The 103,345-nt window shown below is 45.4% G+C and overlaps 2 protein-coding genes and 3 long non-coding RNA genes across 6 annotated transcripts; 2 read left to right on the top strand and 3 right to left on the bottom strand.

Moving 5' to 3' along the window:
- Positions 1-4,266: 4,266 nt before the first annotated feature.
- SNTB2 (syntrophin beta 2) lies at positions 4,267-76,250 on the top strand. The gene is made up of 7 exons (XM_084756963.1): positions 4,267-6,837; positions 48,219-48,432; positions 56,025-56,235; positions 60,769-60,911; positions 66,723-66,919; positions 70,991-71,175; positions 72,656-76,250. Exons 1-7 carry the CDS (start codon positions 6,186-6,188, stop codon positions 72,746-72,748), a joined length of 1,695 nt encoding a protein of 564 aa, XP_084613089.1. The 5' UTR covers positions 4,267-6,185; the 3' UTR covers positions 72,749-76,250.
- LOC311583414 lies at positions 9,670-16,827 on the bottom strand. The gene is made up of 3 exons (XR_014774496.1): positions 11,726-16,827; positions 11,318-11,546; positions 9,670-11,287 (listed from the first exon to the last, which is right to left on the bottom strand). It is a non-coding gene; the product is annotated as an uncharacterized lncRNA (long non-coding RNA).
- On the bottom strand, positions 21,929-23,230 carry LOC311583416. The gene is made up of 2 exons (XR_014774498.1): positions 23,097-23,230; positions 21,929-22,895 (listed from the first exon to the last, which is right to left on the bottom strand). It is a non-coding gene; the product is annotated as an uncharacterized lncRNA (long non-coding RNA).
- Positions 76,251-81,313: 5,063 nt separating the features above from the next.
- Positions 81,314-86,058, bottom strand: LOC311583411. Of its 2 annotated transcripts, none has more exons than XR_014774491.1 (2): positions 85,941-86,058; positions 81,314-85,001 (listed from the first exon to the last, which is right to left on the bottom strand). It is a non-coding gene; the product is annotated as an uncharacterized lncRNA (long non-coding RNA). The 2 variants fall into 2 exon arrangements; XR_014774492.1 differs by having other exon boundaries at positions 81,314-84,938; positions 85,941-86,023.
- A 28-nt stretch (positions 86,059-86,086) lies between these two features.
- On the top strand, positions 86,087-102,355 carry VPS4A (vacuolar protein sorting 4 homolog A). Its single transcript, XM_084756964.1, has 11 exons — positions 86,087-86,246; positions 91,938-92,049; positions 93,654-93,801; positions 94,979-95,040; positions 95,141-95,260; positions 96,379-96,535; positions 97,579-97,727; positions 98,027-98,108; positions 98,327-98,546; positions 101,050-101,190; positions 101,684-102,355. The coding sequence occupies exons 1-11, from the start codon at positions 86,226-86,228 to the stop codon at positions 101,783-101,785; spliced, it is 1,314 nt and encodes a 437-aa protein (XP_084613090.1). The 5' UTR covers positions 86,087-86,225; the 3' UTR covers positions 101,786-102,355.
- Positions 102,356-103,345: the final 990 nt, after the last annotated feature.

The raw sequence follows: 103,345 nt of genomic DNA, 5'->3' as shown, positions 1-103,345 counted from the left end.
ATGCATTGTAGAATATTTCTAGCAAAGGGCAAAGGAAAACTACCTTAAAAGGGACTTGGCCTCACCGTCTCCTGAGGAACTTAGACTTGGAGGTGAGCTGGTGACTTTACAAGCCCGTTTCTCCCTTGGCCTCTTCCTTGGTAACTTGTGTTCAGTTTTTGCTTTTGTTTCTCTGGAATGAGGGAAGTGACCTTCAGGCTTGCTAAAAAGCTGCCATTTAGCCTGGGGCCCTCCTTCCTGATGAAATTACACAACACGCAAGCCTTGGAAGCAGCCCCAGAGCCGCTAATTCTTTACTTTGACGGCTCTTGGCAGTGTCTGTTTCCTTCCAACCGAAGTGTAGCTTTATACCAGATTTGTGTGTCATCAAAATTAATTTGGCCATTTGTCCTTTATGCCTAGAATCAAACTGTGTTGTGGCAGACTCATTCCTAAAGGACGCGGAGCCTCTCAGCTGGAGAGTTCCAGCCTCCGATCTCACTGTTTGCCACTGCTGAAGGCCGACAGCTACTAACAACAACTGCTGGTGCTTTTTAATGGTGCTCTGTACTTCACGCTGACATACACCATTCAGCCCTCACAGCGCCCAACTTAAAGGCAGAAGCTATCTGAATTTTTTTTTGGAAAAAAAAAAATAAGAGTCTAAGGTTTCTGACCTCAGCCCCTTTTGACCATTATCGAGTTGGTAAGTGGCCAAACTGGGCTTTGGTTTTTGTTTGTATTTTGAATTTCACCGTGTCGTCCTGGCTAGCCGGAGACTCATAAACTAAACTGGTCTTGAACTCACAGAGATCTGTCCCTCTTTGCTTGTGAGTGCTGGCTGGGGTTAGAGGAATGTGTCCCCACACTGGTCCAAACCGGCATTTGAAGCTCATGTTCCTAACTATCAAGCTCTGCTGTATAATAAGGGAGGAGAGAGTGCCCGCACAGCCATTAGGATTTGAAGGAGCATACAATCAGAGCCTGACTTGGAGTTTTAGGATGAAATTACAGAAGGCAAGGAGCTACTGATACACCCTCATTTTGAGGGAGTAATGAGTTCTGTCTGTGCTGATAGCAGAGGAAGGAGAACTATTGACAGCTGACAGAAATGAAAGGTTATAGGCGGATCGCTGTGAGTTCGAGGCCAGCCTGGTCTACAAAGCGAATCCAGGACAGCTAGGGCTACACAGAGAAACCCTGTCTCAACCTTAAAAAAAAAAAAAAAGGATTATAAGAATTACCTCAGAGACAGGCAGTGGTGGCACACACCTTAATTCCAGCACTTGGGAGGCTGAGGCAGGTGGACTGCTATGAGTTCGAGGCAAGCCTGGTCTACAAAGTGACTCCAGGACAGCCAAAGCTACACAGAGAAACCCTGTCTCAAAAAAAAAAAAAATTTGCCTCAGCCATTTCCTGTTTTAGAGGCTGATAAAATATGCTTGCTACACCTGGGTATGGTGGTGCATGCCTTTAGACCCAGCACTCAGGAGGCAGAGGCAGGCAGATCAATCTAAATTCGAAGCCAGCCTGGTCTACAAAGTGGGTCCAGAACAGCCAAGGCTACACAGAGAAACCCTTTCTAAGCTGGTCTCCCTGCCCTTAGGAACCCATGGGAACAGATGTGTAGCCTATTTCAGTTTCATTATCCACAGTAAGTAGATTTCACCAACTACTTGAGATTTCCTAGATGGTAATTTTTGGTTTTGGGGGTTTTTTTGGTTTTTGTTGTTGTTGTTGTTGTTGTTGTTTGTTTGTTTTTTTTTTTTGAGACAGGGTCTCTCTGTGTTAGCCTTGGCTGTGCTGGACTCATTTTGTAGACCTGGCTGGCCTCAAACTTACAGCGATCTGCCTGCCTCTGCCTCCCGAGTGCTGGGATTAAAGGCGTGCGCCACCACGCCTGGCTCCGGCTCTTAAATCTTAAAACCAATTTTTTTTGTTTTGTTTTGTTTTTGGAGACAGGGTTTCTCTGTGTAGCCTTGGCTGTCCTGGAGTCACTTTGTAGACCAGACTGGCCTCGAACTCACAGCGATCCACCAGTCTCTGCCTCCCGAGTGCTGGGATTAAAAGTGTGCGCCACCACGCCCGGCTCTAGATGGTAATTTTTACCCTGCAAAGATAACTTTCATAGGGATTATTTGAGAAAACCATAGCACTGGAAGCACGGATGCCAACCAGTCACATGGTTAATGAGTTTCCTCTCTGCAAGACAGTATATTTCAAATAGTGGGGAGCAAAAATAATTGATAGGTGGTCTTCGCTTTCCTGGACTATATAACTTAGTTGGGCATTCCAGACTAGGCATAGAAGTACATTGTTCAAAGGAAAAGTTCCAAAGAATAGGAGAGTCACACAAAGCTGGAGTGAAGCCTTGCTGGATGGGGAAGAAATTAAAGGTACCAGAGGTGCTGGGAGCCGTGGCGCACACCTGTAATCCCAGCACCTGGGAGGCAGAGGCAGGCAGATCTCTGTGAGTTTGAGGCCAGCCTGGTCTACAAAGTGAGTTCAGGACAGCCAAGGCTACACAGAGAAACCCTGTCTCGGGAAAAAAAAAAACTAAACAAAACAATGATACTGGCTGGGTAAGTGTCTGAGCTAAAAGCAGTGGTTAAATAATATAGAAACTGTGAAGATGGACTTTCTCCTTGGAAGCAGAAAGATCAATTCAAGATATTTCTTGGCTACACAGCAAATTTGGGGCTAGCCTGGGTTACACTGTCTGGGGAAAGAGGGAGTAATGGCTGGGGAGATGGCCCAGCGGGTAACTCTTGCCGAATAACTGACAACCTGAGTTTAACTCTCTAGGACCAAAATTAAGCTGCTTGCGGTGTCTGTAATCCCAGGGTTCCTACAGCAAGAACGGAACCCCTCAAAGCTCATGGGCCAGCTAGTTTGATGGACGCCGCAGCAAACACACCTGTCCCAAAGCATGGTGGGAAAGGGGGGACAACCTGAGAGTTGTTCTGTGACTGCTTTGTGTCTGCATGGCTTCTGTGTACCTGTGTGCACGTGCGTGTGAGCACGCACGCTCGCGCGCGCACACACACACACACACACACACACAGAGCAATACTGGCAAAAAGTACTTCAAAATAACCTTTTTCTTTTTCTTTTCTTTTTTTTTAAAAAAACTTCTTTCTTTTTAAATATTTTTTATTTAATTTTAATTTATGTGTGTTAGTGTGAGGGTGTCAGATCTTGGAGTTACAGACAGTTGTGAGCTGCCATATGGGTGCTGGGAATTGAACCTAGGTCCTTTTGAAGAGCAGGCAGTGCTCTTAACCACTGAGCCATCTCTCCAGCGCCCCCCCCCTTTTTAATAGATTTTTCGAATACACACACACACACACACACACACAGCAATACTGGCAAAAAAGTACTTCAAAATAACCTTTCTTTTTCTTTCTTTTTTTTTTTTAATAGATTTTTCGAGACAGAGTTTCTCGGAACCCTGTAACAACAGCCCTGACTGTCCTAAACTCACTTTGTAGACCAGGCTGGCTTTGAACTTACAGAGATCTGCCTGCCTCTCCCTCCTTAGTGCTGGGATTACAGGTGTGAGCTACCACACCCAGCTCAAAATAACTTTTAAAAGAAATACTCCCAAGTAATCTCTATTACTTACCTTCCCTGTGGGCTTAAATATTTTGTTTAAATATTTTGTTATATAACTTGCTATCTTACATAAGTGTCCTCACCATTAAAGTTGTGACTTCCTCCAACTCTAATGACAAAAAGCCCTTCATACTCTCGAAAAGAATTCCCAGCACTTCCCTTTTGCTAATAAAGGACCCCCAACCCCTGGATGGTCACAGATGCAAGTGTTAGAATCAGTGCTCAGACCGTGAGGAATCTGCAGCCAAATGCTCTCTAACAAGCAGAAATTTCACATAACTCAGGCCTCTGGGGGCTCTGGCTCAGCTGGAGTAAAGCCAGAAATGCCTGTGACTGCAGGTGCACTTGGGCACACTGGGACCTGCTGGAACAACAATCCAGCTTTGCTGCAGTTGATTTAGGAGAGGGCTAGAGGGCTGGGCTTTCACTGACATTTGCAGCTTGAAAAATCATGCCCCACTAATTGCAAAGATCTGTTGTAAGGACCTTTTTCTTTTGGCAAAAAGAGGTGGTGGCGTATTCCTTTAATCCCAGCACTCAGGAGACAGAGGCAGGCGGATTGCTGTGAGTTGGAGGCCAGCCTGGTCTACAAAGTGATTCCAGGACAGCTGAGGGTACACAGAGAAACTGTGTCTCAAAAAAAAAAAAAAAAAAAAAAAAAAAGCATTTATTCATTCGGGCTCTGAATGCTTAACCCCGCCCCCCTCATGAATTCGAGACTGCAGCTTTGGCTTCTCAACCTGTATTTCCTGAGGAGCCCTTTGAACTTCCCCTTTTACAGGAATTGATGCACACTCCCTCTGTTTGTTCCCTGTCTCTGCCCAAAAGAAACCATGGGAAAATTTTCTTCTACTGCTAAAGAAAAGTTAGAGGGCATCTTGGTCATAAGGATTTTGCTGAAAACTTACAGTCTCAGCATTGTGGTTTCTGGATTTATTTACTTTACTATTTTGGTTTTATCGAGACAGGGTTTCTCTGTGTAGACCAGGCTGGCTTTGAACTCACAGAGATCCACCTGCTGCTGCCTCCCAAATGCTGGGATTAAATGTGTGCACCACCAAGCACAGCTTGGCCTTTTTTTTTTTTTTAAACTATGCTCATTACATAGAGTTTTTGGTTATTGGCTCTGCAATTAGGCAAAATCACAGACTCTTGAGATAACAAATCTTTGTATAGTTTCTGGGATGTTCATCAACATATGCTCCAAAAAGGGCGACGGGAATCCAGACTAAGATCAGCAAAGCCTACCAATTCAACACCAAACTCTTCAGTATTTTGCTGTCTGTAGCTTTTTACACACACTACCCACTTCCACTAACCCTGTGTTTTTGTTCACATTGGAATTGAGGCAACTTCCTAAGTAAACATCACAGATGGTTAATTTCTTGTGTTCACTTGACTGGGCTAAAAGATGCCTGGATAGACAGAGGTAAAACGTTTCTGGGTGTGTCTGTGTCTCTGGAAGAAATCATTTGCATGGTGGCCTGAGTAAAGAAGACTGTCCTCTCCACTGGGAACAGACACCAGCCAATGAGGTGAGGCCTGCAATGGAACAATAAGACCTGGGGTTTGCTCGCTCTTTGGGAAAACTGGGACATCCGTCTTCTCACACACTTCAGTGCTCCTAGTTTTCCATGGCCTGCGCCAGCTTTTCCGTAGCAGCTTTCCTCCTCCATCCCCTCCTCAGGCCTCCAGCCCTGTATCTTCAGACTTCTGCCATCGGTTCCTCTGGTCCCCACGTCTTTGCATTTGGATCCAGAGCATCCCAGCCAACTCTCCCGGGGCTGCAGATGGCGAATTGTAGAATTTAGTCCCATATTCTTGTGGCTAATCTTGCACCATATTCGTTAACTGTATATCCATTGGTCTGTTTCTCTGGGGGGAACTCTAAAACATCACCATGCTGCAAATGTCTTTGACCCTGCATACTGTGGCTTCCTGGTGCTTAAGAAGACACGGTCCCCTCTAATTACAGGCAAGTAAACAGGTGATTTAAAGAAGCAGTAACAAAGCCTCGGATTCATGCCTTTGGATGTATGTTCACTTAAACTGTGTCCTCTGCTTGTGCCATTCTCTCCACTGTCATCTTTGTGACAAAGATGTGCTCACCCCAAGAATAACCATATGTTCTTTTTATCCTGTCCTGGGGACGTTTGTACAGTCTGTTAACCACAGAGAATCACACCTAGTTGGCTGCCTCTGCTCTTCTTTCCCATTAGACCACAAGCTCTCTCAGCTGTGGTGCATTTTATTCAGCCTGTCTCCAGGGCCTTAAAAGGAGACCCAGCACACCTCAGAGCGCTCAGGGCTTTTGCAATGAACCAATCATTGCAAGAACGAATGCGCCACCCGGCCCTGCAGGATCGCAAAGTGCTTCTCTACGCTGACTTTGCTCTCCTTGCCCGGGCAGCTCTCGTAGAAGTAGTCAGGAGTTCGAAGAGGTCCCGGGGAACCATGCAAAGGACCGTGAGGAGCCTTGCAGTGCTAGCTGCTGCCCACCTACCGAGAGCTTTCGGGGAACCAGGACTTCACCTCCCGGAAGCGGCCTCGCCGGCCTTCCCCCGCCCCTCCGGAGAGTGGGCGTGTCCCTCATGAATAATGAATCGCGGGGGGGGAGGGGAGGGGTCCGCCCCCCTCAGGCGGGAAGGGGGAAGCGCCGAGGCTGCCTGACTGGAATCTGGGGAACTGCTGCGACGGCGGTCGCGGGAGCAGGGCCGGCCATGGCGGTGTGGACGCGGGCCACCAAAGCGGGGCTGGTGGAGCTGCTTCTGAGGGAGCGCTGGGTGCGGGTGGTGGCCGAACTCAGTGGCGAGAGCCTGAGCCTGACGGGCGACGCCGCGGCGGTCGAGCCTGAGCCGCCGGCGGCCGCCTTCAACGGTCTCCCGAACGGCGGCGGCGGAGGCGACTCGCTACCCGGGAGTCCGAACCGCGGCCTGGGGCCGCCCAGCCCGCCCGCGCCGCCCCGGGGCCCCGCGGGGGAGGCGGGCGCCTCGCCGCCCGTGCGCCGAGTGCGAGTCGTGAAGCAGGAGGCGGGCGGCCTGGGTATCAGCATCAAGGGCGGCCGCGAGAACCGGATGCCGATCCTCATCTCTAAGATCTTCCCGGGGCTGGCGGCCGACCAGAGCCGGGCGCTGCGGCTGGGCGACGCCATCCTGTCGGTGAACGGCACAGACCTGCGCCAGGCCACCCACGACCAGGCCGTGCAGGCGCTGAAGCGTGCGGGCAAGGAGGTGCTGCTGGAGGGTGAGCGGGGCCGGCCGGGAGGCGGCGGGGGGCGGCCTGGGCTCGCCAGTGCGCACTTTGTTTCTGCTACCCCGACGCTTGTGCGGGGCGAGCCGGTTCACTCCACTTCAGCCACCAGTCCTCCTCTTCTGGGGCTCTGCCGTGTGGAAAAACTGATGCGTCCAGCGAGGAGAAAGTTGGGCAGCCGCCGAAGTGTTGCTCTGCCGTCCCTCAGCGAGACTCAGCTGAGATTTGGGGGGGATGAAGGGGGCGGGGAGGTGGGGGGACCGACAGCAGCCGCATGCGAAGCTCACCCCTCTTGCACGATAAGCTGACGCTAAGCACTAACTACCCGGAGAGCGCTAGGCTTGAGTTCTGTAGTCTCCTTTTTGCGTGCTGGGAAGCGTTGGTTGGGCTCTTTCTTTAGTCACCTCGGGCTCCCCGGGAGAGCGGGTCTATTAAATCCATCCACACCGATGCCAGCAGTTTGCTTGGGCAAACCACCAAAGCACTGGTTAATTTATGGGAATTTAACCCATCATTGGCTCTCAACAATAACCAGAGGAGATCATAGCACTACTTGGAAGGCAGAGAGCTGATGCAGCAAGTTTGTGTGGTTAATGAGCCTTGTTTAACAGTGGAGGCTCACGTGTTTGAGCATTTTACTGCCAACAAGAGTTTCGCCTCTTTTGCAAGAGACCGGTGCCAGCTTCCTACCGCTTTCAGGCGTGCTGCCTCGAAGACCACTAGGCATTTTATAAGAATCCCGAAACCGTACCATCACAGGAAATGTGCAAATAGCCTTCTTTACCTTAAATGTGGGTGTGATCTGGGTGCTCTTTCATATGAATGGATGCAGCTCGGAGTTTGAATTAAATCTCATCTCCAGAGACTGATGCATGTTGACGGTGATAAGAGTATTGTGAGTGAAAAGCCAGTTGCTTGCTTCAGAAATAATTGCACGACTGGCTTCATTTCTGCTGTTGAGTCGTCATTCCAGGAGCATTTATTGCTGTTGGCTGTATACTAGAGAATGTGAAAGGTGCTGTCCCTATTTTCACCTCTGTGTGGGGAAACGATAGAAAATGCAAAACAACTTTTGGGAGGAAAAGCATTAAGTACTGGATTCTGTAGTAGAAACTACAAGATGCTAAGGGATTACAAATTTAAGAAGTATTTGATGGTAGTGGTTGGGGTGGTTCACACTCTGCACTCAAGAGGCAGAGGCAGGCAGATCTCTGTGTTTAAGGGCCTGGTCTACATAAAGAGTTCCAGAACAGCTAGGGCTACACAGTGGGACTCCATTAAAAAAATATATATATATATATTTTTTTTAAATGAAAATGGGTTTAGCCTATGAGGGATTTCCAAGGAGTCTCTTTTTTTTTTTGTGGGGGGAGGGTGTTTTGAGACAGGGTTTGGTTTTTCTGTGTAGCTTTGGCTGTCCTGGACTCGATTTGTAGACTCACAGAGAGCCACCTACCTCTGTCTCCCTGAGTGGGATTATAGGCGTTTGCCACTGTGCCCGGTCAAGAAGCGAAATTTTGAGCCAGATCTTCAAGGAAGTGTTGCACGTAAATGTGCAGAGATGAGTCAGGAATGATTACTGGCAGGAGAAGGGAAGGGAAGGGTTGGGATTGGGGAGAAAATCATCAAACTAAGAGGCCAGAATTATAACCTAGTAAAATAATTTTTATCTTTTTGCTTGTTTGTTTGGTTTTTGTTGGCCTGAAATTCACAGATATTGATCTGCTAAAGGCATGTTCCACCATGCTCCGCCCCCCATGTGTGTGTGTGTTACACATTCAGGCCAGGCTGGCCTCAAAGTGGCCATCTTTCTGCTGGGATTTACAGGCATGCATGCGTCTCCACATCCAGCTCAGTTTTCACTTAAATTTTTAAAAAATTATTTTGTGCATATGAGGGTTTCACCCATAGTATAGCTGTGCCCCACAAGAGAGTGTCAGATCCACTGGGACTCGAGTTACAGGTGATTGTGAGCCACCCGACGTGGGTCCTCTGTAAGAGCAGCCAGTGTACTACCTGCTGAGCTATCTCTCCAGCCCCAGCTTTCACTCTTTTGTAAATCTGTGATACTTGGAAAAATTAGTTTATAAAGAAATGATATGGTAGCCACGCGTGGTGGTGCACACCTTTAATCCCAGCACTGAGGAGGCGGAGGCAGATTGATCTCTAAGATCAAGGCCAGCTTAGTCTACAGAGTGAGTTCCAGGACAGCTAGGCAGAGAAACCCTGTCTTTGAAAAACCAAAAAAGAAGGAAAGAAAGAACATGGGGTTAGAGAGATGGCTCAGTGGCTGAGACCCTGTACTTTTTCAGAGGCCCCCAGTTCAGTTTTCAGTGTGCACATCAGGTGGCCCACAACTCCCCAGAACCCCAGTTTTAGAGCATCTAACACTCTGGCACCTGCACAGACATATACACATAATTAAAGAATGTTAACTTTTGTTTGTTTGCTTGGTTTGGTTTTTTGAGACAGGGTCCTTGGGTATCCTGGACTCTCAGGAGAACTGAAGGGAAGGGTTGGGGTTGAGGAGAAAAGTCATCAAACTAAGAGGCCAGAGTTATAACTTAGTAAAATAATAATCTGTTTGTTTCTCTTTTCAAGGCCAGGCTGGCCTTGAACTCAGAGATCCACCTACCTCTGCTGCCCCAAATGGTGGGATTACAGGCATGCACCATGTCCAACTGAGTGTGAATTTGTTTGTTTTTTAAGTTTTTTTGGGGGGGGATTGCTTGTTTGTTTGGTTTGGGCTTTTTTTGGGGGGGGGAGTATTGTTTTGTTTGTTTGTTTTGTTTTTTGAGACAGGGTTTCTCTTGTAGATCCGGCTGTCCTGGAACTCACCCTGTAGACCAGGCTGCCCTCAAACTCAGAGATATGCCTGCCTCTGCCTCCTGAGTGCCAGGATTAAAGGGATGCACCACCATGGCCAGTAATTTTTTTTCCAAAGGCTATAATTGTGAAATTGCATTGCTCCACTTTTATAATGTCTCAGTTTTAGGTAGAGCCAGACACTGCCCAGAAATTAGTGTTAGAAGTAAAAATGCCACAAAATTGGCATAGGTTTGTAACGGTAATTGTTACTTTAAATAAGTACCTTGACACTTGTCTAGGTAAGTAACTGGGTGTAAATTCTTAGAGCCAGAATACTGAATTTCATTCATTTTTGTGGTACACAGTAGTAGTGGATAGACAGCCCAACCCTTATGCCATACTAAAATGCAAAACAAGAGGTGTTTGTTTATTAATGGTTTGAACCTGGCATTCATAGCTGTGAATTGACAACCATTTACTAAATGCTTCCCAGGATTCATTAGTTCGCTCATAGGGCCTGTGTGCTTTTAGAAACAGGTTTACAAGTGGTGGCATAGTAACATTTTTTGGAAGCCTTTTTACTTCTATAGACTTTATTTTCCCATTTTTTTTTTTTTTGTAAGACAAGCAATTTTTGTTTATATGGGTGTGGGTAAGTTGGTATGGGGAGTTTGTGGTGTTCCGTGTGTAAGCCAAGGAATGTAAAAATAAAATTGCTCAAATACAAAATCCCCTAACAGAGTCATTAATGAGCCAGCGAAACGATCTAAAATTAAGAACTGTTGTCTCCTCCAAACAGGCTACTTTTTTCGTTTTCTTCTTCTTTTTTCCCCCCTTAAGCTAGAGTTTCTCCTCATGTTGTGAGTCTGGTCTTGAACTCCTGATCCTCTGCCTCTACTTCCAAAGGGCCATGGTTATAGGTTTCTGCTACCATGTTTGCCTCTGGTAGGCCACTTGTAAAAAAGTTTAAAGTACGGTGGCATGGACCTTTAAGCTCAGCATTTGGGAGACAAGCAGGAGGATTCCTGAGTTTGAAGCCAGCTTGTCTACATACTGAGTTCGGGTTAGATAGGGCTATGTAAAGGAACCCTGTGCTCCCCTCCCCCCAAAAAAATCAGCAAAAAACCTGCTACATAGGAGATTAATGCAGGAAAAAGGGTTGCTTCAAGGGCACCACAGGGTCACTGATGAAACCAAAAGCATCTGAAGGATGGAGCCAGGAGGATTGACAGCTGTTTGAAGACAGCATGGTTTACAGGATGGGGGTGCGGGAAGCAACGGAGTGGGCATTACTCCTTAAACATTCGTAAGTGACACTGTCCCTCTGTTGGATTCCCGGAACCTTGCCTTGACATAGCATACTAATATTCTTTGGTAGTGTGGGCAGGGAATTTCAGGCACGTTCTTGCCACCCACGTGTCAGCAGCAGCCTTAGTGTCTGGTTGCCTGAGGTTAGGGAATGGAGCTAAAGGAGTCCTTTCTTAGCTCGGAGAGGTAAAGGCTTTGTTCCTACAGTTTCTGCTCAAACATTTACTCACTTTCTTTTTTCTTACCCTTATTCTCCCCAATTCTAAAAAGAAAACCCTATTAGTGGTTTTGTTTTCATTTCTGTTTTTGGAGACAGGCTGGCCTGGAACTCCCTGTGTAGACCAGGCTGGCCTTGGACCCAGAGATCTGCCTGCTTCTGCATATGCTGCCATGCCCAGTCTTCATTAATCTCTTAAAGAACAACCAAGTTGTTAGGCTGTGTTTCTTTTTGCCTTAGCCTCTCTTTGCTTCACTTGAATGACTGCATGAGAAACTGTGTCTTGTAGCACAACCTGGCCTTGAGTTGAATTTGTAGCTGAGGATGGCCTTGAACTCCTGATTCATCTGCTTCTACTTTCCAGGACATTCTTTGTTGTTGTTTTGGGTTTTTTTTGTTTTTTGTTTTTTTTTGGTTTTTCGAGACAGGGTTTCTCTATGTAGCCTTGGCCATCCTGGACTCACTTTGTAGACCAGGCTGGCCTCGAACTCACAGCGATCCACCTGCCTCTGCCTCCCGAGTGCTGGGATTAAAGGCGTGCGCCACCACGCCCGGCTGTTGTTTTGTTTTTGAGACACGGTTTCTCTGTGTAGCCTTGGCTGTTCTGGACTTGCTCTGGATGCCAGGCTGGCTTCGAACTCACAGAGATCCGCCTGCCTCTGCCTCCTAAGTGCTGGGATTAGAGGCTGCACCACCACGCCCAACTTGCAAGACATTTCTTATAGAGGCTCCTTCATGCTAAATATACCCTCTGAATTATTACCATGATATGGGAAAGTAAGTAATTCTAATAGAACAGTCGTGAAACTTCTAGGAACGTTTTCTAGGAACCATATCTAAGCTATAATTTAGGTCTCAATTGACAGCTTCAACTGCTGTCTCCCTACCATGGAGCACTTTCTGGATGAGAGTTACTAGGCTTGGCATCAAATGTGTGTCTTTGTTCATGGGTGTGAGGTATAGCTGGTGGCTAGGAGAACATTCTGTGGTTTGGAGCTGACTTTAACAGACCAGTTCAGTGTTCTTGGCTTGATAGCACATTGAGGTAATTAACCAACCAAACAAAAAATAATACTCCCTATCTATGAGGTGGTTTTTGTTTTTGATTTTTTTGTTTGTTTGTTTGTTTTTGGTTTTTCGAGACAGGGTTTCTCTGTGTTAGCCTTGGCTGTCCTGGACTCTGTAGACCAGGCTGGCCTTGAACTTACAGCGATCCACCTGCCTCTGCCTCCCAAGTGCTGGCATTAAAGGTATGCGCCACCATACCCAGCTTTTGTTTTTTATTTTTGGGACAGGGTTTCTCTGTGTAGCCCTGGTTGTCCTGAATCTCATCTGAAGACCAGGCTGGACTCTGCCTGCCTCTGCTTCCCCAGTGCTGGGAGGCCCATGCCACCACTGCCTAGCTATGAGTTTTACTCTGTTTTCTATTTGCTCTCTATATGGCTCTTTTAAAAGATTTTATTTTGAGTGTGTGTATATATGCCGAGGGACACACATTAGAGGTCAGAAGGTGCCTGTGGGAGTCTGTGCTCTCCTTCCACCACGTAGGTGAGAGGTTGTCAGGGTTGGTAGCAAGCACTATTAACCTGCTGAGCTGTCTCACTGGCCTTTCCCAGCAATTTTAAGAGCTGTGACGTCTGCTCTATGGAATTGGGGAATAAACAGCCAGTGAGGTTAAGTGAGATGGTTGAGGGATCTAGGCCTAAGGGCCTAGTGGTGGAAAGGGACTAAAACCTGTTCTAGTGCCTTCTCTTTTCCACAGTCCACTTACACACAGGTTCTTGTGTCTTATTGTGCTGCAGTGCACTGAGAAGTTTGTGTGCAAAAAAGCTGTAGAAAAAGCTTTGGTTCTTGGCAGCGTGAAAGAGGTCATGGAGTTGAGGAGAGAGAGCTAGGTGTCTTGGCACATGCCTAGTTCAAACAGTCAGGAAGGTGAGGCAAGGGAATTGCAAATTGTAAGGCCTTCCTAGGCCACATAAGCAAGATCCTGTCTTTAAAACATAAAAATAGGGCTGGAGAGATGGGTCAGTGGTTAAGAGCACCGCCTGTTCTACCAAAGGGCCAGGGTTCAATTCCCACCAACCACATGGCAGCTCACAACTGTCTGTAACTCCAAGATCTGACACCCTAACACCAACTCACATAAATTAAAATTAAATAAAATACTCAAAAAATAAAAATAAAAGTAAATAGGTTGGGGAAAGAAAAGACCATCAACTAGAGAACAGTTGTTGAAATGTGTAATCAGATGAGATTTCTCTGAAGGGAATAATCAGTTCAAGGATCGAATAGTTGAATGTGACTTCTAGAGGGAAGGGGGAATTTGATCCTAGGCTGGAAGGGCAGACAGCTTCACTGTAGATGGAAGCCAATCCAAGTGAGGGGGAAGTTTGAAAAAAAGCCAAATGAGCATGACATATAGTAGGAAATGGAGTAGAGAGCTAATTGGTACAGGCCCAAGGGAAGAAAGGGAAATCAATTAGATTTATGCAAGGCTTTGAAAGCCAGGGGAATTTGGATCTTTTTCATTCTGTCAGTCAGCATTTAACTAGTATCCACAGCAAACAAGGTATGTGGTAGATGGTGGGAATTCCAAATTGGAAGTGATCCCTGCAGTATACCCTTTAGCCTAATAAGGGATAGTTATAGCCTGTTTTGGTAAATACTTTCCTTCATAGAGGTGAGACTGCCCTGCAAACAGGTAGGTGGTAAGAAAGCTGTGCCGTGTGCAGTTTACACACGGTCCTTCACAAAGCATGATCAGGTGGTCATTTTGAGACAAGATCTTGTGTAGCCAGCTGGGTTCCAATTCTTGATCCTTCTGCCTCAGGCTCCTGACTGATAGCTTCAACTTAGGACATGTATGCTAGGAGAGAACACCACAAGGTAAAGGCAGATCCCCAGGGCTATGTATGCGGTGCTAAGGGTGGTCTCGAACCTTAAAAGAAAAGGAAAGAAGCTGAGCTTTATGAATGGTTAATCTGTAAATGACATTGGTTCTCTCATCTTAAGATGTGACATTATGTTTGCAGTAGGATGCGAGAGAAAACCTCCCTGCGCTTCCTGCTTGTCTCTGTGGCAGTCCGGATTGAATTGGGGAGTACATCTATATGGAGAGAGAGAGAGAGAAAAAAAAGAAATAAAAGGAAAAAAACAGATGTGACATTACACACTAAGCACACAAGGCAAGGTGTCGAGGGAAGGAGCAGGAGGTGGCTGAGGTGACCTTCCTCATGTGCCTGCTGGCCTCAGGTTGGAACATACAATTTTTGACTTTACAGTTTACTTGACTTTAGTTGAGTAGATTCATCTTATATCATCTGCTTTGAACTAATCTTCACAAGATAGGCATATGGCGTAGAGGTTTGCATGAAGGAGCCATAGATTGAAGGCTTTGTTTGTTTTTCAAGACAGGGTTTCTCTGTGTAGCCCTGGATGTCCTTGAATTCTCTGTAGACCAGGCTAGCCTCAAACCCAGAGATCTACCTGCCTGGGCCTCTGGAGTAATGGGATTGAAGGTGTACCACCACACCCAGATTTAGGTCTTTATTCCTGTTTATTCTGTATTCATGTTTTACCTGCATGTATGCCTGTGTACCATGTATGTGCAGGGCCCACAGAGGCCGGAAGAAGGCATCACATCCTCTGGAATTGAAGTTACAGGCAGTTGTGAGCCTTCATGTGGGTGCTAGGAACAGAACCCAAGTCCTCTGCAAGAACCGCTAGTGCTTTTAACTGCTGAACTATCCCTCCTGTTCCTATATCTTTCTCCTTTTTCTTTTTCTTCTTATTTTTTGAGGAGGGGCTCCCTGTGTAGGCCATGCTGGCCAATGCAGAGATCCTTCTACCTCTCAAGTGCTGGGATTAAAGGTATGAATCACCACACCCAGATCCAATATTTCCCTCTTAATGTGAGCTCTTTCCCACAGGATGAGGTCATTATATCTGTCAAGAACTCTGTCTGGAAAGTGAAATTGTCATGGAGACCATTTGAAAACAGATATGCTTATATTATCATCAACAATGAACTTTACCCTAATATATATTGCACTTTGAGTCATCTAACTGCTGATTCTAGAATGACTTCATGTGTATTTTCTTCTTCTTTATCTTATTCTTTCCTGATTTCCATATTTTATTTATTTTATATCATGGGTATTTTGCCTGAATGTATGTCTGTATACCACATGTGTGCCTGGTATCCACAGAAGCCAGAAGAAGGTGTTAGATTCCATGAGACTGGAGTTCCTGATGCTTGTGAGCCACCACATGGGTGCTGGGAACTGAGCAGGGTCCTCTGGAAGAACAGCCAGTGCCCTTAGCCACTGAGCTCTATTTCTGTATGTTATATATGCTTTATAACATATAGCATTAATAGATGCTCACTCTTGAGCATCAAAAAGGCTTAGGCCTGGGAAGCTGCACGAGTGCTTAAGATGAGGGGGGGCCTGCGGAAGGGTGAGGGCAACAGATAGAGGTGAGAAGCTCAAGTTCTGAGGCTTTCCCAATAACATAAAGACGGGACAGGAGAGTGGAAACTTAAGTGTTGATATTGGTCAGGGTGGTGGCATAGCCTGGAAGTCCCAGCTATCTGGGAGGATCAAGGACCTGCTAGAGCTGCAAAGGGAATCTGGCTGGGGTGAGCTTTGACCACTTAGCAAGGCCTTGTCTAAGAAGAAAAAGTGAAAAGGGAGAGCTGGCTGTATGTAGTGGCTCACTCCTTTAATCCCAGCACTCAGGAGGCAGAGGCAGGTGGATGTCTGTGAGTTCAAGGCCAATCTGGTCTACAAATTGAGTTCCAGGACTAAACAGAGAAACCCTGACTACCTTTGGTGTGTGGGAGGCGGGGGAGGACCAGACCAAACCAAAAAAGTTTGAAATATGAAAGAATTGGAGCTTAAGTCATGGATTTCTGGCTTGGGAAGCTGGACAGTTGTGAAGCCAGAAGGAAAGGGGCGCACGCCTCATATGCGTAGTCCTTGGGAGTCAACAGTAGGAAATTGAGACCCTGACTTAAATAACAAAAATGCATGGGGGTGGGGGACATTAAATGAATATGACAACTAGTTTGAGTTAAAGATAAAGAACTTCATTTCAGGGCATGTTACATTGAGTTACTTACGTGGTTACATCCTGATGGAAAAGGCCAGAAGCTGGTCGGAAGTACAAGTCTACTCAAGAGAAATGTCAGAACGGTGATGAATATTTATGGGACACTGGGGTAGAGGTGGTAATTGTGGATGAAGTCATCGAGAGTAATGTAAATGAAAAAGAAGTAGAGCCAGGATGGAATCTGGTAGGAACTCTGCTTTTAAAGCCAGGGTAGAGGAAGAAGTGGCCCAGGAAGACGGGAGGAGAGTGTGCAGAACATGGCACAATGGCCTTCTGATAGGCAGGCACACTTACATGGGGTGGAACTGTGAAATAAGGAGTGCACTGGGTCTGATAGAGAATAAGATTTCTGGTGTCCCTGAGAGCCGCTTTAGCAGGGTGCAGAGAGCAGAGGGCAGGGAGTGGACCATAATTTTAAAGAGCTCAGCAAAATGAAAGAAGTGTGGTGGCAGAGTTGAACACAGTTTCACTTTTGTGGTTGTTTCTTATATTGTTTTAAGTAGGGAAGAGTTGGGGCATATTTGTTCACAAGAAGGAAAGGACAGCAGAGGGAGGGAGGGAGGGAGGGAGGGAGGGGTTGCAGAGATGGAAGGGCTGGTGCAGTTTGTGAGCCAGGAAGTGACATGATGGGAACAGAATTCTAGGTTGGCAGCAGTGGATGCACTGGATGCTGAGCAAAGAGGAAAGACCAGGGTTGGAGAAGCTGCAGCTGGTGCAGTAAAGTAATCCAAACCAGAGTTGACAGCCATGGGGTGGGACTGAGGGGGACTCTTGCCAGAGGACATAGCAGAACACACTAGAGACCTTCTGCTAGATGGCCTCTTCCTGGCTGTCCCACAGACTTGACACTTGGTACAACATTCTGCAGCACACTGAGTCCAGATGCTTTGATCCCAGAGATCCTGAGGTTGAAAATTAAATTCATTATTTCAAAGGAAGAGATGACAGGATATAGTGATAAGTGGACTACAATGAATTTAGCTGTGAGATTTCCATCCAGGGACAGATAAGGAATGTTTACCAGTAGAGAAATGCAGTAGTATGGAGGGTAATGCAGTCATACCGTTCCACTTTGTTATGGGGCAGTCAGACAGTATAGGTCTACTGTGTGTGGCATTTGAGGAGGGACGTTTGGTATCACAAACAGTGCAGAGGGGAGGAATAGCTGCAAGTTTGCCACTGGCTTGATCCTCACAGTGAGCTCCAGGCCAGTAAGAAGAAGAAAAGAAAGAAAGGGGGCTGGAGAGATGGCTCGGCAGTTAAGAGCCCTGGCTGCTCTTCCAGAGGACCAGGACTCGCATGGCAGCTCACAACCACCTCTAATTCTAGATCTAGGGGATCTGATGCCCTGCAGAGAGCACTAGACATGCATGTATTGAACACGTGTGTGGGTAAAACGCCTGTCCATATGAAAGAGTATAAAGCAGATTTTAAAAGGAAAGAAAAAAGTAAACTTACTAGGCTAAGGAGACGAGAACACTGGTTTTTAATTGACAACATCTTACTATATGGTCAAAGCTGCCTCTAACTTGCTTTGTAGCCAGACTGGCCTTTTTATGTGTGGTGGTTTTTAGTTTAGAAAGAGGGTCTCCTATAGCCCTGGCTGGCTCAAACTAACTGTGCAGCTGAGAGTGACCTTGATCTCTGATCCCCCTGCCTCTATCACCTGAGTGTTGGGATTACAATTGTGTGCACTGTGTCAGTGTAGTCTGGCTTTGTGGGTTTGCAGAAACTTTTTCTGTCATCTCCCCTCCCCAGGCTTTCTTGTCTTTTTGAGAGTATGCCCTTCGCAACAGCTTTTTCCAGTCTTTTAATGGGACTGATGCACTGCCAGTTGTGCTAAGAAGGCTCTGTTCTAAGCCCGGTATGAACCACCACACCAGGCCCCCATTTTTCTTTTTTTCAAAAAGTCAACTGGTTGTCTCAGCATTATTTGTCAGTCCTTTTATACTGTTTGATAGTTGATTGTGGCTGTCCTGAGTGCCATATGGAGAAAGGCAGATCAAAGCCATATTTGGAGTCAGCTGGAAGGATTATTATGCTTAATTAGTGCTGTCTGCTACCCTAGAAATAACCTGTCTTTTTATTATTGATTTGATGTGCATCTTTTATTTAACTTTGTCATCATCATTATTATTTTGAAACAGAGTCTCACTATGTAGTCCTGGCTGGCCTAGAAGTCTGTATGTAGACCAGGCTGACTTCAGACTAGAAATTGTCTTACCTCTCTCTGTGATTAAAGCTGTGAGCCACTGTGCCCAGCTGAAGTGCCTCTTCTTATACACCTTTTTGTGTGTGCCCTGATTCTGGATTTTCTATTCTTTTTCTTCCTTTCTTTTTTTCCTATTTGAGTTGTTGAGCTTTTTTGGTGTGTATGTGTCTGTGTGTTTTGGTCGGTTGCTTGGTTAGTTAGATTTTTTTGTTTGTTTGTTTGGTTTTTTGAGACAGGCTTTCTCTATGTAGACCTGGTTGTTCTGGAACTCACTTGGTAGACCAGGTTGGCCTTGAACTCAGAGATCTGCTTGCCTCTGCCTCCCCAGTGGGGGTTAAAAGAGTGTGCCATCCAGCTTTTTTTTTTAAACATATTGTATGTTGTAGTGTCATACATTTAACATTTGATAATTAAAGTACATTATTACCATCAAAAAAGAGTTTAAGGGCCAGGCGGTGGTGGTGCACACCTTTAATCCCAGCACTCGAGAGGCAGAGGCAGGTGGATCACTGTGAGTTTGAGGCCAGCCTGGTCTACAAAGCAAGTCCAGGACAGCCAAGATACACAGAGAAACCCTGCCTTTAAAAAAAAAAAATAATAAAACAATAGAAAAGAAAAGAAAGAAGAAAGTACCACCTGCTCTTCCAGAGGAATTGGGTTCAAATCCCAGCACCCACATGTCTGTAACTCCATGATCTGATACCCTTATTACATAGACACACATACAGGCAAAACACCAATACATATATGTTTTTGGTGGTGTTTTTTTGTTTGTTTGTTTTCTTTTTTGAGACAAGGTTTCTCTGTGTATCCATGGCTGTCCTTGACTCACTTGGTAGACCAGGCTGTCCTCGAACTCACAGAGATCTGCCTGCCTCTGCCTCCCTAGTGCTGGGATTAAAGGCGTGTGCCACCATGCCCAGCAAATCAATGTTTTTTTTTAAAAAGGCCTTACTCTTTTATCCTTGATCAAAAATGGCCAATGAATTATCGAGGTGATGTTGATAGGTCAGGTTCTTACCTTGCACCTGGAAGCACATAAACTGAAGGTCAGAGTTTTTCAAAGTGGTGTTACCAAAGTTGAATGGGTGGTTGTAGCAATAAACAAAAAGCTACTGCATTGTTCTAGAAACATCAGAAAATGATAATGGAGATTAAATTATAAAGTATCAGTGTAGAGATTTAGGGGTCTTTTTCATGTATAGCGTCTTCTGCCTGAATATACACTTGCAGGCAGGCCAGAAGAGTGCATCAGATGGTTGTGAGCCACCACGTGGTTGCTGGAAACTGAACTCAGGACCTCTGGAAGAGCAGTCCATGCTCCTAACCTGTGAGCCATCTCTCCAGCCTTTGTTTGTTTGTTTTTCAAGATAGGGTTTCTCCATGTAATAACCCTGGCTGTCCTGTAATTCTCTTTGTAGACCAGGCTGGCCTCAAACTCACAGAGATTATCCTGCCTCCTTGAGTGTCACCACACCCAGCTGAATTAGGAGTCTTTTTGTTTGTTTGTTTGTATTGGTTAGTTTTGTGTTTTGAGACAGGGTTTCTCTATGTTAACTTGGCTGACCTGGACTTACTTTGTAGACCAGGCTGGCCTCGAACTCAAAGTGATCCACCTGTCTCTGCCTTCAGAGTGCTGGGACTAACGGCGTGCACCACCACAAATTAGGACTCTTATAGACAGTTCCGAGAATAAACTTGCAGCAAGAGTTTCACAAGCTCTTTTACTCTAAGTTACTCTCAACGTTTATTTTAATTGTACTTTGAAAATATTATTGGCAGACGGTGGTTTCTACACAAAGAAACCTTGTTTCAAAAAAGTAAAAAAGGAAGGGAAGAAGGAAAGAAAAGAAAAGAAAACATTATCATCTATTTTTCCAGTTAGGTCAACCAAAATGTGTAGCATTCAGGCTGTGATATAGCTCGGTTGGTAGAGTGCTTGGCCAGCTGAGTTTGTTCCCAGCACTCTATAACCCTGGTGTGGGGTGCATGTCCCAGCACTTGGAGTCAAAGACAGGAAGACAAGAAGTTCAGTCTTCTTCATCTACATAACAAGTACAGCCTTTGTACAAGAGATCCTGGTGGGGGTGGGGGGGACACAGGACGGGACAAGAGGACTCATATTTGCTAAGCCTTTAAGTCAGAAATTTAGATTGAAATATTTGTCTATCAAAATAGAATATGCAACTTTATTTTAGCAAAAATTATTTGGTTGCAAGAAACCAAAGCACACTAATTTAAGCTGAAGTGGTATGTGCTACCTCAGGTAGTTCCGAAGGCTGTCGGTGGCTCTAGGTTTAGGTTCAGTGGAATCCAAAAGCTCAAATTATCTTGGTTGGCCACAACAGTTCCTGTTGTTGAGAGTCTAATTCTGTATAGTCAGCTAAAATGGCACCAACAGTTCTAGGAATATATAGTCCTCACTTATTTTAAACCACGATCTCTTACTGGGTAGCCCAGGTTGGCCTTGCACTCTGCCTCAGCCTCCTGAACACTAGGATTACAGGCAGGAGGCCCCACATTCCTTTGTATATCATCCTGGGTTAGTACCTTCTTACCTAGCAGCTTTAGGAAAGGTTCCTAATTTAGCTCTGCCTGGCCCACTTCTTGGACTATATCACTGTTACCAAGATGATAGAGCTATGGTCTAGGCTTAGGTCATATGTCTGCCTTGTATGGATATTCAAAATGCATCAGACTGAACTATTATGGGGTGGCTGCTACACACATTTATGTCCACTATAACAGTACAGACAGCTAAAACTACATTCATATCTAAATTGTAATTTAAAATGTTTTCTTTATTTATCTTTTATATTGTTAAAAAAAAAATTCCCGAGACAGGGTTTCTCTATATGGCCTTGGCTGTGTTGGACTCGTACACTGTGTGCCTGCCTGGTGCTTGCAGAGCAAAGTGTAGAGAAGGCCAGTGGACTCCCTAAACTGGAATTATAAATGGTTGTGAGCAGCCCTGTGGATGCTGGCAACTGAGCCCCTCTGCAATAGCAACTAGTGCTCTTGACCTCTGAACCACCTCCTACTTTTAATTTATAAAATTATTAAGTGTAGATCTGATACGGCTCCCGCAAGGGAAAAAGTGGTGAAAAAGAACCAGGAAAGTGAATCTGTTAGCTGTAGTTTCTGTTCCTCAGAATTCTGAGGCAAGAGGATCACAGTTTTAGGGCCTACAGAGTAAGTTCAAGGCAAGCCTGGGAAGCCTAATGACCTTGGGTCAAAATAAAGAGGACTGGGAATATAGCTGAGTAGTAAAAGTCTTGCCTAGTGTGTACCAGCCACTGGGTTCAAGCTCCTATAGTGCAGTAAATAATGAAATAAGTAATGCCTGGGGAGGCATGGGCATGAAAGTCCTTTAATAGTGTTTAGTTAAGTATTAATTTGTGAGATTTAGTCTATTGTTTTTCATTATGTGTGTGCATGTGCAAGTCAAGTCCTTCCCCCAAAGGCCTGAGGTATCAGATCTCCATGAAGCTGGAGTCACACTATTGTGAGCTACCCAACATGGATGCTGGGAGCGAGACACAGGAGCAGTGAGGCCCGTTAAACCCTGAGTCATCTTTCCTGCCCTAAAGTATTCATCTCCTCCCCTTGGGGAAAAAAAACTAAGATTCTTTATGAAAGGAATGCATTTTTCAACTTGGGGCGAGGAATGTAAGTATTGCTAAATCACTGGATATTGCCCAGGTTTAGATAACATATGAATTGAAAGGAATGTAATCCATTCACATTGTGCTTACTGCCAGAAACAATAAACTTCAAAATCCCGAGCAAACAGAAGAAAACCAAAAACACCTGAGAAATTGTTCATGGATTGCCAGAAAGAAAAGTTTGAATGTTATTTTTACTTACCTGGAAAGTAATGCTTGAGTTTGAGTAAAACATCTATGAGTAGTCTTCATCAATTATGTAGGTTAATCAATTCTGCAGATAATTTTCCTAAAATATTGTATCTTAGGCCTCTCTTGGCCTAAGAGAAGCCTAACTCATCTTCTGGGTAGAAGATGAGTTACACAGGCTATGAGGTCAAGTAAGTGTATGGTTCTGTGTGATGGAAGGAAATAGTGTTGTTTAAGCAATGGTTCATTAACAAAGCCATGATGAGTGACAAGATACATAAAATTCTTACCATGTAGGTCTTTAAAAACACAAATTTTGGGCTGCTGGTTTTGCTCTACACCATGAGCCACACTTCTCAAGCCTTCCTTACTGCTACCAGTGGGGGACGACCCCCAAACTATGAAAGATCCCAGGAAGAATATGAACTGGCCAAGCTGGGGGAACCCCATGGATCAGCTTCTGTCAGAACCCAGAGAGGTCTCTGTGCCTGTCCATGTGGTCTGGTCTCTCTGCAGTACACTCTTCATGAACCTCTGCTGCCTGGGTTTCTTTTTTTTTTTTTTTTGGTTTTTTTTTTTTTTTTTTTTTTTGGTTTTTTTCGAGACAGGGTCTCTCTGTGTAGCCTTGGCCATCCTGGACTCACTTTGTAGACCAGGCTGGCCTCGAACTCACAGCGATCCACCTACCTCTGCCTCCCGAGTGCTGGGATTAAAGGCGTGCGCCACCACGCCCAGCTGCTGCCTGGGTTTCATTGCCTATGCCTACCCTGTGAAGTCTAGGGACAGGAAAATGGTGGGTTATGTGACTGGAGCCCAGCTCTACACTTCCATTGCCCAGTGCCTGAACATCAGCACCCTGGTTTCCAGCATCCTTATGGTTGTTAATCACCATTGCTGCTGCCATAAGCTATGGTCCTCTTTATACTTATTAGAGGGTTCTGGCTTTTGCTCCTGACATGTGCTCCACTATCCACAGCTGCCTCCCTCCTTGGTTCCTATATACAGATGTAACACTCACCCATCTAGCCATAGTGGATTCAATAAAGTGCATTAATAGTGCATTAACACACACACTACAGATTTTCTTCCCCTTTTACACTTCCTTCCCAGATGGAAAGTGACTTTAGAGCGTCGTCCACCTGTCTGAAAAAAACTGCTATTAGCTGGTTTAGGATTATGTCAATGTAGTGATGTAGGCTGACAGGCCATGATTCAAAGCTTTCATGTATACCTGCTATTTAAGTCCTGTTCCCTATAATTTCAGCATTTAACCTGAATATTGATAATATTTTGCTGTATCTTTCTGTCCCCGGTCCCAGTGTCCTTCCTGACCAGCATGTCAGACTGAGCCATGCATGACCTGGCAGATCCCTTTGTAGTGTAATTGTGTAAAGGGCTGGAGGGTTCTATTCTTTGTGGTAGGGAGGTTTTCTATTTATCTCCTCCTTACCAACTTCCGTATCAAAAAAGGAGTAGCTTCTCAAGTCTCTGTATTATTTTGAACACAGATTCCAACTGTGCTGGTTAGTTTTTGTCAACCTTACACAAACTAGTCACCTGGAAAGAAGGAACCTCAGCTGAGAAGTTTTCTCCATCAGACTGACCTCTGGTCATGTCTGTGGGCGTTTATTTTACATTGCTAACTTATGTAGGAGGATCTAGCCCACTGTAGCAGGACACTCCCTAGACTTGTAGGCCTGGCCTGTGTAAGAAAGGTAGTAAGCTGAACAAGGCAGGAAGCAATATTTTTCTGTGGTTTTTGTTTCAAGTTCTTTTTTTTTTTTTAACTTTTATTTTATGTACATTGATGTTTTGCCTACATGTGTGAGGGGGTTGGATCCCCTGGAACAGGAGTTACAGACAGCTGTGACCTGCATTTGGGTGCTGGGAATTGAACCCCGGGTCCTCTGCAAGAGCAGCCAGTGCTTCTAACTACTGAGCTGTCTCTCCGGCCCGGTCTTTTTCAAGTGCTCAAATCACTGCCCTGGCTTCCCTGGATGCTGAACCGTTATGTGGAAGGATAAGCCTTTTCCTCTCTCAAGTTGCTTTTGGTCAGTGTTTTATTACAGCAACAAAAAACAAAGTAGGACACTTGTCTTTTTTTGTTTTTTGTTTTTTGTTTTGAGACAGGGTGTCTCTGTGTAGCTTTGGCTGTCCCTGACATACTTTGTAGCCAAGGCTGGCCTCAAACTCACAGTGATCCACCTGCCTCTGCCTTCCCAAGTGCTGGGATTAAAGGCATGCACCGCCGCCGCCACCACCACCCAGCTGGAACTTCATGTCTTGTCAAATAGAAAAACATGCTGATCTCTCCTTTCCTCCGCCATCACGCGCTGTGTGTCAAACTCAGCTTCTCGTCATATCTTCTCACAAGACTTTCAGAATCAAGCGGTTCCTGGCCAAGAAACAAAAGCAAAACCAGCCTATTCCTCAGTGGATTCGGATGAAAACTGGTAACAAGATCAGGTACAACTCCAAGAGAAGACACTGGAGGAGACCGAAGCTGGGACCGTAAGGATTCAGAGTGGCGAGACTGACTGAGGCTTTATACTGAATTAATCAATCCTACCAGATGGAGTTCAGCATTTTTAACCCTGGGGGGACTTAGTCTTGTCTAAATGGGAGTATGGCTTGTCCACGCCAGAAAAAAGAAAAACATGCTGAATAGTAGTTTTAAACATCAGATTTTTGCCACTGTCCTCTTTACAAAACAGCACTTCAGGCCTTGCCTAGAATGGTCTTAAAATCAGAGACACAAAGCCTTCATTAGAATGATCTTTCATTAATCTCATTTTGTGGAAACAAAGCACCTCAGGGCCATCAGCCTAAATTAGCCTGTTTGGGTTTAAGTTGGGGAAACCTAGAACGCATTTGAGAAGGAAGGTTTTTCAAATGACCCAACAACATGTGGAGCTTTACAAATCGGCCATTCTTGTAATCAGTCTCAGTTATGTGCTCTGTGGCCTAGGCAAGTATTTACCACTCTCCAGTTGACCACACTGTTTCTTGGAATTCTGTCTCCTTCTACATAATTTTAACAGAGCTTGTTTGTCCCACTAAATCCAGTGGTGATAGTGATCATTTTGAAACATGGCATCACGTGTCCTGTGGCCCAGGCCGGCCTTGGTACTCTTTGCTCCTACCTCCTGCTCAGGTCTTGTGCTGTGCTGAGGATCCTGCTCTGTTTCTGTAACTTGATTTTAAGTGCCTAGGAACACAGTGTAGAAGACTTTAATAAAAAGGAGATTCTAACTGTGCGCAGCACAGTTGACTTCCCTCGAGTTAAGGGGAGAAGTATTAAGGACTTTCTTCACAGCCCGCCCTCAGTTCCACCCTGCCCAGAGACCATTTACTAGACTTCCTATTTGACAGATATGTCTTCTCTCCCCGCCCCCCACCCCACCATTTTGTTGTTGTTTTGTTTTTTGAGACAGGAGTTCTCCATGTAGTCCTGGCTGTCCCGGAACTCAGAGACCCACCGGCTTCTGCCTTCCGCGTGCTGGAATTAAAGGTGTGCTCCATCGCCGCCTGCCTCTTCTCTTCCCGCCCCTTCTAACACTGGGACAGGAGCTCCTGTTGTATCTTGTTTTCCTTCCTTGTCACATCTACTAATCCTTGGATGTTCATTCCGGCATCTGGTTTAGTGAGTGTGACATCACAGCCTTTTATTTGTGTTAGTCTTTCCATTTCCTCTTCCCTGCATCTGAAACAACACCTTTCCCACTATGGCCCCTACTGATCCAAACAAAGAATGTTAAAATCTGCTTACATACAAGAGAGGATTTGAAAAAGGGAGAGATGAAATATGTAAACAAACAAACAAGGAAACAAACAAAACTATGCTTTCTAAGGTTACTTCCTAAAAGTACTTTAATGCAGCCCATGTGCTGCTAAACACAACTTGTTATACAGAGTAAAATCCTTCTTTTCATATCCTGTACACAAGTATAACTTTTTTTTTTTTGAGACTGGGCCTCTGTAGCTCAGGCTGGCATGAAACCACAGCAATCTTTTTAGCTTAGTGTTCAGAATGCTGCAGTTATAAGCATATATGACAAAGCTGTGTTCTCAGCTACATTTCTTAAAAAGTGATGAGAAGCCGGGCATAGTGGCACACGCCTTTAGTTCCAGCAGAGGCTGGATCTGTGAGTTAGAGGCCAGCGTGGTCTACAGAGGCAGTTCAAGGCTAGCCAGGGCTACACAGAGAAACTCTGTCTAAGGGGGAAAAAAGATTTGTAAACACATTTTCTCCTGTGCTCAGGGTGATGCTTTGCATGGGTATTTGTTAGCTGCATGAAGAGGAGGAGCTAGGGACACTAAGTGCTCTTTTTTTTTTCTTTTCAGCAAGGAATTCAAGTTTTAAAATTACATTTGTAGTGGGATGCTTTAATCTCCGCACTTGAGATGCAGAGGTGTCTTAGGGTTCAAGGCTAGCCTGGTCTTCATAGTAAATTCCAGGACAGCCAGGGTTACACAGAGAAACCCTGTCTTGAAAAACCTAAACAAACGAATGAATGAATAAATAAGTAATATTTGTATATTAATGCCATGTGTGTATGCACTCATGGCGTACATGTGGAAATCAGAAGACAGCCCTGAGGGAGTTTGTTCTTTCCCAAACACACGAAGGCTCTAGGGATCAAACTCAGGTCATTAGGCTTGGCAGCAAGCACTCTTACCCACCGAGCCACCTCACTGGAGACAGGATTTCATGTATTCCAGGCTGGCCTCAGACTTGTGATGTACTTAGTGCTTGTTAGGTGCTGGGTGCTGAGATGGACCTCAGTCGATAATGTGCTAAGGGCAAGCAAACTAAGCTCGGTTCAATTCCTCATGAACTGGATGTGTAATCCCTGGAGTAATGTGGGCAAAAGAATCATAAATTCAAAATCATTTTCAAATACTTAGGTACATAGGGACTTTATGGTCAGTCTGGGCTAGAGATCCTATCTCAGACAAAAAAGAAAAATAAAAAACTCTTGTGTCTTTGTTATGGTTACTATTGCTGTAGTGAATCACCATGACTAAAGCAATGTGGGGAGGAAAGATTTATTTGGCTTACACTTCCACATCACAGCTCATCATCAAAGGAAGTGAAGACAGGAACTAAAGCAGGGCAGGAACCTGGAGGCAGGACCTGATGTGGAGGCCATGGAGGGGTGCTGCTTACTGGCTTCTCATGGCTTGCTCCGCCTGCTCTCATATAGCACCCAGACTCACCAGCCCAGGGATGGCACCACCCAAAAGAGGCTGGGCCCTCCCCCATCAATCACCAATTAATAAGAATATCCCCTACAGGCCTGCTCACAGCCCAGTCTTATGGAGGCGTTTTCCTAATTGAGGCTTCTTCCTCGCTGATGACTCTAGCTTGTATCAAGTTGACAATAAAACTAGCCAGCACACCCTGAATAACCTGCACTTAACAGTGTGGATAAAAATGAATGAAAATGAATGAGTATTAATAGTACTCTTAAAGAGACTACACTGTTTAGGTTCAGAGATTTCCTCAATATAATCATAGTGACTAGTTGTTTTGCTGTTGTTTGTTTTACTTTTACTTTTTAGCTTAAAACAGTAGTCTTTCCCCTATCCCAGGTTTTTTGGGGTAGTGTACAGTATCTTAACACCTAGCCCCTATAATCCGTAGACTTGTAGCAATCCTTCTGCCTCAGGATCACAGGTATGTGCCACCATACCTGTTTCTTGGTTGCTTCTTTTTGTTTGATTGGGATTTGTTTGTTTTTCATCATTTACATTTATTTACTTACTTATTTACTGGGTGTACATTAGAGACTATATGGAGGTCAGAGGGCAACTTGTACAACTTAGTTCTCTGCTTCTACTGTATGGGTGCTAGGGATCTAATATAGCTCCTTAGGCTTGGTAGTGTCCTTAGTCTCTGAGCACCTCACCAGCCCTAGTTTTTGCTTTTTGTTTTTGTGGTTGCAGTGGTTTGTTTGAGACCAGATTTTGTTCAGGTTGGCCTTGATCTGAAGATCCTCTTTCCTTAGTGTGCCAGGTATCAGGTCAAAGGCACATGGATTGTTTATTGGCAGCATTGCTTTTTGTGTTTTGTGTTTTGGCTTGTTTGTTTGTGTTCATGAATGTGTGTGTGTGTGTGTGTGTGTGTGTGTGTGTGTGTGTGTGTGTTTTGCTGGAGATAAACCTAGGGCAATTAATTATACATGTTAAGTTTCCAGTCTTTCTTAAACTGTCTCTGTTTGCATTGTGACTTGGTGTCATGTAAGCCAGCTAGCTAGGAAGCAGATTCAGTGCTGACCAGTTTTGACATGTTTTAAGATGAAATCTCATCTTTGTGGAGTAAAAATATAAGACGATCCTACAGGGTTACACAATAGATTTAGCATGTTGCACCCTAGCAGAGCTGAGGTTAATTCAGAATCATCCTTAGAAATCAAAATACTATGACAAGTCTAGAAATACTTCAAACTTGGTTTATTTTTGTTTTTAAAAAAGTATTTATCTTGTACCAGGCATGGTGGCAAACACCTTGAATCCCAGCACTTGAGAGACAGAGGCAGGGGCAGGTGAATCTCTGTGAGTTTGAGGCCAACCTGGTGTACAGAGTGATTCCAGGATAGCAAGGGCTAAACACAGAGAAACCCTGTCTCGAAAAACTAAAAGGAAAAAAAGGTATTTATCTCTAAATAGTGGTGGTGAGTGCCATTCAAAAGGCATTAGGAGGCCCGGCATGGTGGTGCACGCCTTTAATCCCAGCACTTGGGAGGCAGAGGCAGGCGGATCGCTGTGAGTTCAAGGCCAGCCTGGTCTACAAAGCGAGTCCAGGACAGCCAAGGCTACACAGAGAAACCCTGTCTCCAAAAACCAAAAAAAAAAAAAAAAAAAAGGCAGTAGGATCTCTGAGATCAAGACCAGCCTGGTCTACAAAGCATGTTTCAGGACAGCTAAGGCTACACAGAGAAACCCCGTCTCAGAAAAAAAAATCCTTTATTTTTGTGTGTGTATGGTTGTGTGAGTCTATGTGCCCCATATGCATGCAGGAGCCTGTGGAGGAGAAGAGACATCAAATTCCTTAGAACTGGATACAGACATCTGTGAGTTGCCACCTGGGTGATGGGACTTGAACCCCGATCCTCTGGAAGAGCAGCCAGTTCTTTTAACCACTGGGCCACCTCTCTAACCCCGGTTTATTTTCAGGAACGCTGAGGGACAGTTACATGCTCTGTGCTGTTTACATGTCTTTGGATGGAGGATCAGTGAATGAAAGAGGAGACAAGACATAAAAAGTCACTAAGGAAGTTAAGGGTATGTTTACCAAAATGAGAAGGGATAAAAAAGACTACATTGACTGGAGGATCTAGTTTTATTTGGTACAGAGGATCTAATTTACTTAGACAAAGCTCCAGAGATACTTTTTGAACCTTAGTTTTATTTTTTAGACCCCAGAATACTACTATTCTTCAGAAGATGGGTAGTGCCTAAATTAGCTATCATTCATTAAGCATGGAGAGCTTGCTAGGCCCTGTTCCAAGTGCTGTGCAGCGGATGCTCCTGACTCCAAAAAAGATATTCTTGTTCCTCCATAAGTAACCTGAGGCGTTGGGATCTGCCCAAGGAGGAAAGGTCTGAGAGAAAGGCAGGCAGCCTGGCCCGAGAGCCTATAGTGTTTACTGTGCTAGCTAAGATAAGATTCATCCCAAATACTGTTCATGTTATGTTAGTCACGTAAGTTGGAATACGTGCAACTTTGAAGAACAAAAATATGCAGTGTGTGACAAGAGTGGGTGCAGTGATAAGAGAGTATATTATTCCACCCTTCTGGATGTGTCTGCAGTACGTGATACTTTGTCACGGCATAGCTATAGGAGAACATCCTGTATTCCCGTGCTGGCCACAGAGATTGTTTAGGTAAGCTCACAAAGCTCTTTCATCTACTCTTCTATATACTGCTGCAGTATTACTATGGTTTCGGAATACCCAGTTCCTTTTACCACAAAGAAGGATAAAATTATTTAAATGAAATGAAATAAAAAGCTATTATAATTTATTGAATTAAATCTTAAGATAATCTTTCAGGACACTTTAGGAAAACAGTGTTTCTTTTAAAGTGTATGTGCATGGATTTATATGTGTATGCATTTGTATGTTTGTGTGTATTCATGTGTTTGTTGTATTTGTATATATGTGTGTGCGTATTGTAAAGTTTTTTGTTTGTTTTTTGCTTCCTTGCTTCATTTTTGTTTTGTTTCGTTTGAGACAGTGTCCCAGCATGTAGGCCAGGCTTGCCTATATCTTACTCTATAAGATCTGGCTGGTCTCTAATTTGCATTGATCCTCCTCACCTTGCCTCCTTTTAATATGCATGGGCCACCACATTCTGTTTTCAAGGTCTTTTATTAGCCATTTCAAATGTAGAAGTCTTTGTTAGCTATTACTGTAAAAGTTGCTTTCGGCAAATGTATGGTTTATAATGAGCAGAAAGGTTTATTTGGCTCAGTGTCTCAGAGAGCTTGGTCCATGAACAATTGGCCTTCTTGCTTTGGGGCCCATGAGGCCAAATTTCCAGTGGGAGCATGTGGTGGAACAAAGCTGCTCCTTATTCTGCCAGGAAGCGGAGAGAGGCGGGCCAGAGGCCCCAACTTTGCTTTGACAACAACGTGCCCAGTGACCTGACTTCTTGCCACTGTAACCCATCTTCTAAAGACTCGACCATCTGTCTGTTTTAGAGCATCTTACACCTGTATCCCTTCAGCGAGGCTGTGATGTGTGGGATGAATGTGTGAGACTTGTTTTTAACTAAACTCTTTAAAAGTCTACTTTTATCTACTCTCTTCTTTTGTTGTTTTGTTTGTTTGCTTGCTGTTTGTTTGTTTGTTTGAGCTAGGGTCTCAGATATGTATCCCTGGCTGGCTTGGAACTCATTTTATAGGCTTGGAACTCAGAGATCCACCTGCCTCTGCCTCTCATGTGTTAGGATTAAAGGCCTATGCCACGTAACCCAACTATATTATATATTCTGTGTTGTAGAAGTGATTTCAAACTCTGCTTTGAAGGAACTGCCTTTTGTTATTTGGGAGAATGAGTACTTCCATTATTTTTATTTTTGTTTCTCCTTAAAGAAACTGCCCCCCCCCAAAAAAAAGAAGAGAAGAAAAGGAAGATATCTTTGATATCTTTGACAAGGAAAAGATGCCAGTGACTATTCAGGCTCCTCCTCCTGCTTTTTTTGGCTCGAAAGCCACTTGCTACTTCTGTAGTAGACAGCCTGGCAAATTAAATATTGAGCCTCATTTTAACTCTTATAAAAATAAGTCTGATACTCAAAAAATGAATTATTGCCATAGGATGAAAAATCTCTGGCCCAAGGAGTTTCTGTTTATAGTAAAGTAATAGTTTAAGGGGTTAGTCTTTTGATAAGCCTGGGGGTAGCATGTGAGAGGTAGAAGCAGGATTATGAGGTTGAGGGCAGCCTGTACTACTGCACAGCAAGACTATCTTAAAACACCACCAACAGGGGCTGGAGAGGTGGCTCAGAGGTTAAGAGCACTGTTTGCTCTTCTAGAGGTTCTGAGTTCAATTCCCAGCAACCACATGATGGCTCACAACCATCTATTCTGGGATTTGATGCCCTCTTCTGGCCTGCAGGTTCACATGTAGATAGAGCATTCATATATATTAAATAAATAAATAAATAAATCTAAAACAAAAACAAAATGTAGCCTTCTGTCAGGTCATTTATTTATTATTTATTTTAGATAGGTTGTTATTTATTTCAGGTTGTTGCTATGTGTTTCAAGGTGGCCTCAAACTTACTGCATAGCCCAGGCTGGCGTTGAACTCTTGATCTACATGCTTTAGTCCTCCAAGTACTAGGATTACAGGTATGAGGCACAATGCTTGGTTTATAGTCAGACAGATGGATTTGTTTGTTAATTGCTTGATTTTTAAAATTTTTTTATTTTTATTTATTTTTTATTTTTTTTTGCTTTTCGAGACAGGGTTTCTCTGTGTACCCTTGGCTGTCCTGGACTCATTTTGTAGACCATGCTGGCCTCGAACTCACAAAGGTCCACCTGTCTCTGCCTCCCGAGTGCTGGGATTAAAGACATGCGCCACCACTGCCTGGCCTTTTTTTTTTTTTTTTTTTTTTGAGTCATGGTGTTATACTGTGGCCCAGGCTGTTATCAATTTTTAAAAAGATTTTTATTTATTTTATGTATATCAGTGCTCTATCTGCATGTACACCTGCACACCAGAAGAGGGCATTAGAGGGTATAGATGGTTGTGAGCCACCATGTGGTTGCTGGGAACTGAACTCAGGACCTCTGAAAGAGCAGACAGTGCTCTTAACCACTGAGCCATCTCTACAGCCCTCCATCAAACATTTAACAATTTTCTTGCTTCAACTTCCTGGGTACTAAAATTGTAGACATGAGCCCCCATTCCTAGCTGTTTGTTGTTTATTTTTTCAGACAGGATCTCCTATACAGCCCAGGCTAGCTTCACTACCCATCCTCCTGTCTTAACCTCCAAAGTGCTGGGGTAACAAATGAGTGTTATCACATCTGGCTTTTTTCTCATGTTCCAAAATAAGAATTAGATGAGCTGCTCACTTGTTCTCACACTAGTCAGATTATTAAGTTAATCTTGAATAAGACCTGACTACTGTTTATATATATAAGGACCCTAGGAACAAATTTCTGAGTCCTGAGTCATTGTACTGGCTGTTGAATAATTTGTACACGTGGTAACTGCATGCTATTGTAAGACTGGACACAGCTTTAAAAAAAAAAAAACACCAACCAACCAAACTGAGAATGAGATTGGAAGCTCAGCTGTGTGTGTACAAGACCCTGAGTTCAGTCCAGGAGAGGATAAGAAGAGAGGACAGGGGAGAATGACAAGTGTTTTCTAGTTTCTTATGCTTCAGTTAGTTTGGGGGGGGGGGCGTGAGAACGTGAGACGACACACAGCATACCTTTCTTTGGACGTGGATGGAACCCAGGGCCTTCCAGATGCCAAGAAAGCCCACTACCACTACATCTTCGACTCCTCAACATGCTTTAAGAACTGTTTTTCTAATCTTATCAAGTGTGATCATTTATAAAGCTGTATGAAGTTTAAGTACAGTGGTGACTCTTTCTCCTTTCCTAGAAGAATCTCGAGGAAGCAGAGGGGGATTTGCCATGCACAGAGATAAATATAATCTCTGGATAATCACTCTTACTGATTCTAAGATGCTGATACTAACACAAATGGGCTGTCCCTTCCAAGGACAAACCCTGACATATCCAGATCTGGGCATGATGGTGCATGCCTGCAGTCCTGACACTTGGAAAACTGAGGCAGGAAGATAGAAAATTGAAGACCAGGCTTTATTATATTACCTAAGGAATTTGAAGTACCTTAGGCTACATAATGAGACCTATTTCAACTCAATGAAGTAGGGACTGGAGAAATGGCTCAGTTGTTGAGAGTGCTTGCTGTTTTGGGTTTTTTTTGTTTTGTTTTGTTTTTTGTTTTTGTCTTAGAACTGTAGACCAGACTGTAGCTCTGTAGACCAGACTGGCCCAGAGCTCAGAGATCCACCTGTCTGTCTCTGCCTCCCAAGTGCTAAGATTAAAGTTATGCACCACCACCACCCGGCATCATGAAATTTTTTAATTAAATGAAGATCCTTGAATGACAATATCCTTTGGCTTTGTCAAAATATTGCTAACTCTGAGCCGGTTAGATGGCTCAGTGGATAAAGGCACTTGCCACCAGACTTGGTGACCTTAGCCAAACCTGATGACCTGAGTGATTTCAATTCCTGAGGCACCCTTGGTAGGGGAGAACTGACTTTCACAAGTTGGCCTCTTTCTTCCACATAGACACTGTGGTATATACATACATATAAGTATATAGATAGATAAATAAGTTAAAAATGCCATTGCTGGGCTGGAGAGATGGCTTAGAGGTTAACAGCCGACTGCTGTTCCAAAGATCCTGAGTTCAATTCCCAGCAACCACATGGTGGCTCACAACTGTCTATAATGTGATCTGGTGCCCTCTTCTGGCTTGCAGGTGTACACACAGGCAGAGTGCTGTATACATAATAATAAATTAAAAAAAAATTTTTTTAATGCCATTGCCGGCCGGGTGGTGGTGGTGCACACCTTTAATCCCAGCACTCGGGAAGCAGAGACAGGCGGATCTCTGTGAGTTTGAGGCCAGCCTGGTCTACAAAGTGAGTCTAGGACAGCCAGGGCTATTTCACAGCCCTGTCTCAAAAAACAAAAATAAATAAACAAAAATGCATTGCCTATTCATCAATCTGACATCTCAAATTTACCCTGGCCCTATAAGAATGAAGCATCACAGAGAAACCCTGTCTCCAACCCTTCCCCCCAAAATAAGAAAGAATGAATGAAGTATCACAGAGAAATCCTGTCTCAGACACCCCCCACCCCCCACCCACCCCCCAAAGAGAAAGAAAGAAAGAATGAAGTAAAAGGAGACGGAAAGAAGCAGTGAATGCTGCCACCCCACTGCTCTGAAGGTAGAAGTAGGGAGAGTCAGGTAAAACCAGGCAGAAACAGCACAGGGAGACTTTGGTTCAAAGAAATGAAAACAGCCAGATGTGGTGGCACAACACTTAATCTAGCACCCAGGAGGCAGAGGACCCTGGCTTGGTTCTCAGAACCCACAGGGCTCGCAACTGTACCTGCAGTTCTAGGGGTTCCTAGGCCATCTCTGACCTCTGTGAGTACACAGGCACACACACATAGTGTATAGACATACATACAGGCAAAACAAGCATTTAAAGGTGAATAGGGATGTTTTCTGTTTCTCTCCCTTTTTTTTTTTTTTTTTGAGACAGGGTTTCTCTGTGTAGCATTGACTGTCCTGGACTCACTTTGTAGACCAGGCTGGCCTTGAACTCAAACTGATCCGCCTGCCTCTGCCTCCTGAGTGCTGAGATTAAAAGCATGTGCCATCACACCTGGCTATAAATTTTTAAAAGATTTATTATTTATGTGAGTGAATATGCATGTGCGCACACACACACACACACACACACACACACACACACACACACACACACACGCGCGCGCGCGCGCGCGCGCATGCGTGCATGTACAGGCACCTGCCTGCAGAGGCCAGAAGAGGTTGTCTGTGTTTTGGAGCTGGAGTTACAGGCAGTTTTAAGGCCCCTGACATGGGTACTGAAAACTCAATTTTGGTCCCCTAAAAGAAGCAAACCTCTTCCCCACCCCCCCTTCCCGAGACAGGGTTTCTCTGTGTAGCATTAGCTGTCCTGGACTTGCTTTGTAGATCACACTGGCCTTGAACTCACAGCAATCCACCTGCCTCTGCCTCCTGAGTGCTGGGATTAAGGGCGTGCGCCACCACCGCCCAGCTAAAAGAAGCAAACATCTTAACTTCTGATCCTTGGCCCCTTTCTTTCTTTGGGTAGGGTTTCACATATGCCATGCTGGTGTCCAACTTTTTATATATGTCTGTCATATGTGTATACATCAGAAGAGGGTGTCAGATCCGCTGGAGCTGGAGTTACAGGCAACTGTAAGCTTCCCAACGTGGGTGCCAGGAACTGAACTCTGGACCTTTGGAAGAGCAGTTCACACTCATAGCTGCTGAGCAATCTTTCCAGCCCTACAGCAGACATTTTAAAAGAAGACTTGGTGATTGTTGATGATCTGCTGCTGTGTGTTATATTTGAAGAGTCAGTATAGACCAAAGCTAAAGGTGACATTGGTTTCTAGTTTGGGCGATACCATCAACTGTGTCATGTAATTTAAATACTGAAAGTATGATGCTGGAGTTGAGTTTGGACATCCTGTAGGTTAGGAGTGTGCTTGGCTACAAGCAAAAGAAAACCCAACCAAGGATGACTTAGGTATTAAAGAATGTTTTCAGAGGCCTGAAGCAGGTAGGTTCTTAGAGGACTGAAGCAACACCCCATGATGTCATATTTGTCATGTTATTTGTGTGAGTTTGCGTATGTTATAGTTGTAGACTCTGGCACATCTAAAGCTCCTTGAGATGTAAGTTAAAGGTAGAATGAGAGGGGGAGGGTTTGCTGGTGGATCTGTTCTCTGTATCAAGGAAAGCTTTCCCAGATAAGTATGGTGGCTCATACCTATAATCCATCATTTGGGAGATGGAGGCAGGAGGATCACCTCAAGTGCAAGGCCAACTTTGTCTACACAGTGAGAGGCCCGACTGGGTTACAGAGTGAGACCCTGTCTCATAGCAGAAGAGAGAAGGAAAGGTGTGAGGGCATTAGTATCTGTACAGCCTCAGATAAGACTAAGAAACCCGAGGGGTGTTGTGGCACACGCCTGTAACCCCAGCGCTCCGGGGGCAGGGGCAGCCTGGGCTACAGAGTTCTAGGACAGCCTGGGCTACACAGAAAAACTCTGTCTCAAGAAACAACAACAAAAAGAATGAGAAACTTTATTTCTTAGCCTTGGGTCACCTACAGAACTATTATTGGCTGATTGTATGAAGAATTCATTGGCTTAAGGACAATTATATCAGTACCCGCACGTGGCAGCATGAAGGAGCTGGAGTGCAGGGATGTGCTTTGCTTAGTGTCTGGATTTCTGTAGATGTCAACTCAAGGAGTATCCTTATATACTTCTGGAATCATAAGGTCTCCCCAAAGGCTGAATGAGTAATGATACTTCAGTGTGTGGTGATTTACATTTAGATGAGACTCTTAAGAGCATGTAATATCAATATTACAGTCATTACACAGATGATTATAATACAAGACTAGAGATTAAGTAATTTGTTTATGGTTGGGTAGTGAGTCAGTAACAGAGCCGAGTCAGGGAGGCAGGATCTCAGATCTGAGAGAGTGATATGTATGTTCCAGGTATATTGGAAGCCCTTTCATTTAATTATATCTTTTTAAAGGTGTGGTGGCACATGCACTTGGGAGGCAGAGGCAGGTGAATGACTGTGAGTTGGAGGCTAGCCCGGTCTACACAGTGAGTCCAAGGTAGCCAAGGCTACACAGAGAAACTCTATCTTGGAAAAAAAAAAAAAGAAAGAAAGAAAGAAAGAAAGAGAAAGAAAAAAGAAAAAAATGAGCCAACCATAATTCTAAGAAACCTGGTCATTTATTTAAGCTTCTTGATGGTTTTACGTTAACAAAAATATGTGTTTGGTTGAGTTGTTTTTTGTTTTGTTTTGTTTTTGACTCCTATGTTATCACTGTTGATGTTATTTTGGGAAGTCTCATGCAACCTAGGCTGCTCTTGAATGACCTTGAAGTTGTATTCCTCTGCCTCTCCTGAGTTCTAGGATTACAGATGGTGGACTGGGGCTGAACTAGGGTGTCATGTATAGTCGGCAGCCTTTCCACTACCTTAGCTATATGTCCAGTACCCACTCTGGTATATTTTAATTGGAATTCTTTTGTAAGAAAGAGCTGGGTTTTTTTCCTGTGTATTTACTCAGTTTGTTTATATTAGTATGGACTGATGGTTTTTATTTTATGTGTTATAATCTCTGCCATTCCACTAATAATTTCGATGTTGGAATTGCCCTACTCAATGTCACTGAATTGTTATTTGATCTTAATTGACCAAAATATTACACGATAGCTCAGCATTCAGTGTTGGTCGCAGCGTACTGCAGCCACATTTCTTAGTTACGTCATAGGAGGAAGGAGGGAGTATGATCCCATCTTTGTCTTTTCTCCTCTTCCTGAGCTTGGTTATTCTGCCAAATTGGTCAGAAAATCTCTAATAACAATAAAAGCCTGGCAGTTACAAATGGCAGTCCTTTTGTACAATTTAAAAAGTTGCGAAGTGATTGCAGATATGGAAACTTGGATGACGTTCTTATTCCCAGTGGTGGCTCTCACTGGATGTTCAGGATGGAGTGCTCGCTGACCCCATGAAGGCAGCTATTGTGCTGGGTTAATACTGTGTTTCCGTCCATAGTGTATCACTCAGTGTGCTGATCTAAAACAAACCATCCGGTTTATCCAGCTAGTCCAAGATACATCCACTTAGCAACAAAGAAAGAGGTGGATTTCCTCGCACTTAAATGGCTGCAACTTTTTATGTAATAAAGAACATTTTCCTTAGTATTTTCCATTGTCCTTTGTTTTGCTAATGTTTACATTCAATTATGTATAATATTTTATTTTTATACCTCTATAGTATTTATTATGTTTTACATCCCAATTTTACTTTATCTGTTGGCCTTGAACTTGGGGGGAAGGGGCATAGCTCTCTTGCTCTCTGGGGTTTTTGTTTTCGTTTTTTGGGAGGGTTAGTTTTTGGTTTTTTAACCAAACAGGGTTTCTCTGTGTAGCCCTGGCTGTCGTGGATTCACTTATAAACCAGGCTGGCCTCCAACTCTCAGTGATCTGCCTGCCTCTGCCTGGGATTAAAGGTGTGGAACACCACACCTGGCTTTTCTGTTTACTTTTTGTAGTTAAATTTATGTGAGACAGGGCTTCATATAGCCCAGTCTGGCTGAATCTCATGGCATTTTAATCCTTGGTGTGCCATTGGGCAGGTAGAGGAGATGACAAAGCAAAGCTGTGACACGACAAGTGCCAGGACGGTGATACATGAAGGTCGGGGAGTATTAGTAGGAAAAGCTATCTGCCGTCAGAATGTGGCCTTCTTGTGAACAGGGAGACAAAGGACAACTAGCTTGCTGTCTTTGGGGAGCTGTCTGGATTCCCATCTCCAGGTATCGTCAGTCTTAGGTCTCATTCTCTAGGTCACTTACGTTCTGTGCCTGCTGCCTTCCGGAACTGCTTATATGTATTATTATATGTACTGGATAAGCTTCTTTAGCTCTCTCAGTTATTTAGTTGGTATTAGAGTTAATATTACATTTTTATATGTTCTTGGTGCGTTATTAAAAAAGAAAAAAGAAAAAGAATGATGCATTGAGGTGACTGAGCAAGAAAGATATGTTCCAACAAGTGAGTTCAATTCCTGGTATGGTAGAAGCATGACTTCTACACATGAGCCATACATACATACATCCACACAATACTTAATAAAAGAAGAGAATATAGGGCTGGAGAGATGGCTCAGTGGTTAAAACACTCAGTGGTGGGCTGGAGAGATGGCTCAGAGGTTAAGAGCACTGGCTGCTCTTCCGAAGGTCCCGAGTTCAGTTCCCAGCACCCACATGGTGGCTCACAACCATCTGTAACGAGATCCGGTACCTTCTTGTGGTAGGCAGGCACCCATGAGGGTAGAATACTGTATAAATAATAAATAAATCTTAAAAAAGAAAAAAACACTTAGTGGTTGCTTTTGCAGAGGACCAGAGCTCAATGTCCAGCCCCTACATGGTGGCTCACAGCCATCTGTAACTCCAGTTTCAGGCAATCCAATACCTTCTTCTGGCCTCTGTAGGCATTGCACGCAACCCCATACATATAGAATAAATTTTAAAAATTTAAAAAATGAAGATATGAAAGTAGGAGGGAACAAGAGTGGAAGGGAGGAGATATTAAAGTGAAATTAAATTAGGGGCTGGGGATAGCTCAGTTGGTAGAGTACTGGGTTTGATTCCCAGCACTGTATACCCCGGACATGGTAGGTACTACATGCCTGTAGTCCCAGCACTAGAGCGGCGAAGGCAGCGGGATCAGGAACCCAGAATCATCCTCTGATATATAGCAAGTTCAAACCCTGCTTTGGCTTATGGGGCCCTGTCTCGAAAAAGGTTTGGGATGTGTGTGTGTGTGTGTGTGTGTGTGTGTGTGTGTGTGTGTGTGTGTAGTTACTTTCCTAAATTATAAAGTTTGTAACTAATAGAACTAGTTTACATCTGTATATAAGTTCAAGTCTTAGATTCTGGGTTTGGGGGTGGGGTTTATTGGTAGAACGGTTGCCTGAGATAATCATGGCCCTGGCTTATCTCCCTAGGACTGTAAAAGGAATTGAGATTCTGTTGATTACATTGTAATCTAGTTGTTCTCAACTTTCCTAATGCTGTCACCTTTTAATACAGTTCCTCATGTTGTAGTGACCCCAACCATAACATGATTTTTGTTGCTACTTTATAACTTTAATTTTGCTACTGTTATGGATTGTAATGTAAACATGTGTTTTCTGATGGTCTTAGGTGACCCCTGTGAAAGGGTCATTCCCCCACCCCCACCCCAGCCCCAGGGGTCACAACCCACAGGTGAGAACCCCTGCTGTGTCCTTTGGAAGTTCATTCTATTATGGCAGGTCTGGCAGTTCATACCTGCAGTCTCTGCATTTAGAAGTTCACGGCATGAGAGCTATGGAAGCTCCAGTCTGGGCTGGAGTATGTATGACACCTTATCTCTTAGGAAGGCGGGAGAAAGAAGACTGTTGGCACTCAAAAAGCTGAGATAAGAAGGATCAATGCAAATTTGAAGCCAGCCTTGCCTAGAAAATAAGATCTTGTCTCAAAAGCAAAAAAGAAAAGGGGACTGGAGCGATAGCTCAGTGGTTAAGAATAGTGGCTCCTCTTTCAGAGGACATGGGTTGATTTCCCATCACCATGAGATGGCTCACAGCATATGTAACTTCAGCTCCAGCAGGCTTGATGCACCAGGCATGCAAGTGTGGCAGACATACATGAAGGCAAACTACACACACAAATAAGGCTAGACCAGCATGGGCTAAATCATATGGAACTTTGTCCCCCGAAAAAAGGTAAATGAAGAAACAGCACATTGTTTCAAACGAAGCAGTACAATGTGGAGTGGGAAAGAAGCAGCAGGGCGTACTTAGCTGCAGAACCCAGGAAGGCCGCAGAGAATAGGTGTGGACGGAGGCGGGTGTGGTGCTGTAGCCTCTGATGCCAGAGCTTAACCAGCAGACGCAGGAAGATCACTGCAAGTTCAAGGGCAGCCGGGGACTTGTCTAAAAAAGTAAAAAAGCTCTGGAAAAGGAGATGCCAGGAAGATCTGCCCTGCTGAGGAGAAGAGCAGATCCTGTGGCCCAGTTCTGCACCTTGAACCATCTGACTAGAATGACTTGACTAGAGAGAGAGGAGGATGGGTAATAAATGAATATGAATCAATATAAAAGGAAAGCAGTGTCCCATTTCCTTCCTTATATAAGGGTCTTAAACATTCGTGCTTATTGTGTAGCGGTTTCCAAAGGCAGATTTACTAATAGCTCTCTCCTCACAAAAACACCTAAAAATATAAACCCAACATGTTTAAAACAAACTCACATATTCTGTTACAGTTTGAGGAAACTAGTGAGAAGAAAAGCATTTTTAAAAATCTATTTAATAAGTATTTACTTTATGAATAACCCACAGCTACTTGACCATATTAAATTATTAGTTTAGCTGGGCATGGTGGCGCACTTTAATCCCAGCACTTGGTAGGCAGAAGCTGGAGGATCTCTGTGAGTTCAAGGCCAACCTGATCTACAAAGCTAGTCCAGGACAGCCAAGGCTACCCAGAGTATCCGTGTCTAAAGCCCAAAATTATTTCAATATAGTTGGGATTTCTATGTTTATGTATGTAGAGGTGTAAAAGCCAATACTTCTGTGTTAATGTAACAGATATTCATGCAGAATCCAATTGAAGACAAGGAAATACACACATGCACGCATGTGCGCGCACACACACACACACACACACACACACACACACACACACACACACACTGGAGGTGGCAGTTTGCAAAATTTAAAAAGGGAGGGGCATGGTTTTTTGAGACAAAAGTCTCACTATGTATCTCTGGTTGACCTGGAACTGAACTCAGAGATTCAAGTTCAAGGCCAGCCTGGTCTACAAAGCAAGTCTAGAATAGCCAAGGCTACACAGAGAAACCCTGTCTCAAAAAACAAAAAACAAAAAAAGAACTCAGCGATCCACCTACCTCTGCCACCCGGTGGCGCTGGCATTAATGGTGTTTGCCATTGTGCCTGGCTAAAAGGCTGTGTTGTTGTTTGTTTTTTGGCTCTTTGAGATAGGGTTTTTTTGGTGTGTGTGTAATCCTGGTTGTCCTGGGACTCACTGTAAATCAGGTTGGCCTCAGCTCTGCCTGCTTCTGATTCCTGAGTCCTGGGCTTAAACATGTGTGCTACCGTAACTGGCAAGACCATGATTTTAAAACCCTGAAGTTTTAGTTGCTGGGGACAAATCTGGTTTATTTGGACTTGTTCTACCACAGCCTACAGATTTAAAGGAAAACCTATATTCGCCCTGTCTTCCCAGTGGTAATTTGAGCTCTTCAAAGAGAATAGTTGTGGGTTGGGTCCCAGCACTTGGGAGACAAAGGCAGGTGAGTTTGCCGCCAGCCTGGCCTACAGCGAGTTCAAGGCCAGAAGATCTACATACAGAGGCTCTGTCTCAGAAACAGGAGGATGGGGGAAGAGAGAATAAAAGTAGTTTTGCTGCTTCCATTGGCCTTGACAGGGCTTTGATTGCACTAGAAAGGAAGCATGCATAATAAACTGAATGGAAAATTCTAGGACCTACATAGACTGCATTTGCTTCCCCCATCCACTGTTGAGCTACAGCCACATACCATTCCAGAAAACGTTGAGATCCTGTCTTAGAAGGGTAAGTGCACATTGTGTTTCTAAAGGCAGGTCTCTTTTTCTCATTAAACCCTTCCCTGCCTGGATGCCTGGCATGAACAAGCTTACTTCCCAGTGTGTTAGTTACTTTTCTCATTGCTAGGACAAAATATCTGGCTACAGCAACATGTTATAGTTCTAGGGCGGGTGCAGTGGGGTACATCATGGCAAACAGGAGTTTGAGGCAGCTGGTTATATTGTGGCCTCGCTTGGGAAGCAAAAGGAGATGAATGCCACTTTCTCCTTTGTATTCCTAGGACCCTAGCCTGGTGCTGCCTACAGTTAGAGTGGCCTTTTCTCAGTTAACCCCTCCCGGGCGTGCCCAGAGGCTGTTTACCAGATCTACCAAGTTGACAGAAGTAACTGTCCCACTAGACTTAAGGATAAAGTGAGGCGTCTCTGAAGAGAAGGAGAGGGGAGATGGAACAAGAAATGGGGTTTAGAGACAATATCATATTTTCTCTCGTGCAGAGTCTGCATTTAATAGTACAGACATATAAGTAAGAGGTCTGGAGAGATGGCTCGGTGGGTAAGAACACTTGTTTTTGCAGAGGACCTGAGTTTGATTCCATGCACCCATATGGTAGCTCACAACCACCTGTAACCCCAGTTCCTGGGGATTCAACGGCACACATGTATGTGGTGCACGTAGATGCACGCAGGCAAAGCATTTGTGCACAGAAAATAAATTCTGAGAACATTTTTTACATTTTATTTATTTAATCACTTTACAGCCTGAACACAGGTAAAAACATTGTTTGTTTTTAATATTTTTTGTTTTTGTTTTTTGAGACAGAGTTTCTCTGTGTAGCCTTGGCTGCTCTGGACTCCCTTTGTATTCCAGGCTGGCCTCAAACTCACAGAGATCTGCCTGCCTCTGCATCCCAAGTGCACCTCCACTCCCAGCTGTAAAAACATTTTTAAAAGAGACTTGTAGATTTTTTCCTCATTCCTATAATCTCAGCACCAGGGAGGTGGAGCAGAAAGATCATCATAAGTTCATGGCTAGCCTGGGCAAGATCCCTTCTCAGAGAGGAAGGGGCATTTTGTGTGTGTGGTGAAGTGAGGGGGCTAGTGGAAAGAAGAGGAGGAGGGAGTGTAGTAAAGGGCGAGTAAGAAAGATACAGTGATAAAGGCAAATGAGACTCACTTTATGTTCTAAAGATAAAGGATGACTCAGTTTTGTACTAAGTATTGCCATCAATGCCTCCGTGTTCTAATACTGAAAAGCACTTTTACTTCTTGAGAGCAAAAAGAAAAAAAGTGGAATTTCTGTTTCTCAGAAGAAAATAACATCCTGTATTTGTTGAGATGGGCACATATACAATTTATCATCTATTAACATGATGAAGATTGTTGTTTTGTTTTGTTTTGTTTTATGAGAGGGCCTAGAACTAACGGCAGTCCTTCCACTGCTAGAACTGCAGTGTGCACCACTACTCTTGTTGGCTGCCAAGATGGTTCTAGATGATAGTTAATCAGAACCATTAGTCAGGGTTCTCTAGAGAGGCAGAACTGATAGAATGTGGAGATAGTACAGAGGAGCTTTGTCAGATATGGACTGGATAGTCCTACGATGGCTTGTCTGCATGACAGAGAGGCTGTGACCCCAGCAGCTGGTCAGTCCACAAGGCTGGTTCCTGAGCAGTCCTAATCTGGCACTTAAGGCCTGGAGGATTCCTGGAAAATCTCTGGTCTTCTGTCCATGTGGAAGGTTGAAGAAGGTGGGCTCCAGTGACAAAGTAGAGACAAGCACCAGCAAGGAGCAAAGGTCAGCAGGTGAAAATCTAACATGCACATGGGGAAGGACCTCCTCTCAGCCAATCCTTCCAGGAATATCCTCATGTACCCACTCAGAGGCGTGGCTTTACTTGATTCCACATCCAGCCATGTTGATAACCACAATTAACTGTCAGGTACCACTTTATGAGATCTGGACATGCCACAGAGAGTATAAAATGATAAAAATCTGGCTTTGGGGGAAAATGTTTGTCCATGTTTATCAGAAGTCTTGGTTATTTCTCCCTGAAAAAGATCATCAAAACTAAGTACTAAATAATTAGGAAATATCCTAGTAAGGTATGATAAACATACAATGGAATTTGATATAGTGATATAGTATTACTTTATTTAAGAATCAAGTTAGTGTATATAATATAGAAAATATACTAGAAAGTTTAGAAGGTGGCTTAGTTAGAATTGGTAATTTTCCATTTTATCTTTTTTCTCTTCAGCTTTTTTTTTTTTTTTTTTTTTTTTTTTTTTTTTTGAGACAGGGTTTCTCTGTGTAGCCTTGGCTGTCCTGAACTCACTTTGTAGACCAGGCTGTCCTCAAACTCACAGTGATCCACCTGCCTCTGCTTCCCGAGTACCAGGATTAAAGGCATGTGCCACCACGCCCGGCCCTTCAGCATTTTTTTATTTAATTATCTTGGGTAAAAGGATGAGGTCAATTGTGAATGTAAATGGCTGCATGAAGGGAAATGGGGCTGGAGAGATGGCTGAGTGGTTAGAGCACTGGCTGCTCTTGGGGAGGATCCAGGTTTAGTTCTCAGCATGTACTTCAGGTGGCTCACAGGCACCTGTAAATCCAGTTCCAGGGATTATGACAGCCTCCTCTGGCCTCTTCAGGTACTGTGTGCAAGTGGTGCACATACAGAGTCACACACACAAATTTTCTTTTGAGATAGGGTTTCCCTGGCTGTCCTGGAAGTAAACAAGGCTGGCATTGAACTCACAGAGATCAGACTGACTCTCCTGGGATTAAAGGTATACAATGCCACCTGGCTTTTTTGGAGGGTTGGGGGCAGATCAAGCCCCCCCTCTTTTTTTTTTTTTTTTTTTTTTTTTGGCTTTTCAAGACAGGGTTTCTCTGTGTAGCCTTGGCTGTTCCTAGACTCACTTTGTAGAGCAGGCTGGCCTCGAACTCACAGCAATCCACCTGCCTCTGCATCCTGAGTGCTGGGATTAAAGGCGTGCGCCACTGCGCCCGGCTTGGACAGGAGCCTCTTTCACTTTGCTTTTTCTTCTCATTTTTTTTTCGGATGGAACCTCAAGTCCTGGCCAAGAATTCTACGGCAAGTATTTCAGCTCAATTGACATAGGGCAAATAAGGTTTGGACCCTGCCCTAAAAGAATGCTACACCTAAATGGGGTGAATGGAGACATTTAAACATTATACTGTGGTAAAAAGAAAATATGTCAAAAGTCTATATAAGCACACTCAACTGTCCCCTTTGCCTTTTCTAAAGTCTTTTCCTATTAAATTCTCTTTTGAATTCGTAATATAGGTTGGTATTCCTTATCTGATAGGCCAATTTTGAAGTAGCCATATATACACCGAGATTCCTTTTCACATAACCAGTGTGCATATGCTTGAAGGTGACTTAGGCAAGAACACCTTCGTTTGAGCTGCTGTATTAGATCAGGTGTGGAATTTTCCATTTGTGTCAAGTCTGTGCTTGAAAAGCTGCAGGCTTCAAGTTTTTGAATGAGGTATAATTGATACACACATTCACATAAAACAAAACCCGGAAGTAAATAATGATAGATTTCCATCTCTAACTTGTGTGACCTCGTAAAGGTGCTAGATATGCTAAGCACAGTGCAAGGACAGACACATTTGTCTGTCTGTCCACTAATTACACATGATGGTAGTATATTATGCTTACTGCTCACTACTTGTATTTTTACTTAGTAATCCTGACAGCAGTCACTGGCCATTATCCCCCATCCCCAACCATGCCAGGCAATAATGGTGTTTTATGAACACTTTTACAACACAATGAAAACACCTTTGGGAAAGAATGTGAAAAATAAGAGTAACTCTAAACAAGTGCAAGCTCCAGGCACATAGTAAATATTCAATAACCAGCAGGTGCCTTTCTTTTACCTTCCTGACTTTGAAAGCTAGAGAAATTTGTACAAATAACCCTATTCAGTAGAAGAGCTGAAGCCACTATCTTACATTCTTAACAAGCACTTGGGAGGGAGAGACAGGCAGATCTCTGTGAGTTCAAGGCCAGGTAAGTCTATATAGAGTTCCAGGCCAGCCAAGACTAACTTGAGACCCTGTCTCAAACAAACAAACAAACAAAATGGCACACCAATACTACTGAAATCAAGCATAATAGTAGGAAATATAATGCTAATGCTAGTATTTAGATGTAGGACAGATACTTGCATATGTGTGCATGTTTTTCCTGAATGTTTTTATATAAATGCATTTCTGGGTGGAGAGAGTAAAAGCTAGCTGCCTTAGTTCACCAAGGAGATTCTTCATCCTGGAAGACTGAGCAGGAGTGTAGCCAGTATACCCCTCGAGCAGCTGACTCAGGCATTTCAGTACACACTTGAGCTTTGTGCTTACAGGAGAGGATGACATCACGAGAACTTGGCAGAAATTCCCAAGGTTTTCAATCAATGCCAATGGCTGAGACATGCTTTTGAGCACTTAAGGCGCCATGCCAGCTATGGGCTACCAACTGAGGGAAACAAAGCCATTCTAAATGGGCACTCTTGAAAAGTACAGTGCTTAGAAGAGTCCTAATGATCTACTCAGAATTAGTATCTCTAATCTGATTACCACAAACATGCTAAAAACAAAGCAAAACAGACACGCACAACCTAAGGCCCACTGTATTGAGGAGCATGGATATGGGCTGGGGACACCACAGTTGGCAGAGCCCTCAGTTTGATTCAGCGTCTCATAAACCAAGCATGGTGGTATATGCCTGTAGTCTCAGCACTCAAGCAGTAGAAACACGAGGATTAGAAGCTCATGCTACATACCAAGTTCAAGGTTCAAGGCCTGCCTATGCTATACAAGACCTTTGCTCAAAAAAAAAAAAAAAAGAGCTGGGTGTGGTGGCGCATTTCAATTCTGTTTTTCACTTTGCTCAAGATGTTGCATGTATATGACTTTTTTTTTTCAAGACAGGGTTTCTTGTGGTGCCAGCACTCAGGAGGCAGAAATAGGCGGATTGCTGTGAGTTCAAGGCCAGCCTGGTCTACAGCGAGTCCAGGATAGTCAAGGATACACAGAGAAACCCTGTCTCGAAAAACCAAACAACAACAACAACAAAAAAAAACAAGACAGAGTTTCTCTGTGTAGCCCTGGCTATTCTGGAACCCACTATAGACCAGGCTGGCCTCAAACTCACAGACACCTGCCTGCCTCTGCCTCCCAAGTGCTGGGATTAAAGATGCGCACCACCACTGGGTGTATGTGAATATTTTGGTTTACATTTGATCAGGAACATCGATCAGGTTACATTTGATCAAATACTAACCTCCTTTGATTTTTTTTTCATAGTCAAGTTCATCCGAGAAGTGACACCATATATCAAGAAGCCATCTTTAGTATCAGATCTGCCATGGGAAGGTGCCGCTCCCCAGTCACCAAGCTTCAGTGGCAGTGAAGACTCTGGCTCTCCAAAGCATCAGAACAGCACCAAGGACAGGAAGGTCATCCCTCTCAAAATGTGCTTCGCTGCTAGAAACCTAAGCATGCCAGACCTGGAGAACAGGTGAGCACCATGCGCTCAGCCTGTAAACCCGAGGATGCATCAGTGCCTCCTCCTGACCAGGAAGTTACTGAAGAGGGAAACGCTGTTCTGAGATCAGAGATTTGTCCTTATTTTGGAGTCCAGATGGCCTCAAACCTACCGTCTCCCTGCCCACCCCCCCATGTCTCTTCATAAAGAAATTTCTTTCTCCTCCTTCTCCTCCTCCTCTTCTTCCTCCTTCTCCTCCCCTTTCTCCTCCTCCTCCTCCTCCTCCTTCTCTTCCTCTTCTTGTCTTTCGAGACAGGTGTGTAGCCTTGGCTCTCCTGGACTCACTTTGTAGACCAGGGTGGCCTCGAACTCACAGAGATCCACCAGTTTCTGCCTCCCTAGTGCTGAGATTAAAAGCATGCGCCACTATGCCCAGCTTGAAGGCACTCCTTTTGTGTGTGTGTGTGTGTGTGTGTGTGTGTGTGTGTGTGTGTGTATGTGTGTGTATACATATTGTGATAATGATGGGTTATAATTTTCCTTCTTGTTCTATAGCTATTTGTGTTTTGTGATTACTTTGATTTTATTAACTTTGTGAAAAGTATGTGTAGATTCAGTGTTAGGCCAGAGATTTGTCAAAGTGGGGGTGACTTAAAAAAAAAACAACCAAAAACAAACCTTGTTCAAAGCCCTAAAGACAGGCCTTGTACAACATGCTTTCATTCTGTGGTCTCTGATCTGAATGCACCCAGGTTCCTAAGCAGAGCAGGATAGAACATGAAGCACATAGTAGCACATGCCATTAATTCCAGCACCAGGGAGGCAGAAGGAGGCAGATATCTGCAGATATATGAGTTCAAGGCCAGACTGAGCTACCTAGTGAGTTCCAGACCTGCCAAAGCTACACGGTGAGACACTCTTTGGGTGGGGGTTGGGGGGGCAGAGTATCAGACAAATCCTGAATGACCTTCTTGAGCATATAAGGCTCAAGATTAAAACTTCTGCTCAGAGCGGTTTACATACTATCTCAAGAAATTGTAGTTCTCTGGGCATGGTGGCCCACAGCTTTAATCTTAGCACTTAGGAAGCAGAGGCAGGTGGATCGCTGTGAGTTTAAGGACAGCCTGGTCTACAAAGTAAATCTAGAATAGCCAAGGCTACACAGAAAAACCCTGTCTTGAAAAACCAAAAGAAAAAAAAAAAAAGAAAAGAAAAAGAAATTGTAGTTCTTAATTTTTTTTATGTTTATGTGTTTATTTATGTAAATATGCAGAGGCCAAAATTGGAGTTAAAGGCAGTTGTAAGCTGTTTAAATGAGTGCTGGGAACCAAACTCAAGTTCTTTTTTTTTTTTTACAATTTTCTTTTTTTTTTTAATTAATTTATTCTTGTTACATCTCAATGGTTATCCCATCCCTTGTATCCTCCCATTCTTCCCTCCCTCCCATTTTCCCCTTACTTCCCTATGACTGTGCCTGAGGGGGACTTCCTCCCCCTGTATATGCTCATAGGGTATCAAGTCTCTTCTTGGTCAAACTCAAGTTCTTTGTAAGAACATCAGGTGCTCTTGACCTTGAGCCATGTCTTCATTCCAAGAAATTGTAGCATAAAGTGTCATAAGTGAGACAGTTACGGTAGCCCTCACCTGTGATCCCACCCCTTGGGAGGCTAAGACAGGAGAATCTCTGTGAATTTAAGGCCAACCTGGGCTACAGAGTGAGTTCCAGATTAGTCTATGTCATACAATAATCAGTTTCAGAAAAAAACCACAAAGGTGCAAAAAGCCTTAATACATCTAGTGGTAAAACAAACCACACACACAGAGCCTCAGGCCAAGAAGGGTAGACATGCTAAACCCTATAAATCATTTCTGAGAATAGATGCCTATGTTGTTGCTGATGCGGCCAGACTCTGGAGAAAAGAGCAAAGCATAAAATATTTCTGGAGAACGGGGCTTATTGGGATGGGGAAAGAAGGCAGAATGAAGGTGATTACAACTTGATAATGAGCTAAGCGTCCTGCTGCCTTTGTCTTCTATTAAGATGTCTGTTAAAAAGAATTGCTTTAAAACTCATTCTCTTTGGTCCATTTATATGCGAGAAACATTTTTTAAAAGATTTATTTATTTTAAGCCTGACAATGGTGGTGCAGGCCTTTAATCCCAGCACTTGGGAGGCAGAGGCAAGTGATCTCTAAGTTCTAGGCTAGTCTGGTCCATACAGTGAGTTCCACGACAGTCAGAGCTACACAGAAAAACCTTGTCTTGAAACAAAACAAAACCCAAAAACAACAAAAAGGTTTATTTATTATATGTGTGTGCATGTGTGTGTGCGTTCTGCCTGCATGTATGTCTATGTACCATATAAGTACTTATTGCCCACAGATGTCTTTTTGGTTTTTCGAGACAGGTTTCTCTGTGTAGCCTTGACTGTCCTTGACTTTCTAGACCAGGCTGGCCTCGAACTTTCAGCAATCTGCCTGCCTCTGCCTCCCTGAGTATAGGGATTAAAGGCGTGCACCACCATGCCTAGCTGCCCACAGAAGTCTTAGGTCCCCCTGAAACTAGAATTAGAGACATTTGTGGACAACCATGTGAGTGATTGGAGTTGAGCCTGGGTCCTCTGCAAAAGCAGCAAGTGCTCTTAACCACTGAGCCACCTACCTCCCTAGCCCCATATACTGAAAACATATGCTGTAATGGTCAGGTTTGAAAGAGCTCCTTAGAACCAAGTGTAGAGAGCAATTTGGAACTGCTAATATTGTAGCAGACTATCTGTATGTGTGTTTGTAGCTCAGGAAACTAGGACAGGGAACTCTAATCAGAGAGGGAGAAAGTGATCTTAAAGGAGCTATGAAATGGTAATGACTTACATGTAAAAGGAAAGTAGAAAGGGGAACTCAGTGGGGCAGAAAGGGGAACCAGCTGGAGGAGGGAAAAGGGGAATGGAGGAGGGTATTTGGGGAAGGGAACAATCGAGAACAAAGTATGACAATAAACATGTGAAGATGGGCTGGAGCGATGGCTTACTGGCTATTCTTCCAGAGGTCCTGAGTTCAGTTCCCAGTAGCCACATGGTAGCCCACAACCATCTGTAACGGGATCTGATGCCCTCTTCTGATGTGCATGAAGTCAGAGCACTCATACACATAAATGAGGTTTTTAAAAAAGTGCAAAGTTGCTATGATGAAACCCAGAACTTCCAGCTTAGCCAAAGTCAAAATACTACATAATATTGGAGGAGGGTGGGTGGGGACACACTTCATTCCAGTCAGATGATCCTCATACTTGGCCATGATGTGCTGTACAAGGCTGGCTCTGAGGTGGTTGAGACGAGGCTAAAGATTACTGCTGAAAAGGAATTGGTTGCTATTTTCACTTGAAGTATGTGTTGGTGCACAAACCTAGGGAGGCAGAAGCAGGGGATCTCTGTGAGTTCGAGGCCAGCCTGGTCTACAGAGTGAGTTCCAGGACAGCCAGGGTTACACAGAGAAACCTTTCTGTCTCAAAAAACAAAACAAATAAACAAATGTGTGTGTTTGATTTTAAAAGGAACATCCAGGCCAGGCGTGGTGGCGCACGCCTTTAATCCCAGCACTTGGAGGCAGAGGCAGGTGGATCACTGTGAGTTCGAGGCCACCCTAGTCTACAAAGTGAGTCTAGGACAGCCAACGCTACACAGAGAAACCCTGTCTCAAAAAACCAAAAAAAAAAAAAAAAAAAAAGGGAACATCCAGGGCTAGAGAGACAGCTAAACACTGGCTGCTCTCCCCAGGACCATTCATTGCAGCACCTATGGACGCCAGGCACACAACGGTACACACACATACACGGAAGCAAAACATTCAAACATATTAAATAAAATAAATCTAAGAAAGAAAAGAAATTTCTTTTTTTTTTAAAGATTTATTTATTATGTATACAGTGCACATTTGGTCACATTATAGATGGTTGTGAACCACTGTGTGGTTGCTGGGAATTGAACTCAGAACCTCTGGGAAAGCAGTCAGTGCTCTTAACTGATGTCTAAACATTCTTCCAAAGTGACTGCCATTTATGCTGAAGCCAACAGCCGCCAACAGTGTGAGAGTTTCAGTTGCCCCATGTTCTCACCAGCATTGACAAGATTTTCCATTCTGATGGGATTGTGGGGGGGATCTCTTTATGGTTCATCTTTCAGTTTTATGTAAAGTCTTCACTAAAACCAAAAGAGAAGCAGCTTGTTTTTATTATTACTGTTTTACTACTGTGATTTGGTTCTGTAATTATAAAGCTGATGGGAGTGTAACTATCAAATTAGCGAATAAATGAAGGTTACTACCTTTCCCCACCTCAAGTTTCTACTGCCTCTATAGATGCTTCTGATAATCCTGTGTCTTATTGTAAAATGTGACGACTAATTAATTAATGATGAAGTCCAGGGAGAGAAAATGAGCCCATTCCTTAGCATGCAGTACAGTGTCCTGTAGAAATGTAGCAATCTTAAGTTTTCCCTTTGCATTGGCTCATAGTACTGCATTTTCATTCTGACTGTTTTTCTAGAAAAAAGTAAACTTGAATTTTGTGACATATAAGAATTTAACTCACAATTTATATCAAAGACATAAACACATAGATACATTAACATGGTCTGAGCTGACAGTCCAGTGCTTCTGTCTACCTAAATATTGATTTGACTTGTCTGATCAAACTGGAATTAAATCCCCAGGAAATCCTCAGTGGTTTGACTAGAGTCCAAAACCTTTAACATTGTAGCTGCCTCTTCATCTCTCGGGTGGGCTCTGTTACTGGCAGACTGCCTCCATGTTTGTTATTAACAGGGTTTTTATTTTAATTTTACCTTTAAAATAGCTCATTTCAAGCATTGCAATGTTGCCTTTGTCAGTTTTGAGGACTGCTACAAGACAGACTCTTTTGGATCTTAGACTCAGTTCTGCTTGCGAGTGTATTGGATTTTATTTGTTTTTGTTGATTTGCTTTGTTTTTTTGTTTTTGAGATAGGATTTCTCTGTGTAGCCCTGGCTATCCTGCAACTCGGCTTTGTAGACTAGGCTGGCCTCACACAGAGATCTGTCTGCCTCTGCCTTCCAAGTGCTGGGATTAAGATACTTCATCTATTTGAATCTTTTTTAAAAATATTTTATTTTATGAGGATTAGTGTTTTGTCTACATGTATGTCTAGGTAAGGGTGTCACATCCTAGAGTTACAGATAGTTGTGAGCTGCCATGTAGGTGCTGGTTTTGGAAGAGCAGTCAGTGCTCCTAACCCATCTCTGCAGCCTTGGGGTTTTGTTTTTGTGGGGGGGCTGCGGTGCAGGGGAGGGTTATTTTCAGATGGGGGGGTTGGTGGTGGTGGTTGTTTTGTTTTTTTGGGGGGGGACAGTTTCTCTCTGTTTTAGCCCTGACTGTCCTGGAACTTGCACTGTAGGCCAGGCTGGCCTCAAACTCACCGAGATCTACCTGTCCTTGCCTATTGGAGTGCTGGGATTAAAGGTGTGTACCACCAACCCAGCTTCTCCAGTCTTGCTTATTGTTTTCTTAATTAATTGTAATTGTTTCTTATCTTTCCTACAATCCCTTTCCAAGAAGCTATACGATTTCTCTTTTCATAAATACTGATGATCCTGCCTACAAAGCAACTTCCTGCCCATTTCATTTGAGCCCTCTAGTTCTAGTGTCCTCTCCTGAGTAATGAGGCTGTTTTATTTTATAGCACATTTGTTTTCATTCTTCCAGTTATTTTTAGTTATGGTCTAATACAAGGATTTTTAGAGGCAATTTTCTGTTAAAGGACCTATCTGAGAGACTGTCTCAGGACTGTGTATGGTGTGAAGGATTTTTATTTGCTGTGGTCATTGTTTTTTTCCAGAAAGTAACTGTTTCGTGCCTAGAGAAGGCTGAACTGATTTCTATCTGTAGTACTAAGTAGGTCAGTAGGAGGAGTGAAGGAAATTTCTTGCCTGGTTCTTGCCAGTGAACTTCAGCATATGTCTAAAGAATGTTACGCTGGCCTCAGTGACAGAGCAGTGGGGTGGAAATAAATAAGCCTTGTAGAAAATGATCAGCCTAAAAGACATGCAGTCTGAACTGAGAATTGATTCTCCAACCAGTTTGGGAATGAGAATAGCTCCAACTCTTTCTAGGATGAGGTCATGGCAGTCATTGGCCACTGTTTGTTACAGTCTGATAATTATATCCTAAGCTGTCCTAGCCTAGGCTGGCCTCAAATCTTGTAATTTTGCCTTAGCTGCCTGAGAACAGGAACTGCCATGCTCAGCTAGACACTTTTTGGTTGGGGGTGTTTTTTTTGTTTGGGTTTTTTGTTTTGTTTTGTTTTGTTTGGTTTTTGGTTTTGTTTTGGTTTTGTTGTTGTTGTTGTTGTTGTTATTGGCTTGATTTGCAGTGGTGGGAATTTAGGGTCAAACATTCAACTACGGCATGTCCCCAGATTTTGTTTTTATCTTTTGAGATATAACTCACTAAGTAGCCCAGGCTGGCATAGACTTCACAGTCCTCCTGCCTCTCTCTGTGGTGCATGCTTTAGTCTCACTTTGAGGGATAGCCCTGCCACCAATTCCCTACCCAGTTAGGGATTAAATAGTAGATTGGCTGGGATTTGGCTCTCCTCACTCATTTTAGTTAGGATTTCTATTGTTGTGGTAAAACACTGTCACCAAAAGAAACTTGGGGAGGAAAGGATTTATGCCATCTTAGAACTCTCAGGTCACACTCTATCCCTTGAGGTGAATCAGGGCAGGAACTGAAGCAGAGGCCATGGAGGAATGTGGTTTACTGGCTTGCTCCCTGTGGCTGGCTCCCTCTTTCTTTCTTTCTTTCTTTCTTTCTTTCTTTCTTTCTTTCTTTTGTTTTTTGTTTTTGTTTTGTTTTGTTTTTTCCAAGACAGGGTTTCTCTGTGTAGCCTTGAAGGTCCTTGACTCACTTGTAGACCAGGTTAGCCTTGAACTCACAGCAATCCGCCTGCTTCTGCCTCCCAAATGCTGGGATTAAAGACGTGTGCCACCACCGCCCAGTTCATCATTGTTTTTTTAAGGGAAAGTTTCTATGTGTAGCCCTGGCTGTCCTGGAACTGGCTCTGTAGACCAGGCTAGCATCTAACTCAGAGATCTTCCTGCCTCTGCCTCCCTGGTGAAAAATATCAGTTCTTTTAGCTTTCTGTGGTAACATTAGTCTGTAATCCCAGCACTTAAAAGATGAAGGCCAGATCAAGGTCATCCTCAGCTATATAGCAAATTGATGCCAGCCTATATGAGACTCTGTCTTTCACACACACACACATATAATATATATACAGTGTGTGTGTGTGTGTGTGTGTGCGTGTGTGCGCATACATGTTGATGTCCTAGCAGACACTGGTTGGTTCTGTTTCTTTGACATGGAAATTAAGGCAAAGTGAAGTGTCTGGCTATTGGCCATTCCAGTACAACACCAAATCCAGCTGTTAGTCTCAGTTGTTGTCCATCCATTTTCTCTGGAGTTGGACTCTGTGGAATTACAGTGTTACTATTTGAAAAACAATATTAGAGGAGATTTGCAGTTAGTATGTTAACTCTGGTTGGTGTGATGACTTGGAACCTAGCTCATTTTTCTCTTTTTCTCTCTCCATACAGATTGATAGAGCTACATTCTCCTGATAGCAGAAACACTTTGATCCTACGCTGCAAGGATACAGCCACAGCACACTCCTGGTTCGTAGCTATCCACACCAACATAATGGCTCTCCTCCCACAGGTACTGGCTGAACTCAATGCCATGCTTGGTGCAACCAGTACAGCGGGAGGCAGCAAGGAAGTCAAGCATATTGCCTGGCTGGCAGAACAGGTAGGTGGGAGGCAGAGCAAGGGTTTTACTCATCCCTCAGGTAGAGTGCTACCCTTACGGCATATTTTTAGGCTATTTATATCTATACATATCTACATATTCAATTAGTATGTCTGTCTGTGTCTGTGTCTGTGCTTATGTGTGTGTGAGTTTAAGACATGGTCTCACTGTGTAGACCAGACTGGCCTTGAGCTCACAGACAATTGCCTGCCACAACTTCCTCAGTGCTGGGACTAAAGACATGCGCCACCATGCCTGTCTACAGATAACATCTATAGATTGTGTAGTGCTCAGTTCCTAGATCTACAAAGCTTTGCAACTCCTCTGTTAGTCTCTTATTGTTCCTCCCACCCTTCCTTTCTGCCATTTAGCTACTGCTTTCTAATCATCACCCCAGCAGCGGAATTAACCTTCATGGTATCATCACAATATAATTAAAAGAAGTTTCCTGTTACCATCTGTCCTTCTAAACAGCTTTCCCTGTGCCTTTTGTGATTTAGGACTAGGATCAAGGGACTGCAGGGATGTCTTTTCTGGAGCCGGGCATGGTGGCACACACCTCAATCCCAGTACGCAGGGAAGGCAGAGGCAGGCGCATCCTGTGAATTCAAGGCCAGCCTGGTCTACAAAGCGAGTCCAGGATAGACAAGGCTACACAGAGAAACCCTGTCTCAACCTCCAGCCTTCCAATCTACAAACTAACTTTATCTTCATTGTTTGGGATTAATGGCATGTACAACCACGCCTGGACCTAAACTTTTCTTTCCTGAAACTTGCTGTCCTGGAACTCAGATCTGCTTGTCTCTGTCTCCTGGATTAAAGGTGTGTTTGTATTCCTTCTAGCCGGGTCACAGGGACCTAGAAGGTCTTTGGATGTGATCTCTTGCCAGAGCAGCCTTGTTCTGAATAGAAATTCCTCTACATGTGGGTGTGCATATCATGGCACTCATGTGCAGGTCAGAGGACAACTTGAAGTTCTTTTCCACCATATGAGTTTCTGGGAATCAAACTCAGGTCATTGTCCTGACAGTAAGCACCCACCCAACTTCTGACCTGGGTTGAATCCTGGGAGCCCTCATAAACATGGGAGTAACCAGCTCCACAGTGCTGTTCTCTGACCTCCATATCCACAATATTTTTTTAAAGCACTGCCTTCGAAGGGTGATGGTGGCATCATGCATCTTTAATCCCAGCACTTGATAGTCAGGTGAACTGCTGTGAGTTTGAGGCCAGCCTGGTCTACAAAGTGAGTCCAGGATAGCCAATGCTACACAGGGAAACCCTGTCTTAAAAAACAAAAATCATAATTTAGTGGAAATTTTCATTTTTAAAAATAAGATTATATAGTTCCATTGTGGGTCTTGGGGTTTGAACTCAGATTGTAGGGCTGAAGCAAGCACCCCTCCCTGCTGAGCCATCAGGTGCTGACTGGCCTTATAGACCTGATAACTGATACGCTTCCACCAGATTGCAGCTAGCCAGAGATGAGAGTCTTAGAAAACTAGGATGTACTGGTCCTCTCACAGGCTACACTTCATTTCTCATTGCTGAGATCAACTGTAGGTTTTGATAAGAGAAAAGAGACCCAGAAGTGTGTGCTGGTGCTTGCCTTTAATCCCACCACCCAGAAGGCAAAGGTAGGCAGATCTCTGTGAGTTCAAAGCCAAGCCAGAGTGAGACCCTGTCTCAAAAGAATCTAAGACCCCGAGTTAAGTGCTCTCAGCGTACGCCGGGCATGCTGGTGTATAAGAAGTTGAGACAGGCGGGTCTCTGTGAATTTGAGGCCAGCAAGGGCTACATAGAGCCTGACTCAAACAAAACAAAACAGAAGGCTTAGGCCTCTTTGATAGTCTTAAGTGTATGTTTAAAATACTCTGCCACAACCAAATTACCGTCAGAAGTCCTTCTCTCTGTCTCTCTCTCTCTCTCCTCTTTCTTTCTTTCTTTATGTGTTTGGATGTTTTTGCCTACATGCCTTTGTTTTTTCTGAGACAGGGTTTCTCTGTTTAGCCCTTGGCTGTCCTGGACTAGCTTTGTTGACCAGGCTGGCCTCAAACTCACAGCAATCTGCCTGCCTCTGCCTCCTAAGTGCTGGGATCAAATGTGTGCACCACCACACCCGGCACCTACATGTCTTTGTACCACGTAAATAACCAGTCTTAACAAAGGCCAAAAGGAGCACATTTTTTGATCCACTGGAATTACAAGATGGTTACAAGCTGCCACAATCAAAATCAGGTACTTTGGTAGAATGGCCAGTCCTCATACCACTGAGCCATCTCTCTAGTCCCCTTCAGAAGTCTTCAAGAAAATAAAAGATGATTCTTAAGACAGCTTTCAAGAGACTACACCAACTTGAATTCTGGAGGCAGTCGGGGACAGCCTGGAGGGAGGACAAGGGTTTTAATGGCAGGGCTTTCTTGAGCATCGTCTTCTCCATTTAGGCCCTTGATCCTTGACGTGTGAATAGGTGGCTGGATAGTAGTATTATAGGGGAAGGGGGTCTGCTATATCGTGTCTTGTTTCTAAATATCTATTTGGAGTTTCTACCCCAGTTTAGACTGTTTAGTTCCCAAATAAAAGACACAAGGACCAACCGGGATGGTGGCGCACGCCTTTAACCCCAGCACTCAAGGAGACAGAGGCAGGCGGCACTCTGTGAGTTCGAGGCCAGCTGGTCTACAAAGCAAGTTGAGGATAGGGAAGGCTACACAGAGAAACCCTGTCTTGGGGGTGGGGGAGAGACACAGGGACCGTTTCGATTTATACTATGCTTTAAAGCTATTTCTCAGCTACACACCCCAGGTTACTTACCATAATGGCTCTGCCTGGGCTGCTTCTGTTCCCTCAGGCCGTCCCTCATGGCCATGTGTTCCTGGTCCATCCTGCCCTGTGGCCATTTCCTTCTCTCTGGCTTCCTCTTCTCTCCCCCTCCTTGTCCCATCTCAGAGCCCAAGCCCAAGCTCTGCCTCTTTCTCTTCTGCCCAGTTATAGGTTTCTAGATATTTTTATTAACCAATCAACTTTAAATTGGGGAGCAAGGTACTTGTGTACATGAGAATTTACTCATCTGGACTGAAACCAGATTTTGGGGCCCAGTATTTAGCATTTGAATACATAGCGCCAGACCAGTCCCCAACATGACTTTTTTCCTAACTGACCTTTATGTAGATAAACATGTATATTTGAAACCAAAACATGTACTTCCTCAATGTAGCAGAGAACTCTTGCAATTGCCCAGAATGAGGCCCATGCTTAAATCAGAATATTAGAAAGACAAGCTACATCATGGTCAACATTGACTTACTATTGTGCGTGTGTTTGACGTATGTATAAGTGCAGGCTTCTGCCCTCCACAGTGAAAGTGTGGAGCAGTCAGAGGAAAATTTTTGGGAGTCAGTTTTTTCTATCTACCCTGGGCTCCAAGAAAGAGTCAAACTCAGGTTGTCAGGCTTATATGGCAAGCACTTTTAAAATAATGAGCCATCTTATTGATCCATGGTCAACATTTTAAAAAATAGGCTATAACTTATTTTGTTGTTGTTGTTGTTTGAGACAGGCTTTCTCTGTGTAACTCACTTTGTAAACCAGGCTGGCCTCGAACTCACAGAGATCTGCTTGCCTCTGCTGCCTTCTGAGTGCTGGGGTTAAAGGCATGTGCCACCATGCCTGGCTGGCTATAATTTGCTATAGCATACAGAGTTGTGCTGTTTTGTAATGTATTATTTAAAATACTAATTAATATACATTTTGTGTGTTAGATTGTAATGCACAATATGTTTATTAACTGTAGATTGGATATTTTGTTTTTTTGTTTCTTGAGGCAAGGTCTCACTATATAACTTAGTCTATAATTGAATTCATAGAGATCTACCTGCCTGTGCCTCCTGAGTGCTGAGATTACAGTCGTGCACCACATGATATCTGGCTTTCTTATTGTAGATTTTAATCAAAACATTGCTGTATAGATTCTGCAGTAGAAGACATGAGTTTCCATCTTGTTTTTTGTTTGTTTTCTTTATCTTTTTGGTTTTTTTTCAAGACAGGGTTTCTCTGTGTAGCTCTGGCTGTCTGGGACTCACTTTGTAGACAAGGCTAGTCTCAAACTCACAGTGATCCACCTGCCTCTGCTTCCCGAGTGCTGGGATTAAAAGTGTGCGCGCCACCATCACCCAGCTTTCCATCCTGTTCTTAAAAGATATCGTACATTTGACATCCGGAAACTTTTAACATTTTGAGCATAACAATGTATATTAATTAGAAATGGTAATGCTCAGTTGTTATGGAATGGGGTAAAATTGTCAAGTGACTAAATAATACCTGTGACTTGTTAGGCGTAAGATTTTCAAATACACCGCCCATCACATCTGCTGACCTATGGAAGTCACCTGATTGGGATGATCCTGTATCTCAAGTCTGTAGTGGGGAAGTAAAACAAAGGCTCCCAGTGTTCGGCCAACGCCCAAGTCACTTCTGCACAAAGCTCATCGTTTTTATGCTTAGCTCTGATTCTGGATCTCACTGCTGTAACAGGCAAAACTAGATGGTGGAAGGCAGCAATGGAGACCTGTTCTCATGGCTGTGACTGAGAAGGATTTGCTGCTTTATGATTGTATGCCATGGACAAGAGATGCCTGGGCATCACCATGTCATAGCTACCCTCTTGTGGCCACAAGGTAAGATTAAAAAGAAAAATGCTCTAAGTCTACTAAAGATTCATGAAGTGAATTCTACTGCCCTTGATGCCTAAAATAGCATTTAAGAAGCTAACATAGACAGAATGTTTTTCCCCCAACTTACTGATCAGTCACTTGTGGTATTTGTGTGTGCTTTTTAAATTATTGAAGAATTGCTTAGTCATGGAGATAATAGGAGCTTTAGGGTTTTGAGGTGATTTTGTTTTGTTTTTATTATTGACTGTAACTGAAAACCACTGAAATTGTAGCAACCTTTTGAGTACGTTATGAAATAACTTAAACCAGAATGTGGTACAGTGAATAAACCACAAATAAGCCGAAATATCTTTGTAGCACTCATTGCAATGAAAAAACATATAGCCATAAGCATTGCTTTGCCCTGAAGCCACAGAATGTTCCCTACGTCACAGATACTAGGAGTTGGGAGGAGAACAATTGAAAACGTAGATTTGTGTAAGGGTCTTTTATTTGCCAGATATAATTGTCATGTCCAAGGCTTTCTGCCTCTGTCTGTTAACCTAGGCCTAGGATGTTTTCAGCCTCTGAGACTTACTGCTGAATAAGCTCACCCTTTCTGGCTGGCTGGTTCAACTCAATTTTTCTGGCCCAAACTCCTCTCTAAGATGACTGATTCAAACTGGCTTCTCTCAGCTTCTGACTGAATTGCTCTGCTTGGCCTCAAACTAACTCTGGCAGTCTGTTCTAATCTTCTGGCTTCTTCTCATTCTCTGGCTTGTTGTCTGGCTTGTTGTGTTTTTACCTGTGTCTCGCTTGTTTTCTCTTCGATCTGTCCCTATAAAATTCTGGTAAAACAGCCTTCTCTCTCTACTGTACCCTACTCTACAGTCTCAACTCTACTGTACTGCTCCTAAGTGGCTTCACTTTCCTGTCTGTTTTCAGAGTTGGGCATGCCCTATCTCTGACTCATTCTGTCACATCTTTCTCTGATTTATCACTTTGTCTGCCCCTCAATTAAATATCACTTTCAAATGGATGCTTCCTTCTACAAACTAACTTTAACCTTCATTGTTTTGGATTAAAGGTGTGTGCTAACGGTTTGTCTGTATTCCAGCCAGAGGGGTTAAAGGAGTGTCATTCCAGCCAGATCACACAGACCTAGAAGATCCCTTGTCAGAGCATCTATGTTGCTAAAATTCCTCTACGTATTTGGGATGTCTTAAGAGATAATAACTACAACTAGAAACATAATTCAAATTTAGTTTTACTTGGATTTTAAAGTCAGGTGTTGCAATAACTGAAAAGGCCTATGGGCTGTGCTTTTGGGAATCATTCAGAAGTTTCTCTCAATGTAGTAAACCAAAATCTATGAGAAGTCACAGTGTTCTCTCCTGGACATGAAGTTGCCATTTGTCCTTGACAGAGAGAACAAGTGGAAGACAGTCTGGTGGTTTCACTAAAATGGGGTTGAGAGCCACTCAGGAAAGTACTTGGTAGTGAAAGAGGGAAGTGATGGAGCCATCCCCTGTGCCTCACAGAGAAAGAACACTGCATTTTTCATGTTTTGCACAACAAAACAATTACATTTTGTTGTTTTGTTTTGTTTTGTTTTTAACAATTATATTTTGTGACAGGCTTTCACTGTGTGGCCTGGCTAGCCATGAGCTTACAGAGGTCCACCTGTCTCTGCCTTCCAAGTACTGGGAGTAAAGGTGTGCTTCTCCACAGGCAACATGGCAGCATTCTTTTTTGAAAATAGAATTTTAAATTGTCATGTAGCTTTTCTGGAGTTTCTCTAATGCAGAGCTGGAGCTCCTCAGTCACCAAACAGAATGAAAGGATCTCCTGGCCTTTAGACTAGGATGGTGTGCTCTCCCTAAGTCTACCATACACGGAGGGCAGAAGCGTCTTGTAGAAGACTAAGTTTAAGCATCAGTTTCCATGACCTCACTGAAGTAAAACTAACTTGACATTAAAAAAAACAAAAAAACAAAAAACAAAAACAGAACAAAACCAAAAAAAAAAAAAAAAAACCCTGACATCATCTAAAAATATCCTTCTGTGCTTGTGCACAGTGCCCTTCACAAAACCTGAGCTTGGGTCACCACCTTTAACCCCAGCGCACGCTTTTACCCCCAGCACCTTTGAGGCAGAGGCAAGCAAATTTCTGAGTTGAGACCACCTACAGAGTGAGTTCAGGTCCATCAGCGCTACACAGAGGAACCCTGTCTCAGAAATCAAACAGACAAACAAAACCAAACCTGCGCTGCTATCACCTTATTCTCCTTACTCTGCCTCATGTGCACTGAGAGCAGAACAGGAATCCTACAGAAACAAGGATGTGTTTCCACAGTTACAATTAGACCAATTAACATGCATTCCAAAGATGTAGAGCACTCTAAATAAGTCTTTGTTCCATAATCTAAAAATTACAGTCATCCCATAAACAAGCAGTTTCTGTCCATTGGATGTCACTCATCAAAGGACTTTACTAGTAAGGTAAATAAGGCAGTTGTGTATTTAAGGAATAGGTCTGCCCAGAGCCTTCTCAAGTACGACACCAAAACACATACAGTGCCAAGCATGGTGGTACATAACTGTAATGCCAGCACTTGAGAAGTAGAGGCAGTAAAACCAAGGTTGGGCTGGACTACATGAGAGCCTGTGAAAGGAAGGAAGGAAAGAAAAGAAAAGCCACGTGAGACAAAAAGGGTCAGACAAACAGTGTTTGTACTTGGAATAGCATCCTCAAGGAAATGAAGCCAGAGGGGCTGGCAGCCAGCTCAAGTTGGTGAATTACTTGCTGTATAAGCAGAGAGACCTGGGTTCAGATACCCAGGACCCTGCAAAAAGCCAGGTGTAGCTGTGTCCCACTCCTGGGGAGCCAGAGACAGGCGGGTCCCTAGAGCTCACCACCTGCCTGCCTGCCTGCCTGCCTGCCTGGCGGAGTCAGGGAAAGACTCTCAAAAACTAACATGAAGCTGCTGTACTGACCTAGACTTCACATGCACGAGTGCACACGTGCCCAGACGCATACACACATGTTCTTTTCAATGAACAGACAGGAAAAAAATAGCAGAAACACATACGAAAGGAAAAGAGAGATCTTGATTGTCTGTAAAACTAAGTAGTCCCTGATATATTTAGAATTAGTTATGCTTCTGATTTGAAGATCAAGTAACAGTGTTAGATTGGTGTGAGTTAACAGAAGCTAAAGATTTTGTTGAATTACACATTTAGATTCTTAGAAATCGAAATGCCCTCCCCCCCTCTGTGTGTGTGTGTGTGTTTTCTGTCAATACATGACATTTTTGGCCAATGAGGAATTAAGTAATGATGCTTGGAGGTGTTGAAGGGAATTTTTATTCTAGATCTTTCCTAAGATCAAAGCTAGGTCTACAGCACAGGCGCGAAGATGTTGGTGCGCTAGGTGCCCTGGGTTTTGCTGTAAGCCTCTGACCGGGAGAGGCAGAGCCCAGGGACGGCGTGACTGCTGTGCCGTGTGGACAGCAGTGAGAGTGAGCTTTGGGACTAATATGGCCAAACTGCTGACGCTCCTCTGCGTGAGCTCATCCAGCTTCCCACAGAACTGTGGGTGTGGGTGTGGGGGGCCTTTGTCCCAACCGATGGCTGCTCCCCAAGTCCAGCAGCTGGTTTGAATTAGAGCTCCTCTGACAAATATTTCAAAATCAAATCTAGAAGGAAAATATCCTCCTATACTTGTTATTTTGTAATGTCTGACATGGGATTACCAATCAAACCAAACATGGCACTTTCCTCTGTACTCCATCTTACTTGGATTGTATGTAACTTTAAAACTTAACTCTTTCCGAGCTAGGTCATGTTCGCCTGGCATGTAGTTCTATAGGGATCAGTTTAGTAGCAAGCTTCTCAGAGGTACTCAGAAGGCAAGTCTGTAAGTTTGAATGTATCTCATAGTAATACCAAAATGTTACTTGTGGTTTTCACTGTGCTGACAGTTGCCCTGGAGATAAGTTAAAGTGCTGATACCTTTACGTGTTTCAGAGTAACTGGTAACTTTAAATATTCTTTTTTTTTTTTTTAAGTATGTATTTATTATGTATACAGTGTTCTGCCTGCATGTACACCTGCAGGCCAGAAGAGGGCACCAGATCTCATTATAGATGGTTGTGAGACACCATGTGGTTGCTGGGAGTTGAACTCAGGACCTTTGGAAGAGCGGCCAGTGCTCTTAACCTCTGAGCCATCTCTCCAGCCAATATTCTTTATTGAAATATTAAATATTAAATACTAGAGACTCTGTTTGGAGCAGGGAGACTGCTCAACTAGTGAGAGTGCTTGTTTCTGATTCCAGCACCCAGGTAGAAAGCCAGGCCTCTCACACCTGTGCCTGTATCCCAAAGCTATAGGAGTTGAAGACAGAATTCTTAGGACTTTCTGGCCGTCTGCCTAACTCCAGACTCAGTAAGAGACACTGGCTCAAGGGAGTAACGTCACAGAACACGCGTCATAGGCCAGAACACCTCATATCCCTCCTCGTAAGTCCAGGTGCTCAGACCCACACATGGCACATTCACAGCACAAATTGTCAGTTTTTTTTTTCATCTTAACCTTGGAATATTCATCTTTTTAATATTCTACATGATGAAAAAGGAATTATTAAGCTGAGAAATACTTGTACTTCATTCTGAAGTATGATCCACTGATCCACACTTCAAGGAAAAGGGCCAGTGTCACTGAGTTCTGAGCTGAGCTTGAACTGTTCTCATGACCCAACAATTTCCACTTGGAAAAAGGGCTGATTAAGCACTTGGGAGGCAGAGGGAGGTGGATCTTGTGAGTTCAAGGCCAGCCTGGGCTACAAAGTAAGTCTAGGACAGCCAAGGCTACACAGAGAAATCCTGTCTCGGAAAAAAAAGGGGGGGGGGCCTGATTAAAAAGCCACCATGCTTTAAAATGACCGAAGTATCTGTCACATAAGGAAAATACTGGTGCTAATTTTTACCTGTGACAAAATTGTGCTGTTCAAGGAAAATTATAATTCCAGATCAAGTTTGGGTGCTACTTATATGGAGAACCATAAAATCCTCAAAGGTCATCCATGTGGTTGGTCACAGGACTTCTTCCTAGTCCTGAATGAACATGCCTTTGTTGGGGTTTTTGTGGTGTTTTGTTTTGTTTTGAGACAAGGTCACTTTCTCCTGGAGACCAGAAAAGGGTAGCTGAAGAGATAGGATTGTTTTTGTGGGTGCTGGGAAACAAACTGGAGACTTTTAGAAGAGCAAAGTATGTGCCTTTAAAAGTTAAGCCATATCTCACCAAGCTGGCCTAAAACTTGGAATCCTCCTGCCTCAGCTGCTCAAGTGCTGGGATTACAGTGCCACATTTGGATGAATTTTTTTCTTACTTTTTGGGCTTTGTTTTTGTTTTTATTTTTTCTGTAAATGGGTGTTTTTTCCCCATGTGTGTCTGTGCACCAAGTGTGCCTGGTAGCTGTGGCGGCTGGAGGAGGGCACTGGGACAGTGTTGAACTGCTGTAGATCAAGCCCAGGTCCCCTGAGCAGCAGAGTGGCCTATCTAGCCCCTGGCAGAATTTTCTGCATCTCTTTTTTGTTGGTAGGTATTTTCTTTATGAAGACAGTATCCTGCCCCCTGTGACACCAGGCACTATTCTGTGGCATTAAAGGGCAGAATCTGTTTCACAATATTATGATGTGGCTTTGAAATGCATTCATTTAGAAACTGCTGAAGATTTTTATGAGTCTCTGCTTACCATGAGCATAAACGCAGGGCATTTCCTAACAGCAATGCAGTAAGTACCTTAGCTCTCTGTCCTGTTTGTGCTCCTAGGTTGGTTCATTCAGGTTCTGGATGTCGATCGCCTTCCCTCGGCTCTGACCTGACCTTTGCTACCAGGACGGGCTCTCGGCAGGGCATTGAGATGCATCTCTTCAGGGTTGAAACACATCGGGATTTGTCGACCTGGACCAGAATACTTGTTCAGGGTTGTCATGCTGCTGCTGAGCTCATCAAGGAAGTCTCCCTAGGTAGAGATGCTTTTGTTTGACCTTTCTCTCTCTCTCTCTCTCTCTCTCTCTCTCTCTCTCTCTCTCTCTCTCTCTCTCTCTCTCTCTCTCTCTCTCCCCCCTCTCTCTCCCTCCCCCTCCTTTCTTCCTGGCCCTGACCTTAGATTTCTGATAGTAACTTTTTTTCAATACTTACTTTTATTGACGTATGTGCAAATGTGTTTGTGTGTATGTACCACATGTGTGTAGGTGCCCCTGGAGACCAGAAAAGGGCAGCTGAAGAGATAGGATTGCTTTTGTGGGTGCTAGGAATCAAACTGGAGACTTTTAGAAGACCAAAATATGTGCCTTTAAGAGTTAAACCATGTCTCTTGCCCTCTAACAGTAATTAAGTAAAACTGCTCAGATTTAAAGTAAAACTATTGTTGTGTGTACCAAGAACAAACTGGGAGCTGAAGTGGTGATGGCAGAAAGAAATCTGGTGTCTGTCTCACCAGCAAAGCTTTCCCATGCCTGCCATGTGGCATTAAGCACCATACTGCCACGTGGCTTTTTTTTCTGTCCATCATTTTAATCTACATTTAATAGTGTAAGAACTCAGGCAGTAAAAATTAGATGCACTGACTATAGTTAAGATTTGGTATCTAAGGTATGGCTAGAAATCCTTAAATACAAGCATCTGGCAATATTATAGCTACAGAAAATAAAGTGTTTGGAATATGAGCTTCTCTCCTCAAAAGTTTGAAAATGTCCAACACTCCGAAGTTGGTTGCGGCTCAGCTATGGTAGCGCCCTCTGGCGGCTAGTCCCTGCTGGCTGTCATGGTCCACTGTGGAAGTGCCCCCTGGCGGCTAGTCGTTAGGAGCTTGGTGTTGTTTCACATATACTCTGTTAACACACAGGTATTCCAGTTTGACTTTCAGTTTCTCAAAAACTAGGGTCAGTGTGGCTGGGACATGAATTGCAGCTCTTACATACAGCCAATGACTTCAGCCCCTCCTTCCCTCTCCAGGTGACTCACTCACGACCCAGTTAAATGCCTGAGCGCAGACATTATCCATCCCCGACATTCATTAAATCAGCAAATACTTGCTGAGTACTTTAGTATTTACCAAGAGCTGGGTTTTATTATGAAGGAGATAAAAGTAAATAAAACTTGTTTCGTGTCCTTGACCAAAGAGCTATGGGAAGAGCACAATGTCCTGTGGCTGTCTGTAATTATTAGGTTGTTGATTAGACTTGATAGTGTGGCCTTTCTTACACCATTGACCAGGAATGCTACCCCAGCCTTTCCCTGACCTACTCCCTTCGAAGGGTTAGGGTTAGTTGCCCTGCAGTGCTCAAAAGAGCCTGAATGAGTTTCTGTCTCTGTCTCTTTATGTGTGTGCGTCTCTCTCTGTCTCTGTGTCCCTGTCTCTCTGTCTGTCTATCTGTCTGTCTCTCTCTCTGTCTCTTCCTCCTTCCTTTCCCTCTTGCTCTGTTTCTATTTTGCTCTAGGATAAGGTCAAAGAACTCTTTAGAAACACTGAAACTCCCTAAACTACAAGGTAACAAAGTAATTGCTTACAGAGTAGTAGAAGCAGAATTTGTGGTGTAAAACATCTGTATAACTAATAATACCAGTCTTTGATTTTAAGACATACAGAGTAGGGATGAGAATGTGGAGCTCAGTAGTGCCATGTAGAAATGAGCTGTGCTGGCCCGTGTGTGTGTGTGTGTGTGTGTGTGTGTGTGTGTGTGTGTGTGTGTGTGTTTCCAGTGCTGAGCAGGTAAAGGACAAGGACCCCTCCAACTCACTGGCCAGCCATCTAGCATACTTGGTGAGCCCAGATCAACAAGAGACCTTGTTTCCAAAAAATAAGGTGGGTAGCACCTGGGTAGGAACAGTCCCCAAGGTCTTTCCTCTCTCTACATGGATGCATCTGTGTGTGCAACACACACGCACACGCACACACACAGTACAAAACAGGTAACACAGTTGGTTATATGCATTTCGTTGTGACACTGACTGACTCCTGGCTTTAGTGTGTCTTTCTACTCAGCAATTCCCCTACGATGTAAAAAGGCCAATGTCCCTTCCACTTAGGAGCTAAGACATAGTAACCAGAACAGTGGAAAGAAAACTAGATTTGTGGGGATGGTAAGTGTCATGGAAGTAAAAGAAAGTGTGTGTCAACAAGAGGAATGGTGATGACATCAGCTGGCGTGGATTAGACTGAAGTTAACATGCCCACCACAACTAGATTAAGTGGCTTTTTTTGTTTTGTTTTGTTTTTATTTTTGAGAAAGGTTTTCTCTGAGTAGCTATGGCTGTCCTGGGCCCCAAACTCACAGAGATCCTCCTGCCTTTGCCTCCAGAGAGCTGGGATTAAAGGCGTGTGCCACCACCACCCCGCTGTGTTTACTTTTTTAGCTAACATACAAAATAATAGATTCCATTTTGACTTTTTGTTTGTTTGTTTGTTTGTTTGTCACGTGTGTCTGAAAGGCCAAAGGGAACAAGGGCTTCTTCCATAGTCACAGCTCTTCTTATTGTGCTGGGCCATCTGCTCCCCAGAGAAGGCCATCCCCAAAGGAGGACGGGCAGAAGCCTATAAGTTCCTATGAAGGAAGACTAGGGAAATAGACACCGACGCCTCATGTAATTCAGTTGGACTTAGCAACTTGGAGATAATCAGTGCCTGTGGGGAGAGAGACACTTAATGTTGGGATGACAGGAGCAGGTCGCAAAGTCCGAGGGGTGATGGGGCAGTAACTCTTCAAGAAGTGTGCTGTGCAGAGAAGAGAAGGTAGTGCTGTAAGAGAGTTGCTGGTTGCTGAAGGTGCAGTCCCCAAACACAGAGTGTTTGCCAGCTATGGGTTCAATCCCCAGCACCACATAGGCAGGTACAATGGTGTGTTGCTAATTCCAGCATGTTCTAGTTTCCTTTCTATTGCTACGATATGGGGGAAAGGACCTATTTAGCTTATACTTCCGGGTCATAGTCCACCACTGAGAGAAGTCAGGACAGGAACTCAAGGCCCTATCTTACTTTATATATTTTGTTTTATTTATTTTTACATGGATGAGCACTTTGTCTGCATTTATGTCTGTGTACCATGTGCATGCCTGGTAAATCCCCTGGGTCTGGAATTACAGATTGTTGTGAGCCTCCATGTGGGTACTGGGAATCAAACCTATCTCTTTAGAAGAACAGCCAGTGCTCTTAACCCCCGAGCCACCTCTCCAGCCCCTCATTTTATAGTCTCAGTGTAGCTCAGGCTGGCCTGTGTAGCCAAGAGCTTCAGTTCCCTATGTCCACCTCTCAAATGCTGTGTCCTAGTCACCTTCAGCTGTCAACCTGACATAGTTAGAGTCATCTGAGAAGTCTCTGAGAAGGAGTCTCAATTAAGGGACAGCTCAGATCAGACTGGCGTGTGACCATGTCTGTGAGGGACACAATTGATGACTGATGTGGGAGCGTCCAGCCTGTATAAGAAAGCTAGGTGAGCATGAACCCGGCAGCAGGTCAGCCAGCAGTGTTCCGTAGCTCTCGCCTTGAGTTCTCTGCACTTACTTTGACAGCACAGATACTAAAAGTGGAATAAATAAGGGCAGATTAGCATGCTCCTGTGCAAGGATGACATGCAAACTCGTGAAGCGGGTCTTTTTTTTTTTTTTTTTCCCCTAGGCAGGGTTTCTCTGCGTGGCCCTGGCTGTCCTGGACTCACTTTGTACACCAGGCTGGCCTCGAACTCACAGAGAACCGCCTGCTTCTGCCTCCCTGAGTGCTGGGATTTCAAGCATGCACCACTGTGCCTAACTTAAGACAAAGTCTTAAAAGGCCTCTTATTCTTCTTTAGATGTAGAGACAGGGTCCAACGTATTCCAGGCTGGTATGTACTTACGTACTCCTGATCTTCCTGCTTATGCACACCAAATGCAGAGTAATAAATCTTTTTCAAAGTTTATTTTAGGACCTTTTAAGCAGCTTAGGTCTCATATATTCTCAAGGAAAGATTGTTTTCCTTCTTTGAAACCAGAAGAGTTCTTTTCCACTTGATAACTGAAATAGGACTTCTATTATTTATGAGCTTTCTTGTCATTGACAGGCTGCACCTTAAGTGGCCAGGAGGTCAGATTCACTGTCCACTATGAGCATGGGTTCACTATCTCCAGAGACAGCGGAGGCTCCAGCAGCGTGTTGTACCGCTACCCCTTCGAACGGCTGAAGATGTCTGCTGATGATGGCATCAGAAATCTCTATTTGGATTTTGGTGGTCCTGAGGGGGAACTGGTGAGCATTTCTGAAAACCGTGGGCATGACGACACGCATGGGTCTACACAGCCTCTGTCTTTCACCTTGCTCCTGAGTTGTTTGCTTGCTTTCCTTTATGGTGCTGGGCAAGTGCTTTACCACTGAGCTACATCCCTGGCCCTCCTACTCACTGCTTTTTATCTCCTGTGTAGGAAATTATGACCTAACATTTGACATCCCATTAGAGCTCAGAAATTGTTCATTAGTATTCAGGATGACACTGGGACTGGGTTGTTGTTTTCTTTTCCCCACATTAGGAAACCATTCTCTTTTAAAGTTTTGTCTGAGAACTGGGGAGATAGTAAAGTATTTGTTCCACATGTATGAGGAACCTGAGTTCAGTCCCCCAGAATATCTACATTTTAAAAGCTGCTTGTAGGGCTGGAGAGATGGCTCAGCGGTTAAGCACTGCCTGCTCTTCCAGAGGTCCTGAGTTCAATTTCCAGTGACCATGTGATGGCTCATAGCCACCTACACTGGGATCTGATGCCCTCATCTGACATGCAGGTGTATGGAGATGGAGCACTCATATACATACAATAAATAAGTAAATCTTTCTCTTTAAAAAGCTGGATGTGTAGCACATGTGTGTAATCTCCAGCATTAGGGAGGCAAGAATGGATAGATCCCTGAGCCTGTTGGCCAACCACCCTAGCTCACATGACAAGTTCAAGGCCAGTGAGAGACCCTGTCTCAAAAAAGGCATGGGAAGAGCACTGTTGAGTCAGGGGAGATCCTGGCACTGGTCTTTAATGGCCCCAAAGTAGTAAGGACAGGTTGCTTCCAGCTCAAGCTTAACATTGGCCTTCCAGCACACCCCAAGCAAGAAAGGCATTGCCGCCAAACCTCATGGCCTATGATGGATCCCCAGGGTCCACCTGGTAGGAGAGAACCAAATTCCATAAACTGCTTTTGTTGACACATGTGCTGTGGTACTCTTGAGCTAATATAAACACACACACTAATAAATATAATTTAAACATAAGCATGTAGCTCGGTTAGTGGAGTGCTTGCCTAGCATGCACAAAACCCTGTGTTTGACCCCCTACACCACATGCATGCTGCTGCAGCCCTATAATCTCAACACTTGGAGATCCGGGCAGGCAAATCAGGATTTCAAGGTTATCCACAGCTATGAATAAGTTCAAGGCTCCACTGGGCTACATGAGACTGCCTTAAAAAAAAAAACAAAACAGTGGGACATCTCATCTAAATTTATCTAATAAAGTATGTGTAGGGCTGGAGAGATGGCTCAGCAGTTAAGAGCAGTAGCTGATTTTCCAAAGACCCCTGGTTCAATTCCCAGCACGTACATGGCAGCTCACAACTATATCTCAAGTTCCAGTGGATCCAACTCTTTCACACAGACATACATGTAGGACACACACCAAATGTATATAAAAATAAGGAAGGAAGGAGTGTGTGTGTTACAGTGATAATCTATGTCCTTTCTCCACAGACTGTGGACCTGCATTCTTGTCCAAAGCCAATTGTATTTGTGTTGCACACATTCTTATCCGCCAAAGTCACTCGCATGGGATTGCTTGTATGAGCAGCAAGAGTCAGGGAAGAGCTTTGACTGTCACAAGAAGTATTTCCACCTCAAAAAAAATGAAAAATTTAAAAAGCAACAACAACAAAGAAGCACAAAAAGAAGCCCTTGCTCTCCGCCATCACAGTGCCTTCCCGAGGACCTGCAGACCTCTGCTGGACCACAACAGGGTTTAAGGAAGGGCTGACCTTTCCCACACAGCCTTGGTCAGAAATTCTAGAACTATAATAAGTTCCAAATCAAAGCTGTCGACTTATCTTCTCCATAATGTGATCTCTTAAGAATTAGGTTTGTTTTCCCTGTTATGAAGGCTGATGCTTTGAGGTTCTCCTTTTCTTCCTGGCCTTAGCCTTGCGCTCTCACTAGGGTAACTGTCGCTCCCTAGGTGCTAGTGTGCAGCAGCCGTCCCTCAGGCATATCCCATTAGGTTGGTTACACCACAGTGTTACTGTCTTTACCTTGGAAATGTTTGAGCACCGTCCCCAAAGGTCCTTGCACCCACCCTGACTCCGCTGGCCCCAGCCTGTCCCATACTCCACTCTAGTGCCAGCTCTGCCACTCATAAGTGCAGCCTTTAGGACTCAACCTGCAACATCTGATTGCCTTTGCCTTCAATCCCCTTTTTTTGTGAGTCCAAGTTGAAAAGCAAGTTGGGCTGGGTAGTGGTGGTGCATGCCTTTAATCCCAGCACTCAGAGACAGAGGCAGGTGGATCTCTATGAGTTTGAGGCCAGCCTGGTCTACAGAGTGATTCTAGGGAGCCAGGGCTACACACAGAGAAAACTCTTGTCTTGAAAAACTAAAAAAACAAAGAAAGAAAGAAAGAAAGAAAGAAAGAAAGAAAGAAAGAAAGAAAAGCAAGTTGGAAACCACTGCTTTTCCTTTAGTTTCTATTGAGTTTATATTTGGTAGGAGCCAGGGGATGGTCTATGGTTTATTTGGAAAGATCCTCATTTTCAGCTAAGCCATTTCTTATTGCTTACCAAATGTGCCTTTGGTTAGGGTCAGTGCAGCTTTGTTAGTGACTGTTCAGATGACTGGATCTCACTGCCATTCCAGGGCTACCATCTAGTTTTGAGATCAGTTCCTTCATAGCATCTTTCAGGGGTGGCTTTGTGGGTCAAGTTAGCTTTGCAGCACAGACATCATATGGAGTGGCACAGGGCCCTGTGAGGCCAAGAAAGACCCTGGCACTGGTCTTTTGTGGCCCCAAAGTAGTAAGAGCAAGTTGCCTCCAGGGTTAACACTGGCTTTCTAGTACACCCTCAGTGAGCAGCTGATGAGAGAGACAGCAGTTTTCACCTGCGTTTGTCCAGCATGGCCAACTGTCACCATGACTCAGCTGGAAGATCATCCTCAGCTTGTTTGTCCTGGTTTGGAAGGAAATAGGTGTGTTGAGAAACATTTGAAACTCTCTCTATATATAAAATACCCAGATTAGCACAGCCCTCGAATCTGAACCAAAAGGAAACAATTTACAGTTTTCTATGCTCTCTGAAAACATGTCTAGAAATAACTCTCATTTTCTAGATTTCTCTGGAGTGCTACACAAGGATGTGCTGTTTCAAATAGGGTAGAGGGGGGAAGGAAAGAAAAAGGAGCTGTTGATGCAGAACCTGAGCTGTGGGGTTTGAGAGCCTTGACTGACAGATTAGCCAGAGGAAAGGAGAGATGCCCAAGCCAGGGTATGACCACTGTCCTCACTGTCCATGAGTCAGGCCTCCTGCTCTGCACTCAGACTAACAGTATACAGAGCCTAGGGGGCAATGCATCAGATAGGTGTTAGAACACCAAAACTGAATGTTCGATCCACTTAAAACTGTAAATTAAAATTTAAAGAACAACTTTTAAGAACTTTAAACAAATTTAAAAATTTTTAAAAGTCACAACCTCAAGATTGGTTCCATCCATGGTACTTCATCAATTCAAAGAAAAAAAAATATGTCTAGCTCCAAGTACAGAAAACAAAACTACAGCAAGAAACCTCAGGCAAAGAGCTTGTCCGCTCTTGTTACTCTGAGCAACAAATGGCTCGGGCTTCAGTTGTAGACTTGCAGTCTTCTGTGTTGCTGTGAAAGGCTAACTCACCAGGAAGATTGGCAGGAGCGCCTGCCACCCTGTTCCTTACAAGAACTGTAAGCAGGTATGATGACTGGCAGGTAAGGTGTGCATCTGGTTTGGCTGAGGACTGTGGCCCTTAGGGTTTTTAAATGCTATCATTTGGGTGGTCTTACGGTGATTTATTTGTCAATAGCAGCCCCAAGAGCAAGGGTCCTAAGCTGCTTCTTTCAGAATCTGTAGCAGCCCCCTAGACATGTGGTCAATTAAGTGTATGGAATTTTCAAACCACAAGTGGAATGCTTTTTGTGAGTTTGGGACACCTTGATACACACCCATATTATCAATTTTGTACTCTAATGCCAAAATATAGCAAAATATTTCAAATACTAACTAAAAATGCACATCTTCCATAATTCACCTCTTTTATGGAATCAGCTAAATTTTCTTTTTCATTTTGAACATTGTTGGGGATGTTATGGGCTCCTCAGTGAGAAGTGGACAGGAATACCCCCCTGTTCAGATGGACCACTTCCTAGGCATCTTTGAGTTCCACACAGTCCCAAGCCAACCCTGCGTATGAGAAACCTCCTCTCCATAAGAAAGAGGACTAACAGAAGCTCATGTTATCAACAAGCCTTGTCTAGAAATTGGTATCAAATATTTTATATAAAGAAATGCTCGTGTGTGTATATGCTGTATTTATTAATAATTATAACTAGAGTCACCGATTTGTAGACAGTTTCGGGTTAAATATTGGGACATGTATGAGCGATCAGAAATGTTACTTTAAATGCCATCTGCCTCGTTTGAAGCCATGTTTAGCACTTTTTAGACTAGGGTAAGTCTGATAGTGCCTGGTGGGGTTTTTGTTTTTTTGTTTTTGTCTGAACTCTCAAAGTTTGTTACTGGAAATTATTTGGATGGTAAGAGAGATTGAATTATTTATTTTTTATATGCAGAAAAATCTCTCTAACCAACAAATAGCTAACATTGTTACTGGTTTGTTTGTTTTCCTAACTTATTCTCCTGAACAGAATGGTAGCAAAGCTTTGTTCAGCTGAATAAATGCACTTAGCTGATGAACCAAAATTTATTATTTCAAAATAAGAAATTATCTGTTATCACCAAAAAAAAAAAAAAAAAAAAAAAGGCAATGTAAGCAATGTGGAATCTGAACACAATTACCCCAACTCCCATAAAAAAGGTTCTACTATGAGTGATTTTAATGAACAAAAATAGGGGAGGGGACTGCTGATGTCTTAAAATTTTATAAGAAACTCAAAGTCTTCTTTAATTTAAATGCATATGGATTTGTTTGTTTTCAAAACCAGGGAAGATGCTGCCCATGTGTGTTAATGCAAATCTCCCTGCAAGCTTCTATGCAACTTGTATTAAAAGCCCTACCTGCTTTTGAAGTGTTCAGGGAAGAGCGGTAGACTCCAGCACTGTCTCTGTCCTTTTGTATTGTGTCTTGGACACCTACCTGGATTATATTTTACTCTTCGTTGGTTCAAGCTATTGATTGTACATCCAAGCAGTCTGCTTCCATTCCACGTGGCTGCTGGTAGCTCTAGGAGCTGAAATGAACTGGCTCCTTAGAAAGCTGGCCTCGACAGGCATGGTGGCGCACACCTTTAATCCCAGCACTTGGGAGGCAGAGGCAGGCAGATCGCTGTGAGTTCAAGGCTAGCCTGGTCTACAAATTGAGTCCAGGACAGCCAAGGCTAACACAGAGAGACCCTGCTTCAAAAAGCAAAAACAAAACAAAACAAAAGCTGGCCTCAGTGGTTAAGAGGGCTTGCTGCTTATTCATGGGACTGGAGTTCAGATCCAGTGGCCAAGGAAAGCGAGGGAGGGAGGGGGAAGGTCAAATGCCAGGTCACTTAGTTCTTCCCCCCACCCCCAAGACAGAGTTTCTCTGTGTAGCCTTGGCTGTCCTGGAATCACTCTGTAGACCAGGCTGGTCTCGAACTCATAGAGATCCACCTGCTTCTGCCTCCTGAATGCTGGAATTAAAGTCATGTGCCACCACTGCCCTGTGGTCACTTAGTTCTTAAAAGCACATTGTTCTGGACAGATTTTTAGTACATAGCACTACAATGGTGTCTGTGTACTTGGGAAGCTAAGCCAGGTTTGCCAGGTACCAGGAATATACAGCAAGACTCTCAAAACATCAGCAATAAAATTCTAGTACTTGGGATCTGCAAACAAAAAATTCAAGATTAGTTGTATGGCCAATTCAAGACCAACTGGATTATATGTGATCCTATGTCAGAAAAATAGATAAATTTGAGGTTGTATAAACTTCATTCATTTTTACTACAGTCACACTATTTCAGGTGTTTGTTAGGCACTTGTTCCAGGTGGTGTTATATTCTACTGTGAGTTTAAGAATCTTTCCCTGAAGCCGGGCGTGGTGGCGCACGCCTTTAATCCCAGCACTCGGGAGGCAGAGGCGGGCGGATCGCTGTGAGTTCGAAGCCAGCCTGGTCTACAAAGTGAGTCCAGGATGGCCAAGGCTAACACAGAGAAACCCTGTCTCGAAAAACCAAAAAAAAAAAAAAAAAAAAAAAGAAGAATCTTTCCCTGGCATTACAGTTGTTTTGTGGCTTTTCCTCTGCTGAAGATGAAAGAAACTATACATTTTTCTGTTGTCCCTTCTCTATGCCTTGTTTTTACTGCTTAGTAGTCCAGAATCAATTTGACTTTCTACATACACTCCTTAAAAGCTGATATCAAGCAAGGCATGGTGGCGCAAGCCTTTAATCTGAGCACTAGGGAGGCAGAGGCAGGTGGATCTCTGTGAGTTTGAGGCCAGCCTGGTCTACAAAGTGAGTCCAGGACAGCTGAGGCTACAAAGAGACTCTGTCTTGGGGGGAAAAAAAAGCTGATAGCAGTCCACCCTGAACTGCCTGTAAGTTCCTTCTTCCACTCTTTTAGGCATCTAGACGTTTACTAAGAGTGTAATCATTGGTAGAAATCACGCTGCATTTCAGGATTATGTGTATTACATAGTTGTTCCATACTATCATGATGCAAGTGGAATTTATTGGCTGCCTAGTAATTGGCTGCCTAAGTAGCTGATCTGAAACCTGTTCTCTTTAAAAAATGAGATAGCCTGGAGGTTAGCTCAGTAGCGGAGTATGTGCAAGGCCTTGGAATCCTCTGGAACACCACTAAAACCAAACAGAAACCCATGTCTAGCTGGTCAGCGACACAAGATTATCAAAGGTGAGAATTTCAGGTTGAGGTTTGGAAACAACAAATAGCCACAAAGAGCACATTACTTATTTTCTTGTCTCCAGCATTGACCAAGTCAACTAGGTGGCAGGGGAGGTTGTTTATTAACTCAGAAAACACATGTTCTGGCCAGGCAGTGGTGGTGTTCCAGCTTCAGTTCCAGCACTTGGGAGGCAGAAGCAGGCAGATCTCTAAATCAGAAGCCAAACAATCTACAGAGTTCCAGGACAGCCAAGGCTACACAGAAAACCCTGTCTCAAAAAAAAAAAAAAAAAAAAAAAAAAAAAAAAGGAGCTCTTTCTTCTTAACACAGGCGTTGGCATTGACTCGAGGCCCTCGGCATGCTAAGCACACAGCCAGTACCACTTGTACATTCAGATATTCCTGCTGCTTTGATTTCAGAGTAAAAACTTGAGGTTTTCTTCTTGGTTTTTAGGCATACTCTTTTGGTTTTTTGAGACAAGGTTTCTCTGTGTGGCCTTGGCTGTCCTGAACTCACTTTATAGACCAGGCTGGCCTCCCCGGCTAGACATACTCTTATATAACCTAGGCCGGCCTCAAATTGTTGATCCTCCTGCCTCCAACTAAGTGCCCAGGATCATAGCTGTGCACCAACTTCAAAATGTAAAGTTGAGTTTAATTTCTTGCCACCTCTATTTTTCCATCCCACTTTGGGTGACTGGATAAAAGCATTTTCTAAGGCTTACTTATGTTTATTTTCTGTATATGAATATTTGCCAACATATGTATCATATGCACACCTGGTGCCTGACAAAGCCAGAAGAGGACGTCAGATCCCTTGGAACTGAAGTCAGAGAGGGTTATAATACACCATGTTAGGGCCAGGTTCTGGTGGCGCACACCTTTAATGCTATCACTCAGGAGGCAGAGGCAGGTGGATCTCTGTGATTTTGAGGCCTGCCTGGTCTACAGAGTAAGTCTAGGATAGCCAAGGCTACACAGAGAAACCCTGTCTCAAAAAACAAAAACCAAAAAACCCAAAAAACAATCACAAAGTCGGGCTTGAGTTCAAGGCCAGTCTGGCCTATAAGCCAAGGCAGTAATACAGAAAAAACCCTTTGAGGGTGGGGATGGAGCACATTGTAATAGATATTTCATTCCTTCTTTGTAACATTGGGAATCCTGGTTGGGCTTCAAAGCTCTTGAGTTCTCTGCACTTTTCTCAGCCTTGCACTGACTTTCCCTCCATGCCATTAACATGACAGTGTTCATCCCGGTAGCAGCTATGCTCTCAGGGCCCAGTGACTCTGCCCATCCTTCTGAAACAATGGAAGGCTGTAGATACGCAAAAGGTCTGTGAGGCTAATTCATGGTTTATCCCTATATTTCTTTCAATAAGCATTTTGTAATGTAAGCCTCTGCATCAAGCTTGCTGAAGGATCAGAAAGGAACTTCATGGGCCAGCAAGCTGCCTCAGCAGGTAAAGGCATTTGTTATAGGGCTGACAACCTGAACTCAGTGCCCAGGGTACACATGGTAGGAGAGAACTGACTCCCAAAAGTTGTCCTCTGACCTCTCTCATGCTAGAGCATCCACCCACAAGAAATTAAATGCATGTGGTAGGGAAACACTTCTTGGATTCAATTAACTTATAGTCCTTTGTTGCCCATACTCTCTTTATTAGCTACTTTGCTTTTATGTATGTAGGTGTTTTACCTGAAGGTATGTGTGCTGCATTTGTGGAATGCTTGCAGAGGCCAAAAGAAAGAACCAGATCCCTGAAACAGGAGTTACAGATGTTTGCGGGCTGCCATGTGGGTGCTGGAAACAGGACCCAGGTCCTCCGAAAAAGCAGCCGGTTCTCTTATTTGCTTATTTTCAGCAGCCACTAAGTATGTTTTCCCAGAATCCATTATTGTATTTACCTTGATCCAGCAAACTGATTGTTTGAAGGCATGATCAGGCTCTGACCCGGTTCCATGGAAAGATCAGCCAAGCGCATTTAAGGAAGCCAGAGTTTTCATCATGCTTTTTTGTTATGTTTTTTGTTGTTTTGTTTTTTGGTTTTTGGTTTTTTGGTTTTGTTTTTCAAGACAAGGTTTCTCTGTGTATCCTTGGCTGTCCTGGAATCACTCTATAGACCAGGCTGGCCTCAAACTCACAGAGATCCACCTGCCTCTGCCTCCCCAGTGCTAGGATTAGCACCACCATGCCTGGCACGTCTTAGTTTCTAAAGGTCCCTATGGACATCATAGCTGAACTGTTTCTCCATTAATAAGCAACAAAATTGTATTAAAAATTAGCAAGATTACAGAGCTGAAGAGATGGCTCAGCAGTTGGAGCACTTGGCTCCGTTTCCAAAGGTCCTGAGTTCAATCCCAGCCATCTATATTAGTAGTCCCATGGGATCCAATGCCCTTTTCTGGTGTGCAGATGTACATGCAGACCAAATACCCAGGCTGGCCTTGAACTCACAAAGATCTACCTGCCACTGCCTCCCAAGTGATGAGATTACAGGCATGCGCCACCACGCCCAGCTCTTTCACTGATTTTCAAGTGTACTGGAGTCACACAGGAAAATCAGGTCATGCCTTCAGTGTCTTGCTCTTTAAACCTGCCCTGTGACAATCAAAACCAGCACATGGTATTGCTGCACGTGCAGTCCTTCAGGAAGGAAGAAATGCTTTTTTTCTGCCTCGTCCTGCTAAAGAGTGGACATTTGTTCCATCTTTTTGCTGATGCCTTTTCGGAATTAGTAGGACTGGGGAGAGAAGAGTTCAGGTTTGCACAATCATAGTCTCTGGGATCCTCAATTACATCATATCCTAGGCATTGGGTTCAGGCCTCCTCCTTCAGAATGGGATGCTAGTGTTACGGTCACAGTCTGTTGGGTGAGTTCAGCATGAGACCTCAGTGCCCAAACAGTCTCTTTCCTTTTTGGTGCCAGCTCTGAAGTCTAACAGAGTATAACCTATTATTTCTCCTGTGCACACTCTGATAATGCCCACGTGTGTATATTATTTCCCACACTACTCGTTTTTGTTGAGTGTAAAGACTTGGAAAGCTAGCTTAAGGGTGGCTGGTGTTGTAGCTCAGTTGAAAGGATACTTGCCTTGAATACTGGAAGCCCTGCGTTCTATCCACAGCACCATATAAAACCAGGTGTGGCGGCCACATCTGTAAACCCAGCACTCATTTGGAAGGTGGGCGGTAGGAAGTTATCAGCAGTTACATAGTGAATGCCAAGCCAGTCTAGGTATATGAAACTGAAACAACAACAACAACTACCAATTGGTTGTTTGGGGGTTTTTTTTCTTTTTTTTTGGAATCCTTTATTTAAATAAAACCTCTATTCAAGGCTTATTTAAATTGTCCCAAGTTTTCTGGCTACCAAATCAAAGACCCATGGCATAAAACAGAACAATATGTGTTCTTAATTTTTACAAAAGCTTTATGTATATGCAATTAATATAGATGCTTAGACAACACTTCCCTTGGGTTGCACATCAACATATAGCATTGTATATTACAATGAAAAATTGTAACTTAAGGGTATTATATATATATAAGTATATATGCCTTTGTAACCTTTATATTGTAAATAAAAAATTGCTTTTAGACATTGTCTCTTTTTTTTAAAAAAACATGGACATAGTTTCAGACTTACAGGAAAATTTCAAAAAAAATTAGAGAAATGATATGGTGGCTGTAACCCCAACATTTGGGAGGGTGAGGCTAGAGAGCTGTTGAAAGTTTGAGGCCAGCCTCAGCCAGTGTGACCTGCCTAATAATATATTTCAAAAACCTTTGATCTCCCCTTCCAACACCTTTCCTAATTATTAGCATTTTCTACATTGCCTTGATGTGTCTGTTTTGGCAGACACTCTGTTACCCTTAAATTCCCTCAGGAGTGTCTGTCTTGCAATACAAGGCACTTTGGGTGGACACCGTCTGACCCTCCTTGTCAGGAAACCAACATGGGCACAGAACTAACATCCTTATCCAGCCCATGCAGATGGTGCCATGTGGTGCCTTCGGTGGTCATATCTCATCAGTCTTCATCTTGGACAGTTCCTCAGTCGCTCCCTAATCACAGGTGTGTGGGCCAGTGAGAGGCTCAGCAGGGACCTTCAGTGCTGACTTGAGTTCAGCCCCTGGAATCCCGCATGACAGAAAGAATGACTCCCAGAAGTTGTACACACATGCACACACCCACACCCCACAAGAAATGCTTTGAAAAAAATTAAAATCCCATTGGTAGTGGTAGTTGGAGGCAGAAACAGGTAGATCTCTTGAGGTTGAGGCCAACCTGGTCTACTGAGTGAGTTCTAGGACAGCCAGGGCTACACAGAGAAACCCTGTCTTGGAGGGGTTGGGGTGGAAAGAAAAGGTAACTCTCACAGGTATGCCTAGCCATTTGGGTTTTAGTTAATTCCAGACGTAGTCACATTGACAAGAGTAGCCGCCAGATTTGCTTACTATAATTAGTACTTCGGCCAATGAAGCCACTACTCCACTGTCCACTCCACACTCAACCAGGACACCACAGATGCCTCTTGGGATCTGAAGTTTCGGGAGCAGGGAAGGTGGATACAGAAGCAGAGGCACAGTTGGTGAAGAAGTGCATTGCTTTTGGGGGGAGGGGAGGGGTTTGGTTACAGATGGTTGGGAGCCACCATGTATGTACTGGCTATAAACCCAGGTCCTCTGTAAGAGCAGTACATGCCTTAAACTGCTGAGCCATCTCTCCAACCCAGCAACCCCACTCTTGAAACTAGTTTTGGAGCCACGCATGATGATGCACACCTTTAATCCTAGCATTTAGGAGGCAGAAGTAGGGTCTCTGAGTTTGAGGCCAGCCTGGTCTACATAGTGACTTTCATGCCTGCTAGGGCTGCGCAGTGAGACCCTGTCTTTAAAAAGTAATGGTAAAAGCCAGGTGATGGTGGCGCAACCCTTTGATCCCAGCACTAGGGAGGCAGAGACAGGCAGATCTCTGTGAGTTCAAGGCCAGCCTGTTCTCTACAAAGAGTCCAGGATAGCCAAGGCTACACAGAGAAACTCTCTCAAGAAAAAAAAAATCAATAGCAAGCACTCAACAGATAAAATTCTCAATAAGTAAAGCTATAATGGCTAAAAGCATTCCATCCTCATGAACCTGGGTTTGGTCCCTTTCCTGTTCTTCACTTAACCTGTTGTTTTTGTACAGTGCTGGAAGTCAGCCCGAGGCCTCACCAGTGTTAGGCAAGCTCTCTCACCGCCCAACATACTCAGCTGTTCTGTTGGGTTTTGTTTTGTTTTGTTTTGTTTTTGAGACAAGATCTTTGGGGATCAGGTTGACCTCAAACTGGTGGTGGTGATTCTCCTGTCTCTGGTGTTACAAGCAAAAGCCTAAGATGTCCCTTAACAAGTGTTAGGAGCACGTGTACCAGTATGAACCCCAGGACACTGCTGTTTGCATCCTCTGATTTTAGTTGGTTTTATTGGCTAACTGAGGAGGCTCTCTGGTCCAAGCTTGGGTTTACCATAAAAGTCGTGTTCTTAGAACTAGCAGAACCCAATCTAGGACAGAAAGCTGTGAGGAAAAGGAAGAGAATGGAATTAACCGTGCATTTACAAGTCAGTCCTGTTCTACTGAAAGTGTGGGGGCTGATGGGGCTGGAGAGATGGCTGAGAGGTTAAGAGCACTGCTCTTCCAAAGGTCCTGAGTTCAATTCCCAGAAACTACATGGTGGCTCATAACTATCTATAATGAGATCTAGTGCCCCCTTCTGGCCTGCAGGTGCTACGTGCAGGCAGAGCACTGTATACATAATAAATAAATTTAAAACTCTAAAAAAAAAGAGAGAGAGAGAGAGTGTGGGGGCTGAGAATCAAATCTACAACAGTAAGAAAGAATGTGAAGTTATCAAGTCTAAATATGTCATGTGGGCCAGCCCCCCAAAACATAAACTTAGCACCTGCTCTCTCACTTTCTTCCCCCTGGGACTTCCTACTCCAACATGAACTCCATAACACAGTGTGTCTCCCTGGCTGAGTTCAGGCTGTCACCTGAGAGGCTGGTGAGATGAAAGCCCTGTCCCTCGGAATGGAGTTTTCTCGGAACGTGCCAAAGGTGAGGTGGGAAGCAGTCTCTGAAAGCAAAGCAAGTCACCAGAGAATAGTGGCTTGGCCAAACCAAAAGAAGGCAGACAGCAGGCCAGCCGTGATGGCTGGCACATACCTTTAATCCCAACACTGGGTAAGGTGGAGGCAGGGAGATCTTTATGAGTTCAAGGCCAACCTGTTCTACATAGTTTCAGATCCATCCGCCGGAGCTACATAGTGAGACCTTGTTTCAAAAACACACACTCATACAAACAGTCTGTGGTATTTCCTTGCAGTAGCTTTAGCTGTAACACTGCCTCTTTCTAATTATACACGGACTTTAATTTTTTACTTGTTTTTTCAACTCCTGCAGACCACCTGATGTATTGAGGTATTGCCTCACCTCTCTCACAATCTCACCTCTCTCACTAACAGTCACTTCATCCAGTAGATAGTGTCGTGAGCTTGACACCTGGTGACTGTCCTAAGAGCGAATAAAGTCCCACCCCACCCCCACTCGCAGCTCTGTGGCTGGCCAAGCCGAGTCTGGCTGCACTGCAGGCCTGTTAGAGGAAGAGAGGAGGCTTTCAGTAAGGGAAGTGGCTATTGGAAAAGACGGTTAATTGGAAGGATGGAAGGTTTTGGTCCAAACGCCCGTTTGCAGGGAAGTTTGTTTAGGACTGGTTTACATAGGCAGCCGGCAGGTGAATTTTTCACAGGGTGACCTTAATCCCAAAGTCACCAATTGCAGAAAATGATACCCAACTGGTTATTGTGGAAGGCGAGGGTCAGGTGAGGGTGGGCAGGGGATCCGATCGCCAGACTGTCTTCATCCTCAGCGCCTAGAAGAGCAGAGCGTTCAGGTGGAAGCTGAGAAGCCATGATGATACAAAACACCCTATTACCTGTGGGAAACATTTCTGGCTGAAGTCATTGGTGCCTTCCTTGTCACCCTCCTCCTTCTTGGCCGCATCAGGTACTGTGGTCCCCACTCTATATCAAGTCTCTCCCATCCCCCCACCTCTGTGTGTATGCATGGTACAGGGATGGCACCCATGGCCTCACATATGTGAAGCATGCATTCCACTGCTGAATACTCTCCAGTACTCTTTACTTTTTATTCTAAGACGATCTCTCTGGCTTGCGCAGGCTAGCCCAGTCTGACCTTGAACTTTCAGTCGGCCCCACAAAAGTGCATTACTGCTTTTACCTGCTGAGCTATCTTGCTGGACCAGAAAGGTTAATATGTGAAAACTAGTACAAGTCCGGCAATGGATGGCACAGACCTTTAATCCCAGCACTTGGGAGGCAGAGGTGGATCTCTGAGTTTGAGGCCAGCCCGGGCTCAGTTCCAGGACAGCCAGGGCTACACAGAGAAACCCTGTCTGGAAAAAAAAAAAAGCAAAAATAAGAAAAACTATCACAAAACTGGCTCGAGAGTCATTGTATCATAACAGTTACCAGAGTTTGAACCCACCGTGTGGTATTCATTGTGTATACACTAGCTCATTTATTGCCCCCTAAAAGCCATACACGGGAAATACTAATTAACATAACCTATTCAATAGCGAGAAAACAGCTAGGGGTGTTAGATTTACTTTCCTGGTGATGTTAACTCAAGTGGGGTCCAGCGTCTACTTGTTCGTCTCGCCCCGCCCCTCACTCTCTCACAAGACCCGCCCTTGCCCAGCCCTATCTGGGCCCTAACAGGTCCCGCACTCCGCCCAGGACTCATAGCGTCATCCTCTGCTGGCCCCGCCCCTCCCCGCGCCCGGATCCCACCAGGCTCCGCCCCCTTTGGCCCCACCCCCTCACCCAGGTCTTACTAGGCTTCAGCCCCTCACCGGTATCCCAACAGGCTCCGCCCCCGACGGGCCCCGCCCCTCTCGGAAGAGCGATGCCTGCAGTTGCGGAGCATGGCCGCTGGGCGGCAGCCGCTTGGCTCGGGCTGGGCCGCTCTGGGCCGCGCTCCTCGTTCACCTTCGGACTCCGACTGCTAGCGGCAGCCCTGCCCGCGCCGAGAGCCGACCCGCTGGGCTCCCAGCGTCGGACCCTTCACCTCGGTTCCTCCGGGCCGGACCGAGGCCGCAAGCAGCGCCGCGGGGTGTGGGGCGGACCCAGGAGATGAAATGACAACGTCAACCCTTCAGGTACTTGGGTGCGGCGCGCCCGCGGAGGCCGAAGGCGGCTGGGCCTGCGGGCCGCGGAGCTGGCGGGCGGCGGCCTCCTCCGAGCCCGGCCTGGGGGTCCGTGTCGGGCCGCCTCGTCCTACCCGTGCAGCAGCAGCCTCTCCCGCGCTCGGAGCCCGAGGGCCGTCTCCACCGGGCCCCGGCACAGGCCAGGCCGGCGGGGCCCGAGCCCACTACGCGCAGCCGGGGTTGAACTGCCGCCTCGCAGCGGCGGGCGCCGCCTCCCCCCTGAGCGCGCCGGGGACCGGCAGGTCGCACCGGGAGCGGCTCACTCGCTCCTGCCACGCGCCCGGGCAGCCTCCTGTCGGCGAGCCCCAGGTCTCTCGGCCAGCCACCCTTCCTCGTTCATTCCCTAGATCGTGCAGGGTGATGCAGGGATGGCGCCGCCCGGATGAAGGAAGGGCTCATTCTAGGGCTGTCAGAAATCGTAAACACGTTCAGGCCTCGGGCTTGGATTTAAACCCCAGCCCTGCCACTCACTAGCGTGTCTAGGATTTGCATCTTGGAGCGTTGGAGTTCCTGCTCAGTACAATGGGCAGTGCCCTCGTTGACGGCCCAAGGCTGAATAATTCGGGGAAAGCATTTGTAACATATAGGTTCAGCATATCGTGTGCTCCGGAAGCCTTTGCAAATCAAGTCAGCACTTGGGCGGAACCAGATGAGACTTCATGAAGGAAGGGACTTTAGCCAGAGCATCAGAGTGAGTGGCATTCACATACCTGGTGGTAGTGGGATTCCTGCTCTAAGTGGCAATACAGGAGTGAGAATAAATTGGAGTACGAGGTTTGGAATTAGCTGGAATCCAGAGCCGGACCCCGCCATCCATTTGGTAGAAACGAAGCAGTTAATTACTAAGGGTTAAACCATTCAGCTTGGTCCCACGTGCCTAGCTAATGTGAGACAAGGGTATTTTTTCTGGCTTTTTTGAAACAGTTTTGTGAAGATAATGGCATTGGTGCTTTACCGTTCGCCCACTTAAACGGTACCATTCAGTGCATTTAGAGGTTGGCATCATCACCAAAGAAATTCTAGGCCTTTAAGCATTGTTCCTCAGCCTTCTGTCCCATGTAGCATATGCTGTCTGTGGAGTTGCCTATTTCAGACACTTTATTTATATGTTATTACTATGTATATCTGTATATGTATGGTGTGTGAGTGTGTGTGCGCGCGCGTGCCGGCACACTCCCATTCCACTGCCTGTGTGGGAAGTTCAGAGGAAAACTTTCAGGACCCCATTCTCTCCTGGATGCTGAACTCAGGTTGTCAGGCTTGGGGAGCAAGCAGATTTTTATTTTCCTGGAATTTCCTTTAGTCTTTGACATTTCATACATGTAAACAATGCATCTTGGTCCTGTGCACTTCCAACTCCTTCCCCACTCCCCTCAGCCACTGCCAACATAGTATCCCCTAACTCCTGTATTCTCTCCTCTCCTTTTTCAATAACCCACTGAGTCAGTTAGTGCTCTTTTTTTTCCCCCTTGAGACAGTTTCTGTGTAGCCTTGGCTGTCCGGACTCCCTTTGTAGACCAGGCTGCCCTCGAACTCACAGCAATCCAGCTGCCTCATGCCTCCCCGAGTGCTGGGATGACAGGTGTGCTCCTTAAATGCTGATTGGTCTTGGTGAGTTCATCTTGTGCAGGTAAGCACAGCTGCGGTGGCTGTGTTAGCCCAACAACAGCATTTCACAGCACTCCTGCATCGTCTGGATCTTTCTTTCCTCCCCTCTTCCAATTTTGTTCCTTGGTCTTTGGGGACAAGGATTGAAACAGATGTCCCACTTAGGGCCAAGCCCTCAGGAGACACTTATTTTCAGTTAGGAGTGCCTGCATTTACACTAGCCACTGAGGAGAGAAGCGTCTCTGGCCTAGGCTATATGTGTGGATATAAGCCTAAGTATTTAGAAGACAGTTCAGTGATAGCCATCTAACAAAACAACAGAAGTGGGCTCTTCCTTAGGGCCTGGGATCCCCAAACCATGAGTTTCTGACCAAGTAAGTTCACAGAACCAGGTCTGAATTCTCTTGTGTAGAGCAAGCGTCAGGTCCCAGGCAAATCTAGTTGAGAACCCCAGAGCCTTCATGCCGCTATTGCTCCAGTGTGCACAGCTCACCTGAAAGGTCAGCATTGTAGGTACCTGGTTGATGCTTTCTCCCCCCTGAGACTAGCACTGTGAAAGCTAGTCAGCACATTGCTTTCTATTTATTTATTTATGTTTCTGGAGACAGGGTTTCTCTGTGTATCCCTGCCTGTCCTGGAGCCTGGTCTTTAGTCCAGGCTGTCCTCAAACTCTGTGGTCACCTGTCTCTGCCTCCGAGGGCTGGGATTAAAGGTATGTGCCAACACTGCTCAGCTTCAGCTTGGTGTTTTGTTTTGTTTTTGTTTTTTTGAGACAGGTTTTCTCCTGTAGTCCTGGCTGTCCTGGACTTGATTTGTAGACCAAAATGGCCTGGTGGTCCACCTGCCTCAGTTTCCTGAGTGCTGTGATTAAAGGTGTGCTCCACCGTGCCCAGCTCCAGCTTGGTTTTTGGGTTTGGGTTTTTTTTATTTGTTTGTTTGTGTTTGGTTTTGGTGTGTGTGTAGCCCTGACTGTCCTGGAACTTGTACTGTAAACCAGGCTGACCTTGAACTCACAGAAATCTGCCTGCCTCTGCCTCTCTGAGTGCTGAGATTAAAGGGGACCACCATCACCGTCTGGCTTCAGCTTGGTTTTTATTTTACTTGAGACAGGATCTCAGTATGTGGCTCTGGATGGAACTCGCTATGTAGACCAGGCTGTCTTCAAACTCACAAATACCTACCTGCCTCTCTGCCTTCAGAGCTGGGCATAAAGCCCCAGCTTGATTGTCTTTGTCCTGAAACCAGGCCCGCACCTTTAACTGAGGAGCCATCTTTCTGGCTCAGGAATTTGCTTGTTTTTGGTTTTGTTTAGTTTTGTTTTTGAGACAGGTTTCTTTGTGTAGTCTTGGTTGTCCAGGAACTCAATTTGTAGACCAGGATGGCTGTGAACTCAAGAGATTGGCTTGCTCCCCAGACGCTGGAATTAAAGGTCTGCACCACCACCACCCAGCTGAAATTTTCTTTAAATAGAATTATACAATGTGTGATTCTCTGTGACTGACGTGGTTGGCTTCACCTAGTGTGACAGTTGTTTACATTGTTTAAGTGACTTGGGGTCTGGGCTTTCAGGACATAATTTGAATTTCTGATTTTGGTGCCTATAAATAATGTTTCATTGGATGACATCCCAGCTCGTTGCTTTGTATGTAGTCTGTGGCTGCTTTTGTGCTGCAGAGATTATAGGGCACACAAAACCCAACACACTTGCTCACTGGCCTTCTACAGAGAAGTCTGTCAGGCCCCTTCTAACACACCTTTATCACTCCCTTCCCTTCTCTCAGCCCTGCGCCATGCTGTCACTAGAGATGTGGCTAGGCTGGCAGTCTAATTTGTCACCTGACTCTCCTGTTATGCAAAGTTTTCTCTCTCCTTTGAAACTAAGACCTGCAAGTGAAAGCCAGCATTGGTTGCCAGAAAAATGTAATGTACCAGTAGGTGCCCTAATAGTGTTTAGCAGAGATGAGACAGGCCTGCTTTGCTCTGTGGGGACAGAGGAACCTCAGGTATTATTTTGAGCCTCCACTTTATTATTTAAAAAAATTTTTATGCACCTTGTTGCATGCCTGGTGCCCTCAAGTTCAGAAGGAGGTGTCAGGTCCTTAGAACTGGAGTTACAGACAGTTGTGAGCCACCACAAGGGAATCAAACTCAGGTCCTCTGCCGGAGCAGCAGCGCAGCCATACTGAGTGGCATACGCCTTTCTCTTAGCGCCTCTCTGGAGGCAGAGGCCAGCCTCATTTACATCCAGGGTTCCAAGCCAGTCAGAGCCACACAGTGAGACCCTGCTTTAAAACAGCAAAAAAGAGCAGCAAGTACCTTTAGCCACCAAATCATCCTTCCAGACTCCTAACTTTACTTACTTTAATATAGGTGCTCTGCCTGCATGTATGTCTGTGCACCACTTATGTGCCAGGTGCCAGGGGAGGCCAGAAGAGGGCACCTGACCCCTTAGAACTGGAAGCAGGTGTGAGCCACCTTGCAGGTGCTGGCACTTAAACCAGTGTTCCCTACAAGAGCAACAAATGCTCACAACTGCTAAACAATCTTTCCTGCCTTATATTTTTGATTTTATTATTTGCGTGGGGGTCAGAGGGCAACTTTCAGGAGCAGCTGAGTGTATGGTCTCTTCAGGAACTAGCTGTCTTCCTCCCTGGACTCTAGGAACCGAAACCAGGGCTCCAGTTTTCATAGCCAGTGATTTACCCCGGCATCTCAATAGCCCTGACCCTTCCCTCTGTCCTCCATTTGAAAAGGGCAGACCTGGGACTGGAGAGTGCTTAAAAATACTGGCTGCTCTTCCAGAGGGCCTGGGTTCAGTTCCCAGCACCCACATACAGTTCACAACTGTCTGTAACCCCAGTTCCAGGGAGTTCCAGTTCCAACACCCTCATGCACGCAGGTAAAACACCAATGCACATGAAATTAAAAATAAATAATTTAAGGGGGGGCATACCCAAACAAGTCAGAGTGGGAAGTCCAAAGAACTAAGAATATTGGTTGTAGAGGAAAGAAGCCACAGGATGAGGTACTGTTTCCATGGTTTATAAAGAACTGCCTCGGCGTGGGGTTGTGGGGCGGGCATAGGGGTTGGAGTCAGCCCCACTCTCACTTTGCCTGTCTCCTCACCCCAGCCTGGCAGTCTTACAGAGCTGTCTGTGTGCCTGTCTTACAGATGAGGATGGCTAAACAAATGCCCTGGCCCTGCCAAGCGCTGGTCAGGAGGTTGCTGTTGGCTGTGGCTAGAGGAGGGTCTGTAGTGGGATCTGCCTGCCAGGCGGCTAGTGCCACACCAGATGGAGGAGGAATCCCGCCAGGCTTTGTGGATTGAGGAAGCTGCAGTTTTTGAAATTGCCTATATAGGGTCTTCAGTCCAGCTGGGAGCACGGGCCTGCCAGGCCTTTGAGACTCTCAAAGGCAGCACTGACAGAGCTCTTAGAGCCAGCAAGCAGTCTCCTCCTTTGGCACTTTTATTTCTGGAGCTACTGGTTTGTAATGTGGCTGAGCCGTTCCCCTCAGGCATCAGCTGTAGGCAGGTTAGGAAAACTCTTCTCTTCTGTGCCTCGGGTGGCCTGCGTGGTAGAGCGGGCTAGAGGTGGCTACATCTTTCTTTTGGGTTGAAACTAGCAAGCTCATGAAGGGCTTTCTTAGCTGGCTGCATCTTTTTGGCACTGGGGTCAAGAGTGACTTCCGGCTTTGCTGAGCTACAACAGGGACTCCATCTTTCCCTTGGGGCAGTGAAATAGAATGTGAACTTGTTACGCTGGCCTGCCCTTGGAGCCGCTGCCCTAGACATTAGCCACGCTGTGCGACGTGATGGAAGAAGGGAGGCTTCTGACCGCCGAGCTCCCTGGGAAGGCCAGCTGTCTTTTCAAGCTCTTCTAGTTGGTGACAGGAAAGTAGGGCAACGTAACGGCCTGCAACCTATAAATCCGCAGGCCTGGCACTAACTCTCGTCTTACCTCATCCTGCTGCTTGTGACTCCAAAGGCCCTCAGAATCCCATGGGAGCACTGAGCCGTATGCCTTGCCTTTCCAGAAAGCCATCGATCTGGTGACGAAAGCCACAGAAGAGGACAAAGCCAAGAACTATGAGGAGGCACTCCGGCTCTACCAGCATGCTGTGGAGTACTTCCTGCACGCCATCAAATGTGAGTAACTTGGGGTCACCTGGCTGCAGTGCTTTGGAAGGAGGGCAGGCACACGGGGGTCACCTGGCTGCAGTGCTCTGGAAGGAGGGCAGGCACGTGGGGCCACCTGGCTGCAGTGCTCTGGAAGGAGGGCAGGCACGTGGGGTCACCTGGCTGCAGTGCTCTGGAAGGAGGGCAGGCACGTGGGGCCACCTGGCTGCAGTGCTCTGGAAGGAGGGCAGGCACGTGGGGCCACCTGGCTGCAGTGCTCTGGAAGGAGGGTAGGCACGTGGGGCCACCTGGCTGCAGTGCTCTGGAAGGAGGGCAGGCACACGGGGGTCACCTGGCTGCAGTGCTCTGGAAGGAGGGCAGGCACACGGGGGTCACCTGGCTGCAGTGCTCTGGAAGGAGGGCAGGCACACGGGGCCACCTGGCTGCAGTGCTCTGGAAGGAGGGCAGGCACACGGGGGTCACCTGGCTGCAGTGCTCTGGAAGGAGGGCAGGCACACGGGGGTCACCTGGCTGCAGTGCTCTGGAAGGAGGGCAGGCACGTGGGGTCACCTGGCTGCAGTGCTCTGGAAGGAGGGCAGGCACGTGGGGCCACCTGGCTGCAGTGCTCTGGAAGGAGGGCAGGCACGTGGGGCCACCTGGCTGCAGTGCTCTGGAAGGAGGGCAGGCACACGGGGGTCACCTGGCTGCAGTGCTCTGGAAGGAGGGTAGGCACACGGGGTCACCTGGCTGCAGTGCTCTGGAAGGAGGGCAGGCACGTGGGGTCACCTGGCTGCAGTGCTCTGGAAGGAGGGCAGGCACGTGGGGCCACCTGGCTGCAGTGCTCTGGAAGGAGGGCAGGCACGTGGGGCCACCTGGCTGCAGTGCTCTGGAAGGAGGGCAGGCACACGGGGGTCACCTGGCTGCAGTGCTCTGGAAGGAGGGCAGGCACACGGGGGTCACCTGGCTGCAGTGCTCTGGAAGGAGGGCAGGCACGTGGGGCCACCTGGCTGCAGTGCTCTGGAAGGAGGGCAGGCACACGGGGTCACCTGGCTGCAGTGCTCTGGAAGGAGGGCAGGCACACGGGGGTCACCTGGCTGCAGTGCTCTGGAAGGAGGGCAGGCACGTGGGGCCACCTGGCTGCAGTGCTCTGGAAGGAGGGCAGGCACACGGGGTCACCTGGCTGCAGTGCTCTGGAAGGAGGGCAGGCACACGGGGTCACCTGGCTGCAGTGCTCTGGAAGGAGGGCAGGCACACGGGGTCACCTGGCTGCAGTGCTCTGGAAGGAGGGCAGGCACGTGGGGCCACCTGGCTGCAGTGCTCTGGAAGGAGGGCAGGCACACGGGGTCACCTGGCTGCAGTGCTCTGGAAGGAGGGCAGGCACACGGGGTCACCTGGCTGCAGTGCTCTGGAAGGAGGGCAGGCACACGGGGTCACCTGGCTGCAGTGCTCTGGAAGGAGGGCAGGCACGTGGGGCCACCTGGCTGCAGTGCTCTGGAAGGAGGGCAGGCACACGGGGTCACCTGGCTGCAGTGCTCTGGAAGGAGGGCAGGCACACGGGGTCACCTGGCTGCAGTGCTCTGGAAGGAGGGCAGGCACACGGGGCTCAGGAGGGCACTGGGTTTCTGCTTTTGCAGATGAAGCACACAGTGACAAGGCCAAGGAGAGCATTCGAGCAAAGTGCATGCAGTACCTAGACCGAGCGGAGAAGCTGAAGGATTATTTACGAAACAAAGAGAAACATGGCAAGAAGCCAGTCAAAGAGAATCAGAGTGAAGGCAAAGGGTGAGTGTGCTGAGTTGAAGTACAGCCGCTTGGGGCCAGAGTGCCCGCTGCGTGCTCCTGCTTCACTGTTGCTGTCTTTTTTCTTTTCTTTTCTTTTTCCGAGACAGGGTTTCTCTGTGTAGCCTTGACTGTCCTGGACTTGGTTTGTAGACCAGGCTGGCCTTGAACTCAGAGAGACCCGCCTGTCTCTGCCTCCCCAATGGTGGGATTACAGGCGTGCGCCACCTTGCCCAGCTTGCTGTCATTCTTGATGCTAATGCTGCCTTGGATTTCTGTTGTACCCTTCGTGTGTGGTGCCTATCTACTCATGACAGAAACACCAATAGCTGCTTTCATTAAGCAGTCCACAGCACTGATTCCTCAGTCTGAAACACAGATTGAGGAAGGGGCAGGAGACGTAAGCAGGAGGGTCTGAGGATGAAGAAGGGATGCCTGGCAAGCAGCTGGCATGAGAGAGCATCCCCGTTTGCCATTTTATTCTGTTTTGTTCTGAGACAAGGGCTCACTATGTAGTTTTAAACTTAGTAAATTTTCTTTGTTTGTTTGGTTGGTTTTTGCTTGTTTTTGATACAGGGTTTCTCTTGTAGTCCTGGCTGTCCTGGACTTGCTTTGTACCTCAGGCTGCCCTCCGACTCACAGAGATCCACCTGCCTCTGTATCCCAAGTGTTGGGATTAAAGGCGTGCGCCACCACACCCATCCTTAAATTTGTTAATTTTAATTTTATTTAGTTATACTCTATGTCTTTTCAAATGCCTTTGAATTCTTTGGAGTTGTAACAACATGTTGCCTGCTCTCTGTTTTTGAGTTCATCTGAAAGGTCTCTGACAATGGCACAGCTTGACCTGGCGTTCTTTACGTTCTGCCAAAGCACATTTCCCTTGTCAGCCCTTAAAAGGCAGCTGCAGCTCTCTGAATTCCTTTAATGAAGAAACAAGGAGGGGCACTGATGTCTCCAGCAGGAGTGTGGCGCTCAGGGCACTGATGTTTCCAGCAGGAGTGTGGCGCTCACATTTGGAGGCCCTGTTTGCTTTGTCCCTCAGCAGTGCTGAGCCGGCAACACACATGCAAGTGACCACGCACATTCATGTGTGTTTGTATTAGCAGAGCTAACCTCACTCAGAGCCTCCTTGCTCCCAAAATGGAAAGCCAACTTGATCTTCTGTTTGCTTTCTTAGTAGTGACAGTGACAGCGAAGGGGATAATCCAGAGAAAAAGAAATTACAAGAACAGTTGATGGGTAAGAGGCCTGAGGCCCATGGCAATAAGAGGGCTGTGGCATGGGTCCTTTTTTGGGGTCCACTTGTGCTCATGGGTCAGTCTGGGGGTCCTCCTTGCAGGTGCTGTTGTGATGGAGAAGCCCAACATCCGGTGGAATGACGTGGCTGGACTGGAGGGGGCTAAAGAGGCCCTCAAAGAAGCTGTGATTTTGCCAATTAAATTCCCACACTTATTCACAGGTAAGCATGTAGCACAGTGCACACCCATGATCACACTTATTCACAGGTGAGCATGTAGCACATGCACACCCATGATCACACTTATTCACAGGTGAGCATGTAGCACAGTGCACACCCATGATCACACTTATTCACAGGTGAGCAAGTAGCACAGTGCACACCCCTGATCCCAGCACTCGGAGGGGGGCAGAGGCAGGTGGATCTCTGAGTTCAAGGACAGCCTGATCTACAAATCAAGTTCTACAACAGCCAGGGCTACACGGAGAAACCCTGCCTTGAAAAACACAAAAACTAAGCCAGGCGCTGTAGCACACACCTTTAATCCCAGCACTCGGGAGGCAGAGGCAGACAGAGCTGTTAGTGTGAGGCCAGCCTGGTCTGCAAAGTGAGTCCAGGACAGCCAAGGCTACACTGAGAAACCCTGTCTTAAACAAACAAACAAAAAAACCCTAAAATTAGTTTTATAGAACTTTCTTTCTTTTTTTCCTGTACTGACGGTGACTAAAAGCCTTCCACTTTATTTTTTTTTTTCCAGACAGCGTTTCTCTTGTAGTCCTGGACTCTATTTGTACACCAGGCTGGCATCCAGTGCTAGTAACCACCAAGCCATCTCTCCAACCCACAGCTGACTTGATTGACTGTGTATGCATGGTGTGTTAATGTATGTGTTCCTGTGTGTCTGTGTGTAGTGTACATGTGTATGGAGGTCAGAGGATGGTTTTCAGGTTTCTTCCTGAGTTGCTCTCCACTATAAAGACGGGGTCCTTGAATCCAAAACTCAATGATTCAGCTAGTCTAGCTAACACTGGGGTGACAGGTAACTCTCCACTCCACACTTTTTTTTTCTTCTTGAAACAGGGTTTCTGTGTAGCCCTGGCTGTCCTGGACTCACTTTGTAGACCAGGCTGGCCTTGAACTCACAGTGACCCACCTGCCTCTGTCTCTGGAGGGCTGGGATTACAGGCGTGCGCCACCAAGCCCGGCCCAGGCCTGCTCTCTTGTCTGATATTTTCCTGGGTGCTGGGGAGCTGCACTTCAGCCCTCATGCTCATGGGGTAAGCATTCTGTCTCCCGAGTCAGCTTCTTTAGCCCTACCGTCAACTTTTTCTTTATTGCAGGCAAGCGCACTCCTTGGCGAGGCATACTGCTCTTTGGGCCCCCAGGCACAGGCAAGTCCTACCTGGCCAAAGCTGTGGCAACAGAAGCCAACAACTCCACCTTCTTCTCTGTGTCCTCCTCGGATCTGATGTCTAAGTGGTTGGGGGAGAGTGAGAAGTAAGTCAGCTATCAGCTGTGCCGTGGCAGCCCTGGCAACTGCTGGTAGTCCAGCTTCCTGGCCCCTTGGAAACCATTTCCCAGAGCAGCTGCTGTTGGATAATAAGGGATATTAGTCAGAATAAGCACTTTGTTCCTGAGATGCCATCTTGATGCACAGACGTCAGGGAACTTGCAGAAGCTGAAGCAGCTCTATAATCCTGGCACTCGGGACAGAGGCGGAAGGGTCACAAGCTCAAGGTCAGCCTGCTCTGTAGAATAAGACCTTGTCCCAAAAAAATAAAAAAGATAAGGAAAGAGGTTAGAGAGAGGGCTCAGCAGTTAAGAGTGCTGAGTGCTCTTCCAAAGGACCGGGGTTCAAATCCCAGTACCACATGGCAGTTGACAACTGTCTATAACTCCAGTTCCAGGGGAATCTGACACCCGCCCCCCCCCCAAACATGCAGGCATACATGCAGGCAAAACACCAAGGTATACTAAAAAAAAAGAAAGAAAAAATCAAGAGAAAAAGGCAATTAGAAGTATGTATCATTTTGTTTTCTTTTTGGTTTTATGATTCTCGTGTACCCCGGGCTGGTCACAAACTCCATCTGTAGCAGAGGCTGTCCTTGAACTTCTGATTCTCCTAGCACTACCTCCTAAGTGTTAGGGTTGAAGACATGTGCTGCCAAACCTGTAGTCAGTTGTGTGTCCTCTTTGGGGCATTTCCTGGGTTTAGCTTATTCCTCATAGATGACCTCCATTTTTTGACTTATAACTGAGGCTCAGAGAAAAGGATTCAAAAAAAAAAAAAGAAAGAAAAGGAAGGATTCTTCTCAAGTCTAGAGCCAAGAATGGGGCACCCCTCCCAGGATTTAAGGCTGATGCCACAGCAAGTTTTAGATTCACTACTGTTTGAGAACTTGTCTGCCCTGTTTCCCCTGTTGCCATTTTTTTTTCCCCCAGCTTCCCTGTGAGACAGGCATCAGATGGAACAAGTGGGTCTCAGGGTGGGCATGTTTGGGAGGAGTGTCCAGGGTTTGACCCCTTTCTCACCCTCACAGGCTAGTCAAGAACCTGTTTGAGTTGGCCAGGCAGCACAAGCCTTCCATCATCTTCATTGATGAGGTGGACTCCCTCTGCGGGTCACGGAATGAAAATGAGAGTGAGGCTGCCCGAAGGATCAAGACGGAGTTCTTGGTCCAGATGCAGGGTATGTGCCGGTGCCTCGCCACCACAGGGCTGTCTTCCGCCTAAGGCCAGCCCAGAGCTCCATTATGTAGCTGCCCTGGGCACGATGGAGGAGGGCACTTTTGATGCTGTCTCTACCAGCCTTATATGGGCTTGTATCAAAGAGAGGGGACTGAGGCTGTTGTGGTGTGGCCTCTCCAGCCCTCCCAGAGCAGGTGGTGCTGTAAGTCTCTACCCAGAAAACCCCAAGATGTGCAGTTTCCCATGGGTCCTGGCTGCTCCCGCAGGCATCTTCAGTTACTTGTCTCCCCTTCTTCACAGGAGTGGGGAATAACAATGATGGGACTCTTGTTCTTGGTGCCACAAACATCCCCTGGGTGTTGGATTCAGCCATTAGGAGGAGGTGAGTCTCCCCTAGAAGGAACCTGGTATCTTTGTCCAGCAATGGCCAGTTTGTAACTAGCCGTCGGCCCCTATTTCTCTGGAATCCTCCCAAGTCTGTATGTCAAGCAGCCCTTGGTCAGGCTGGGTACTGGGCTTGGATCGCTCATTTCAATATGCATGCTGCCCTTGCCCTCCCCCATTCTGCAATCAACTCTCATTTCACATGCATCTCTCCAGGTTTGAAAAGCGAATTTATATCCCATTGCCAGAGGAAGCAGCCCGTGCCCAGATGTTTCGGTTACATCTGGGAAGCACACCTCACAACCTCACAGATGCAAACATCCATGAGTTGGCCAGGAAGACAGAAGGCTACTCAGGAGCAGATATCAGCATCATCGTGCGGGACTCCCTCATGCAGCCAGTCAGAAAAGTACAATCAGCAACACACTTCAAGAAGGTGAGTGGCTGCCAGTGTCACCAGTCAGGTGGGGTAGCCTGGTTTCTTTACAAGCTTCCTGGCTGCTCAAAGGACATCCCATGGGTGAACCAAGGGTTGGTATCAAGTACCCTTTTGCTGTAGGACTGGAGCTGTACCACGCGTGCTGCCTGCAGGAACTGCAGTTACAGCCTTGGGAAAGAGGTGGGCAGCCAGCACCGTGCTGGAGGGTAGGGTGCACATAAGCCACTGGACACAGCAAGTGGGAGGAGGAGTTGCCCATTCATTCATTCAGGCACATCTGTGCTGAGTGCCTGCACTGCTGCAGGTATAGGAAAGGGAGTACTGAGAACAACTAATAGGAGAAATGCTGGTTGTTTTTTTAAGATTTATTTTATGTATACAGTGCTCTATCTACATGTACGCCTACACTCCAGAAGAGGGCACCAGATCTCATCATAGATGGTTGTGAGGCAGAATGTGGTTGCCAGCAATTGAACTCAGGGCCCCTGGAAGAGCAGACAGTGCTCTGAACTGTTGAGCCATCTCTCCAGCCCTGCTGATTCTTTATTGTAGAAAACTTATAAATTCAGGTGGCTTTTTTCTTTCTTTTGGTTTTTCAAGACAGGGTTTCTCTGTGTAATAACCCTGCTGTCCTCGACTCACTTTGTAGACCAGGCTGGCCTCGAACTCACAGCGATCCATCTGCCTCTCCTTCCCAAGTGCTGGGATTAAAGGCATGTGCCACCTCACCCAGCTCAGAGGGCTTTTCTATTCACCTTAAAAGACACACCTAGATGCATTAAATTTATTAATAAGCTTTAAGCTTAATAACTGGGCAGGTCTTTTATACTAATTTTTAAGCTGGGTACTTCTCAGCCATATGCCCCAAGTTACTTCCTGATACTTACTGGTCCTGTCTGGGCTACATCTGCTCGATCGGGCCATGTCCTTTTTCTTTCTTCTTCCCCATCTCATGGTCCCTACCTGAGACCCCAAGCTCAGGAACAGAAGCGGAGCTTCCCTCTCTTCTGTCCAGCTTTTTTATTACCCAATCAGAGACGATTGGGAAGCAAAGTTTACACATTGTTCAGAGTACCTGACAATGCCCATGTCCAGACCGCAGCCACATCCCAGGGCACAGAAGTCACATCTGAATACACAGAGCACCAGACCAAACACTTCCTTAAGTAGTGAGTGCCCAACAGGGCAGTTTGGAGACACCAGCAGCTCCAGAAGTATGGAGAAGGCAAGCTACCCTGGAGTGCCCTGAGCCAATTCTTGGGGATTTGGTGTGCTTAGGGTGTTCCCTGATCGCCAGGGACTGCAGTGAGAGGCACATTTTTCTTTAACTACATTTATGGGATGGGTCTTGGTGGCATTACTGGGAAAGATGAAACATTTGGACTACAGGTAGATTCTGGAGACCAGAAGCTAGAAAAACATGCTGTCCATGCACCCTGAAACCACATCAGTCCTCTTTGACCTCTCTGCACACACAACACAGACCAACCAATAAGCACAGGCTGGGAGGTCCAAGGATAACTTTAAGGGGTTGGATCTCCCAGATCATATGGTGGACGGGGAGAACCAACGCAGGACTTCAGGCTGGCTACAGAAGCCTTTCCCTGCTAGGCCATCTCACTGGCCCACATACATTTTTGTCTTGAGACCTTTTCAATTGGTCTACGCCAACCACAAACTCACCCTATAGTTGAAGATGACTTGAACTCACATATCCCGCCCGTGCTTCCTCAAGTGCCGGGACCACAGGTGCTCCCCACCACACGGTTCTTGTTTGACCTACTACAGGGGGTGGGTGGGGGCTGTCTGCAGGTCCCAGGACGTGTTTTGAAGGTAAAAGGACAACTTTTGGGTTTTTGTTTTTCTTTTGGTTCTTGAGACAGGGTTTCTCTGTGTAGCCTTGTCTGTCCTCACCAGGCTGGCCTCGAATCAAGAGATCCCTGAGTGCTGGGATTACAGGCGTGTGCCACCGTGCCCAGCTGGTTTTTGTTTTTTTAAGACTTATTTATATGAATGTTCTGCCTCCATGTACACATGAATATTAGTAGAGAGCATCAGACAGCATTACAAATGTTTGTGGGCCACCATGTGGTTGCTGGGAATTGAACTCGGGCCTTCTGGAAGAGCAGAGAGAGTGTCAACTGCTGAGCCTTCTCTCCAGCTCCCAAAAGTAGAACTTTGGCTTGTTTGTTTTTTAAGACAGGGCTTCTCTGTAGCCTCGGCTGTCCTGGACTCACTCTGTAGACCAGGCTGGCCTCAAACTCACAGTGATCCACCTGCCTCGGCCTCCCAGTGGAACTTAGGTCCTCAGGTCTGCATGGCAAGTGCCTTTACACAGTGAGCTGTCTCTCAGGACCTCAGACTGTTTTAAAGATCTTTTCCCTCCTCCCACTTTGATGACGTAGAAACCCCAGTATCCCCTTCAGGCCATCCTTGGGTCCTGATGTCCACTTCCACCAAGGACAGCAACGCTAGCCCGGCAATCTCCACTTGCTTTCAGGTTTGTGGCCCTTCCCGCACCAACCCTAGTGTTGTGATTGATGATCTTCTGACCCCATGCTCTCCAGGGGACCCAGGGGCCATAGAGATGACTTGGATGGATGTCCCTGGTGATAAACTCTTAGAACCTGTGGTTTGCATGGTAAGTGACCCCCTGAGAAACAAAGTCCAGAAAGCTGGGGATCTGAGTCTAAGACTGTCTTCCTATTGTCCTGGCTCACAGCCCTTCAGAGTAGCCTTTGGGGTTGTGTGTGGCTGAGGTTCTTCCCGAGACTCTGGGGGCCTTAAAGTCCAGACACTTTGATTCCAGGGCCTGGCTTCTTGGTCCAGATGGAACCAGTGGAAATCTTTTCCCATGGCTCTTACCTGAACAGTCTGGACCTCTCCTAGTTTTGTCATTTGTAGCACCTCTTCTCTCCTGGCGGCTGTCTGCACTATGGGTGAATAGAGTAACAGAAGCTACTGATGGGACGGGAGGAGTTACCAGGTGAAGAGTCTTTCAGATGTGCCTGTGCGGACATGACCTGCAGTCTGCACTGGGGTCACCTCAGGGCAGGGCTCTTGTCAGTGGACCGCATAACAAGGAGAGGTGCGAGGACCAGGAGAGCTTTGCAGCTGCACGTTTGTCTTTGCAGTCGGACATGCTCCGGTCTCTGGCCACTACCCGGCCCACAGTGAATGCAGACGACCTCCTGAAAGTAAAGAAATTCTCTGAGGACTTTGGACAGGAGAGTTAAAGCTTCATGTTGATAATGAAATTGGGAGTTTGACTGGAGCAATTTCATGGGACTTTCTACACCAGAGGCCAGGCAGGGCCTGAAGTCAATAGTATCCCCTCTGCTGCCTGGCTGCCAACCTAGTGGGATGAAGGGCCTCTCTGCAGAGAGATGCTTCACCACGTAGGACACTGGACCTGCACACTTCACTCCTGGATGCTCACATCCCTTGCCCTGATCTTTTTGTTTTGTTTTTTTAACTTTTGTTCCCCTAAATTAATGCTGCTTTGATTTCTCCTTGTTTATAAATAAAGAAAACAAACATCTAGAAAGAGTTAAGGAGTGGGAGCCACCAGGCCCCTACTCCTACTCCTTAACTCTGAACTTTGGCTACTTGTGAGCTGACTGTGGGAACGTAGGAAAAGCCATCCCACCCTCCTCAATTTGCACCTGGAGCTTCAGGGCGCCCTTGCAGGAGCTCACGGCAGGCAGGCAGGCCTTCATTCATTGCTGCCTCCACTGACTGAGAGCTAGGCCCAGCCGCTGCTGGCCCTGTCCTGGAGCTGTCTAATAAATCCTTTTCCTTCTTGAGCTACTGGAGTCTTCTTTTGCATCCAAAGAGTCATACTTGCTTCTGGTAAGACCCTCTTGATTCTGTTTTCCTTAACAGGGCAGGAGTGCTCATCAGGCCTGCTCTCCGGTCAGGTGACATGGCCTGCATGCCCTAGGGCTTAGAAGTGTGGCTGTAGTTTTACAGTCTTTTTGTTGTTTTGGGACAAGTTTTCAAGTACCCAGGCAGGATGACCCTGAACTCCTGATCCTCTTGCTGCCAGCTCCCAAGTGCTGGGATTATAGGAGTGAGTGCTAATGTGAGGTCTATGTTCCCATGAGACAACGTAGTACCTGCTACTGGATAGATGCTGCCCAATTTAAAAGGACCCAGAAAAGGCAGCCCTGGAAATGGTGTGACACAGGGATCTATACACACACTATGAAAGTAGAACTCTAGCCTCCAAAAACTGGTATGCCCCTGTATTTTACTTCCGATACCAGGAATCAAACCCAGGCCCCTCCATGTTAAGTACTGTTCTACTCATAAGCTATATGTCCTCCTAGCTGTGGCACTCTAATCTGAAAATCTGAAAGGGCCAGAACTGATTCTGTAGCAATGATTATTTTGGCCTTTCATTGTTTCCTTTGCTCTGATCGAAGTTGCTACTGATGGAAGCTTTAAGCGCTCTCTTTCTCTGTGCGTGCGTGTGTGTGTGTGTGTGTGTGTGTGTGTGTGTGTGTGTGTGTGTGTGCGCGCGCGCGCGCAGCTGAAATTACAAGTGGCTCGAATGCTCAAGACTAAACTCAATCTTCTGCAAAAGCATGCACTTTTTTTGTTTTGGTTTTTTGAGACAGGGTTTCTCTGTGTAGCCCTGGCTGTCCTGAATTCACTTTGTAGACCAGGCTGGCCTCAAACTCAGGAGAGATCCGCCTGCCTTTGCCTCCCGAGTGCTGGGATTACAGATGTGAGCCACCACGCCCAGCTTAAGCAAGAGACCAGTCTAGTATAGAGCAGTATCAGGTAAAGAA

The sequence above is a fragment of the Acomys minous genome (assembly GCF_964271855.1).
Source record: "Acomys minous genome assembly, chromosome: 14".
Classification (NCBI taxonomy): Eukaryota; Metazoa; Chordata; class Mammalia; order Rodentia; family Muridae; genus Acomys; species Acomys minous.
The sequence above is the reverse complement of the archived record's forward strand: the minus strand, read 5'-3'. Positions and strand labels throughout refer to the sequence as shown.

Bases quoted from the DNA above. Each gene is read 5' to 3' on its own strand.
- SNTB2 (XM_084756963.1), top strand. From the start codon at position 6,186: ATGAATAATGAATCGCGGGGGGGGAGGGGAGGGGTCCGCCCCCCTCAG. The intron at 48,433-56,024 runs GTGAGCACCATG...CTCTCCATACAG, and splicing joins ATGCCAGACCTGGAGAACAG to ATTGATAGAGCTACATTCTC. The intron at 60,912-66,722 runs GTAAGATTAAAA...TTGTGCTCCTAG, and splicing joins TACCCTCTTGTGGCCACAAG to GTTGGTTCATTCAGGTTCTG.
- VPS4A (XM_084756964.1), top strand. From the start codon at position 86,226: ATGACAACGTCAACCCTTCAG. The intron at 86,247-91,937 runs GTACTTGGGTGC...TTGCCTTTCCAG, and splicing joins TGACAACGTCAACCCTTCAG to AAAGCCATCGATCTGGTGAC. The intron at 98,547-101,049 runs GTGAGTGGCTGC...ACTTGCTTTCAG, and splicing joins CAGCAACACACTTCAAGAAG to GTTTGTGGCCCTTCCCGCAC.